Source organism: Macrotis lagotis, chromosome 5 (genome assembly GCF_037893015.1).
Source record: "Macrotis lagotis isolate mMagLag1 chromosome 5, bilby.v1.9.chrom.fasta, whole genome shotgun sequence".
Taxonomy (NCBI): domain Eukaryota; kingdom Metazoa; phylum Chordata; class Mammalia; order Peramelemorphia; family Peramelidae; genus Macrotis; species Macrotis lagotis.
The window spans coordinates 224,846,324-224,990,502 of NC_133662.1; the positions used below are offsets into that span (position 1 = coordinate 224,846,324).

General features: G+C 37.0%; 2 protein-coding genes and 1 long non-coding RNA gene across 6 annotated transcripts; 2 read left to right on the plus strand and 1 right to left on the minus strand.

Annotated features, from left to right (window-relative positions):
• Positions 1-14,147: 14,147 nt before the first annotated feature.
• Positions 14,148-75,050, minus strand: LOC141488480 (uncharacterized). Its single transcript, XR_012468703.1, has 3 exons — positions 74,849-75,050; positions 19,563-19,600; positions 14,148-15,670 (listed from the first exon to the last, which is right to left on the minus strand). It is a non-coding gene; the product is annotated as an uncharacterized LOC141488480 (long non-coding RNA).
• HAO2 (hydroxyacid oxidase 2) lies at positions 32,158-74,731 on the plus strand. 2 transcript variants are annotated; one of them, XM_074188572.1, is made up of 9 exons: positions 32,158-32,300; positions 32,969-33,100; positions 49,378-49,521; positions 51,391-51,542; positions 53,293-53,576; positions 55,642-55,851; positions 57,080-57,238; positions 67,400-67,469; positions 74,428-74,731. In XM_074188572.1, exons 3-9 carry the CDS (start codon positions 49,391-49,393, stop codon positions 74,481-74,483), a joined length of 1,062 nt encoding a protein of 353 aa, XP_074044673.1. In that variant the 5' UTR covers positions 32,158-32,300; positions 32,969-33,100; positions 49,378-49,390; the 3' UTR covers positions 74,484-74,731. The 2 variants fall into 2 exon arrangements, with proteins under 2 accessions (XP_074044673.1, XP_074044674.1); XM_074188573.1 differs by lacking the exon at positions 49,378-49,521.
• Positions 75,051-87,450: 12,400 nt separating the features above from the next.
• On the plus strand, positions 87,451-107,472 carry LOC141488478 (3 beta-hydroxysteroid dehydrogenase/Delta 5-->4-isomerase-like). 3 transcript variants are annotated; one of them, XM_074188569.1, is made up of 5 exons: positions 87,451-87,585; positions 88,299-88,453; positions 99,600-99,771; positions 103,426-103,590; positions 106,273-107,472. In XM_074188569.1, the coding sequence occupies exons 2-5, from the start codon at positions 88,418-88,420 to the stop codon at positions 107,082-107,084; spliced, it is 1,185 nt and encodes a 394-aa protein (XP_074044670.1). In that variant the 5' UTR covers positions 87,451-87,585; positions 88,299-88,417; the 3' UTR covers positions 107,085-107,472. The 3 variants fall into 3 exon arrangements, with proteins under 3 accessions (XP_074044670.1, XP_074044671.1, XP_074044672.1); XM_074188570.1 differs by lacking the exon at positions 88,299-88,453; XM_074188571.1 differs by lacking the exons at positions 87,451-87,585; positions 88,299-88,453 and adding an exon at positions 95,860-99,156.
• The last annotated feature ends 36,707 nt before the right edge of the window (positions 107,473-144,179 follow it).

Consider the following 144,179-nt stretch of genomic DNA (forward strand, 5'->3'; position numbering starts at 1 on the left):
ACTCTGATTCAGCTTGGTGTCACTTCATTTCTGGCCAGAGACAGCAAAGACTTGAGTCTGGACTTGACAAGGGTCTCTGAGTTCCAAAACACAGCGGCAAGAGATAAGGAGCTGGAGAATTAAGTTGCTAATGGTTGACCCAGCACTTGTGAATGAGCATAGTACTAGCATGATGGCAAGGGAAATTTTATTTGAATTATGTTCAAAGTTCCCAGTCAAAGGAGGGATAGAGCCAATCTCCAGCCTTTTGAGATATTTCTGGATCTCATCATGTGGACACTGGCATCATTTTCTAGCTCATGGACAAAAGGAGTCTACCAGTACTCTGATATAGCATGCATCTATTTTATACTTGAGTGTCAGCAGTAGTAAAAGAGGCTAACAAAGAAGTAATCAGCAGGATGAGAAGCTCACTTCTTAGTTACCCTTACAGAATGGCAGATTGAATATTAGAATTGAAGGGGATGCTAGGGGACATCTAATCCAATCTGGATCTAAAATTGAGTGTTGCAACATTCTCAATCCCTTCCCATAACCTTTTAGTGAAAGAGATCTGGTTTTGATGACAAAGACCATCCCATTTTCAGACAACTCTCATGTGGGGAAGTTTTTTCTTTCCATCAAACTTAAATTTACCTCTTTGTAATTTGTATCCATTGGCTCTAATTCTGCCCTCTCTAACCAAAGCACAAGTTGGGATGTGATGCCTGAGGCAATGGGTGACCAGCTCTTAACGTGTTAGAATGTTGGACTGAATCTTAATAGGAAGAAATCAAACACGGATTAAACATAAAATATTACTTATGCCCTAAAAATCAAATGACTGAAATGAGGGAGACAGGTTAGTTTGAATGAACAAAAATCTGGGAGCTATGAAGGACTGCAGTCTCAATATGAGTCTACAGTGTAATGTGGCCCCCTGAAAACTAATGTGAACATGGTCATAGTTTCCAGAAGGTGATCTGGAATATTTGATCACATTTGAGATATTGGATTCCATTCTAGTCATAACAGTTCAGATAGAATATTGATAAGTCAGGGTGGGTCCAAAGGAGGATAACCAGAATGACAAAAGACATTGAAGTCATGTCATAAAAGGATAAAAAGACTCAGGAGGTCATGATGGTTGGGGTAAAGTTTTCACATGACTGTTAGGTGTCAGAAGGTTTTTTTTCTGTTTTTGTCAGGGGTCCGATAAAAGGAGCCAGAGTTGGAAACTGCAGAGGATAGAATTTGGCTTGATATCAGGGAAAACTTCCTAACCTTTGGAGCTATTCAAACATGGAATAAGTTGCCTCAAGAGGTAGTAGTTCTCTGTCTTTGAAAGTCTTCAAGCAGAAGTTACTTGACCCTTTATTTGATGTGCTTATAAAGTCAAGATTTCTTATATGCATGGGTTAGACTAGGTGGTTGATAGGATTCTGTGAATCCTATTTTCTCTTCCAGTTGGGGGGGGGGGGTCAAGATTTATCAGTTACTTTCTGAGTATCAACCACTGTGTTAAGCCCTGAGAATACAAATGCAAGCAAAAAGAAAGATGGTTCCTGTCCTCAAAAAACATATATTCTAATGGGGATTAGAAAAGGAAAGTATAAACTGCAACCTGGTAAGAAACAAAGGAATGACTGAACAGTGCATTCTCCTTAAACAAAGGTCATAGGGCATCCAGATGACTCAGTGGATAGAGCTCTGGCCCTGGAGTCAGGAGCTGAGTTCAAATTTGTCTTCAGACACTTAGTACTTACTTAGCTGTGTGACCTCGGGCAGGTCACTTAACCCCATTGCCTTGCAAAAATCCAAAAAAACAAAAAATATATATTCTGGGAGGAACCATTTGGTCACATGGAAGGCCCGTAAGGGCATTGTGTGTACATCACAATTCTTTAAATAAGGAAGTCAGCTCTCAATTCCCCTGCATTTCTTTTCTCCAAGCTAACATTCTCAGTTGCCTGATCTAACTTCAAAACCTTGCTTTTTTGACTCTTTCTTCTTCTCCCTTAACTCCCATATCCAAAAAGTTACCCAGACCCTTTCAGTTCACCTATACATTTTGCCATCTCTTCCCTTCTCTTCATTCACATTGATGTCACCCTCATTTAAGTTGTTTAGCACTTGGTTGTACTTTTAAAAACCTCCTGACTGGTTTCCCTTCTTCCTTCTTCTCTAATCCATTATTCACACAGCTACCAAAATAATCTTTCTACATGAACTCAAAAATATTCTGCTCAACAATCTTCAGTAGCTCCCTATTGCCCTTAGGATAAAATGCAAACTACTTAGACTGACACTTAAAACCTTCCAAGAAAATGTTTTATGTGATTGTAGATGTATAATCTATATCTGATTGCTTGTCTCAGGGAGGAGTGAGGGAATGGAGGGAGAGACAGAATTTAGAATTCAGAACTTAAAAAACTGAATGTCAAAAATAATTTTAACATGTAATTGGAGGAAAATACACACACACACACACACACACACACACATATATATATATATACATATATATATGTATATATATTTTAAAAGACCTTTTAAGTAGAAAGCAACAAGAATGACCAAAAGGACTTGAGGTCAAAGGGGTTGGCATCAGGGGGATGGAGGGAGGGGATGAAGGTTGGCTGAATGAACTGGGGATGCTTAGATTAAAGAAGAAAAGACAGAAAAATCATGAAAATGGTCTTCAATTATTTGAAAGTTGATCATATCTAATAGAAACTAGACTTATTCTAATTGGCCCTAGAAGGCAAAACAAGAAGTGGGTAGAAGTTTCCAAAAAGACCATTTTAGACAGGACAAAAGGAAAAACTTTCTTTCCATCCAAAATATTCCCAAGTGGAATATTAGGAGGTAATGATCCCAATGCTCCTTCTCTACCTCCCTTCATTGGAGGTATTCAAATGAAGATTTGATGACCACATGTCAGAGAAGTTGTTTAGGAACAAGTTGGAATAGATAACCTGAAGTCCTCCTCACTTTGAGATTCTGATACCTTTCTAATTATTTTTCAAACCATTTTAATATATTCTACATTTCAGTCTTTTCAGTAACTTTTCTTTTAAAAATCCTTTCTAGTTTTCTACTGCCTCTATCTGTTCAAGGATGTTATCCCCAACAACCAGACTCTAGTCCTTTCACAGGTTCCTCTGTTGAAATCCTGTTTGTTTGTTTTTTTGTGCAGGACTGGGTGCCACCTGCTTCAGGAACTTCCTCAACCAGTTGAAAGTGTTCTTACTTTTCTCAAATTTTCCTGCATCCCTTTTCTGCATTTTTCCTTAAGGTCTTTATGTTCTTGTATCCTATTGTTTATCTTTAAATCCTGATCAGTGTGATTGTCTGTCTTCCCATCATGTTTCATGATAAATCCCTTTTAAATCTCTACTAAAAGTGTAAGATGGTAGCCTTCCTTCTTTTCCATGTGTCCGTAGCCTACCGTCCTTTAGGATTTGAAATCTCACTTTGCTAACGAACCTTTCTCAAACTGCTCTTAGCCTAATTGATCTCTCCATCCTTCAGTTCCCATAACCTTTGTTACCTGTACCGCCCATTTGACACTGATCTTACACTGAAATACACTGAGCAGTTAGAGTTCTTTCCTCTGGGATTACCTTCTCTGTGCTGCATATGGATCTTGTATAGATGTAGTTATTTGCAGATATCTCCACCACAGGCTCCTTGAGGAAAAGAACTGTTTAGACCTTTTTTGTATCCTCATTGTATCACACAATAACTGGCAGGCTGTCAACAAATATTTATTAAGTGCTGGGATACAAAGGAAGGGAAAAGATGTTCTCTGTGTTCTCAAATAGCTCAAAGACAATGCAGATTTCTGTGTACAAAAAAGAAATATAGAGGATAATATAGAGATCGTTAATAGGGGGAGTTCACTAGAAATAAGAAGGATCAGAAAAGTCTTTCTGGGGAAGGTGAGATTATAATTAGAAAATGAAGAAAGCTAGAAGGTAGAGATGAGAATGGAAAAACATGCTAAACATGGGGGAAACCGGAAAAATGCTCAGAGTAGGGGGTGAAATGTCTTGTTTGTGAAAAAACAAAGAGACCAGAGTCATTGGATCAGAGAGTACATAAAGGGGTGGAAGGTGGAAGGAGACTGTAAAGAGATGGAATCATGGAGGGTAGGCTATGAAGGCCTTTGAATGACTAACTGAAGATTTTTTATTTGATTCTGGAGGCAATAGGGAGCCACTGGAATTTGTGAAGAAGGGGAAAAGGGGGAGAACATAGTCAGACATGCTTTAGGAGGAAAATCACCTTTTGCAATGGAGAATTGAGAGATATGAGACAGGGAGACTAATCAGCAGACAGTGCATTAGTTCAGGCAGAAGGGATGAAGGTCTGTACCAGGGAAGTGATGGATACCATAGGACAAAAGAAGATGTATATGAAAGATAGTACAAAAATTGACAGTCTTGGCTTATGACAAAAAATCCTTCCACATCCAGAGAATAACTATAGAATCTGAATGCAGACCAAAGCATACCATTTTCACTTTTAAAATTTGTTTTATGTGTTATGGTATTGCTCCCTTTTGTTCTGATTCTTCTTTCAAAACATGATCAATAAGGTCCCTATATGAGATTATTTGTTGTTAAGGGGAGGGAGAGGGAAGGGGGGAAGGGAGAAAAACACGGAACTCAAAAACTTGGAAAAAAAAAGGAATGTTAAAATATCTTTAAATGTAATTGAAAATAAATTTTTTAAAGAAATTTTTAAAAATCTGACAGTCTTGGCAACAGATTGAATACAAGATGTGTGTATGGGGGGTGTGGGAAGATATGTGAGAAAATGTGAAGAAATCAAGGATAACACCTAAGTGTTAAGCATGCATGGATGACTAGAAGGAAAATTATGCCATAGACAGTAGAATAGGTAAGTTAGGAAGAAGGGAAGAGTGAGGGAGGGAGAAAAAATGATTTCCATTTGAGTCACATCAAATTAAAAATGTCTACAATACATTCAACTCAGTATATCCAATTGGCAACTGGAGATACAAAACTGCAGGTCAACAGAAAGACTGGAGCAAAATGTAGATCCGAGAATCATCAACATAGTGATGGCAGTTAAATCCATGGAAACTTAAGAGGTCCCCAAGTGAAATAATCTAGAGGGAGAAGAGAAAAGGGCCCAGGACAGAGCTCTGAAGGATATCCCTAGCTAGTTGCTTTAACCTGGATGCCAGTCCAACAAAGGAGATTGAGAAGAAGCAATCAGAAATGGAAGATGAAAACTAGGAATGAACAATGTCATGATTGTCAAGAGAGGGAAAAAAATCAAGGCAAAGAGGGTGATAGTTAATGCCAAAGGCTGCTAAGAAAAATGAGGAATGAAAAAATGAAAAAAGGTCATTTCATTTCTCAACAGATTATTAGTAATCTTGGAAAGAAAAGTTTCAATTTAATGATGAGGTTGGAAGCTAAATTACAGAGAATTAAAAAGAAAGGAAATAGAAGAACCTTTTCTTGATGACCTTTTCAAGGCTGTTAGCCATAAAAGAAAGAAAAGATATGAAAGGATAATTGGAATGGTTTGGTCAAGTGAGAGTTTTTTGAAAATGGCGGAGACATGAGCATGTCCGAAGGTGAGAAGAAAGCAACCAGTAGACAAGGAGAAATTGAGGAATGAGCATGTTGCTTTTATGGTGTACAATGTTCTAGTTCTGCTCATCTCACTCAGCATCAGTTCATGCAAGTCTTTTCAGGCTTCTCTGAAAACCCATCCCTCCTGGTTTCTAATAGAACAATAGTGTTCCATGACATACATATACCACGATTTGTTCAGCCATTCCCCAATTGATGGACATTCACTAAATTTCCAATTCTTTGCCACCACAAACAGGGCTGCTATGAATATTTTTGTACAAGTGATGTTTTTTTACCCTTCTTCATGATGTCTTCAGGGTATAGACCCAGTAGTGGTATTGCTGGGTCAAAGGGTATGCACACTTTTATTGTCCTTTGGGCATAATTCCAAATTAGCCTCCAGAAAGGTTGCATGAGTTCACAGTTCCACTAACAACACATCAGTATCCTAGTTTTCCCACAGCCCTTCCAACACTGAACATTGTTCTTTCTGGTCATATTGGCCAATTGGATAGGTGTAAGATGGTACCACAGAGATGCTTTAATTTGTATTTCTCTAATCAGTAATGATTTAGAGCAATTTTTATATGACTATGGATAGCTTCGATTTCCTCATCTGTAAATTGTCTTTGTATATCCTTTGACCATTTATCATTGGGGAATGACTTGTTCTCTCATAAATTTGATTCAATTATATATTTTGCAAATGAGTCTTTGTCAGAAATACTAGTTGTAAAAATTGTTTCCCAATTTACTACATTTCTTTTGATCTTGGTTACAGTGGTTTTGTTTTGCAGAAGCTTTTTTAATTTAATGTAATCAAAATTATCTAATTTGTTTTTAATGATGTTCTCCATCTCTTCCTTGGCCATAAACTGCTTCCCTTTCCATAGATCTGACAGACAATAAAAAGTAATGTTATTCAACACTTGAAGATTTATAATTCACTTCACAAGTCTTTGAACCTTTCAGTTCTATAAGATAGGTGCTGTTATTTTCTCCATTTTACTGAAGTGGATGAAAGTTAAATGACTTGCCCAAGATCACACAGCTGGAAAGTTTCTGGGGCAGAATTTGAACTCATATCTTCTTCAATCCACATCCAGCACCCTAGACACTGCATTATCTTACTTCCAAAATTATCTTCTTAAGATACAAGCCTAACCAAACTGCTCCTCTGTTCAAAAAAAACCCCATCAAGTCAACAAACTTTAAATGTCACCTTTTTTGATTAGTAAATTAAATACAAACTCCTTAACTTGGCAATTAAAATGATGATGCTCAGCCTCCATAATTGAAGAGGACCATGACATGATTTGAATAATTATGTCCATTATACTAAGGAGAGTGCTGTGCAAAGACGTCCTCCTCATTTGCCTTTCCCAGAACCATGCTGCCCCATGGCCAGATTGATAGGAAATGGGACTATTGGTGATGGTCTGGATTCTAGGGGAGTCTCTTGGCCTTTGAATGGTTTCTCTTCCTCCCATATCAGTGAGGCATCTTGGTTCACCATCAACACCAGGCAAGCACCAGCTTGTGATTTCTGGCAACCAGGTAAGATGCTGCTTTTCCTTCCTTTTTATCCCCCATTATTTTCCTTTGTGTACTCTAAGTAACAGCTAAACCATACTACTTGCTATTTTCAGCATTTGCTATCTTATCTTCCTCTTCCTTGCCTTCACACGAGCACTTTCCCCAATCTGACACGCAGCCCTCCCTCAGCTTTAATTCTCAAAACCCTTGGTTTACTTCATGGCTAATTTCAGTTGCTTCTTCCTATCTTATGTCTTCCCAGAGCTCCACAAGTTTTCATTGCACTTTCCTGACTCAATTTTCCTTGTCCTTCATTTATTTCTGTGCCTGTTTATGGCTCCTTTATTCTCCACCCCCTCCCAAGTAAAATATACGTTTCTCAGGAACAGAACTGTTTGGTGTTTTTTGTTTGTTTCTTTGTTTAGATGGTGCAGTAGAAAGAGCTAACCCTGAATTCAGGAAGACTCGTCTTTTGAATTCAAATCTGGCCTCAAACAATCACTAGCTATATGACCTTAAGGGCAAATTACTTTACCTGTTTTGCCTCAATTTCTCCATCTGTAAAATGTCCTGGAGAAGGAAATGGCAAACCACTCCAACATCTTTTCCCAAAGATCCCAAATGGACTCATGAAGACTCGTACTTGACTGAAATGACTGAACAACAATTTCTAGCCATAGTATAGTGGGGTTTAATAAATATTTATTGGCATCGATGCATATATTCCTAGCATTTATATAGCATATCAAATTACTTAATATATTTAAAAGTAAATAAGGGAGAGAGGGAGAAGATTTGAAACCCAAAATTTATATAAGATATAAAGTTAAAAAATATATCCCTCTTTCAGTAGATGGGTTAAACCACCATAGATATAAACATGCAATAGTCAACAAATGCTTATTAAATATTACCATTTGCCTAATACTGTATTAAATTCTGAGAATACAAAAAGAGGCCAAAAAAACCAGACACTAACCCTCCAAGCTACCATCACTTCTGTTTTTATGCCCTCCAGTCTCCTGGCACTGCCATCTTAAATACTCAAATAATTTAAGCAAAGAGTCCTTGTCAAATTCTCCACAGCAGAACTTTCTAGCATGTTGTCTCCTCTCAAATAGAATTTGAGCTCCTTGAGAAGAGGGCTCATGTCATTTTTTCTACTGGAATCCCCAATAATAGACATGGAACTTAGCTTAAGGTAAATATTCTTTCATTCGTTTATGTAATTGTTTTGTTATTCTTTATAACATTTTTTCTTGTTATGACAAGGATGGACCGTCATTGAGCGAGTGGCTACTCCCTTCCAACTCTAAATTCCATGATCTTATGAAAACTGTGACTTCAAGACCTTGAGAAATATGATCATGCCTTTAAAGTCTAGGAAAGGACCAAGAGTATGATAAATGTTCTTTCATTCATTTGTATAATTGCTTTGTTGGTGTTTTTTTACTTAACTTTTTTTCTTGTTAAGACAAGGACGAACAGTCAATGAGTGAGTGGCTAGTCCTGTCCACTTTTAAATTCAATGCTTTTATGAAAACTGTGACTTGGAGACCTTTAGAAATATGATTATTTCTGAAAATCTAGGAGGGGACCAAGGAAAAACAAAACAAATGCAGACAAGGTCAAGGCAGCTGACAAAGTAGAAAGAAAGAACATAATATTATGTGAATCATGAACAAGAAAAATAAATGATCAAAGAGGTGATAGGAAGAATGGTTTAGAATTAAAAGTAGGTCAGGCACTGAAGAAGCAGCCAATCTGCGAAAAAGGGGAAAAAAAAGGAGATTTGAATTCCTAATTCTGATCCCGTAGTGAATTGTAAAACAGAAAAGCAAAGTAGACACCAGGAAAGGGAGCATTATGATCAGGGGACAATTTGGCCTGAGTTAAGATTCCTTCTAGGGTCCTCATCTTTATTCTTGGAGGGTATACATACCATTCTTGAGGCAATTATGTGATTAAATATGGACAGAACACTAGACCCGGAGTCAGGAAGACCTGAGTTCAAACCCAGTCTCCAGATACTTATTAGTTGTGTGACCCTGGGCAGGTCACTTAACTCTGCCTCCAATTTCTCAATTATAAAATGAGGACAATAAAAACATCTACTATATTCCAGGATTTTTTCAGTCAAATGATACCCCCAAAACAGGATCCTCATCTGATGGAGGGTGCCAGCTTATGCCATGATCATACATTTTACATTTTATAAACAGCTATGATTTCTTGGAGCTTTTTTGCTTGAGTTTGCTTGAGCTACTTTCCTGAGTTTATGAGTGGAAATATTAGCCAATAAAAAGGACATAGCCTGCTTCTTGTCTTTCACACCTTCTCATATCCTAGGGAAATATCATAATATGTTGGAAAGGACCTTAAAGGTCAGTCCTCTATTAAGAAGAGGAGGAAACTGAGCCTGGAGAGGCCAAGGTCACAAAGACAGCAAGTAAATAGCTGTGTCACGATACAAACACAGGTCCTCTGGCTCCAAGTCCAATCTTCATCCCATCTCACTATATTGAGACTTCATGTAAATGAAAATGAAGCACTGTGGACTCCTGTTTCATATACTCAAGCCCCAGTGACTTATAGAGTTAGATGAAGGTGAGTTATATTGGAAATGAATATGTAGTGTTCATTTTCCAAAAGATTACTTTTGTTCTGTGCCCTTGTGGGAGACATGTAACTACTAATAGATAGGGCTTCCAGGAATATCCCTACCCACCCTATTGGCACAAAGTGACCATGCAATGTCCTATTCCTGAGAATACCCTTACTCTTAAGAGACCATGGGTGCCCAAGTCCCACTCATCCTCATCAAGCCAACTCTTTGACTTGAGACTGAATCACAGAATCTTAGAGTTGGAAGGAAACTTAAAGATTACCTGGTCTGACATCATCATTTTACAAATGAAAAACTAAGAACAAAGAAGTGACATCAACCTAACAGGTTAGATAAAGAGCTAGGACTGCAAACTATAATAATTGTAGTAATTAACCTTTACATAGAGCTTTCTGGTTTATATTGTCATGTTTGCTATTCAAAACAACCTCATGAAGTAGACATTAAACTCAATTCCATAAGCATTTATTAAGTACCTCCTATACAAAGTACAATGTTAGACAATGGGAATATAAAGATATTTTGCCTCTAGTTCTAAGATATCAAATCTGAGATATTGATGATTTCTTAAAATATGGTGTCTAGGCTCTTTTCTTGTTCCTGATTTACAGGTTCTTAAGTTATTTCTTCTTAATCAAATGTTCAGGTCAATTGTTTTTTTCTATGAGATATTTCATACTTTCTTCTTTTTTCAGTCTTTTAACTTTGTCCTATTGTTTCTTCGTATTTCATGGTGTCATTCTGATTTTAAGGACTTATTTTGTCCTCTATTTTTGTACCTCTTTTATCATTTTAACAATTATGACATTTACAGAGTTTTCTTCTATTCTATTTTCTTTTAAATTTTGTACCTCTTTTACCAAATTGTTAATTCTCTTTTCCTAATTTTTCCTTTGCTTCTCTTACTTGATTTGTAAAATCACTTTTCCTTCTTTTTCACAAATCTCTTTCTTTAGTTCTTCTAGAAATTCCTATTGGGTTTGTGTTTAATCTGCATTTTTTTCTTGGAGGCTTTGCTTTTAGATACTTTTACATCATTGTTTTCTGTGAGGGCAACTTGACCTTCCCTGTCACCATAATAGATTTTTATGATCAGGTTTTTTTTGTTTTTATTTGCTCCTTCTCCCATTTCTTGACTTTGAACTTCATGTGAAGATTGGGTTCTGCTTACCTCTCAGGGGTGAGACTAATGACTGGTCTGAGATTCAGTTTTTGGTATCTTTCTGCAACTTTCACAACTGAGAGGGAGATCAACCAATTTTCAGCATTCCTAACATGGTATGAGCCTAGGAGAGTTATGTTTGCTTCCTTTCTAGTCTGTGCTCTGTGTAGGGCCCCTGATCCTTTCATGACCACAAGTGTTCCTTTCTGTTTTGGAGCTGAGACTCAGAACTGGATAATGGGCAACAGAGATGTCACTTGGCTCTTATTCCCAGAGCTAGTACAGGGCATCTCTTTCTGATAAGGTATTCTGTACCCTTACTCTCCCTGTACTCTTTACCCTGTTGTCACCATAGCCTAGCATCCAGTGCTATGTTTCCATCCTAGCCAACTACTAACCCAATGTCTCCAGACCTCTCTTTCCATCTTCCTAAGCTGCCCTAGGTTGGAAAAGTGATTCACTATGACTTTTTCTTGGTCTTCCTACTTACAATGAAATTTGGTGCATTTTTTTGTGGTCATTGTGAAAGAGGTTTTAGAGAAGCAATGGCAAAATTCTCATGCCACTATTTTGACTCTGCCTATATAAAGATTTTTTTGGGAAAAAAGGGAAAATTCTCACCCCCAAGGACCTTGCATTCTTTTGGGGGAATGGGAGGTGAGTAGAGACAACACATACAGATAAGTATATAAAGTAAGCAGAAGTGATTGGAGGGTGGGAGGGTACTAACAAATTGGGGCAATCAGGAAAGGCCTCTATAGCTATTGTCTCTAAGCTAAGCTTTGAAAGAAACAAGAGATTCTAAGGTAAGGAGGAAGAACATTCCAGGTATGGGGAACAGGCAAGTGAAAAGGAATAATAATGGATGATAGAATGTCCTAAGAAATGAGGAGACAGTCTAGCCTAATGCAGGATGTGTGAAAGGGAATAAGTTTAATAAGTCTAAATAGGCAGACCAGAGCTAGTACATGATTGACTTTCATTGCCAAAGGTTTTTATTTTATCCTAGCAGCAATAGGGTTTCACTAGAGGTGATATGGTCAGAATTTTGTTTTAGGAAGGTGATGTTGGCAGCTGTGTGGAAGATGGCTTGGCAAGAGGAAAGACTAGAAGCAGAGAGTCTGATAAGGAGAATATATCAGTGACCAGATATGAGGCAATGAGGGTTTGAACTTAGGTGATGACTATGTGAGTATAGAAAAGGAAATGGATACAAGAGATGTGAATGCAGAATTGGTAAGATTTGGCAACTGGTTTGCTTGGAGGAGTTAAAGTGAATGAAAAGTTGAGAATGAATGCAAAGTTTTGAGTCTGAGTGACAAGAATGGGGAAATTAGGAAAAAGAATGATAATGAGTTCCATTCTTCAGTGTGGCATAGAGATTGGAAGGAATGGAAAGAGTAAAGAAAGAAAGAAGGAAGGGAGGAAAGATGAGAGGAAGGGAGGGAGAAAGGAAGGAAGAGAAAATAGAGAAAGGAAGGAAAGAAAGAAGGAAGGGAGAAAAAATGGAAGAAAGGGAGAAATAAAAAACAGGGAGAGAATAAGGAAGCAAAGAAAAGAGAAGGGAAAGAAGAAAAGGAAAGAAGGAAGGAAGGAAGGAAGGAAGGAAGGAAGGAAGGAAGGAAGGAAGGAAGGAAGGAAGGAAGGAAGGGAGGAAGGGAGGGAGGGAGGGAGGAAGTGGGAAGAGAGAGAGGAAGGGAGGGAGGGTGGGAAGAAAGGAGGAAGGGAGGAAGGGAGGGCGGAAGGGAGGAAGGGAGGAAGGGAAGTCCTTCCTGTGTGCCAGACATTGTGATACGTTCTTTACAAATAAAAAAGGATAGCACCTGAAATTAGAAGACCAAGGTGCAAATCCAACGTAGTACCCCAGACTTTAGTTCATTTGTAAAGTAAGGGGGTTGAACCAATGACTTCTAATCTATGATCCTAGACTATTATTCTCCCCATTTTACATCTGAGAAAATCCAGTAGTTAAATGACTTGTCCACTGTCTCCTAACTAACAATCATGAGAGTCTACACTCTCAGGTCTCCAAGTTCACTCTACTGTACTGGCCTAGATCTCTTAATGACGAAGACACTGCACATTTCACCACATCCCCCTCCTGCAAAGGTGTGATCATAGAGATTAAATTTCTGAATTATCTCTAATTTGTAGGACTTCTGAAAACTAGGTCCACTGGAGGGCCAAGGCGAACAATTTGGTTTTAAGTCTAGGCTTCCCTCTTCTCTAGAATTGGGATGTCTGAAATGTCTGAATCACTATGACTGTAGGAGAACTCTTCAGTAGCCCTTTTAGCAGGTTCATTGTGTCTAAACATGGGTGGAACAGAGCCCACCCTTTAAACTCACCCCAAATGTGCACGGGCTCTGGAAAGCCCCCTTATACTACTGAGGTGCAATAGGAGGGGGAGGAGCACAAGACCCTCTTCTGGTGTCTCTCATCTATTCAGCACCACAGAAGGTTCCCTTTACCCAAATGTACTTGGTCTATTAGCCAGCACAGCAGGTGCAGTCAGTTCATTTATACCTGAGGAAGCTCATTTCAGCAGCTGGACATATGTGACCCATCTGGAGGCAAATGGTACATTGGCCAGAGGGCAAGGGGAGGGGTTTCTGGTCAGGAGTACATACCTCATCAGTGTTGCGGATCATTAAACTCATTATACCCACATGTTCCAGTACATTCACATGGAGGCCAGATCCTGCTTATCTTGAGGTGCAGAGGACCATGGGAAGCATGAGGCCTTGGAATGTGGGCCCTAGTATCAAACACCAGCCTTCAACCATGACCACCCAAAGACACTGGAATTGCACAGGACTGTTTTTAAGGGTGGAGGGAAGATGGAAAAGTTGAGGGAGCTTTAGAAAAAGGAGGGTTTCTAAACACTGTCATCCTGTGCCTGCTTCTTTTTCTATAAATGAGGAATTTTAATTCTTCTACCTTTTCATTGAGGCTGAGTGTTAGACTCCCTGCAAGAAGGTGGGAAAAGTTTCATATTTACACAAACAAAAACACACACACACACACATTCACACATACATTGACACATACATGCTCCTCACTCAACTAAATTTGGTTTAATCTCTAATGTGATTTTTTGTTATTTTATTATATATAATATATTATTAATATAATATATTATTCTATTTTCAATTAGCTCAAACCCACTAATAATAATAATAATATAACTAAAATGCATATGTGCTAGGTCCTATGAAAGGTCCTTTTCAATTATTATCTCATTTGATCTTCACTAACACTAGGAAAGTTGATGCTATTATTATCATCATTCATATTTTACAGATGAGGAAATCAAGGCAAGCAGAGTCTAAGTGACTTGACTAGGATCACACAACTAGTGAGACTATCAGGCAAGATTTGAACTCAAATCTTCTTAAGTCTCGACTCTACATTTTCTTTTTTTTTAGGGGTTTTTTTTGGCAAGTCAAATGGGGTTAAGTGACTTGCCCAAGGCCACACAGCTAGGTAATTATTAAGTGTCTGAGACCAGATTTGAACCCAGGTACTTGACTCCAAGCCGGTGCTTTATCCACTACACCACCTAGCCGCCCCTCAACTCTACATTTTCTAGTCTTCCTTCACCTTACACTGGAACTCATGTTCGTGGCTCTGCCTGCAAAAACTTGATAATATAATAATAATAATAATAAATATCTGCTATTTATCTAGTACTTACCATGTACCAGATACAAGGATAAACATTATACAATTATTACCTCATTTAATCCTCACAACAACTTAGGAAAATAGTGCTATTATTTTCCCCATTTTTATAGTTGAGGGAACCAAAACAAACAAAAATTAATTGACTTATTCAGCATCATATAGGTCTAGGTCTCTGCTAAGTGAATTCTCACTTATCTTTCTTCCAACTGGAACACCACTTCACTTCCAAGTCATCTCTAACCCATGTAACTGAGGCTTCATCCTTGGCCAACCTCACACTTCTGCTTTCTGATTTTTGTTGTCTTTCCCCATTAAAAAAGTAATTCTTTTGTGAATTGGTCCAGTCACTCTGAAAAGCAATTTGGAACAATGCCTCAAAGTTACAGAATTGTGTATGTCATTTGGTCCAGCAATAACACTATTAATCCAATGATCTTGAAGAGATTAAGATATAGAGGAAAAGACCCTGTATGGGTGTATGTATATTATGGGGGTGTGTGTGTGTGTGTGTGTGTGTGTGTGTGTGTGTGTGTTTGTGTGTACACAGACAGTTCTTTGCTGTTGAAAAAGGAGATGCTATAAATGTCTTATATTTGTTATGTATATCCAAACAGAAGTATATCCTATACATAAACACATTTATAGTAGCTCCTTTTTTATTAACAAAGAACTGGGAAACTAAGAGGTGTCCATCAATTGGGGAACAATAGAACAAATTATAGTCTAATAATGAGAAGGAATATTATTGTGTCATAAGAAATAGCATTACAGTGTCAGTGAAGAACAGGAAGATTTCTATAAACTGGTGCAGAAAAGAATGAGCAGAGCAAACAGAACAAAATGTACAATAACAGTATTGTCAAACCAAATAGCTTTGAAAGACGTGGGAAAGCTGAACAATGCAATGTTCCAACCATGACCTTTCCAGAGGACTGACAATAAAACCTGCTCCCCAGCTTCTGACAGAGAAGTGATGAACTCAAGGCTGCGAATGAGGAGTATGACGAACACAGGAATTTGTTTGCTCAACTTGGCACATTTGTTTGTTTTTCTTTTGTAATGCTGGGGAAGGAGAGAGAGAGAGAGAAATTAATATTTGCTCAGTAAAATAATAAAATTTTAATTTATAAAAAAGCTCTTTGAGGGAAGAGTCTGCATTGCTTGCTTATATGCATTGCCTCAGGACAGTGCCCAAAGCAATCGCAAAAACTTGATTATCTAATAAGAATAAGAATAAAATAATAGCTGCTATTTATCTAGTACTTACCACGTACCAGATACTAGGATAAACATTATAAAATTATTACCTCATTTAATCCTCGCAACAACTCAGGAAAATAGTATTTTCCCTGTTTTTATAGTTGAGGGAACTAAGACAAATAGAAATTAATTGACTTACTTAGGGTCATACAATCAATTAAACATCTGAGGTCACATTTGAACTTGTGTCTTTTCCGGATTCCAGTCCTCCAAACCTGTGTCACTTATCTGTGCCACCTCCTTCCAGGACCATATTCACAGTGAACTCTTAGAAGACTGTGCAGCAGTTCTTTTATATTGAGCATATCCTGACCTCGTGTATATATATATATATATCTTTTCTTATGTGTCTGTCTTATCTCCCCAAAAAAGTATAAATAGTGATTTGAGAATTGAACTTGGAACCGAGAAGAGAGGAGATCAAATCCAATGATTTTTACTTGTTGTAGGGTCATGGGTCAATTACTCATCTTCTCTTGCGGTGAATGACCTCAGAGAGCATCTCAGACAAGTTGCTTGAGCAAATTAAGATGGGCATTCATCTCCACAGACTTTAAGCCAAAGAGATAAGAGACCTCCTTTCAGGCATACAAAGTTGGCCTAACCCAGTTGGCCTAACCTAGTTCAGAAATAGATGAAATTTTCAGATGAAAAAGTTTCCATCTATTTACTTCAAGGATTAATAACACTGCCCTCTATTAAGCTCAGGTTTTGGAAAAAAATTTAAATATTATTTATCTTTTTAATGACTTCAAACATTTGTTCCCAAATACATGCAAAGATAGTTTGCAATATTCATTATTTTGCAAGCTTTTGAGCTTCACATTTTTCCATCACACTCCCCATGCCAGTAAACAATCTGATACAGGTTATACATCTACAATCGTGTTTAATATATTTCCATATTAGTCATGTTATGAAAGAAGAATTAGAACTAAAGAGAAAAGGCATTAGAAAGGAAGTTAAAACATGAAGGAAGTTTGAAAAAGATAAAATAAGGGACAGATAGATGACCAGTGGATAGAACAACCTCCCCTGGAGTCAGGAGGATCTGAGTTCAAATCCAGACATCTTCCTTAACAGGTCTCTCAGAGTTGTTCTTGACCCCTAAATTACTGAGAGGAGTTGCATCCATCATAGTTGTTTATCTCATAATGCTGCTATTAGTATGTAGAATATTCTCCTGGTTCTGTTCACCTCACTCAGCATCAGTTCATTCAAGTCTTTTCATGCTTTCATGCTTTTCATACTTTTCAAGTCATTCATGATTTCTTTTTCTTTCTTTTTTTCTCTCTCTCTTTCTTTCTTTCTTTCTTTCTTTCTTTCTTTCTTTCTTTCTTTCTTTCTTTCTTTCTTTCTTTCTTTCTTTCTTTCTTTCTTTCTTTCTTTCTTTCTTTCTTTCTTTCTTTCTTTCTTTCTTTTTTTGCAAGGCAATGAGATTAACCAACTTGTCCAAGCTCAGATAGCCAAGTAGAGGCTGAGTCTGATGCTGAATTTAAATTTGAACTCAGGTCCTCCTGACTCCAGGGCCAGTGTTCTATTCACTACACCACCTAGCAAAACAAAAAGTCCTCCATAACATTCATCTACCATAGTTTGTTCAGACAATCCCCAATTGATGGACATCCCCTCAATTTCAAATTCTTAGCCACTACAAAAAGAGCAACTTTGAATAATTTTGTACATGTGGCTCTTTTCCCTGTTTTTATGATCTCTTTGGGATATAGAACTAATTTCTATATTGATTATTGCTGGATCAAAAGGTATGCACAGTTTTATTGCCTTTTGGATATAGTTCCAAATTGCTCTGCAGAATGGTTGTATCCAGTTCACAACTCTACCAACAATGCATTAGTATCCCAGTTTTCCCACACCCTCTCCAACATTGAGCATTTTCCTTTTTTGTCATTTTAGCCAATCTTAGGTGTGAGATGATACCTCAGAATTGTTTAGTTTTAATTAATTAATTTAATTAATCATAATGATTTGGAGCATTTTTCATAAGACTATAGATAATTTTAATTTTTTTATCTGAAAGCTGCCTGTTCATATCATTTGACCATTTTTCAATTGGAGAATGAATTGTATTATAAATCTGACTCAGTTCTTTATGTTTTCAAAATGGGTCATTTATCAGAAGCACTAACTGTGAAAATTGTTCCCCTTCTTTCTGCATTCCTTCTAATCTCAGTTGCACTGCTTTTACTTGTGCAAAACCTTTTTAAATTAATGTAGTCAAAATTATCCATTTTGCAATTTATTAAATTATTTATCTCTTCTTTGATCATAAACTTCTCCCCTTCCATAAATCTGACAGGCTGACTATTATTCATTCTCCTAATAGGTTTATGGTATTACTCCTTTAGTCTAAATCATATACCCCTTTTTTACCTTATGTTGGCAGAGGGTGAGAGATATATCTATGCCTAGTTTTTGCCATGCTGTTTTCAAGTTTTTCCAATAGTTTTTGTGAAATAGTGAATTCTTTTTCCAGCAGCTGGAGTTTTTGAATTTATCAAATAGTAGATTACTATGTCATTTACTACTGTTTCTTTTGTACCCAATCTATTCAAGTGATCCACTGCTCTATTTTTTAGCCGGTACCAGATAGCTTTGATGACTGCCACTTTATAATTTTAGATCTCCTATGGATGGGCCACCTTCCTTTGCATTTTTTTCATTAATTCCCTTGATATTCTTGACTTTTTGTTCCTCCAAATAAATTTTTGGTATCATTTTTCTAGCTCTGTAAATTAATTTTAGTAGTCTTATTGATTTGGTAATATTATAGTCATATAATCAATTAAACATCTGAGGTCACATTTGAACTCATGTGTTTTCCAGATTCCAGTCCTCCAAACCTGTGCCACCTAACTGTTCCTACCTCCTTCCAGGACTATATTCACAGTGAACTCTTTTTTTTAGAGTTTTTTTTGCAAGGCAATGGGGTTAAATGGCTTGCCCAAGGCCATACAGCTAGGTCATTATTAAGTGTCTGAGGCCAGATCCCAACTCAGGTACTCCTGACTCCCCGGCCAGCATCCACTGCACCACCTAGCCATCCCCCACAGTGAACTCTTAGAAGACTATCAACTTCAGTGTTATGGGTAGAGAGGCCAGGGCGGGGTGGGGGGTCACAAAAGATCAGTGCTTTTAGACTGATGATGGATAAATTGAAGTCAAAGAACTACAGAAACAGTTACACATGTAATCAGACAATAATGCTGATGCTTAGCTATGCAATGTATACTTTGCTTCTGTCAATATAAATCTTATATGTGAGAACTCAGGTCTTCTGGACTCCAGGTCCAATGTTCTATGCATTATGGCTTCATCTCACTGGAAAAATGTGAAATGTTAAAACTGAAGAGATCATCACCCAAGACCTAGGGAGCTGGACGGCCAAGGTAGAATGACTAGCTAATAATAAAATCAGACGTAGATCCCATGATTCAGAGCTCAGAGCAGATAACCCCAGGGACTTACAATGTTCTAAGTCCTAGGACATTCTGGATTTCTGACCTCTACATTAGTTTTTCTTCCACAATAACAGCCCAACTTTTATTTTTTCTTTCCTGCTAGTGCTGGAAGAACCCCAGAGTGTTGTACATTTAATCAACTCTAAACATGCTTTCCTAGAAAAGCAGAAAAACAGGTAAGGAAGAACTATCACTCCTTCCATCAACATACTCACAGAGAGAGCAACTTCATCCTTTCTTTTCTTCTTACTACCTGTTGAAAGTATTTTGTGAATACAAAAAAAAAACAGAGAAAGCTTAATCACATTTGTTCATGGGAAACATCAATATTTTGGGCCCATGCTCTGGGAAATGTACTTTTCTGCTTGCTTGGACAAGATAATTTCCTTAACTTTGCCCTAGACTCAGAGTTAGTTGTGAAAATAATCAGAGTAAATTTCAAAGTTCAATAGTGATTTTAAAAAAGTTTCCCTCCCCTTACAAACAAAACCTATCACTGACAGTATGAAGGGGTTCATGCTGTTGTAACTTTTGGGCAGGATGGAATTCTCAAGCCAGTTCAAGGGTCTGATTCTCAATTTTGTCAGCTCTGGAATTCTTATATTTCAGCTCCTTTTTTTTAGGTTCAAAGTATTATGTAGCTGAGAGTGTGGTATTTTGTTAAAATTGTAGTGAAATAAATCCCACCCACTTCTGCTTTAAAATCATTCTAAGGCTCCACCAAAACATAAACGTAACCTCAAAGCAGGATCAAATCCTAATTTACCATGATATTAGCAACTCATTTTGCTATTCCATAATGAGGTGAAAGACCACATGAAGGAAATGTTTCAAATCACAAAGATTCTTATGGTTTAAAAATTCCTCTAAAATCACCAAAAAATATTTAATCTTGGTCATCTAATCATGAAATTATATTAACTCAAAGTGATAAAATTAATGGGGAATGTTGTTTTGATTCCCTAAACAGCAGAGAATGATGACTAGAATGCAAAACTTCAAATTAGTGATTCAAATGCTCTCATATTACTAGTTGTCTGGCCATGGGCAAATCACTTAGCCTTTCTGAAGTACAGTTTCCTCATCTGTAAAATGGTACCTTGATCAACAGCATAAAGCTAGTTGTTGTGAGATAATGTGTATAATATAGGTAAGACAAATTATATAAGGCATTTTCCAAACTTTGAAGCATTGTGTAAATGTCAGTTATTCTATTTCCTAATAGCCTCATCCAAAATTTCAAAGTATTTAGTATAATGGGAAAGTGTTGGATTTGGAGGTTAAAAAATATGGCTGCTAATCGTGGTTTTGCTACTTAATATTTGTGTGACCTTTGTCAAGATAATTATCTCTGGGCTACAGTTTCCTTATAGAGTATTGTTCAGCAACTTTCAATTATCCCAACCCTTTGTGACCCCATTTGGGGTTCTCTTGGCAAAGATACTGAAAGGATTTGTCATTTCTTTCCTCTGCTCATTTTACAGATGAGAAAACTGAGGCAAACAGAATTAAGTGACTTGTCCAGGGTCACATAGCTAGTAAGCATCTGAGGCCAGAATATAATTCAGGTCTTCCTGATTCCAGACCAGTACTCTATCTACTGTATTACCTAGCTGCCATAGAGCATTAGACCTTTTCAAATAAAATTAATGGATAAATACAGTATAAGATATGAGAGATGGATAGCCAGCACAAAGATTGAAGGTGGTGTTTATTCTATAAGTTCAATATGAGTCTTTAAATAACTTTTGAATAGTCACCCAACAAGAATTAGAAGTGTTTCATGCATCACTATAAAAATAAATGACTTCCTTGGTCCTCTCCATCTTTAAGAATCAATGATGCTATCACTTCAGATGGCATTAGCTTCAATGATTTCTGTGGTACTTCTTTTTTAATATTTTTTATTTATTTAAGGCAATGTGGTTAAGTGACTTGCCCAAGGTCACACAGTTAGGCAATTATAAGTGTCTGAGGCTGGATTTGAACTCAGGTCCTCTTGACTCCAGGATCAGTTCTGCACTACCTAGCTGCCCTCTGCTATGCTACTTCTTGCCACAAAGGTTTGAGGTGGCACAGTACTTGCAACTTAGAAAGAACCCAATTAGGACCACATCTGTTTATCAATTGATCAACTTTGCTTTCAAAGAATCATTCTTTAAAGGTTTCCTTCAATCAAAGATTGATGTATAGTGTTTCTCTCCAATGTCTTCCCAATTATTTCTGTTGGATGTCTCCATGGTTCAAATGTTTTATGGAAGCCTGGAAAAAAAGGTTTCAAAGAACTCAAGGGAACTGATTAGACCCTTGCTGCTGTATCATGTTACTTGATGTTGGGATATGATTGTGACCTAACCACACTGAGGCAACCTTTCAGAATTTTTTGCTAACTCTAGGGAGTAGTGTATGACCATGCAACAAACACTGAATGCACATTTATTCAGTATGTGCTTTGTGCTGAATACAGCGCTAGGTAGACCCTGGAAGAAATATAAAGATTAAATAAGACTCAACTCCTACCCTCATGGAACTTACACTATAACAGGAAGATCTGACACTCCTCCTAAACTTTCTTTCATAATCACAATCATCCCTGCCCTGATTTGCCTGTCTTCTGAATCTTGAAGCAATTCAATTATACACTATCCAGCACTTCTGGGTTACTTGTTCTCTTGTCCTATCACTGATCATAACTTGCCTAATTCTAACTTTGGAATATTACTACCTTCTTCCTTCTTTGCTCTTACTCATGCTGCAAAAAAAGGAACTGAAAAGAAATAAAAAAACTCGGCTTGGCTGAATACAGTTTATGCTCCAACTTCAACTGAATCTTTACTATACCAAGATAATCCCTAATGGGTACTCTACTTCTACTCGCCACAACAATGGTTCCAAATCCTTTTGTTCTTCCATTTCCTCTCCCTACCTCCTTAAACTTTAAAGAAAAAAATTAAAGTCATTCCTTAAAACTTCCCCCTTCTCTTTAACACACATCTCTCTGACATTAATCCTCACTATTATTTCCTTCAATCTAGTCTCTGATGAAGAGATGACGCTTTTTCCCCCCTGAGGCCAATCCTTCTACATGAACCCTTGATTCATCTACTACTGTCTTCTTCAGAAGATTACTCTCATCATCATCCCCATTCTCTCAAACCTTCAATCCCTCTCATCTATAGGCTCCTTACCTGCAGAAAAGAAATCAGTAGAGACAACTATGCCTGCCTATCCTATCCTTTAGGGGAAAAATAATCCCATTAAATTTCAGCATGTCTCCCAGTTTTTGTCCTGTGTTTCCACTTTCTCAGTTTTTGTTTCACTTTTGTTCATTTGCTTCAATCATTTCTGATTCTTTGTTACCATATTTGGGGGGTATTCTTGACAAAGACACTGGAGTGGTTTCCCATTCCCTTCTCCACATTACTTTACAGATGAGAAAACTGAGGCAAACAGGGTAAAGTGACTTGCCCAGAGTCACACAGCTAGGAAGTATCTTGAGGCCAGATTTGAATTCGGGAAGAGAGGTCTTCCAGACTCCAGCCTAGCACTCTGTCCATTGAGCTGCCCTTTCTAAGCTAAACTTCTTGAGGGAGGAACCACATTCACACTAGGTGCCAGCATTTCCTTTAATCTTGCTCTCTTCTAAAACAATGACATCTGGCTTCCAGTTCCATCTTTCAACTGACACTGCTTTCTCCAAAGGTACCTATGATATATTAATTGCCTAATCTAATGGTTGGTTCTTGATTCTCATCCTTCTTGACCTTCCTACAACATTAGATATTTTGATTGCCTTCTCCTCCTAAATGTTTTCTCCTCTATGGGTGATTTTTCTGCCTGATCCCTCTCATTTCTCCTACCTATTTTCCTACTCAAGTCTTTTTTGTTGAATCTTCACCCTTGTTACATCCACTAACTAAGGTTGTCCCCCAAATATCTACCCTAGGAACCCTTCTCTTTTCTCTCTCTCTGGTCTCTCTCATTTGGAAATTCTTATTAGCTACAATGGACACTTATCATCTCTGGGCAGATGATTCCCAGACCTATCTATTCAGCTAAGTAGTCTTTCTCCTGAGCACCAGTTCTACCTACCTTATGGGCATTTCAAATGGGGTATCTCTTAGGCATTTCTGTCTCAACATACCCAAAATGCAAATCATTATCTTTCCCTCCCCCTCCATCTCCACCAAGCCCTTGCCTTTTCTGAACTTCTCTGTTCCTATCAAGGGCACCCCTATTCTTCTTTTCTCAGGTTTACACATATGAGTGATTTTCAATTCCTTGTTCTCTCACTCGTTCCACATATTCAATAAGTTGTCAAATCTTCTATTTCTTTCTCTATAACATCTCTTACAGAAGCTTCTTTTCTATTCCAATAGAACTACTTTAGTTCATCACCTCTCATGTGGACATTTAATTAATCAGTTAATTAATTTAACTTCACCAGGGTCCTTTACATTGGTCTCTTGGTCACAAGTTTCTCCTATTTCAATACCTCCTTCTTTCAACTAACAAAGCAATTCTAATTCTCTTAAAGTGCAGATCTTACAACGTCACACCCCACTCCCCATCCATTAAACTCCAAGTGTTCCCAAATATGTCCAGGATCCAATTAATATCTGTTAACATGAAAAACTCTTCATAACCTGACATATTCTAACTTTCCGGTCTTCTTGCATTCTACCCCATCTCCACAAATGAAGGAATTTAGCCCTCCTGGCCAAGTTAACATTCTTCTCACATCACATTCTATTTTCCATCTCTGTACTTTTGCCCTAACTGTCCACCATCTTTCCTTGTTACTTTTTAACCTTATGGAATCCCCGTCGTTTTACTAAAGGATACTTTCCTGATCATCCCAGTGTCTAGGTTGGCTTCTTGAATCATCTTCCACCATTTAGTGTTTCTTGTGTGTGTTCTGATGGTAACTCTCCATTTTCCATCAGCTGCTTTACTTGGTAGTTACTTTCACCCTACAAAAGGCTGATCACTTGAAATCTCATTCTTACACTGATTGATTTGGTTTTTGAAACTCAACACTTTTCTCTGCATTCTCAGTTACCTCTTCCCTCTGATTAGAAGACTAGAGGATGGAACACCAAACTTCTCCCATCTGGCTTTTTAATCTGAGACAGGATTCAAACTCATATCTTCCTGATTCCCATTCCAACATTCTCTCCACAAGACCACCTAGATAATTTGCCTCTATAGCACAAGTGATCTAGACTTCAATAGAATCATGAGATTTTGGAGGCAGAGGGAACCTTATGGATACTCTTGTCTAACTCACTCATGTTAAAGGTGAAAAAACTCAGGACCAAAAAAGTTGGGACTTGCCAAGCTAGTTGGTACCAGAGCCAAGATTGGCATCAAGATTTCTTGGCCCTTCTCCAACACCCAGTCCAAGATTCTCCACTATATTACTGAGCCTCATCTTTCCTATTAAAACCCTGTGACAGACACCACAACCAAGTCAAATCATTATTAACTTATGTGGGCAAGCATCAACCCAGACTAGCACCATTTCCTATGAAAATGTAATTGATGTAAAGTGATTTCCACAGCCTAGAAACAGCCTCAGCCAGCAAACACTTGATCTTCTTGCCAAGTAAAAAGACAAGGTAGCCAAGGGAAACATAGGTTTAAAACATAAAATTGTTTGCAAAACCAAATGGAGGAGGATATCCCAAGATTATGAGCCATGTGGGCCCATAAAAGAGTGAGAAACAGAGAAGGAAAAATGAGTTTGTTGAAAATCTGGCATGAGATTAAGCAACAAAATCCCAAGAGAATTTAAAGAAGAAAATAGAAACAGGAAAATAGACTTCCAAAATTGGAAAATATTTACATGTTTTATATGACAAACTATTAGGCAGTCGCACGCTAGTGTTTAGGGCATGGGACTTGAAGTCACGAAGGCCAGAGTTCGAATTATAACTCAAATACTCCCTAGTTTCAAGACCCCAAGTCATTTAGCCATGTTGCTTCAGTTTTCTCATCTGTAAAATGATGATAATAATAGTACCTACCTCGTAAAGTTGATATAAGAATCAAATGAGTTAAAATATGTAAAATGCTTTGCAAATCTTAAAACACTATAAATAAATGCTATTTTCCTCATCAATAACCTTAGAATCACTATGTTTGACTTTAACAGTCCCCAATGTGATCCATGTGAAGTAAAAAAAAGAATTAAAGAAAATCCAGAAAGGACTAGCAGTGCCTTACATTAGGTATACTTAGAAGAGGTCCATCCTTGAAATGACATAGCATCAAGAGCTATAAAAAAATGAGGCTACCAAATCACTGGAAAAAAATACTATATGACAATTACCTAAACAGGATGACTAAAAGGAATATCAATAACGCTGGGCCCTTCTGAGCCATTTTTCCTTAGTCATAAAATTTTTATGGAAAAAAATTGCACACATATTAAATGTATTCTTGATGAAAATATAAGAAGGTAACTGGAAGATGTTCACAAAGGTTATCCTAGAGAAACCACATTAACTGAAAAGCGTGAAGGATCCCACCCCCCTCACCATCAGAATAATGTTTAACATTTCTCTTATTTTTGAAGGTTTTCCATGCACTTTATACAAATTATTTCATTCAATACTCACAAAAACGTTTAGAAATAGCTGTTATTATTATCCCTGTTTTATAGATGGAAAAAATAGAGGCAGAGAAAGGCTGAGTGAGTCACTAAGAGTCACACAGCCAGTAAGTATCTGAGTTGGGATTTGAAGCAAGTTTTCCTGACACCAGGTCTAGCTTTCAATGCACAGCACCACCTGAAAGCTTATCCTATGATTATTGTTTCGACAGTAGATTAGCATTTGATCTGGCAGAGCAAAAGGTAGGCTGAAATGAGGTTCTTCAAGCAGGTGTAAGAGACACACATATTAGGCTTATAGAAAATTTTTTGAGAGATATAATAGAATTTTGTTGGAGGATTCTCCACTTATTAATATCAAGGGAGGAATGAAACAATAAGTTATATGTCTGCCAAAAGTATTTACCATTGTCACAGAGTAGATCTTGAAGAGGGTTCAAATAGAAGAGATTTTTCCCTAAAGATGAGGTCCTTCAGATGTTCCAATTTGCAGATGATGTGCTCATTACAGCAAGTCCTATATGTTATGGACCCCTTACCTCTCCCAAGCCAGAAATGATTGGTCTCAAGGAAGGATCTCTTTATTATCTACTTCAACACTCTTAGAAAGGATGACCACTGAAAAAAGAGTTAACCTTAGCCTAGTCATTTTAACAGTAGTCACATATAGGGAGTTTGTTTGGACAGTACAGAGCAGAGGTGAATTGTAAAGGGCCTGAGGTTTAAGTATTAGCCTTCTGCCAAATTTTAATAGTTATAACTTCAAAAGAATTTGATATCTCATACTGAAAACATTAACAAACCTGATGAAAAAGGGGAGCATCCCTCCCCAGTGTTCACAGGTCTTTTTAATCAGTTGCACCCTTAAATCCATTGGGACTGTGATATTTTTGACTTTGGTTGTGGTATACCTATTAAACAGAACTACACAAAATAATTATACAATTTTGCTTTGGTGAGACATTATGGTGATGACCATATCCATAGATCCAACAGTGACACCTTACACCCCCCCCCCCCAACAGCCAGGTCCATGTCCACCTGCTACAGCTTTTCCCTTTTAGGTTACTTGGCCTCTAATTTAAATGTATTTTGTTTATATCTATGTTCATTTTATCTCTCCCATTAGAATGTAAGCTTCTTGAGGACAAGAGATGTATTTTTTATTTTTATTTTCTGTTTTGGTAGAATAAGAATGTAATAAAAGTGTGTTGAATCCTGAATTGAGACAACCATAGAAAAAGGAAGAAGGACTAGAAATTCTGATTCCTAATGCCATAATCTATCACCTGTCTTTCCCTATCCTTCTCTGATTCCACATCTTTATCTCTACATCCCAAATGTTCATGATTGGCATCTTACTGGAACTTCCCCCTCTTGGTTTTAAAAAGCCAAATGTAGAATAATAAACAGTAAATAATACAACAAATAGAGCACTGAACCTAGAGTCAGAAAGATCTGAGTTTAAAGACAGCCTCATACAATTATGAGCAGGGTGATCCTGGGCAAATCACTTAACAGCTGTCTGCCTCAGTTTCTTCATTTGTAAAATGAAAATAATGATAGGTACCTACCTCCCAAAGATGTTGTGATAATCAAATGAAATAACATTTATAAAGCATTTAGCATAGTCTGGAGAATAGTAGATATTATAGAAATACTAGGACCTATTCAGACCTACTATGTGCTAAGGACTGGAAACTCCCCTTTCCATTTTAATATTGGAAGATAAGGCTCTGATTTCAAGATGAAAAAATGATTCCTACACTCAATGAGTTTACCAACTAATGAGGGACACCAGGCATATAGATAAGAATGATACAAGGGAATATGATGGGACTCCAGAGAACAGGTGGCTCTTGACCTTGGCTTTGAAGGGAAAGAATTTCAATAGGAAGAGATAGAAGGAGTGCATTCCAGTCACAATTGACCTGCTAGAACATGGAAAGGTCTGGATTAAATCAAAGAACAGCCAGTCATTTGTTAGGGTTGAAACGTACCTCTTAGAGTAAAGAGGAGTAATATGAAAGAATCAATTCCAAAAATCAGCCAATGTGATAAGTACTGAAGATACCAAAACAAAAGTTAAAGTCTCATTTTTGAGTTGAGACAATGAAGAGCAATGTTAAAATGGAATTGTGATTTGCAAGAGATAACACATCTCAGTCCAGGCAATTGAAGTCACAGGACTTGAATCTGAATCCTGGATCACTTATTCCCTGAGTGCCCTTGAACAAGTCATGTCACTTCTTTAAGCCTCAGCTTCCCCATCTGTAAAATGAGGGAACTCCACTAAATGAACTCAGCTCTAAATTTGTGAGGCAAGGTCCAAAAGAACCTTTGTTTTCAAAAGTTCAAAAGGAGAGAAGAACAAAGGAGAGGGGCAGGGTTAGCCCTTTGACCACATATACCTGTAAGTGAATGGAAGACTCCTTTACTATAGCAAGAAAAGGGGGACATTATCAGGAAGAGTTGGGTTCACATCTTACCTTAGTCACTTACTGGTTGAGCCTTGACAAGTCTTTCTAGATTTAAACTCCTCCATATAAAAAGGAGGAGCTTGTCTTGATGACCTCTAAGGTCTCTTCCAGCTCTACATCTACAGTTGTGACCCTTATTCATTTTGGCAATAGCTAACAGCTGGCATTAATGCAGCACTTTAAGTTTGCAAATGTTTTCAAATATTATTTTACTTTATCCTCACAGCCACCCTAGAAAGTAGGTGCTATTATTATCCACATTTTGCAGATGAGTAAACTGAGACAAAAAGGTTACATGACCTACTCAATGTGGGAAGTAAATGCTGTTATGCACATTTTGCAGATGAGTAAACTAAGACAAAAAAGGTTACATGAGCTGCCCAAGTTGCAAAGGAGATGCTATTATCCACATTTTGTTGATGAGTAAACTGAGGCAAAAAAAGGTTTCATGACCTATTCAGGGTCCCAAGTGTTTAAGGTCAGATTTGAACTCAGGTCTACCTGACTCCAGATTGAAACACTGGGTGGCTTTTATAACCATAAGGGAAGCAATGGAAAGGACAATGGAAGTAGTGAGGTTTTCCTTAGTTGCTAACCTGGCTCTTGAACAGTGAATAAAAACATGAGGCTTAGTGAGGAAAACTGGTTTTAAATTCTGCCTCAGTTATTGGATCTCTGTTTCAACATGGATAAGTCACTTAAACTCTCACAGACTCAGTTTCCTCATCTGTGATATGACTTATTAGGTCCCTGTCAGCCCTAGATTTATGATCTTTTGATTCCTTCATGGAACATCTAAAGTGGAAGGAAGGGGGGAAGCATGAGGATGCTTGCCACATCAGAAAAGGAGATGGAGTAAAGAGAAGACTAGAAAGAATTCATGTTTTTCCCATACTTTGATTTTCTGGAATGCTTGCTTGGGACTGAGCAAAAAAAAAAAAAAAAGTTAAGAAAATAATATAAGTATGCTCCTTGGAGCCTGCCCTGAGAATGCCTAGGACCGAGTTTCCGAGGCAATATTGCCATCTAGTGTTAGAGCCAACCCAGGTCAAACTTGAAATAAATTTTGAGGTCAATGGTTTCCTTAAGCAAGATCTATAACCGTGGGTAAGATACTTGCACTTATCTGTTTAAAACTTATCTGTTTAAAAAATGAGAATAATAATACTAATAATAATTCTTTTATAACCAGGTAATTACAAGAAAAGTGGTTTGGAACTATTGCCAAGGAAATGTGACCTACTAATGAAAAAAAAAACTTGACTATTTCCTTGAGACAGGTGGATTTCAGTGATGATAATGATGATTTAAGATTTGTTTAAAAATCTTTATACATATAAATATTTACATGTTTTTTTATCATTTTATGTGCACAATAGGCCTCTGAAATAAGTCTTAAATTTAGAATTGACAGTGAATCTTTTTTAATGAGTCCATTTACCTTATTTTGCAGTGGATGAAATGAGTACCAGCAACAAAGGGGGTCAGTTCCTTTGAATGGCTGTAGAATCTCATGGAATCAAAGAATCACACATCATTACTACTAAAACTCATGCAGGCTAACTCTCTCATTTACAGACGAGCAACTGATATCCAGAAGGATGATAGGAAATCATCATAGCCATGTAGTCAAGATGGCAACAGAGCCAAGACTAGAACTCAAGTCTTCTGACTCCTAGTCTACTGAATTGGTGTTTTCCACCATACTACGTTGTTTCTTATTTGTTTCATGACCATGTAATATCTAATGTTGTTTATTTATCTGTTATAAAAAAGAATGGAAGGTGAAGAGAAGAGAAAGGAAAGGAGAAAATTGGTGGTAAAATCCAGAAATACAGAAGCACAGCCAAGTAGAAGGAAGTAAAAACCAAAAGACACATCTAATCTGTCCTTCTCATTCCAACTGTTCAAATATTTAAGGCTAGTTATCATATCCTTCTGGCTGCTTGTCCTTCACTTCTCCAAGATAAATATCCTTGGTTATATGAGTTCTATGAGTTAATTCTCACCTTTTTCATCCTAATTACCTTACCCTGTACATTCCCAAGTTTACTAATGTCTTTCCTAAAACTGAACACAAAACTTCAGATCTGTTTTGACCAGAGCAAAGTACAGTGGAACTAGAACCAGTGGTGTTTGACAAATGTTTAACCACCAGAACAAAAAGTGTACACACAGATACTTTTAAGTAATCTGCATCGTTAACATTTTCGTCATCAAATAAATCTAGATCATCAATTAAATAAATCAAGCCCCAGATTTTTAACATTTATCCATTGAAACTGAACTGAAAATTTAACAACTAGCATTTCTCAAGTTAATTCAAGGTGGCTCCAGTAAACCCCTATGAATGAGACCCCTGGTCTCTTTTAATCAAGTCCAAGATTGCACTAAGCTTTTTTGGTCTGTTGGGTTATCCTGCTAATTTCTCTTGAGTTTGTGATGCATTACAACCCCCATATATTTTTCAAACTTCTAACTATGCCTTCTCTAGTCTGTTCTTGTTACATCGGTTTTGGTTTGTTTTGTTTTTTAGGTCATTGCAAGGCAATGGGGTTAAGTGGCTTGCCCAAGACCACACAGCTAGGTAATTATTAAGTGTCTGAGGCTGGATTTGAACTCAGGTCCTCCTGACTCCAGGGTTAGTGCTCTATCCATTGCACCACCTAGCCGCCCCTGTGACATTGAATTTTGAAAGTATAAGACTTTAGATTTAACTCTACTACACTTCATCTCTATAGCATCAGTTCAATCTGTCAAGGTTTTGAAAATCCTATTATCTAATGGCTTAGCTAATCTTCCCAGATTTTTGTCTTTATTCAAGTCCTTATTTCTTGGATAATACTGAAAACAGAAAGTTGGTGAAATGGATAGAGTATAGATCTACAATCCTGAAAATTTGAATTCAAATACTGCCTACTGCCTAACTGTGTGATAACGGACAAGATATTAACCTGTTTGCCTTAGTTTTCTCATCTGTAAAGTAAGGATAATAACACCTACCTCCCAAAGTTGTAGTGAGGATAATATAATATTTATAAAATGCTTTGTAAATCTTAAAAATGCTGCATAAACACTAGCTCTTGTTATTAATAAATAAAATATAAAGCAACAACACAGACCCAAGCATAGATCAAAGGCGCACTCCACTGGCGAACTTTCAAATGAACTATTCAACCAGTTCTGAAGTGTTTGATTGTACTGGCATCCAGCCTTCATTTCTCCACTGTTTTCATAAGAATAGTTCAATTATTTTTTGGAGACAATCAGAGTTAAGTGACTTGTCGGGGGTCATACAGTATGACTTATTTTTAGCAAATTTGTTGCTAAAACCTTGGTCAGTTATATCTAGAGCATTATCCTGTTCCCCCACTTTGGTCATTCTTTTAAAAAAGGAAATATATTTAGTCAGCCATGGCCTGCCCCATGATAGAAGCTGGCCCAACCTTCTGTGGTCACCATGTACTACTCTACATTAGAGAAGCCATCTCTTTGTAATATGTTCTAGAACTTTCCCTGGTCTAGAACCAAAATCAAACTCACTGACTAGTCTGTAAACTCTATTCTCTTTGCTTTTTAACAGTTGGAATATGAATCCTTCACCAATGTCAGGATCTCTCCACACAGTAAGACAAAGTTTATCTGAAAATTAAACTTTAGTCTGGCTTCATAATTTATTAACTCCTGGAACAAACAGTACACACTTTTAAAAACGCAAGCAGTGAACTTCAGTTAACTTGTTTTCTGTGAAATTCTTAACTTCCCACATAATCCTGCAGCGAGTGGTGGTATTGCTGGAGGGGTCCAAGCTGTGTGGAAACATCCCTCTCCTCTTGCTCTACAGAAACAGGACTCAGGTTTGCTGGTTGTCTATCTGCTCAGTGATTTGGATCCCCAAGGGATAGCAGACAGGGCAGGCAAAGTCTGGAAAGTCCCCTTCCTTGGGTCCCCTCTCCAGGTTCTAGAAGAGCCTCTCCTGGTGCTATAGAGAACCAGTTGTAGACAGTCAAATTAGGGGCAGGGGAAGAAAGGGCACCCCAAGGAAGGGTAATTTTCAATTTTCCTTAGGGTGAAAGCTTATATGGGATAAGTAGTGGGAAAGATCTCCTCCTCCGCTCCTGGGACACATGTAGAGGAAGTCTGGGATTGTAGAAAGGTTACTGGTAAGAAAGATTTAAATATACATATATATATATATATACACACACACATATATATATATTATATATAGTCTTAGCTAGATAGATAAATAGATGATAGAAGAATGTAGATACATAGAACATAGAAAGAGGATAAATACATGATAGATGATGATAGATACATAGAATATAGATAGATAGATGATAGACAGACAGATAGATGGATATAATTATCATTATATATACATATATATGGGACTACAAATCAGCAATTTTTTTCATTTTAGAAGTTATTGCTATATTTTTCTATTTTGCATTTTATTGATATTTTCTGTTTCTTATATCACCATAGCATTTCATATATGCCTCGTTCCTTCCCTTCCCAGAGCGCCATCCCAAAGGACAAACAGTATTTTCTGAAGAGGAAAAAAAAGTCAGAACAATTAATTGATACATTGGAGAAAAAAATTCCAAAATTTGTACAGTGGACTTCCACCTTTACCAAGGACAAGTTGGAGGTACCCTCTCATATATCTTCACATTAATGTTAAATAGCTGAGACTTAACTGTGAAATTTGTCAGCTCTATTTTTTTTTGACTAGGAATGAAAAAGAGAAAATAGAGGATAGAGTCTTAAGAAGGGGCACGTGTACATACAAAAATAGCATATTCACTTTCCTTCTTTGGTTGTATCCCTTTCTTGGGACACAGTAACTTATACCTCCTGGATAGGTATGGGATAGTTTTATTCTTTTTGTCAATATGCCAACGTCTCTCTAGCCATACAAATAAACACACACACATACACACACACACACACACACACTCACACATATTCAGCTGAATTTTTCTCCAAGGCTAGAAATTCCAGTTATGACTTTGCTTAAAGACAAAGTATCCAACTTCTCTCAGCATCTCCAGAACAACAGTAGTCACTGAATATTTAAAAAAAAACCTGAAAACTCATTCTTTCAATGGGGTAGGATGAAGAATCCTTATAAAATCTTATTTAGTACATGGCTTCCACATGGTCAAAAAAGACTGACCATTTGGTAAACTCCCTTTACAGATCCAATCTGTTCATTAGTCTCAGTCCCACTTGTTGTACCCAGCTAGGTCCTGAAAAATGTCCTTAAATCCTTTTCTATAATGCCTTATTGTCTCCAGCCTATGAGAGAGAAATTGAAGAAACAACAAATTATATTCTGATGCACAAGAGCATGTTGCATTACTCCCTTAGTGAATTTTTGCCTCCCTGAGTCAGCCGAGAGCATCTGAATGAGCCAAGCTCATTCTCTAAATTCTCTAAAACTAGAATATCCTTAGCCATTACTTTATTTGCTGGTGATCCTGCTTTTGAAGGACAGGAATCATGGTATACTGGAAAGATCTCTGTATATGAAGTTAGGATGAAATGGGTTCAAATCTCACTAACATTGTCCACGAAGACAAGAATTGGATCTTAAGGTGGATAACAGGTACAAGTCTGAGCTCTGTCTCTTACTGCTTTAAATTTTCTGGGTCCCAGAAGCTTCCTCTTCTATAAAACAAGGGGAAATCATTCAGTTGACTAGCGATTATAAGTGCTGATTACTATGTCTCAAAACTGGATCATCATAATTGGAGTTGAAGGAACTGAGAGGTTATTTAGTCTAGCCACAGTGTGCAGAGTAGGGGAGATTTGGGTTTGAAATCAGGAAGATTTAAATTGAAATCCAACCTCAGACACATTCTAGTTGTGTGACCTTCGACAAGTCATTTGACCTCTGCCTCAACTTCCTCAGTTATAAAATAGAGATAATAAAATTGCCTACCTTGCATAGTTGTTGTGAGGATCAAATGAAATAATATTTATAAAAAGTAATTAGCATAGAACCTAGTACACAGTCTAAATCATATAAAGGCTTATGCCCTCCACCCAATACTCCTATTTACTGGAGGCCCAGAGAAGTTAAATTTTTTGCCATTTGTCACAGAGGTAGTATAACATTCTCTAAAGTTTCTCTCAGATCTATGACCTACATGTAGAGTGTTCTTTATTTCTGTTTGTCTTCAGTTTTTTTCTCTTCTGACCTCACAGAGTTTTGTTTCTCTATAACCTTGAGAAATTTTGCAAAAGCCACATATTTCTGTCACTGACAAGGACCTCAGTTCATAATTCTGTCAATACCCATGTTTTGTATCAGGAAGTAGCTGATAAGAGTTTGATGCATTAACCCTTTAGGAACATGTGTTGTGTAACAAGTATCTGAGCTTTTTATCTAATGAAAATAGTGTGGGAAGTTCCCCAACAGAATATCACAGGAAGAATGTATTAAAAGATTGTTCTGTGCCTGCCACTGTATTCTGGTTAGGAACACAAGGACAAAAACCATACTGTCCTTTGTTCACAAGTTACATTGAACTGCACACAGAAAGAAAAATGTTTGCAAGTAAGGAAATGGAAAATCTATACAAAAAATTAAAAAGAAACTTCAAAGAGGGATGCATTAACAGGAGGAGAAATACAAGGGAAGCAGAATTTGAGGCTGAATATTGGAGGGAACTGGGTTCCTGAGAGGTGGAAATGAGGAGAGAGACATAGGGGATAGTCCTATTGTTCTTAGTGGGGAAATCAAGGAGGCCATTTTGACTGGAATGTAGACTACAGGACGCGGATTTCTAAAATCATCTTGGAAAGATAAACTGGAGCCTGACTGTGAAAAACTCTACAAACCCAGCAGAGGAGTCTGTATCTTATCCCACAGGTAATAAGGAATTGTTAAAGCTTTCTGAGAAGGAGAATGACATGGTCGGGAATCTCTGCTTTAGGAATAGCAATCAATGATATGGAAGATGGATTGGAGATAGTTTTGAGACAGGGAATTTACTAAGGGGCTAATGCAATAATCAAGGCAAGAAGTGAAAAGGACTTCAATGAGGGTGGTGGTTGTGTAAATGGAGAAATGGAAACAGGAGGGTGGGAGGTGTCTATTTGTGTATGTGAAGTAAAGGGAAATGAAAAGTCCAAGATGACTCTAAAGTCATAAGCCCGGTTGACTGAGGCTGGAGACACCCTGGGAAAAAATAGGGAAGGTAGGAAGGACTTAATAATTTCATTTTCTGGGACTGTTTCCTCATCTATAAAATCAAGAGGTTAGACCAGACAGCCCCTAAAATCAAATTTAGATATCAGTCCTCTGAAATGGTCATAATCAGCCATCAACACACAAAATCATAATTGACTGATTAGAACGAAGATGTTAGAACAGAAATGCTAATGAGTTGATTAAAAAAAAAGAACAGTGCAATGTCAGATTATAGAAGATTTGAACAACCCAGCTTGACCACATTAAATTTTTAAAATGAGAAATAGACAAAAGTAGAGGTCGACTGACAACAGAAGAAATCTAAATAATGAGAAATTGTAGTACAATCATTCCTTCCACATCACAACTTTCCCCATTGTGGTTTTGATATATCATAGGCTGACGTAAGAAATTAAATGGGAATTTTAGCAGAGTTTTGCAAGAAGACATGTGAAAGCCAGCAGATGACACAGAAAAGAAATTTAGAAATTCAGAAATGCATAAAATATATAGAGAGTACTGTTATAATAGCAACATATTTTATCTTTTAAAACCATAATTCAGACTTCTCCGTTAGCAAGAATAAGGGACAAAAAAATTTTATGTGGATTTTCCAGATCATGGAAGGGGGATAGCACTACACCCCCAATCCCTTCAGTGGAGAAGGAATAGCTGTAATAATAAGTCTGTTGAAAAAGTCCCCACACTGCCTCAGTCAGAAAAGAGGGCATTGTAATGGAATTCAAAGTCACAGAATCAGTTTTATGAGAGTGTGTATATGTGTGTAAAGAGAGACCTATGAAGACACCTGTGGTAAGGGCTGTCGGTGTAGGGTAGGGAGATAGAATAGACATCTCTAACTTCTTCTTCTCCCACCTTTTTCCAAAAGGAAGCAGGAAATTGGGTCCTGAGGCTACTCTGCTATTCTCAAGGAGAAAGGGTAACAAGCTAGAATTATAGCTATCTGATCCCTTAATATTATTAGTCTAGGGAATAAAACCGAATTCCATCTAACTTCTGATTGCTGTTGGTTGGTTGGTTGTTTGGATGTTGTCTTTTCATTCTCAAAGAGGACCAAAATGACATCATTATGTTGGAGTCAAGCACAATGTGTCCAACTGTGAGTGATCAAACCAATATAAACTCAGAATGCTCTTCCACAGGCTGGGTATAAATAGTCAATTCATGTGAATATTTGGAGTGCAAATAATTTGAACATATAAACATTTGAACATTTCACATTTCTTTTGAGCCTCTACAATTCTTGGCTCACAGAGCACAACACCTTATTTGATGTGAGCACATCATGCTGGCTAGTCTTGTGCCATTCTCTTATGTTATGCAATCAATTCTGAGAGTCTTTGAGAGTTGGTCTTGTATCACTTTTTTTCTGAACACTGTGTGAGTACTTGCCTTATAATAATAATATTTTAGGTAAATGTACTTTTTTTTTTTAGATTTTGCAAGGTAATGGGGTTAAGTGGCTTGCCCAAGGCCACACAGCTAGGTAATTATTAAGTGTCTGAGGCCAGATTTGAACTCAGGTACTCCTGACTCCAGGGCCAGTGCTCTATCCACTGCGTCACCTCACCGCCCTGGTAAATGTACTTTTGACTAGCCCATCTGAGTTGTGTTCTCTGCAGTAGAGTTTAGTTCCAGAAAGAATGTCAGTGTCTAGTACCTTCTCTTGCCAGATGATCTTCAGAATTCTTCTAAAACAATTCAAATAGATGCACTTTCATTTCCAGACATGGTGCTGGTAGACCATCCAGGTTTCACAATCATATAACAATGAGATCTATACAATGGCTCTGTAGACTTTCTACTTAATAATCTATACTTCTTCCTTATTCATGGCTTCCCAGAGTCTTTTCCTTTAGCAACTTAAAGTGAGATTGGCCTTTCTTAATTTTTTTTCCTCAAAAATGGAAGCCAGAAATACTCTCATTATTAATCAGAAAAATGTAAATTAAAACAATCCCAAGATATCATTTTACATACATTAAATTGGCTAAAATGTTAGAAGGGGAAAACAGCAGTATCAACCATCATCTTATGCAATTTATTTTGTGCCTCATATTGCTTTGTGTTATATCTATTTATATGTCATATCAATCAACTTGATTGTAAGCTTCACAAGGGCAGGGGGCAATTTTATTGAAAACTTTAACTAAACAGCAAACTTACTAGGAACTTTCAGTAGGATTCACACTCGTGGAGGACAAAGACAGTTTCGTTTTTGTCTTTTTATCCCCAACACCTAACAGAATGTCTTACATATAATAAAGGTTTAAAACATTTTTAGTAAAATATGTTATTAATTTAATTTTTAACCCACGACACTCTTGAACTCCTACTTCCCCATGGTCATACAACCAGGATGGTCAGAGACAGAGCTTGAACCTGGTTTTTCCTAGCTCTGAGGTCAGGTATATAATCACAGTACCACAATGACATTGGGGAGTGAAGTAAATTATGAGTGAAGTAAAAAACTTAGCACTAAACACATTGAACACAATCACCACCTAACTCCTCCCAGACCCAACTGACTTCTTCCCTATATTCATGATAACAATCTGACCAAGGTCTCTCTCCTTTTTTTCTTTTTTTCCAATTAATTAACATTTCTGTTTGTTTTTCTAACAACAACATGCAATGGCAGTATTCATCAATCATTTTTTTAAAAATTTTTGAGTTTCACATTTTATTCACCTCCTTCAAGGCTTATTTTAAGGTTAGAATTATCTAATCCTGAGAGTGAAAGATTGAGGTTCCCCATCAACATAGATTTGCTGTATATTTCTTCCTGTAATTCATTTAACATCTCCTCCAAGATTCTGGAAGCTAAACTGCTTGGGGCATATATATTTAGTATTGAAATTACTTCAATGTACCTATTAGGAGGCTATAGTTTCCTTCCTTATTATACCTTTTAATGAGAGCTATTTTTGCAATTGCTTTGTCTGAAATTAGGATTGCTACCCTGCTTTTTTTTTCACATCAGCTGAAGCATAATATAGTCTTCTTCAGCCCTTTACTTTATTCTATATGTATTGCCTTGCTTCAAAAGTGTTTCTTGAAAGCAGCATATTGTAAGATTCTGGTTTTTAATTCACTCTCTGCTATCCACTTCCATTCCAGAGTTCATCCCATTCACATTCACAATTATAATTAATAACTCTTTATTTCCCTCCATACCATCTCTCCTCTGTACTATTTCCCCTCCCTTTACCTATCCCTTCTCACCAGTGTTTTGCTTCTGAATACCACACTCAATCTGTCCCACCTTCTTTGAGTCCCTTCCCTTTTCTTTCCTCTTTTTTTGTTTTCCCCCATTCCCTCCCTTCTATTAGAACCTTCTTGCCCCTCTTCCTCTTCTCATACTTGAAGGATAACATAAATTTCTAAATTCAATTGAGGGTATGTGTTATTCCTTCTTTAAACCAAATACCATGAGAGTAAGATTTCAAGCACTTCCTTCTTTCCCTTTGCTTCCTCCTTCTTTGCATCTCTTCATGTGATATAATTTACCCTATTCTGTTTCCTCCTTCCTCCCTTTTTAATGTCTTATTTTTTCATGTTTCTGTTTTCTTTTATTTTTTTAATTTATTTTTTTATTCTCATTTTGTACAAATGTTTTTTTACATTAATAAAATATTGTTTACAAGTAAACAAAATACCCCTCCCCCCATGAATATAGATAGACTTGCTTGGGTGAAAAAAGTAAAGGGGAGAGAGAAAAAAAATAACATTAAAAAAATAATAGTAATAATTGTAGGTATGGCCAGGTGGCGCAATGGATGAAGCATGAGCCCTGGAGCCATGAGCACTCGAGCCCATATCCATCCTCATAGACCCAACAATCACCCAGCTGTGTGACATGCAAGCCACCCGATCCCCACTGCCCTGCAAAAACCAAAAAGAAGGGGAAAAAAGAAAAAAGAAAAAGAAAAAGAAAAAGAAAAAGAAAAAAAGAAAAGGAAAAAAGACCCAAAATAAAATTAAATAGTATTAATAATAGGGGTGGCTGGGTGGCAGACAGAGCATTGGCCCTTGAGCCAGAAGCACCTAGGTCCAAATCTGGCCCCAGACACCCAAAGATCACCCTGCTATGTGGCCCCAGGCAGGCCACCCAGCCCCACTTGCCCTGCACCCTCCCCCAAATAATAATAACAAAAAATATGCCTCAGTCTCTGTTCCAACACCAACAACTCTGTCATGGGTGGATCACATTCTTTATAATAAGTCCCTCACAAAAGTTACTTTCATATTTTTCCAACGTTGCCATTGCTGATCGCAACTTCCTTTCTTATTTCTCCACTACCATGTACTATATTTTCTCTCTCCTTTCACTCTGACTCTGCTGTAGGGTTGCTGAGTGGCACAGCAGACAGATCCCGGGTCCTGGGGCCAAGAAGCCCTGAGCCCCCATACCACCCCTTAGGCCCAGTATCCACCTGGCCCCATGGTCCTGGGCAGGCCTTCCAATCCCAGCCCCTTGCAAGAAGTAAAAAAGAAAATGTGTTATATCTAACTACTCTCCCCCCATGGTCCATCCTCTCCTCCTTTATTCACATCCCCATCCCTTCCCCCTGCTCTCCCCTCCTTCTTACTCCAGATGCCTATTCCCCATTGAGTATATATGCTGTTTCCTCTCCTAGCCATCTCTGATGAGAGCAAAGGTTCCCTCATTCCCCCTTGCCTCCCCCTTCCATATCATTGCAATAGCTCATTGTAATAAAAATAATCTTATTGTGTGAAATATCTTGGACTATTCCCCCTCTCCTTTTTCTTTCTCCCATTCCATTTCCCTTTTTTTTTCTATTGACTCCATTTTTACACCATATTTTATCTTCGAATTCAGCTTTCTCCTGTGCTTCAACTATAAAAGCTCCCTCTACCTGCTCTATTAACTGAGAAGGTTCATATGGGTATTATCAATGTCATTTTTCTATGCAGGAATACATGCAGTTCATCATCATTAAGTCCCTCATATTTTCTCCTTCTCCTCCAATCTCTATGCTTCACCTGGGTCCTGTATCTGAAGATCAAACCTTCTGTTCAGCTCTGGCCATTCCAAAAGGAACATTTGAAATTCCCCTGGTTCATTGAAAGTCCATCTTTTTCCCTGGAAGAGGACATTCAGCCTTGCTCGGTAGTTCATTCTTGGCTGGATTCTAAGTTCTCTTGCCTTCTGGTATATTGTATTCCAAGCCCTACAAGCTTCCAATGTAGCTGCTGCTAAGTCCTGTGTGATCCTGACTGCAGCTCCACAATATTTGGACTGTGCCCTTCTGGCTGCTTGTAATATTTTCTCTTTGACTTAGGAGTTCTGGAACTTGGCTATAATATTCCTAGGGGTTGGTTTTTTGGGATCTCTTTCTCGCGGGGGATCAGTGGATTCTCTCCATTTCTATTTTGTCCTCTGCTTCTAGAATATCAGGGCAATTTTTCTGTAGTAATTCTTTGAAAATGATGTCAAGGCTCTTTTCCTGATCATGACTTTCAGGTATTCCAATAATTTTTAAATTATCTTTCCTAAGTCTGTTTACCATATCAGTTTTCAATGAGATATTTCACATTTTCTTCTAATTTTTCATTTTTTGGTTTTGAAGTATTGATTCCTGATTTCTGGTAAATTCATCAGTCTCCCTGAATTCTATTCTTTGTCTGAAGGATTTGTTCTCCTCAGAGAGTTTTCTTATCTCTTTTTCCATCTGGCCAATTTTACTTTTTAAAGCATTCTTCTCCTCAATAACTTTTTGAACTGTTTTATCCATTTGACCAAGCTGGTTTTTAGCATGCTATTTTCTTCAGCATTTTTTTGGATTTCCTTGACTAAGCTGCTGACTTCATTTTCATGTTTTTCCTGCATCTCTCTCCTTTCTTTTCCCAGTTTTTCTTCCAACTCCCTCATTTGATTTTCAAAGTCTTTTTTGATCTCTGTCATCGCCTGAGCCCAATTTCTGTTTTTCTTGGAGTCTTTAGATGCAGGAGCTTGTGCTTCCTCATCTTCAGACTGAGTATTTTGATCCTTCTTGGGCTCATTTGCAAAATATTTCTCAATAGTCTTCCTTTTGTTTCTCTGCTTGCTCATTTTCCCAGCCTGGGCCTGGTTTTAGGGGTGCTCCTGAGCTTTTGGGACACTCCCACAAGGGTCTCAGTGTGTGAGTCTCTGTCCTCCCTCCTGGTCTGTGAATGACCATAAACGCCCCCCTCTGCCACGGGGCTGAGGTGGGGGGGGGTGCTGCTGTTCTATGGGGGGGCCTAGACTGTGATCAGGATCTGAATGTGTTCAGAGCCCCAGAGTCCCACTGCAGAGGCAGAGGACAGAGCTCGGCAGTCTCTCTTCACTCCCCTCCCTCAGCTCAATGGGCTCATGCCCTGGGGCTCCTGGTTACCTGCTCAGTCTGCTTTTGTTTCCCGATCTGGGCTGGGGTGGCCATGCTGCTCTTTGTGTGCCCTGAGGGCTGGGCTCCATGTGCTCACTCTGGCAGAGGTCCCCTGCTGTTCCCCCACTTTGTGCCCAGTGCTCCTTGGGGTGCAGCTCAGGAGACTTCCCCACTGCTGTGAGCAGTGGCTCTCAGTGCCCTGGGGCTGCCTCCGGGAGGCTGAAGTTCTTTGGCTCTGTCGCCACCCCTCTGGCAGGCCGCCCCTCCGACCTGGGGAGCAGAGCCTTTCTGCTCTTCTCCAGGTTACCTTGAGTAGGAGAACTGCCTCACTGGGTCCCTTTGTGGGTTCTGTCTCTGGAAAGTTTAGTTAGAGTCCTTAGCTTATGAATTTTATTGGAGAGCTCCTAACACTAGATCCTTTCTTGTCGCCATCTTGGCTCTGCCCCTTTCATGTCTTTTTTTTAAAAGAAAATCATTCCATCAAAATCAACTTATGTTCATACCTTCAGCCTAAATATACTCTTTAATAGAGTTATGATTCTAAGAGTTTTGAGAATTGTCCTCCCAGGTAAGGATGTAACCAGTTTAATCTTATTGATTAGCAGTCTTTTTTACCCCCTTTTCACATATCTCTTTAGTCTCCTGTTTGAAGATCAGATTTTCTGTTCAGCTTTGTTTTTTTTTTCATAAGGAAACTTTGAAAGTCACCTATTTCTTTTTTTATTTTATTTTTAAAATTTTTATTTATTTTTAATTTTTCCCCAGTTACATGCAAAGATAAGTTTCAACATTTACTTCCAAAACCTTGAGCTCCTAATTCTCTCTCTCTTCCTCCCCCACTCCCCTCACTTGAGAAAGCAAGTTACTTGGTGTAGTTAAGACTGTGTAGCCATGAAAAACATTACTACAATAGTCATTTTGTAAAAGATGACAAAACCCCACACATACATGTACATACAAAAGAGAAACCTCAAGAAAAATAAAGTGGGGAAAAAAGTATGCATCAGTCTATATTCAGATCTCATCAGCTCTGACTTTGGGATGGATAGCATTCTTTGTCATAAGTCCTTCACAGTTCCCTTGGGTCACAGTATTGCTGAAAGAAGGTAGGTCATTCACAGCTGATCATCCTGCAATATTGTTCTCACTTTGTATAAGGTACATTTCCCATTGTGTCTGCTCATCTAAGTTTTTAATAAGAGCATCCTGTTCATCATTTCCCATGACAGAACAACATTTAATATTTTGTTTAAACAACAACAAATTATTTTTAATTATATTTCTGTTTACACATCACCTTTAAGGGTGCTTTGAGACCTTCATAGACTCTTAACAATATGACAGGCATATCCAAATCCAAGAATTGGTGGGATATGACTTATGACTGAAATGTATCAATAGAACGGTGCATTTCATCCAAAAAGAATTCACTGGGTACAAAAAATACAGAAGATACATATAAGGAAATTCATGAACTGAATGGAACTATCACAGAAAAGAGCATTTGGTTGAAGGGAAAAAGAGAAGTAATATTGTGGTATGAGTATCCTAAATTAAAGGGAACAGTCCTTGCACTTTGTTCAAACTCCACAGCTCCTTATCTGGATACAGATGGTACTCTCCTTTGCAGACAGGGCAAAATTGTTCCGGATTGTTGCACTGATGCAAGTCCTTCAAGTTTGAACATCACTCCCATGTTGCTGTTAGGGTGTACAGTGTTTTTCCGGTTCTGCTCATCTCACTCAGCATCAGTTCATGCAAATCCCTCCAGGTTTCCCTGAAATCCCATCCCTCCTGGTTTCTAATAGAACAATAGTGTTCCATGACATACATATACCACAATTTGCTAAGTCATTCCCCAATTGAAGGACATTTACTGGATTTCCAATTCTTTGCCACCATAAACAGGGCTGCTATAAATATTTTTGTACAAGTAATGTTTTTACCCTTTTTTCCTCATCTCTTCAGAGTATAGACCCAATATGGTATTGCTGGGTCAAAGGGTATGCACATTTTGTTGCCCTTTGGGCATAGTTCCAAATAGCTCTCCAGAAGGGTTGGATGAGTTCACAGCTCCACAAACAGTGTAATAGTGTCCCAGATTTCCCATATCCCTTCCAACAATGATCATTATCCTTCCTGGTCATACTGGCCAATCTGAGAGGTGTGAGGTGGTACCTCAGAGAAGCTTTAATTTGCATTTCTCTAATAATTAATGATTTAGAACATTTTTTCATATGGCTATGGATTACTATGATCTCCTCATTTGTAAATTGCCTTTGCATATCCTTTGACCATTTGTCAATTGGGGAATGGCTTTTTGTTTTTAAAATATGTCTCAGTTCTCTGTATATTTTAGAAATGAGTCCTTTGTCAGAATCATTAGTTGTAAAGATTGTTTCCCAGTTTATTACATTTTTTTTTATCTTGGTTACATTGGTTTTATCTGTGCAAAAGCTTTCTAATTTAATGTAATTGAAATCATCTAATTGGTTTTTGGTGATATTCTCCAACTCTTCCTTAGTCATAAACTGTTCCCCTTTCCATAGATCTGACAGGTAGACTAGTCCTTGATCTCCTAATTTGCTTATAGTATTGTTTTTTATGTCTATGTCCTGTAACCATTTGGATCTTATCTTGGTAAAGGGTGTGAGGTGTTGGTCTAATCTAAGTTTCTTCCATACTAACTTCCAATTTTCCCCAGCAATTTTTATCAAAGAGAGAGTTTTTATCCCAATGGCCAGACTCTTTGAGTTTATCAAACAGCAGATTACTATAATCATCTCCTGCTTTTACATCACTGGTCCACCACTCTATTTCTTAGCCAATACCAAACAGTTTTTATGACTGATGCTTTATAATATAATTTTAGATCAGGTAGGGCTAAGCCACCTTCTTTTGCACTTTTTTTTCCATTAAGCTCCTGGCAATTCTTGACTTTTTATTTCTCCATATGAATTTACTTACAATTTTTTCTAACTCGTTAAAGTAATTTTTTGGAATTTTGATTGGTAGGGCACTAAACAGATAGCTTAGTTTTGGTAGAATTGTCATTTTTATTATATTAGCTCTACATATCCATGAGCAGTTGATATTTGCCCAGCTATTTAAATTTAATTTAATTTGTGTGAGAAGTGTTTTATAATTGTTTTCAAAAAGATTCTGAGTCTGTCTTGGCAAATAGACTCCCAAATATTTTATATTGTCTGAGGTTACTTTGAATGGGATTTCTCTTTCTAGCTCTTCCTGCTGTTTCTTGCTAGACATATATAGAAAAGTTGAGGATTTATGAGGGTTTATTTTATAACCTGCAACTTTGCTAAAATTGTTAATTGTTTCCAGTAGTTTTTTAGATGATTTCTTGGGATTTCCTAGGTAGAGCATCATGTCATCTGCAAAGAGTGAGAGTTTTGTCTCTTCCTTCCCAATTCTAATTCCTTTAATTTCTTTTTCTTCTCTAATTGCTGCTGCTAACATTTCTAATACAATATTGAATAGTAGTGGTGATAATGGGCACCCTTGTTTCACCCCTGATCTTATTGGGAATGCCTCTAGCCTCTCACCATATAGTGTAATGCTTGTTGATGGTTTCAGATAGATATTGCTCATTATTTTAAGGAACAGTCCATTTATTCCTACACTCTCTAGTGTTTTTAATAGGAATGGATGCTGTATTTTGTCAAAAGCTTTTTCAGCATATATTGATATGATCATATGATTTCTGATAGGTTTGTTGTTGATATAATTAAGTATACTAACAGTTTTCCTAATATTGAAGCAACCCTGCATTCCTGGAATAAATCCTACTTGATCATAATGTATTATCCTAGTGATGACTTGTTGTAATCATTTTGCTAAGATTTTATTTAGGATTTTTGCATCTATATTCATCAGGGAGATAGGTCTCCAGTTTTCTTTCTCTGTTTTAACTCTTCCTGGTTTAGGTAACAGTACCATATTGGTTTCATAGAAAGAGTTAGGCAGAGTTCCATCTTTCCCTATTTTTCCAAAGAGTTTATATAGGATTGGAACGAATTGTTCCTTAAATGTTTGGTAGAATTCACTTGTGAATCCATCAGGCCCTGGAGATTTTTTTTAGGGAGTTCAGTAATGGCTTATTGAATTTCTTTTTCTGAGATAGGTTTGTTTAGGTATTTAATCTCTTCTTCATTTAACCTGGGCAATTTATATATTTTTTATAAATATTCATCCATTTCACTTAGATTATCATATTTATTGGCATAGAGTTGGGCAAAATAATTTCGAATTATTACTTTAATTTCCTCCTCATTGGTGGTGAGTTCACCTTTTTCATTTATGATCCTAGCTATTTGGTTTTCTTCTTTCTTTTTTTTTAATCAAATTGACCAGAGGTTTATCAATTTTATTGGTTTTTTCATAATACCAACTTTTGGTTTTATTTATTATTCAATAGTTTTTTTGCTTTCAATTTTATTAATTTCTCCTTTTATTTTTAGGATTTCTAATTTGGTACTACAACATTTAATCTCAATCACAAATCACAATCTGTTCAGCCATTCAACCACTGTACATCCTCTCAGTCTCCAGCTTCCCATCACTAGAAGAGAGCTGTTAGAAATATCTCTATACATATGGATTCCCATAATTTATCTCTTCAAGAATACAGATTGAACAGTGGTAATGCTATGCCAAAGGGTAGGCATGGTTTCATAACCTTTGGGCATAGTTCCAAACATAGTTCACAACTTCTCCAACAGAAAATCAGTTTCCCTACATCCTTTCCAACATTTATCATTTCTCTTTTCCATGGATCTTCCAAGTTTTCTTGTGCTGGAAAATTGCTTCACTTGATCTTTTTGTGGGTTTTGCCACTCTAGAATTTGGTTACAATCATTATTTAAGGATATTTGGGGTGGTTTTGTGGAGAGCTTGCAGGAATCCCTGCCTTTGCCATCTTGACTCTAAAAGTCACTGTTTCATTAAATATTCACCTTTTCCCCTGTAAAAATATGCTTACATTTGCTGGGGGTTTGATGCTTGGTTGTAATCCAAGCTCCCTTGATCTCAGAATTTCATATTCCAGGTCCTTCAATTCTTTAACATTGATGTATCCAGGTCCTATGTAATCCTGACTGCAGCTCCTCAGTATTTGAATTGCTTGTTTCTTACTGTTTGAAGAATTTTCTCCTTGATCTGATAATTCTGAAGTTTGGCTACAATGTTCCCTAGTGTTTCATTCTGGAATCCTTTTCAGGGGATAATTGATGGATTCTTTCAATAACTATTTCACCCTCTGTTTTGAGGACACTGGGGCGGGGGGGTGGTTCTCCTGGACGATTTTCTGAAGAATTGGAGTTCATACTCTTCTTTTGATCATGGCTTTAAGTAGTCCAATTATTCTTAAATGATCTCTCCTGGATCTATTTTCCAGGTCAGTTGTTTACTGATCAGATATTTACATTTTCTTCTATTTTTTCATTTTTTTATTTTGTTTAACTGAGTCTTGGTTTCTCATGAAATCATTACCTTCCATTACTCCAGTTCTATTTCTCAGGGAGATATTATCTTCATTCAGCTTTTGCTTCTCCTTTTTCATTTGTCCAATTGTATTTTTAAAGGATTTGTTTTCTTCTTCATTTTTTTATTACAAGATGTTAATTGTCTCTTGCATTTCTTTTCTCAATTTTTCCATTTGATTTTTAAAATCCTTTCTAATCTCTTCTAAGAAGACTTTCTAGGGGTGGCTAGGTGGCATAGTGGATAAAGCACCAGCCCTGGAGTCAGGAGTACCTAGGTTCAAATCCGGTCTCAGACATTTAATAATTACCTAGCTGTTGGCCTTGGGCAAGCCACTTAACCCTGTTTCCCTTGCAAAAACCTAAAAAAGAAAAAAAGAAGACTTTCTAGGTAGAGACCAATCCATATTCTCCTTCATTGTTTCACATGTAGCTCCCTTCTGCTTTCCTTGTCTGAGCTGATATTTTGCTCATGCTTATCTCCAGGGTATCTTTCAATGGATCCTGCTTTTCTCTGGCCTTTACTCATTTAGAGTTTTGTTACCTGTCCCAAGATTTTTGTGTTGGGGAAGGGTCTTACTTACAGACCTTCAGTGTTGAGAGTCCTAGAGGCTTGCTAACTGTCCTGGGCTGGTGATGTTAGGAACTCCTAGGGGCTATTCAGTTGACTGACTGGGAAGGGAAGCCTGAGGCTTTCTCTTTCTGGACCCTGTCTGCTAGAGGTGTCCACTGCCCACTCCCCACAATGGAAACACCTGGAGCTATCTCAGCATAGTCACTGACTAGGCCAGCCAAGTTGGAAACATGAAAGGCTCTCTCAACAAGGAAGTCACCTGGGGCTGTTTCCACAATGAGCTGTTTGCCCAGGAACCCAAAGGCTCTCTCTAGATTGACTCTCAGTGCTAGGGAACTAAGTTGCCCTGAGCTAGGAACACCTGGAATCCTCAGGCAAGAACATCAGGTCCTCCTCCCAGCTCAGAACTCCAGAAGTTGGCAATCAGGGTCAGGCAGTCTAGACCAACCTCACAGGTTGAATCTGAGTGCTGGGCTTTGCTGGGCCCCTCACTGGAGCTGCCCATCATGCAGCTAAGTCCCAATTCCTAAAGCTTCTACTCCCACAGCTGAGGGTCTTAGGTTTGGACTCCTGCCTCACCCTGCCACCCTTGCATTGGCTTATTGATGCTACCCTTCTGGAAGATGTTTCACCCTGATCTTTGATGTGTTCTGCCACTTCAAAATCTTTTAAGAGGCTTGATTAATGATGGTTCCAAGGGAAAGTTAGGAACACTTAACAGAAGTCCCAGTTTCTCTGGACAAGGTCTCTTTCACTACAAAGTAAAGGCCAATTTGATCCAAGAGGGACCATTGTCCTCACTAATTGGCTCCCTTAAATACCCCCTAAAAGATCTGTCAATGTGGTCATTTTTTCATTAAAATCTCCCTAGGTATTACCTGGGCTCTCCTCTCTCTCCACATCTTCTGGTACTCCTATCCTCCCCATGGTACAGTCAACCCCACAGGGGAGAGAGCACAGTATCTGCCACCCTGGCTCCCTCATGGTCACAGTCAATTCATTAGCAATGTAAATTCACACACACATAAGAGGCAGAAACCATGAGAATAGCTACATGGTCAAACAACTAGAATTCTACATTACTTCTAACTCTATGTTAAAAATATTAACATGTTAACATGTCCCTTAGTCTATATTAGCAAAAGTCTAAAGTGGCCATTGCTGCAAACATAGGCAGGGATTGCTTTATTCTTCTTAACTGTCATTTCCCTTTCCCTTATTGCTCTGTACCTGACATATTTTGACTATTCTCCCTTTTCCAAGGTCCTTCCAGAAAATGAATTTCATATGTCTGGCTGACTTTAAAGCATATGCCAAAGAGAATCTTCCTAAGTCCACTTGGGAATTCATTGAAGGAGGAGCTGATGAATGCATCACAAGAGATGAGAATATCTCAGCATATAAAAAGTTTGGTGTTATATATCCATTCTCTCTCTCTCTCTCTCTCTCTCTCTCTCTCTCTCTCTCTCTCTCTCTCTCTCTCTTTCTCCCCTTTCTCTACCTGTCTCTATCTCTGTCTTTCCCTGTCTCTGTCTCTATCTCTTTCTCCATCTCTTTCTCTCTCCTTTCCTCCCCCCCTTATCTGTCTTTGTCTTTCTGTCTGCCTATCTTTTTCTGTTCATGTTGGGTTTAGTGATCTGTTACATTATTCTAGATACAAAGAAAACACATCTCAGTCCTTTAAATTCTTAAGAATTTCTTTCTTTGGTTCCTGTCATAAAAGGTTGAAGGGAAATGATATGGGACTCTATTAAAATCTCTAGCAATGAGAGGTTGCTAATCCATTAAGAGGAGAATAGAGTTAAGGGAGAATGCCAGTTATATGATTAATCATATATATATGTATATATATACATATATATGTATGTATATATATTAGATAAGCCAAGTTTCCCTCTATAACCTATATAGCATAGTGCTGTTCTCCTGTCTTTTTATTAGATCCGTATGTATCTGTTTATGAGGGAGAAAGAGAAAGAAAATGAGAAAATTTGAACTAAATAATAGAGAACAAAAATTGAGGGTCAAGAGGTATTAAAGATGAAAGAGAGCTCAGTGATGCCTCAAAAACTGGAAAAGACTAGGACAAGAAATGCCATTGTATAATAATTGGTATGACAAGTATTTTTCCTGGAAATAACAATAATAATAGATACAAAGAGAGAAAATATTGCTTACTTCCAACCTTTCATGAGCTTATAATCTAGATTTGGAGACAAGATAAGGCACTTTATTTTATGATGGCCACAAATGACCAGAGGAGGGCAATTGGGTTGATAAGGATTTTGAGTCTGTTACGAATGAGGGTCAACTGAAAAAAATGAGCTGAATTGCCCTGGAAAAGAGACTAATGGGCAGGAGGATACATAAAGGGAGAGAATACAAGACCAACTGTTTTTAAGTAATAATAGCTAGCATTTATGTGACACTTTGGGGTTTGGAGTATTTAATAAATAATATCCCATACAACCCTTTCAGATAGGTGCACTTATTATCCCCATTTTACAGATGAGGAAAGTACAGTTAAGTAACTTCTAACTGCCCCCTATTATATAGCCTCTAGGACAGAAAGCTCTCTGTGTAGTTTTTTTAAGATTCTTTAGAACATGGCCATGTCCTGCTTTCCATCCTCAAAACTTATCTAGGATCATAAAGCTAGTAAATCTGAGGGGGGGAGATTTAAACTCAGGTCTTCTTGATTCCAGCACCAGCACTCTCTCCACTGCTCCATGTAGCTTCCTTTAAATAAGCCTACCCAGCTGCAGTAAGTTGATCTTTTTCTTTAGGTTTTTGCAAGGCAAATGTGGTTAAGTGACTTGCCCAAGGTCACACAGCTAGGTAATTACTAAGTGTCTGGGGTTGGATTTGAACTCAGGTACTCCTGACTCCAGGGCCAGTGCTCTGTCCACTGTACCACCTAGCCGTCTTGTTACCATTCAGATCATCCTCTACTTATGCTCCAACTTGCCACATTCTTTCTAAAATGGTATGTCCAGAATCAGAAGACCTGGCTTCAAGCCCCATTCCATCACTTTTGTCTTGTGTCACTTTGCACAAATTATTTCCCTTCAACCTATTATCACTAGGAAGCAAAAAAAAAAAGTTTTTAAGAATGTAAAGGACTGAGCCATGTGCATTTTCCACATCTAGGATATTGTGACTGTTCAATAAACCCAACATGAACAGACTCTTCCCATCTCAGAATCCCTGATCTGAAGAGCCTGGGACCCAATAGTACATTTACTAAGAAGATAACCTTGTTGTTTTGCCTTTCAGAATTCGTCTCCGTCCCCGTTATCTAAGAGATATGTCTGTGGTCGACACCAGAACCACCATCCAAGGATCTGAGATCAGCTTCCCAGTTTGCATTGGCCCTACTGGCTTTCACTGTCTATGTTGGCCTGATGGAGAACAGAGTACAGCTAAAGGTACTAAGCCCAAATATTCTTTCTTGCCTACATAGAGAAATCATACTATAAAGAATATGACCCAAGTCCTTCTAGAAAACACTATCCTCCCCATGTTGTCCTTTAAAGTGAGTCTTGTATTCCTGAAGAGAATATATACCCTTTTCTAATATAAGTCACAGAATCTGAGTTGAAATAAACCTCAGAGTCTATCTATTCCAGCTCACTAAAAGGAATTCTCCCCAAAATATAACTTACAGACAATAGTCATCTAGTCTCTTCTTGAAGACTTCCAATGAGACCCTACTAGCTTTTGAAGCAGTCCAATCTACTCTTAGATAGTTCAGATTGCTAGGAAGTATTTTTTTTGTGACAAGTCTAAATTTGCTTTTACCCAGCTTCTTTCCAAGGCTCCTGGTGATGCTGTCTTATGCAGAGTCTTTATGCAACATCTAATACCTCTTCCAAGTGACTAGTTGGTACATGGGTAGAGTACTGAACTAGGAGTCAAGAATCCCTTTTGTTAATGGCATCATTCTCAGTAGAAATGAAGCCCTGTAGGAAGCATATTGAAAATGGGGAAGCAGGGGCAGCTAGGTGGCGCAGTGAATAGAGCACTGGCCCTGGAGTCAGGATGATCTGAGGTCAAATCCGGCCTCAGACACTTGATAATTACTTAGCTGTGTGGCTTTGGGCAAACCACTTAACCCCTTTGCCTTGCAAAAACCTAAAAAAAAATGAGGAAGCTGTGTAGACTCCCTGATTGTCACCTATGGCTTTCTCTCACATGAGAACTCACTCAACCCTGTTTGATATGCAGGTCATTATGAGTAAATTCCTTTCAGCTCCTATTATGTCCCCTCACTTCTATAAACAGAACCATTCAGATTCATCATTTAGCCAAATTGGAAGGCCTACTGGTGACTTTTGTCCTACATTCCTGCACCTACATCCCAAAACCTTCCCTGGAATAAAAGAAACTGAGACACAAAGGCCAAATGGTTTGTCTCAAATCACTCCAGAAACTATGATAAGAAACAGTTCTATACCAAGAGCTTTCTAATTCCAAGCCAGGATTCCTATATCCTCTTTTCCTTTTCTTTTTTAAATTTTCATCCATTTGTATGCATATTTCCAAGTTACAAAATTCCCCTCCACCCTTCCTTCCCACCCTCCTCCCCTCAGGAGGGAAGCATTTTACATAATATTTTTACACACATTTACAAATTAGTAATCTTTGACATGAGGAATTAGGATTAAGAGAAAGAGATACATAAGAGATCCTTTTTATAAAGTGTTCATCAGATTCGGTAGGGGTGTTTGGTTTTTTTGATGTGTATTTTCCTACCTGTTCCAAAATATTCACAGCAGCTCTTTTTGCAGTGGCAAAGAATTGGAAACTGAGGGCATGTCCATCAATTGGGGAATGGCTAAACAAGTACATAAACATATGGGATATTATTTTTCTATAAGAAACCATAAAGGATTGGACTCCAGGGAAGCATGGAATGACTTACAGGTTCTGATGCTGAGTGAAGGGAATAGAGTCAAGAGAACAATGTATACATCAACAACATTATGAGATGTACAGCCTTGATGGATGCAACTCCTTTCCAAAGTCCAGAGAGCTAGGACAACTGTATTAGACTGGTTGTAGACTATATTATCCCCAATCAGAGGAAGAAAAACAAAACAAAACACACAGGAAAAAAAAAAAACACCCCTATGTCCTCTTTTCCAATTCATTTCTCATATTGATTGTCTCTTGTAGCAGCACAAGCCTTGAATATCTGCTACGTTTCCAGTACTTTTTCCACATGCTCCTTTGAGGATATTGTATCAAGTGCACCCAATGGCCTCCGATGGTTTCAAATATATATACAACGAGACAAGCAAGTCACAAAGCAGCTGATCCAGAGAGCGGAAACCCTAGGCTACAAAGCTCTAGTCATCACTGTAGATACTCCTGTAATAGGCAATAGATTGCAAGATAATCGCAACAAATTCTCTTTGCCACTATTCGTAAAGATTAAAAACTTCCATGCGAGTATTGAGGTATGGGGGATACTTCATGGTGGAGAGGGATGGGAACTAATGAGTGAATGTTACGAGGAAGCAGATTTGTCTTAACAGGAGAATTAACTTTTGGATCAGTAGAATAGTCTGCCTCATGAAAGAGTTCACTGTTTCAGGGAGAAGGCAGATGAGGGAAGAAGAGAGATATGTTTGATCAGAAACTGAATGACTTTTCTGCCATGTCACCAAGGGATTGTTGAATTGGATGGAATGTTAAACAGCTAGATGACCTCTAAGGAGTTTATGGTTCAACGAGGTAGGGTATCCCAAGGAGCAAAATGGAGAAAAGAAAACTTATAGAGGCAGAGTTACTTTTGGTGATATTGGCAATTCTGACAATAATTTTGCAATTGTACAAGACTTTGGGCACATGTGGTAGGTATTTTAAATGCTTAGATCTTCAACTTAATTCCTCTGGAAATCCTCTAGATTCACAGGGTGCTATTTCATTGTCATCCTGTTGTCACCTTAGTCTCTGAGGAAGTTGAAGAGAAAGTAGATCAAAATAGAATGATTAAAGGTGCGTACCTAGAACCTGCAGGATTTCAGAGTTGGAAAAACAGTCCTCCAGTAATGACCTGTCTAAACCATACCATAGAAAAATCTTTTCCAACAAACATAATGTTGTACCAGAATCCTTGGTTTTCTTTAATATTTGTTCAAGTGCCACTTTTTTTCCTAGATGAAAACTTTGATTCCCTGCCCACTAATTCACTACTTCCCCCAAAATATCATGTTTTCTATTTTATATAAATTATATACATATTTAGGTAAGTTCATGATGTCTCTCACAATAGAATGTAGTTAGAATGACCCAAACAAGACACATCATTTCCAGATACTGAGTATTTTCACTGGTAATTCCCCATTCCTGGAATTCTTTCCCTTCTTACCACTACCTCCAGACTTCTTTGGCTTCCTTCAAGCCCTCACTAAAGTTTCACCTTAGACAAGAAGGTTTTTCAAATTCCCCCTAATATAATTTTCTTTCATCTACTCTGTCTATAGATTGTACATAGTTGAGTTCCTTGAGGACAGGCACTATCTTTTGCCTTTCTTAGTAACCCCCAGAATTTGACCTAGCATATTGTAGGTGAGTCATGTTGATTGACCAACTGACTGACTCTCTTGAGGAAGTATCTCATATGTGGCCTGATAAATCTAGGATGACTCTGACAATGTCTCACTTTACTCCCTCTATATCTTCTCAAAGTTTCCTTGCTATCACACCTGTACCTTCTGCCCCCTCTGTCTCTTTCTAGTTCAAAAACTATAATCAAATCATCATTACATGCTCCTGGAGAAGGTGTATTAATCTTTTCTTCTGTGATTCTACATACCATTCCTGTAACTTTCAAAGCAAAATAACCTTCCATGATTACTAGTCCCCTATACATGTTGATTCAAGAGGGTATTCTTAGCAACAAGTCTCAGATTTTTTTCCAATAAATGTGAAACAAAATTATCATTTGAGAAGGTAGTATGAGGAAGAACCAGGGGAGGTTTTACTCCTATTTGCACTGAAGTCATCTTAGAAGGAAAGTGTTAGAGGGGAGAGAAGAGGGATTGAAAACAGTCTTTTGCAAAAGGCAGGATTTGACCTGAGTCTTTTAGGAAGCCAAGATGCAGAAATGAGTAGAAAAAAATATTCCAGGCAGTTGGGACTGTCAGTTAAATCAAGAGATGGGGGGTATATGTGAGGTAGTAGGGGGTGAGTACAGCTGGATAATAGACAGGGATGGGGAGTAAAGTGTAGGAAGACTAGAAGGTAGGAATGGATGGGGTTGTAGAAGACCTGAAAGCATAACAAAAGATTGTATATTTGATTCTGGAGATAAGAGGCAGGGTTGTGATGTCAGTAAATGAACAGAATATCATTTGTCTAGTTAGACTGGGAGGACAAGAAAGTCCAACTACTAGGGAACCTTATCAGTGAAACATAGTATGATTCAGGAGAAAAGTACCTATAGCAACAGCTTTTACCTGATATTTTTAGGGCAAGAGTGTGGTTCACATCAGGATGTTTTCTTCTGTCCCACTTAAGGAAAATTCAGAGACTCTCCTCCCAGTTTCAGACATTGATCCATCCACTTGCTGGAAAGACCTTGCCTGGATAAGGAGAATAACACGAATGCCCATCATCCTGAAAGGGATTTTAACAAGGGAGGATGCTGAACTAGCCGTAAGCCACAATGTACAAGGCATCATTGTTTCCAACCATGGTGGAAGGCAGCTGGATACAGTTCCAGCCACAGTAAGTTTACTAACTTCAAGGTTATGCATACATGTGTATGCTTTTTCTTTGTATGCCAAATAGAGTCTGTGTTTATTCCTCTATTTCCAGTATGTTTCAACACACTTCCATGTGTCTGTTTTTGTCCTAGTTTAGTAGTTGTAACCAATTACTAAAAAGTCCAAAAATGAATCCAAAATTCTAAACTGAGAATATATGATTCTTCCCCACATCATGTGTCCCCATTATAGTGGACTATTTCTTTTGGCTCTTGCTTTTTTATCACATCCATTTCTGGATATTTCCATTCCCCTTTCCCTACCTACTGAGATATCCCTCATGACAAATATTTTAAAAGATAGACAAAAAACAGTTTAGTAAAAACTAACCATTCCTGTCTGACAGGTTGTACAGCGCTCCATATTCAATCCCCCACCTGTACCCTGAAGGAAAGTGCATTTTCTCAATTGCTCTCCAGGGAAAAATTTAATCACTGCATGAGCCCAGCATTAATTTTGATTTATTGCTCTTTTGTTTTATGGGGGGTTTTGGTCATTGTGTAACTAATGTTCTATTTGATTCACTAAGCATCAATCCACAGCCTTCCCATTTTTCTCTGAATTCTCATTTATCATTCCATATTCTAGTTCTATTATATTCATAGACTAAAATATTTTTAGCCTTTCCCCAAGCAATAGTCAACTACTTTGCTTTCAGTTCTTTATTACCTCAAAAAAGTTCGACTATGAACAATCTGTTATATATGAAACTTTTTTTCCCTGTTTTTGGGGTAAATGTCTACTATTGGAAATGGGACAAAGGAATCAACATTTTAAGTGCCTTTTTAGTCTAATTTCACACTCATGTCTAGAATGGTTGCACCAGTTCATTAGCCCTGCCTTCAGTATATTAGTGTGCCTGTCTTCCCACAGGAACTCTAACACTGACTATTTCTACTTTTTGTCATCTATTCCAAATTTCAAGATATGAGATAAAAACATCAGAATTTTTCTCTTATTAATGTAGCTCTTTTATTCATTTTTTCCATTGACATTCTTAAGTTTTTATTGCTCCAAATGAATTTTGAATAAATTTTCTTAGTTTGTCAGGGAAGCTTTTGAGTGTGCTTGGTGGTTTGTGTCATTATGTTTCTAGGATGCAAGCCATTCATGCCCTTGATTCCACCAGCTCCCCTGTCTCCATTAAGAATCAAGAGCAGTAAAGACAAACATGTACTTTTTCCTTTCAGATTGATGCCCTCTCAGAAGTTGTGAATGCTGTGCAAGGAAAAATGGAAGTCTACTTAGATGGTGGCATCCACACTGGAACAGATGTATTGAAGGCACTAGCACTTGGAGCAAGGTGTATTTTCCTTGGAAGGCCAATCCTCTGGGGCCTCACTTATAAGGTGAGGTAATAGAGAGGAATACATCAGGTCAAAATACAGTTGCTCATTCATCTGTTGGATACACTGCTCAAAAAAAAAAAAAGAAGAATGCTAAGATCTAGACCTAGAATGGAAAATCAGAAATCATCTCAAATTAATATATGGAAATTGAGACTAGAGATTGAATGACTTATTTCAAGTCATTCATCTAGTAAATAGCACAGCTAAAATTTGAACTCAGTTCTTTGAATTTGGAGCAAATCCAATGTTCTTTCAATCATATCTTATTTATATCAAACTAAAATCTGTTCTGTAGCTTGGTCTTAGTTCTATCCTACAAGGTCAAGTAGAACAAGTCTTATTTCGCTCATATTCATTATACTTCATTACTTCATTTTTATTTCTGGAGCATGGGAACTTCAGCCAGGCCTGAAATCTCTACCAAAATCCTTCCTTGGTTCTAAAACGCGGCTCACAGTGAGTAGTCTTAGAACTTCTCTACTGGTTCGTATTCCCTGGAAGATCTAACAGAATCCCACATTTAGGATGGTTGAGCTATAAGCTTGGAGATTATAATCCAATTACTCATTTTATAGATAAGAGAACAAGAGTTCCCAAAGAGATTCAAGTGACTTTTCCAATTTGCGGAGCTAGTCATTGGCAGTCTCTTAGTTCTTAGATCAATGTTCTGGATCTGCATAAATTAACACATATTATTCTCACAAATTAGTTCCAGTCATCCTTCACTACTTCCTATATTCATTCCATTCAATTAAATGCACAAACATTAAATGGTCACTATTAAAGGCACTAACTACTAGAGACAAGGACCACAAAATTTGAAAAATGAAATAACATGTTCTCCCAAGGATTTTTTATTCTAGTAGATAATATCTAGTGGATAATTCTAGAGGGAAAATAGTAGATATGCAGATAAATAAAAGCAAAGCTAATTTTATTTTAATTGGAAAGACCAAGATGGTTTCACAAAGGTCTTGGTGCCAGAGTAAAATTGTGAAGGGAGTGAGGAGAGACGGCTTCCCTTTCCTCTAAAGCCCAACAACATGCATTATCTGTTCTACTTCATTGTGTTATCATTTATCATTTTATGTGTTGGGTCCTATTGCTTCAAATAGATCACATTGTCCCCTGAAGCAGAGGCCACATCATATATTTCAATTCCCCAAGAGAAATTCTGAATAAACACTTGCTCATTGATCAATTTAGGGAGGCTCAAGAAATGTTAATAATGTTCTTTCTAAATGTTGGTGATTCTTTCAGGATCATTAACAAATAGTGTTTGTCACATCCACTTTTCGTCATAACAATTAGGAGTAGAAAGCACCAGAATAAATCAGGAATCACAGAACCCAGAGAGACAAAGGTTATGGGACTCCTACAATTGTCTCTTTACTTCTCATCAACTCAAAAAAATTTCCTAGCGAAACTAGAAGCAATTTCAAAGGTTTCACATGAATCAAATCTTTAAAATCTTCTACCATTTCCAAGTCATTCTCCTTGAAATGGTTCTCTTTGGTAGAAAAATTTGGAAGAAAGTAGGCAGTTGAAAAGTTTCACTTTCTTCAAATTATCTTTTAAGCACAGTTCCCCCTTCTTCCCCTAACAATGTTTGTTGTTCCCTTTGCTTTAGTACACCAATAATACTTTTTAAGTCCCTTTTATTGTCCTTTATATTTTTCCCCAAAGTTCAGTACATTCTCAAATGTAATAAAAATTTATGATAAAGAGAAATTGAAGCAAAAAGTGAGGTATGGTCAATTTATTCACAAAACTAGCAATTGCCAGTAAATAATTTCAACAGATCATCAGTTATCAAAGAAAAACTAGGACTTTACAGAGTTTATTATTATAATACTAATAAAAAGAGGAACTACATTCATAAGATGAATTCATGATACTATAATTCATGATACTAATGATTATTTGTAGCATTTTCAGGAATACAGAAGTGTAAAAAGCACAAAGAAATAGTTGGCTTGAAGCACTGGGTTGCTGGAGATGTTGGACATTTCCAGGTCATGATGACCATCAAACTATCTCATTGATTATAGTATAACTACAGTAAATCTTGACAATGAATTATTATGTTAGCTGAAAGGTGAAGCCCTTGAGTGTTTGAGATTACCATCTTAGAATAACAAAAAGGGAAATTTAGACTACTATGAAATGAAGAACTGGTCAAGTTAGCTCTTCAGGAGATCAGCTCAGTTGTGCAACTCTGCCAAAATGAGAAACCTAATCTATTACTATAATGATTCCACATCTCTTATTATAAAACCTATGTGAATTAGGTCTAATAAAATGAAATAAATAATCAAAATAATAAATACTACTTAACTAGGAATTATTTCTTTCAATGTCCCCCCTTTCATTCTTGTTCCCCTCATTGATCGCTTGAAGAAACAATCAAAATCCGTCAATTGATTCAGGATTTTTATAAATAATTGTTCTAAATTATCTGTTTGATTCTCCATGGCTAGAGTTGACTATCTGAGTTATACTAATAGGTCTTTGGATGTTTGCAATGTAGTAGCAAAAACACCAAATACTACAACTTATAAAGATGTTGTCTTCATCTAAGAAATTCAATAGTATTTCTAGTCTAGCTCTCTTCCTTATGTCCTTACTAGCCAGGAAGCAGTTCTTCGGGACACATGCTCAGCAAGCAGTCCTTCTAACTCTATTGATTATATAATTTTTTAAAACACAAAAGTATTCTACATTTTCAGTGTACTCTCCTAAAGCAGACTTAAAAGGTGATGCAAGTGATGGCTCCATATTGAAAACCTAAAGTCATGGTTTCCACAAACTCCACATGTCAGAGTGAGTGGGCAGGTCTAGGTAGCTGGTAACTTGCAAATTGAATCTAAGAGTTCAAAGCATCTCAGGAGGCAAGACCTCTAATGGATGAGAAATAGAGGCCTGGTTAGGATCAGAAATTGATGAACTTAACTATTCCTTCTATTTGAAGGAAGAGGAGATTGCTGAATGTTTCAACTTCAATTGTAGGCTGGACAAGTAGCTCAATTTCTGTAGAAATGTCAACCCAATGCTTGGGAGTAGGGCCCAGAGAATTCTCTATTCAAGATTAGATTCAGCTTCATGGTTGTTTGAGGCTAGGCTAATCTTTTTGGATGTCTGTACCACCAGGCTCCTATTCATCAAATATCTTATTTACTCATTAGGGCTACAAAATGATTAAAGACTATACCTGTGGTATTAGGTAGGCAAATATGTATGTTCCATGCCATCCAAGAAGGGAAGAAAATGTAAACTGGCAGAGATAAAAATTGGCCTGGGATACTAATCCCTATGCCAATGTAAAATTTTCTATGTCATTAATTACTAAAAAGTAGCCCCCCCCCATTTTATGAGAATCAATGACATTTTTGCCTCTTACTAATTTTCTTTTTTTTGCAAATTTTAAAGATTTTATTTATTGAGTTTTATAATTTTCCTCTTAATCTTACTTCCCCTCCGCCCCCTACAGAAGGCAATTTGTCAGTCTTTACATTGTTTCCATGGTATACATTGATCCAAACTGCATGTGATGAAAGAGAAATCATATCCTTAAGGAAGAAACATAAAGTATAAGAGATAGCAAGATCAGAGAATAAGATATCAGTTTTTCTAAATTAAAGTTAATAGTCCTTGTTCAAACTCCACAGTTATTTTTCTGAATACAGATGGCATTCTCCATTGCAGACAGCCCAAAATTGTCCCTGATTGTTGCACTGATGGGATGAGTAAGTCCATCAAGGTTGATCATTACCCCCATGTTGCTGTTAAGGTGTACAGTGTTTTTCTGATTCTGCTCATCTCATCAGCATCATTTCATGCAATTCCCTCCAGGCTTCCCTGAATTCCCATCCCTACTGGTTTCTAGTAGAATAGTGTTCCATGACATACATATACCAGTTTGCTAAGCCATTCCCCAATTCAAGGACATTTACTTGATTTCCAATTCTTTGCCACTACAAACAGGGCTGCTATGAATATTTTTTATACACATGATGTTTTTACCCTTTTTCATCATCTCTTCAGGATATAGACCCAGTAGTGGTATTATTGAATCAAAGGGTATGCACATTTTTATTGCCCTTTGGATGTAGTTCCAAATTGCTCTCCAGAAAGGTTGAATGAGTTCACAGCTCCATCAACAATGTAATAGTGTCCCAGATTTCCCACAACCCTTCCAACAATGATCATTATCCTTCCTGGTCATATTGGCTAGTCTGAGAGGTGTGAGGTGGCACCTCAGAGAAGCTTTAATTTGCATTTCTCTAATAAGTAATGATTTAAAGAAATTTTTCAAATGACTATGGATTGCTTTGATCTACTCATCTGTAAATTGCCTCTACATATCCTTTGACTATTTGTCCATTGGGGAATGGCTTTTTTTTTACTTTGATTCAGTTCTCTGTATATTTTAGAAATGAGTCCTTTGTCAAAAACATTAGTTATAAACATTGTTTCCCAGTTTACTACATTTCTTTTGATCTTGGTTCCAGTGGTTTTGTCAATACAAAAGCTCTTTAATTTAATGTAAACAAAATCATCTAGCTTGTTTTTAGTGTTGCTCTCCATCTCTTCCTTGGTCATAAACTGTTTCCCTTTCCATAGATCTGACAGGTATACTACTACTTGATCATCTAGTTTGCTTGTAATATTGTTTTTTGTGTCTAAATCTGATATCCATTTGGATCTTATCTTGGTAAAGGGTGTGAGGTGGTTGTCTAATCTAAGTTTCTTCCATACTAACTTCCAATTTTCCCAGTAGTTTTTATCAAAGAGAGAGTTTTTATCCCAATAGCTGGACTCTTTGGGTTTATCAAACAGCAGATTGCTATAATCATCTCCTGCTATTGCACCTAGTCTATTCCACTGGTCCACCACTCTTATTTCTTAGCCAATACCAGACAGTTTTGATGACTGATGCTTTATAATATAATTTTAGATCAGGTAAGACTAAGCTACCCTCTTTTGTACTTTTTTCATTAAATCCTTGGAAATTCTTGACTTTTATTTCTCCTTATGAATTTACTTACAACTTTTTCTAATTCATTAAAGTAAATTTTTGGAATTTTGGATTGATAGGGCCCTAAACAGGTAGTTTAGTTTTGGTAGAATTGTCATTTTTATTATATTAGCTCAACCTATTCATGAGCAGTTGATGTTTGCCCGGTTATTTAAATCTGATTTAATTTGTGTGAGAAGTGTTTTGCAATTATTTTCAAAAAGTTTCTGAGTTTGACTTGGTAAATAGACTCCCAGGTATTTTATATTGTCTGAGGTTACTTTGAATGGGATTTCTCTTTCTAGCTCTTCCTGCTGTATCTTGCTAGTCATATATAGAAAAGTTGAGGATTTATGAGGGTTTATTTTATATCCTGCAACTTTGCTGAAATTGCTAATTTTTTCCAGTAGATTTTTTGGATGATTTCTTGGGATTCTCTATGTATACCATCATATCATCTGCAAAGAGAGTTTTGTCTCTTCCTTCCCAGTTCTAATTCCTTCAATTTCTTTTCTTCTCTAATTGCTGAAGCTAACATTTCTAATATGATATTGAATAGTAGCGGTGATAATGGGCATCCTTGTTTCATCTTTGATCTTATTGGGAATGCCTCTAGCCTCTCCCCATTGAATATAATGCTTATTGATAATTTCAGATAGATGCTGCTAATTATTCTAAGGAACAGTCCATTTATTCCTACATTCTCTAGTGTTTTTAGTAGGAATAGGTGCTGTATTTTGTCAAAAGCTTTTTCAGCATCTATTGGTATAATCATATACTTTCTGATGGATTTGTTGTTGATATAATTAATTATACTAACAGTTTTCCTAATATTGAACCAACCTGCATTCCTGGAATGAATCCTACTTGGTCATAAAGTATTATCCTAGTGATAACTTGTCATCATTTTTGCTAAGATTTTATTTAAGATTTTTACATCTATATTCATCAGGGAGATAGGTCTATAATTTTCTTTCTCTGTTTTAACTCTTCCTGGTTTAGGTATCAGCACCATATTGGTTTCATAGAAAGAATTAGGCAGAGTTATATCTCCCCCTATTTTTCCAAAGTGTTTAAATAGATTTGGAACCAATTGTTCCTTAAATATTTGGTAGAATTCACTTGTGAATACATCAGGCCCTGGAGATGTTTTTCTTAGGGAGCTCAATGATGACTTGTTAAATTTCTTTTTTTGAGATAGGGTTATTTAGGATTTTAATTTCCTCTTCATTTAATCTGGGCAACTTATATTTTTGTAAATATTCTTCCATTTCACTTAGATTGTCAAAAATATTGGCACAGAGTTGAGCAAAATAATTCAGTTATTACTTTAATTTCCTCTTCATTGGTGGTGAGTTCACTTTTTTCATTTACAATACTAGCAATTTGGTTTTCTTCTTTTTTTAAACAAATTGAACAGAGGTTTATCAATTTTATTGTTTTTTTCATAAAACCAAATCTTGTTTATATTTATTAATTCAATAGTTTTACTTTTGATTTTATTAATTTGTGCTTTAATTTTTAGAATTTCCAATTTGGTATTTAATTGGGGATTCTAAATTTGTTCTTTCTCTAATTTTTTTGAGTTGCATATTTAGTTGACTTCCTCTTTCTCTAATTTATTCATGTAAGCATTTAAAGATATAATATATCCCCTGACAGTTGCTTTGAGTGAAACCCATAGGTTTTGGTATATTGTTTCCATATTGTCATTATCTAGGATAAAATAATTAATTCTTTCTATAATTTGTTGTTTGATCCACTCATTCTTTAAAATAGGTTATTCAGTATCGAATTAGTTCTGGGTCTATATCTCCCTGGCCCAATATTGCACATGATTTTTATCGCATTGTGATCTGAGAAAGATGCATTCACTATTTCTGCCTTTCTGCAGTTGATCATTAGGTTTTTGTGCCCTAAATACATGGTCAATTTTTGTATAAGTGCCATGTACTGCAGAGTAAAATGTATATTCCTTTCTGTCCCCATTCAATTTCCTCCATAAGTCTACCATACCTAGTTTTTCTAACAATCTATTCACCTCCTTAAGCTCTTTCTTGTTTATTTTATGTTTAGATTTATCTAAATATGAGAGCAGGAGGTTGAGATCTCCCACTAGTAGAGTTTTGCTGTCTATGTCTTCCTGTAGTTCTTTCAGCTTCTCCTTTAAGAATTTGGATATTATCCCATTGGGTACACATATATTCAGTACTGAAATCACTTTATTGCCTATGGTACCTTTTAGGAGGATATATTTCCTTCCTTATGTCTTTTAATGTTATCTATTTTCACAGCTGCTTTGTCTGAGATAAGGATTGCTACCCCTGCTTTTTTCACTTCAGCTGAAGGAAAATATATTTTGCTCCAACCTTTTACCTTTACTCTATATGTATCTCTCTGCTTCAAATGAGTTTCTTGTAAGCAGCATATTGTAGGATTCTGGTTTTCTTCCATGGGACTGAAGTAATTCTCTATGGTCAGATTCTTCTTTTTCTGTTGTTTACTCATTTCCTCAGCCCAAGACTAATTTACAGCACTTTCAAAACTTTGGGGTTGTTTTTTGGGGGGACACCCCACTGGGACCTTTATTCCTACAAGGTCTTATGCTCTCTAGCCTGTGCTTTGATATGTAGATGCCCTCCCCACGTTCTTCCCTCTGCCCTGGGGCTATAAGAAGGGTTCCAGCTTGGTTATTTAGTATAGAAGCCCAAACTGCAATATCTAAGTGTATGCAAACAGCAGAGTCCTACCCCTGGGAGAGCAGAGAAATCTTGTAGACTTCCCTTATCATCTCTGGGGGTGAAGGCTGCTTTCTCCAGATTCATCACTGCAAGTTCTGTGGCCAGTGCTCTTCACACTCCACACTCATTCTGGTGTAGCAGAGTTCTCTCACTGCCCCTTCAAGCTGTTGCCAGTGATCTCTGGGCTGGGCTGGGGCTTTTTTTATTCCAACCCCAGTCCTGGTGAAACACATCTTTCCAGCGGAACTTCTAGGACTAGGAAAATGTATCTCTCAATCTTTCTGTGGGTTCTGCCCCTCTAAATTTTGGCTAGAGACATCTTTATTTTTTTGGAGGTTGGGGGGAAGGAGTTCCCAGGAAATGCTGCCTTCATGCCTCCATCTTGGCTCTGCCCCAGGATTCTGGCTTTTAATCCACTCTGCTATTCACTTATGTTTTAAGGGAGAGTTCATCCCATTCCCATTCAAAGTTATAATTATTAACTCTTTATTGCCCTCCCTGCTATCTTCCCTCTGTTTGCATTTTCCCCTTTTTTCCCTTTATTTGTATTCCCCAGTATTTTGTTTCTGAATACCACCCCCTTCAGTGTGTTTGCCCCCTTATATCCGACTCCTTTCTTTCCCCTTTTCCTTTCCCTTCCTTCTGTTCCCCCCTTTTCTCCCCCTCCCTGTCTCTGTCCCCCTCCCCCTTTCCCCTTTTCCCCTTTCCCCTTTTAATACTTGAAAGGTAAGATGTTTTTTAAGTTAACTGAGTATGTGTGTAAGTTAACTTTAAGCGAAGTCTGATGAGAGGAAGATTCAGATGTTTCTAATCTCCTCCCTTCTTCCCCTCTATTACCATAGATCTTTTGTCTTCATGTAATGAGATTTACCCCCATTCAATCCCCTCCCTCCCTCCTCCTGTCTCCTTCCTGTCTCCCCTTTTTAAGGAGGAAGTGCTCTTCAGAAGACAAATCCTGAGGTAGATGGCTTTTCTTTCTGAATTTTGTTGATCAGATTTCTGTTAAGAGGTTTGCTTCATATCATATATGGGGAAAGATCAGGGGATTTTAGAACTGTGCCTATGTTCTCTCCACCATCTTGACCAGACATCAACTCTTACTAATTTTCAAAAGAAGTTTGAACAGGATAGGAAAGAGTTGTGGGTAGCATAGCTAATAGCATTGTTTTACAACAAGAGGAAGATTTGCATGCCAATATAGTATTTGTAATACTAATAAGTCAACAACAAAAATGATAGCCTTAATTAACTTGCATTCAGGGCCATCTTCAGTCATTCTGATTCATATTTGGCTACTGGATCCAGATTACTCCCAAAGAGAAATCGAGGTTGGTGACACCACAGCATACTCTTACTCAAATTCAATTCATTTGCTAATCATGGTATCACCTCCATGATGCCATGATCTTCTTTGAAAAGTGCAGTAGCAGCAGCAGCATCACAATATTATTTATTATGCTAACAACTACAAGACCTGATAGAGCAAAAAATATTCATTTTCCTATGAATGTTTGGTTCCTTCTTCCCTCAGAGAAGTAGATGATCAAGAAAACACTAATATTATAAGGGAAATTAGAGCAAGAAGTATGTAGTATGTATCACAAACTTTAATCTATTTTCATAAAGCAAATCAAAATCCTAGACCTTCAGGGACTGCTATTTCAGTTGGAAGAGGAGAGTAGTCTATTGGCTACTACTATGACAGCAGTCTTTTCTCCAGAGAAGAGAAACCTCTATTAAATCAGTTACATCTCCTTTGGTAGACTTGTAACATCTAAAAATTGCTTGAAAATGAATAGGGAAAGTTACAGAATTCTCATCATATTTGGGGGTTGTCTCTCTCTCCTCTATATAGAGAAGTCAAATAAGTTAAGAAATATGGTAAGTTCTTAAAGGTGTGATCTTCTGTCACATCATATCATTTCTTTTTCCTAAAGTGGAAAGATATTGGGAGCAAGTCAATCCTTTTTAGAATCAAAAATAGGTAGGAAGGATAGAAAAGGGGTTCTTTTTGAGGGATTGGGTATAGGCCATCTTATAAGTTAGCCCAAAAGAACCAATAGTTCTTTTAACCAGGGTAGGGTCCTTCAACAACTGCTCACAATTTTCTCAGTAAATTTCTAGCAGCTTTAGAACACATTTCACAAAATTTGAGAATGAGATAGAAACATTTTTAAGAAATTATTTTCCAAGCTAGTTAAAACATTCAGAAGAGAAAAAAAATCTTTCTGAACCTCAGGTGAAATGCTTTTCTGAAGCAAAGGTGGAGGTGGGAGCGGGAAGTTGCCTGTATTCATTAAGTGACTGTTTCCAAGTCTTCTAGAATATAAGCTCATATTTGAAGGCAAACTCTTTCATCAATCAGATTACATGTTCAAAATGGTTCTCTCCTTTTGGGAATAGGGTGAAGAGGGAGTTCGACAAGTCTTGAACATATTGAAAAAGGAGTTCCATAAATCCATGATATTTACAGGTAAGATTCACTTTGGATTTGGGTTAAGAGTACATACAAGGAACAAGCAACAGTCCCTTTTTTAAATCCCCCACCTATGCACCATCATTTCCTAGAAAAGAAGATGAGGGAGAAAAATACATGGACAATTTAATGTAACTGCTTTAGAAAAAAAAAGGGATGCTACATTAGTTGATACAAAGTGCCAAAGTAATAAAAAATAGCTTGCTATTCTCAATACACTAAACAGACCACACTCTCAGCAGTAGAGTATCTAGTTCTTGACACTGCTTAGAAAGTATTTGATATGCTAAATAAAGTGTGTTCAGAGACAGAAAGAGTACAAGAAGGGACTGGGAACCTTGGAATATAAGGGACAGTTTCAACAGTATGGCTTTAATCTATAGAAAAGTACACTAAGAGGAGACATTCTTCCCTTCTCCATAGCTCTGACAGGTAAAATATTCCAAGGTCCTATTATTTCTATTCCATGGACCCTTTGAGTCTAAAAATTTAATTATTTTGACCTTATCTTGGTATGTGATGTGAGATGTTGGTTTGTACCTAGTTTTTGTCAGACTCCTTTCTAGGTTTTTTAGCCCTTTTTTTGTTACATCTTGAGTTTTGATTCCAAAAGTCTGGATTTGGGGGATTATCAACACCAAATTGCTATAATAATTTACTATTGTGTAATATGCATCTAATCTATTTATTCCACTAATTTACCACTGATCTGCTTTTTAGTCAGTATCAGATCATTCTGATGATTACTTCTTTGTAAAATAGTTTGATATCTGGTACTGTTAGACCACCTTCCTTCATTAACTTTTTTTTCATTGATTCCCATGATGTTCTTTACTTTTGCTCTTCTAGATGTATTTTATATTATGTTTTCTAGTTATATAAAATAATTCTTGGTAATCTGATTGATATGACACTAAATAAATATTAGGTATAATTGTTATTTTTATATTATTTTGACCTACATATGAGCAATTACTATTTCTCCAATTGTTTAGCTCTGACTTTACTTATATGAAAAGTGTTTTACATATATATATATATATATATATATATATATATATATATATATATATATATATAGTTACTGGGTTTGTCATGATAAATTTCCCAAAATTTTTATATTATTTGAAGTTATTTAAAATGGAATTTCTTTTTCTGTCTCTTGCTGCTGGACATTGTTGATAATATAGAAAAATGTTATTGTTTGTGCTTATTTTATTTCCTGTAATAGTCGTTAACTATTTCACCTAGTTTTTTTAGTTTTTTTTCACCTAGTTGATTCTAGGATTCTCTTAAGTATACCGCCAGATCATCAGCAAAAAGTGATAGTTTTGTTTCCTCATTGACTATTAAAATTCCTTCAATTTCTTTTCTTCTCATTGTATAGATAACATTTATAGTACAATATGAAATTATAGTAGTAATAATGGACATCTTTCTTTCATCTCTTATCTTATTGGGTTGGCTTCTAGCTTATCCCCATTAAAGATAATACTTGCTTGCTAATAGTTTTAGACAAGCACTACTTGTCATTTTAAGGAAAACTCCATTTATTCCTATGCTCTGTAGTGTTTTTTCTAAATATATAAATATTTTATTGGTTTTTCCAACTATATACAATGGTAGTTTCCACCAATTTTTTTTGCAAGATTTTGAGTCTTACATTTTTTTCCTCCCTCCCTTCCATTCCCCTTCCCCCTCCCAACAGAGGGTATTCTGATATAGGCTTTACATTTGCAACCATGATAAACATAGATCTAAATTGAATGTGTTGTGAGAGAAGAATCAGATCTAAAAGGAAGAAAGAAAACAGAGATAACATACCGCATAAGACAACTTTTAAAAATTGAAGATAAACTTTGGTTTCATTTAAGCTCCACACTTCCTTCTCTGGATCCTGATGGTATTCATAATAAGTCCCCTAAAATTGTCCCTGATTATTTCACTGATGGAATGAACAAGTCCATCATGGGTGATCACCACCACATGTCATTATTCTTGTTATAATGTTCTTCTTGTTCTGCTTATTTCACAGAGCATCAATTGATGCAAGTCTTTCTAGACATTTCTGAAATTCTATGCCTCATGATTTCTTATAGAACAACAATGTTCCATCACATTCTATGGTGTTTTCTTTCTAAAAACAATGTGTTGAATTTTCAAAAGTGTTTTTTATCTATTGAAATAATCTGTTATTCATCTTTTGATATTATCTGTTGAGATATTTTTGTTGGTTTTGCTACTGAGATGGTCAATTAAGCTGATATTTCCAAATATTGAACCAACTCTGCCATCCTGCTATAAAAACCATCTGATCATAATGCATGCTCTTTGTAATATGTTGTGATATAAAGAAGTTTTATTGCTATTAGGAATATTGATCCATGGTTTTATTGCTCTGATTTAGTTTTGAGCACTATATTTTTGTCATAAAAGGAATTTAATAGGATTCTATCTTTGCCTATTTTTCTAAATAGTTTATATAGTCTTGTGATTAATTGTTCTTTAAAAGTTTGATAAAATTTACTTATGAATCCATCTGGTCCTGGGAATTTCTTCTTAGGGAAATCACTCATGGCTTATTCAACTTCTTTTTCCAAAATAAGGATATTTAAGCATCCCATTTCTTCTTCTGTTAGTCTTGCAGTTTATAATTTTGTAAATAGTCATGTTTCTCTTAGATTGTTAGATTTATTGACATATAATTGGGCAAAATAGCTCCTAATAATTGCTTTAATTTTCTCTTCTTTGGTGGTGAATTTGCCCTTTTCATTTTTGTGATACTTATAATCTCTTTTTAAAAACCAAATTGACCAATAGTTTAGTTATTTTATTTGACCTTCCCCCCCAAAAAAACCAATTTTCTAGTTTTATTAATTAAATAGTTTTTTTAGGTTTTCTGCAAGGCAAATGGGTTTAAGTAGCTTGCCCAAGGCCACACAGCTAGGTAATTATTAAGTTTATGATTTCAGATTTGAACTCAGGGACTCCTGATCCAGGGCCAGTGCTCCACTGCACCACCTAGCCACCCCCTTAAATAGTTTTTTTTTTTACTTTCAATTTTATTAATTTTATTAATATCTTCTTTGAGTTTTAGGATTTTTCAATTTGGCATTTAATTGGAGATTTTTAATTTTTTCTTTTTCTAGTTTTCTTTAACGTTACATGTCCAATTCATTGATCTGCTCTTTTTCTATTTTATTGATGCAATTGTTGAGACATATAAATTTTCCCCTCAGTACTACTTTAGCTCTCTTCCATATTGTCATGTTGTCTCAGTGTTGTCATTTTCTTTAATGAAATTAATGTTGCTATGATTTTTTCTTTGACTTCTCTTTCTTTAGGATTGTATCATTTAGTTACCAATGAATTTTTAACCTGTTTCCATGACTCTTTATTGAACCTAATTTGTTTTACATTTTGAGCTTAAAAGGATATATTTAATATTTCTCATTTTCTGCATTTGGTTGTGAGGTTTTTTATGCCTTAATGCATTGTCAAATTTTATGTAGGTGCCACATACCACTGAAAAAAAGATATATCCCTTTCTATTCCCAACTATCAAACTTAACTTTTCCAAAATTCTGCTCATCTCCTTAATTTCTGTTTGATTTGGTTAGATTTATCTTGAATTATCCAAGACCAAGAAGAAAATATTGGTTGATTTCCAAGAGTAAAAAGTTGAAGTCTCCCAGTAGTATGATTTACTCTTTTCTCCTACAATTCATTTAACTTTTCCTTTAAGAATTTGTATGCTATACTATTGGGAGTGTATGTACTCACAAACATACATATACACACATGTACTTACAAACATACATATACACACATACACACATGTGCATATCTATGATATGTTACATCATTGTCCATAGTATCTTTTAGCAAAATATAATTTTCCAACTCATCTCTTTTGATTATATCTATTTTTCTTTTGTTTGTCTGAAATCATTATTCTATCCTGGTTTTACTTAACATCAGCTGAAGCATAATAAATTCTTCTCCAGGCCCTATGTGTGACTCTCTGCTTCAAATATATTTGGATTCTGGTTTTTGATTCACTCTGCTATCTACTTCTGCTTTATGAGTGAACTCATCCCATTCGTATTCACAGTTATGATTACTGTGTATTTGCTTCATCCTATTTCACCTTTTCTCTCCTTGAGGACCCTTTCTGCCCAAGACTGTTTTGTTTCTAACTACTAACTACCTCCCTCATAATTCCCTTTCTTCTTTTCATCAACTTTTTTGCCTCTTATTCCCTTCCCCTCCTACTTCCTGCTAGGTCAAGATAGATTTCTATGCCCAATTAAGTGTGTGTGTGTGTGTGTGTGTGTGTGTGTGTGTGCGCGCGCACACGCGTGCATATGTGTGTGTATCTGTGTGTATGTGTGTGTGGGTGTGTGTGTGTGGGTGGGTGTGTGTGAGAGAGAGAGAGAGAGAGAGAGAGAGAGAGAGAGAGATTTCATTTTGAGTCAATTCCAATTAAATATTCAAGTATTGCCTTCTGCACCCCCCGATTTTTCCCTTCAGTGCAAAAGCTCTTCTTTTCCACCACTATAAGAAAATTTTACATAATATTATTTCCCTCATTCCATCTCTTCCTCCCCCTTCTATGAATGTATCTCTTTTTTTAATTCTTTCATTTTATATTTTTTTAATCATCCTATTACAGTCAGCTCATCCTGTGCCCCTTTTCTAAATATACTCTTATTTCCCATATAGGAATGCAAACATTTTAAACTCACTGAATCTCTTATATTTTCTATTTGCTATTTACCTTTTTATGCTTCTCTTGAGTCTGGGATTTGAAAGTTAAATTTTCTATTCAGCACTAGTCTTTTCATGTTCATTTTCTCCCTTAAGTATTATACTCAGTTTTGTTATGTATGTTATTCTTGGTTATAATCCAAATTCCTTTACCCTCCAGAAAATCATATTCCAAACCCTCTGATCCTTGCTAAATCTTGCATAGCTCTACAAGTTTGGATGTCTGACTGCTTATGATATTTTCTCCTTGACCTGAGAGCTTTGGATTTTGGTTATGCTATTTCTGAGACTTTTGTTTTGGGGATTTCTTTCAAAAGGTGATCAGTGGATTTTTTTTTTTTTGCAATATCTATTTGACCTTCTGATAAAAGATATAAGAGAAATCAGGGCAGGTTTCCTTGATAATTTCTCAAGATATAATGTCTAAGCTCTTTTTTGAACATGATTTTCAGATAGTCCAATAATTCTTAAATTATCTTTCTTTGATTTATTTTCCAAGTCAATTGTTTTTTCAATGAGATATTTCATATTTTCTTCTATTTTTTCCTTCTTTTGATTTTGATTTAGTTCTTGATATATCATGAAGTCATTAGCTTCCATCTGCCCAATTCTGATTTTTAGGAATTATTTTCTTCAATGAGTTCTTGTACCTCTATGTACATTTGACCAGTTCAACTTTTTAAGGAGATCTTTTCTACAGTGAATTTTTGTACTTATTTTTGGTCAATTCCATTTTTTAAGGAGTTCTTCTCTTTGGTGGATTTTTGTTCCATTTTTTACCATGTGACCAATTCTATTTTTTAGGACATTCACTTCTTTGATATTTTTGGATCTCCTTTAGCAGGTTTTTTATTTTCTTTTCACAGCTTTCCTGCCTCACTCTCATTTGCTTTTCCATTTCTTCTTCTGCCTCTCTTACTTGATTTTTGAAATCTTTTTTGAATTCTTCCATGAATTCCTTTTGGGCCTGTGACCAGTTCACATTATTTTTGAAGCTTTACCTATAGCTGTTTGAATTCATTATCTTCTTCTGAGTTTGTGTCTTCAATTTTCCTGTCACTATAATAACTTTCTATAGTCAGATTATTTTTTTGGTTCTGTTTGCTCATTTTCCCAATTTCTTGACTTTTAACTTTATGTTAAAGTTAACTTCTGCTCCTGGGGTAAAGGGGACATTGTCTAAAGTTTCAAGTTTTTTGGGCTTCTGTTTTCAGAGATCAATCTATAGTTTTTGGTTCTTCCAGAGTGGTATGATATAAGGAGAGGTGTTTTCACTGCTCTCCTGGTCTGTGCTTTGGTCTCTGAGTGACCATAGGTACTCTTCTCTGCCCTGGAACTGTGCCCAGGGCCCTTTCTAACTTTGTGTCAACATACATTTCAGGCTAGGCAGATTGGCCAGTATCCTGTGTGTTCTGGATCAGGAAACTGAGAAGACTTCTAGGATCACTCCTTGCCCCCCAAATATCATTCCTGCTTAGGCATCATATGGAACCTATGACAAATTTCACAGAAATAATTTTTCATTACCCAATGAAAAAAAATATTTAAAATGAAGAGAATTTAGGGACCTTAGCTAACTTAGAACCTAAGCTAACTTAGAAAAGCAGTCTAAGTGACAATCATTCTTATAGGAATGAATTGATTACATTCCATGGTATAGAATACCCATGATAAGACCAGTGCAAGTTGCCAAATAGAGATCTGAGGACCACCTGAATGAAGAGAGAAAAATTATATATGATTCTCATAGTAGAATTTTCTATTTAAATTAATTCTTCAAGTCTCTGAATATATATTATATATATATATATACAATAGCTTGAAGTATACTTTTTTGATCTTTATTTTTCTTGAAGTTATTTTGTCTATATTTTATTTTGCAATATGATTATTGTGGAAATGTTTTGCATGATTACACATGTATAGCCTATAACTAATTGCCTGCCTTCTCAATGAATGTTAAAAAAAGTTTTTGCATGTAACTGGGGAAAAATAAAATGCTAAATAAACTTTAAAAAATAAATCTATTGGTTATTCCAAAGAACTTGAAGCATCTTGCCCTGTCAATCAAATGATTAACAAGATGATATATAAACATCAGCTTAAGCCTATTTCTGAGTGAATTTGCATAGATGCCTAATTAGCTCATTAAAGGAGATGAATGTTTTGCACTTTGTCATTTTAGGTTGCCGGTCAATTTCAGAGATCAGCCAGGACTTGGTCCAATTCTCCAGGCTATAAGAAGAGACCTTTCCAAGGAGATGGATATCAATCCTCCCTTATTACATCATACCCACAACCACACACACACACACACACACACACACACACACACACACACACACAAACACCTTGATGCTTGGCTAAAGGAAACAGTTCATCGGGTCACCTGTGCCATCAACCTGGATTCCAAGAGCAAGAGCATGTGCTTCAATGAGAATTGTAATTCAGATGCCATCTTATTATTAATACAAATGATTTGTTTCTTCCTTTGTTGTCAGGGAGTAGTTGATTTCCTTCCTCATTATCCTGGTTCTTACCAAAGATCAATTGGGCATCCCAAGGAGAATGAAGACATTTTCAATAATAAACTATATAATACTCACTTTGAAAGGGGCAAAGAGAGTCAACAGCGTTCATTCAGTGTCATTTCCATGATTGGTGATTGGTCATATAGGGTCTCCAAATCCTAAGGATTCAATCAGTGAAAAAAAATTCTTACAATGTGTGAAAACAACTTCTCTTTCTGACTACATCAAAAAAAAAAAAAAAACCCTGTAGGCAGGCTTCCAAGTGACTCTCTGAAAGACCTTCACTGATACACAGATATCATAGTTTGTCTCCTTCCTGCCCTCAATTCACTATCTAGGGCTAGCCCATGTCCAAGAATTTGACTTCTATTCTAAATATAAAGAAAACATTGAACTTTTATTTTTCCCTTCATTTTTCCCTCCCCCAACCCCAAACTTTGAGATGGCTATCATTAGACAAAATCTGTGTGTATACATACATACATGTGTATATATATATATATATATATATATGTATATATATATATATATACATAAATACATGCATGTGTGTCCATACGTGCAAACACATATATAGACTTAGATACAAACATAGATGTGTCTGTCCTTTTTCTAGATTCAAACATCATCTTCCTTCACATGATCTTTGTAGATAATATGGGTATTTAGAATAGTCAAAATGACTTGATTGCTCAAAGTTGTTCTCAATACTGCTGTTATTGTATATAATTTTTTCTTTGTTCTGCCCTTTTTACTCTTCATTAGTTTGTGAAGGTCTTCATGCTTTTCTAAAATCATTGAGCTCATCATTTCTTTTTTTATTTTATATATATATATTTTTCCATTTGTTTACATACAATGTAAACAATTTGTTACCATTATTTACATACAAGGGTAGTTTCTACCAATAATTTTTTTGCAAGGTTTTGAGTTTTACAATTTTTTCCCTCCCTCCCCTCCCTCCTCCTCCAACAGAAGACAATCTGATATAGTCTTTACATTTGCATCCATGATATGTATAGATCAAAACTGAACGTGTTGTGAGAGAAATAGATCCAAAAAGAAGAAAGAAAACACCATAGATAACAAAATTACATAATACATATGACAATTTTTAATTGAAGATAATTAGTTTAGTCTTCATTTAAACTCCACAGTTCCTTCTCTGAATATAGATGGTATTCTCTATCACAGATCCCCTAAAATTGTTCAACAAGTCAATCATGGTTGATCCTCTTCCCATATTGTTGTTAGTATATACAGTGTTCTTCTGGTTCTGCTTATTTCATTCAGCATGAAATCATACAAGTCTTTCCAGGTTTTTCTGAAATCCCATCACTCATGGTTTCTTTTTTTCTTTTTTAAATTTTTATTTATTTAAAGCAATGGGGTTAAGCAACTTGTCAATTATTAAGTGTCTGAGACTGGATTTGAACTCAGGTCCTCCTGACTCTAGGGCTGGTGCGCTATCCACTGCACCACCTAGCTACCCCCATGATTTCTTATAGAATAATAGAGTTCTATCAAATTTATGTGTGTGTGTGTGTCTGTAGATAGATAGATGATAGATAGATAGATAATATCTACCTATATATATGTATACATACATATAGATAGATAGATAGATAGATAAAACCACAGTTTGTTCAGCCATTCCCCAATTTATGGCATCCCCTCAATTTCCAATTCTTTACCTCTACAAAAATGAGCTGCTTAGAATATTTTTGTACATGTGGGATGTTAAATATTTTTCTTGATCTCTTCAGGATAAAGACCCAGTAGTGGTATCACTGGGTCAAAGGGTATGCACATTTTTATTACCCTTTGGGCACAATTCCAAATTACTCTCCAGAAAGGTTGGAGAAGTTCACAGCTCCACCAACAATGTATTACTGTCCCAGATTTCCCACATCCCCTCCAACATTGATCATTGACCTTTCTGGTCATATTGGCCAATCTGAGAGGTGTGAAGTAGTACCTCAGAGATGCTTTAATTTGCATTTTTCTAATCAATAATAATTTAGAGGAATTTTTCATATCATTAGAAATAGCTTTAATTTCCTTGTCCAAGATTGCATTTGTATATCCTTTGACCATTTCTCAATTGAGGATTGACTTGTTTTTTTTTTATAAATTTGACTCAGTTTTCTATTTTAGAAATGAGTCCTTTGTCAGAAACACTAGATGTAAAAATTGTTTTCCAATTTACTATATTCCTTTTGTTCTTAGTTACAGTGGTTTTGTTTGGGCAAAAGATTTTTAATTAAATGTATTCAAAGTTATCCAATTTGTTTTTTATAGTGTTCTCTATCTCTTCCTTGATCAGACTGCTCCCCTTTCCACAGATCTGACAAATAAACTATTCCTTGTTCTCCTATAATGTTGTCTTTTATGTCTAAATCCTACATCCATTTTGACCTTGTTATATAGGATGTGAGATATTGATCTAAACCTAGTTTCTGCCATACTATCTTCCAATTTTCCCAGCCAATTTTTTTGAAGAAAGAGTTGTTATTCCAGAAGCTGGGCTCACTGGGTTTATCATACAGCAAATTATTATACTCATTTTCTGATGTCTCTTTTTCACTTAATCTATTTCCCTGATCCACCACTTTATTTCTTAGCCAATACCAGACAGTTTGATAACTGTTGCTTTATAATTTTAGAATGGGTATGGCTAGGCCACCTACTTTTGTATTTTTTTTCATTAATTCCCTTGATATTCTTTACTTTTTTTCCCTCCATATGAATTTAGTTACTATTTTTTTCTAGCTCACTAAACAAGTAGTTTAATTTAGGTAGAATTGTCATTTTTATTATATTAGCTTGGGCTATACTACAGAAGTTGATATTTGCTCAGTTATTTAGATCTGATTTTGTGTAAAAAGTATTTTATAGGTTTTTTCCCCATGGAGTCTGGCTCTGCCTTGACAGATAGACACCCAAGTATTTTATTCTATTTTAAGTGGGATTTCTCTATCTCTTGCTGCTGTATCTTGTTAGTAATTATAGAAATGCTGAGGATTTATGTGGATTTGTTTTATATCCTGAGACTTTGCTAAAGTTGCTAATTGCTTCCAGCAGTTTTTTAGATGATTTTTTAGGGTTCTCTAGGTATTCCATCATATCATCTGCAAAGAGTGAGGGTTTTGTTTCTTCATTCCCAATTCTAATTCATTCAGTTTCTTTTTCTTCTCTTATTGCTGAAGGTAGCATTTCTAATATGATATTGAATAGTAGTGGTGATAACAGGCATCCTTGTTTCACCATTTTATTGGGAATACTTCTGGCTTAGCTCCAATGCATTTAATGCTTGCTGATGGATTCAGATAGATACTTCTTACATTTTAAAAAAACAATCCATTTATTCCTGTGCTCTCTTGTGTTTTCAGTGGGAATGGGTGCTGTATTTTTTCAAAACCTTTTCCAGCATCTATTGAGATAATCAAATTATTTCTACTATGTATGTTATTGATATGGTCAATTATGCAGACAGTTTTTTCTAATGTTGAAACAACCCTGAATTTTTGAAATAAATCCTGCTTGATCATAATTTATTATCCTATAGATAACTTGTAATCACTTTGTTAATATATTATTTAAAATTTTTTGCATCCGTATTCATTAGGGAAAATGGTCTATATAATTTTCTTTCACTGTTTTGACCTTTTCTGGTTTAAATATCAGTGCCATATTGGTGTCATAGAAAGATTAGGTAGTTTTGTCTTCACCTTTTCTTTTTTTTTTCTTTTCTTTTCTTTTATGTTAGGTTTTTGCAAGGCAAATGGGGTTAAGTGGCTTGCCCAAGGCCACACAGCTAGGTAATTATGAAGTATCTCAGGTCGGATTTGAACTCAGGTACTCCTGACTCCAGCGCCAGTGCTTTATCCACCTAGCCACCCCACCTATTTTTTTCAAAATAGTTTATATAGAATTATAATCACTTGCTCCTTGAATGTTTGATAGAAATCACCTGGCCCTGAAGATTTTTTCTTAGGTAGTTCATTGATGGTTTGTTGAATTTCTTTTTTTCTGAGATAGGGTTATTTAGGTATTTTTATTCCATCATGGTCTGAGAAGGATGCATTCAATATTTCTTCCTTTCTGTATTTGATTATGAAGTTTTTATGCCTTAATACATGGCCAATTTTTATGTAAGTACCATGTATTGCAGAAAAAAGGTATATTCCTTTCTATCCCATTCAATTTTGTCCAGAGGTCTATCATATCTAAGTTTTATAACATTCTATGAGGTCTCCCACCAGTAGGGTTTTACTATCTGTGTCTTCCTGTAACTCATTCAGCTTCTCCTCTAAGAATTTGGATGCTATAACACTTGGTGCAGTATATATATTTACCATTGAAATTATTTCATTAACTATGGTACTTGTTAGGAGGATATGGTTTCCTTTCTTATTTCTTTTAATGGGATCTACTATTGCAGCTGCTTCATCAGAGATGAGGACTGCTACTCCTGCTTTTTTCACTTCAAATGAAGTTTAATATATTCTACTCCAGCCTTTTACTTTTACTCTGTATCTCTCTGCTTCAAACGCATTTCTTGTAAGCAGCATATTGTAGGATTCTTGTTTTTAATCCACTCTTATCTGCTTCTGTTTCACGGAGAGTTCAGTCCATTCACATTGAAAGTTATAATTTCTCTTCTTTGCCTTCCATGCTATCTTCCCTCCATTTGCATTTTTCCCTTTTTTTCACCTTATCCCTCCTCCTTCAGTGTGTTGACTCCCTTCTATCCAAACTCCTCCTTTTTTCTTTCCCCTTTCCCTTTACTCCTCTTCCTTCCCTTCTTTCTGTCAATTCTTCCTTTCCTCCCCACCTTTTATCCTCTTAACTCAACCAAGTGTGAGTGCTAATCCCTCTTTGAACTAAATCTAATGAGAAAAAGATACGGGCAGTTATCACCACCTCCCCTCTTCCTCTTCACTGCAGTAGTTTCTTCTCACTTCTTCATAGGATGTAATTTACTACATTCAATCTCCCCCTTCCTCCCATTTCTTTATTGTCTCCCCTTTTTAATGAATATTATTTTTAAATCATTCCATCAAAATCTTGAACATGTCATGAATGTCCATTGCTTCTAAGTATATTCCCTCTCAAGAGTTATGAGAATCTTCCTCCCAGGTGGGGATACAACCAGTTTAATCTTATTGGATAACAATGGTTTCTTTTTTCTTTTCCCCTGTTTACCTTGTCATGCATCTCTTGAGACTCCTGATTGAAGACCAAATTTCCTATTTAGCTCTGATCTTTTTATCAGGAAAGATTGAAAGTCTCCTATATCATTAAATGTCCATCTTTTCCCCTGAAAGAGAAGATTCAGTTTTGCTGGATAGTGAATTCTTGACCGCAATCCACACTTCCTTGCCCCCCAGAATATCATATTCCAGGCCCTTTGAAGCCTTAATGATGATGCAGTCAGATCTTCTGTAATCCTGACTGTGGCTCCTTGCAGGATTTTCTCCTTGATTTGTTAGCTCTGGAGTTTGACCACAATATTCCTTGGTGTTTTCATTTTTAGGATTGCTTTCAGGAGGGGATCTATGTATTCTTTCAATGAATATTTTACTCTGAGGTTCCAGGATATCAGGGCAGTTCTCCTTCACTATATGCTGAAGTATGGAGACAAGGTTTTTTCCCTTCTTCAAGGTTTTCAAGTACTCCATTGATTCTTAAATTGCCTCTTCCCGATCTATTTTCCAGGTTAATTGTTTTACCAGTGAGGTATTTTACATTTTCTTTTTTTTTAATTTTTATTAAAGATATTATTTGAGTTTTACAGTTTTCCCCCAATCTTGCTTTCCTCCCCCCACCCCCACCCCACAGATAGCACTCCGTCAGTCTTTACTTTGTTTCCATGTTGTACCTCGATCCAAATTGGGTGTGATGAGAGAGAAATCATATCCTTGAAGAGAATAGAATTCTCAGAGGTAACCAGATCAAACCATAAGACATCTGGGTTTTTTTTCTGAATTAAAGGGAATAGTCCTTGTACTTTGTTCAAACTCCACAGCTCCTTATCTGGATACAGATGGTACTCTCCTTTGCAGACAGCCAAAAATTGTTCCCAATTGTTGCGCTGATGGAATGAGCAAGTCCTTCAAGGTTGAACATCACTCCCATGTTGCTGTTAGGGTGTACAGTGTTTTTCTGGTTCTGCTCATCTCACTCAGCATCAGTTCATGCAAATCCCTCCAGGTTTCCCTGAAATTCCGTCCCTCCTGATTGGTATTTTACATTTTCAACTATTTTTTAGTTTTTTTAATTTTGTTTAATAGAGTCTTTGTGCCTTATGAAGTCAATAGTTTCCATAGATTCCAATCTTTGTTTTAGAGAAGAGTTTTCTTCATTTGCCTTTTCCATCTCTTTTTCCCATTGATCAATTATATTTTTTTGTTTTACACTGCTGCTTTTTTAAGAACAATATTATGTGAGTTTTATAATTTTTCCCCCATTCTTGCTTCCTTCCTCCTACCCCTCACATAAGGCATTCTGTTAGTCTTTACATTGTTTCCATGGTATACATTGATCTCAGTTGAATGTGATGAGAGAGGAATCATATCCTTAAGGAAGAAAAATAAAGTATGTGATAGCAAAATTACATGATAAGATAATGAGGTTTTTTTTTTTCCCAATTTGAAGGTAAGAGTCTTTGTTCTTTGTTCAAAGTCCACAATTCTTTCTCTGGATACAGATGGTATTATCCATTGCAGATAGTCCCAAATTGTCCCTGGTTGTTGTATTGATGGAAAGAGCAAGTCCATCAAGGTTGATCATCACCCTCATGTGGCTGTTAGGGACTACAATGATTTTCTGGTTCTGCTCATCTCGCTCAACATCAGTTCATACAAATTCTTCCAGGATTCCCTGAATTCCCATCCCTCCTGGTTTCTAATAGAACAATAGTCTTCCATGACATACATATACCACAGTTTATTAAGCCATTCCCCAATTGAAGGACATTAAATTAATTTCCAATTCTTTGACACCACAACCAGAGAAGCTATGAATATTTTTGTACAAGAGATGTTTTTACCCTTTTTCATAATCTTTTCAGAGTATAGACTAAGTAGTGGTATTGCTGGATCAAAGGGTATGCACATTTTTATTGCCCTTTGGGCATAATTCCAAATTGCTTTCCAGAAAGGTTGGATGAGTTCACACCTCCACCAACAATGTATTAGTGTCCCAGATTTCCCACATCCCTTCCAATATTATTGTCCTTTCTGGTCATATTGGCCAGTCTAAGAGGTGTGAGGTGGTATCTCAGAGATGTTTTCATTTGCATTTCTCTAATAAGTAATGATTTGGAGCAATTTTTCATATGTCTATGGATTGCTTGATTTCCTCATCTGTAAATTTCCTTTGAATATCCTTTCACCATTTGTCAATTGGGGAATGACTTGTTTTTTAAAAAATTTGACTCATGGGGCGGCTAGGTGGCATAGTGGATAAAGCACCGGCCTTGGAGTCAGGAGTACCTGGGTTCAAATCTGGTCTCAGACACTTAATAATTACCTAGCTGTGAGACCTTGGGCAAGCCACTTAACCCCATTTGACTTGCAAAAACCTAAAAATAAATTGACTCATTTCTCTGTATCTTTTAGAAATGAGACCCTTGTCAGAAATACTAGTTGCAAAAATTATTTCCTAATTTGTTACATTTCTTTTGATCTTGGTTACAGTGGTTTTGTCTATGCCAAAGCTTTTTAATTTTTTAATGACATTAAGTCATCAAAATTATCTAGATTTTTTAATGATGTTCTCCATCTCTTCCTTGGTCATAAACTGCTTCCCATTCCATAGATCTGACAGGTTAACAACTCCTTGATCTGCTAGTTTGCTTATAATATTTTTTATGTCTAAATCCTGTATCCATTTTGATCTTATCTTAGTATAGGGTGTGAGATGTTGGTCTAATCTAAGTTTCTTCCATGCTAACTTCCAACTTTCCCAACATTTTTTATTGAAGAGAGAGTTTTTATCCCAATAGCTGGACTTTTGGGGTTTATCAAACAGAAGATTACTATTATCCTTTCCTTCTAGTGCACCTAGTCTATTCCACTGGTCTACCACTCTATTTCTTAGCCAATACCAGGTAGTTTTGATGACTGTTGCTTTATAATACAATTTTAGATCTGGTAAGGCTAAGCTGCCTTCTTCTGCACTTTTTTTCATTGAATCCCTGCAAATTCTTGACTTTTTATTTCTCCATATAAATTTACTTATAACTTTTACTAAATTTTTTTTTAGGTTTTTGCAAGGCAAATGGGGTTAAGTGGCTTGCCCAAGGCCACACAGCTGGGTAATTATTAAGTATCTGAGACCAGATTTGAACCCAGGTACTCCTGACTCCAAGGCTGGTGCTTTATCCATTGAGCCACCTAGCTGCCCCCAACTTTTACTAACTTATTAAAGTAATCTTTTGGAATTTTTATTGGTAGGGCACTAAACAAGTAGTTTAGTTTTGGTAGAATTGTCATTTTTATTATATTAGCTCGACCTTTCCATGAACAGTTGTTTGGCCAGTTATTTAAATCTGATTTTATTTTTATGAGAAGTGTTTTGTAATCATTTTCAAATAATTTTTGAGCTGTCTTGGCAAGTATACTCCCAGGTATTTTATAGTGTCTGAGGTTACTTTGAATGGGATTTTTTCATTCTAATGTTGTATCATGCTAGTTATATATAGAAATGTTGAGGATTCATGAGGGTTTATTTTATATCCTGTTACTTTGCTAAAGTTGCTAATTATTTCTAGTAGTTTTTTAGATGAATTTTTGTGATTCTCTAGGTATACCATCATGTCATCTGCAAAGAGTTTTGTCTTTTCCTTCTTTATTATAATCCTTTCAATTTATTTTTCTTCTCTTATTGCTGAAGCTAACATTTCTAATAAAATATTGAATAGCAGTGGTGATAATGGGCATCCTTGTTTCACCCCAATCTTACTGGGAATGCCTGAAGCCTATCCCCATTGCATATAATGCTTGATGGTTTCAGATAGATACTGCTTATTATTCAAAGGAACAATCCATTTATTCCTACACTCTGTAGTGTTTTTAGTAGGAATGGGGGCTGTATTTTGTCAAAAATTTTTTCAGTATCTATTGATATACTCAGATGATTTGATAGGTTTGTTATTGATTAATTATAATGACCGTTTTCCTAATATTGAACCAACCCTGCATTCCTGGAATAAATCCTACTTAGTCATAATATATTATCCTAGTGATAACTTATTGTAGTCATTTTGCTAAGATTTTATTTAAGATTTTTGCATCTATATCAGGGGGATGGGTCTATAATTTTCTTTCTCTGTTTTAATTCTTCTTGGTTTAGGTATCAGCACCATATTGGTATCATAAAAAGAGTTAGGCAGAGTTCAATCTTCACCTATTTTTCCAAAAAGTTTATATACAATTGAAAATAATTGTTCCTTAAATGTTTGATAGAATTCACTTGTGAATCCATCAGGCCCTGGAGATGTTTTCTTAGGGAGTTCAATAATGGCTTGTTGAATTTCTTTTTCTGAGATAGGGTTATTTAGGTATTTAATTTCCTCTTAATTTAATCTGGGCAACTTACATTTTTGTAAATATTCATCCATTTCACTTAGATTATCATATTTGTTGGCGTAGAGTTGGGCAAAATAATTCAGAATTATTACTTTATTTTCCTTGTCATTGATGCTGAGTTCACCTTTTTCATTCACGATACTAGCAATTTGTTTTCTTCTTTCTTTTTTATAATCAAAATTAATTTCTCCTTTAATTGTTAGAATTTCTAATTTGGTTTTTATTTTGTTCTTTCTCTAATTTTAGTTGCATATTTAATTCATTGATTTTTTTGCTAATTTATTCATATAAGCATTTAATGATATAATATATCCCCTGATAGCTGCCTTGACTAAATCCCATAGATTTTGGTATGTTGTTTCCATATTGTCGTTATCTAGGATAAAATATTTAATTATTTCTATAATTTGTTTTTGATCCACTCATTCTTTAAAATGAGGTTATTTAGTTTTCAATTAGTTTTGGGTCTATATCTCCTCAGCCCAATATTGCGTGTGATTTTTATTGCATTATAATCTGAAAAAGATGTATTCACTATTTCTGCCTTTCTGCAGTTTATTATTAGATTTTTTTATGCCCTAGTACATGGTCAATTTTTATGTAAGTGCCATGTACTGCAGAAAAAAAGTATATTCTTTTCTATCACCATTCAATTTCCTCCATAAGTCTATCATATCTAGGTTTTCTAACAATCTGGTTACCTCCTTAACTTCCTTATTACTTATTTTATGATTAGATTTATCTAAATCTGAGAGTGGGAGGTTGAAGTCTCCCACTAATAGAGTTTTGTAGTCTATATCTTCCTGTACCTCTTTCAACTTCTCCCCTAAGAATTTGGATGTTGGGGTGGCTAGGTAGCACAGTGGATAGAGCACCGGCCCTGGAGTCAGGAGGATCTGAGTTCAAGTCCACCCTCAGACACTTAATAATGACCTTGCTTTGTGGCCTTGGGCAAGCCACTTAACCCCATTGCCTTGCAAAAAAAGAAACAACTAAAAAAAAGAATTTGGATGTTTTCCCATTGGCTGCATACATAATTAGTATTGAAATTACTTTATTGTCTATGGTACCTTTTAGGAGGATATAGTTTCCTTCCTTATCTCTTTTAACACTATCTATTTTTGCAGCTGCTGTGTCTGAGATAAGAATTGCTATTCCTGCTTTATTCACTTCAGTTGAAGCAAAATATATTTTGCTCCAACCTTTTACCTTTACTCTATATGTATCTCTCTGCTTCAAATGAGTTTCTTGAAAGCAGCATATTGTAGCATTCTGTTTTTTAATCCACTCTGCTATCTGCTTACATTTTAAGGGAGTATTCATCCCAGCCATATTCAAAGTTATAATTGCTCTTTATTGCCCTCCATGCTATCTTGCTTCTGTTTGTATTTTCCCCTTTTTTCCCTTTTATCCATATTCCCTAGTGTTTTGTTTTTGAATGCTGCCACCTTCAGTGGTTTTGCCCTCTTATATCAACCCCCTCCACTTATTTTTCTCTTTCCCTTTCCCCCTTCTTCCCTTTCTTCTGTTAGTTCCCCTTTTCCTCCCCCTCCCCATCTCCCCCCCTTTCCCCTTTTAATGCTTGAAAGTTAAGATAAGTTTCTTAACTGATTGTGTCTAAGTTAACTTTAAGCCAAGTCTGATGAGATGAAGATTCAGGTGGTTTTCACCTCCTCCCTTCTTCACCTCAGTTACAACAGATCTTTTGAACTTCTAGATGTAATGATATTTATCCCATTCAGTCTCCTCCATCCTCCCATCTCCTTACTGTCCCCCTTTTTAAGGAGGTATTGTTTTTAAATCAATCTGAGTCACAGAATGGCTATATATATTGTCTTATGAGACTCTTTCTCCCAAGTGAGTATATAGCCAGTTTCATCTTATTGCATAGCAGTTTTTTTCTTTACTGCCTTTTATTTAACCTTTTCATGTGTCTCTCAAGCCTCCTGTTTGATCTCCAAATTTTCTATTTTAGCTCTTGTCTTTTCATCATGAAATATTGGAGATCTCCCATTTCATTAAATACCCATCTTATCCCCTGGAAAAGAAGGCTCAGCTTTGCTGGGTAGTGGATTCTTGGCTTCATTCCAAGCTCCCTTTCTCTTTGGAATATCTCATTGCAGACCCTTTGGATCCCTTAATGTTGCTGTAACCAGGTCCTGCATAATCCTTACTGTGGCTCCTTAGTATTTAAATTTTTCCTTTCTGGCTGTTTGCAGGATTTTTTCTTTTATCTGATAGTTCTGAAATTTGACCACAACATTCCTTGGTGTTTTCATTTTAGGATCTCTTTCCAAATGGGATCAATGTATTCTTTCAATAACTATTTTGCCCTCTGGTTCCATGATATGAGGGCAATTTTCCATCACTAAATCCTATAATAGTAAGTCCAGGCTGTTTTTCTCTTCATTGTTTTCATAAAGACCTATAATTCTCAGGTTCTCCTGTCTTGATGTGTTCTCAAGGTCAGTGGTTTTACTGATGAGGTATTTTACATTTAGAAAAAAAATTTTTTGATCTTTTGGTTTTGTTCAACACAATCTTGTTGTCTCATGAAGTCATTAGTTTCCACCGATTCATTCTTTTTCTTTTAGGGTAGAAGATTTTTCTTCATTTATCTTTTGCAACTCCTTTTCAGGTTGGTCCATTCTATTTCTTCATCTTTTTAGGATCTTGTATTGTGGGGAGGAGCTGGCTCTTAGAGGTTTGCTTTTTGAAGACCCTAGAGGTTTTATTCACTTGGCTTAGTAATTCCAAAGGCCAGCCAGTAGGGGGAGCTGGTTGCTTTCTCTGTAGTGTTTGGGGCCCTCAGCAGCAGGGTCTGAGTTGACCTTGAACCCTGGGCTGGGTCCTGGGGAAGGGAATTCATCTTTTTCACTCCATTGAGTGAATTCTGTTGACTAGCCTTACTTAGCCTGAGAGGACATGGGGTTCTTTACTGTTTGTTAGGCAAAAGGCTCTGCTGAAAGTATGGTGCTCAGGTCCCACCCCACCTGGGTTGTTCTTCAGGCATGCTCTGAGACCGTGCTGGAACTCACCTTCCTGTGGCTCTTCCCTCTACCCCACTCCACCCCCACCAAAGATTTCACAACTAAAGTTGAATCTCACAACAGCCACTCACCAGAAGTCTCTGGCTTCCCCCAGCTGCTGTCCCTGCGCTGATCCTGTGCTCTCATCTCCCAATCCACCCACGATCCCCTGAGACAGACCTTTTTGGTAGGTGTTCTTCTCCTAGCTTCTCTTTCTGGGTTTCTTTCATGTTGTTTTTGAGGGGGAAGAGGAGCACTTAACACAGTGCCTGTCTTCTCTCCACCATCTTGGTTGGAAGTCTCCCAGTCAATTGTCAATTATATTTTTGAACGAGTTATTATGCTTTTCCAATTTGCCCAATTATGTTTTTAAGAGAAACATTTTCTTTTTGCATTTGAATCACTTTCTCTTGCATAGTGTTAATTTTCTCTTGCATTTCTTTTCACAATTTTTCCATTTGATTTTTAAACTCCTTTCTGATTTCTTCTAAAAAGTCTTTCTGGGCTGGAGACAAATTCATGTTCTCCTCTGAAGCTTCACCCCGCCTGTCCTCCTTTTCTGAGCTAGTATCTTTATCTCCAAGGTAACATTCAATGGACCTCACTTTGAGTTTTCCTTTCTTCATTTTGTGTCCTTTCCCTAGGGTCTTGTGTTAGGGGAGGGGATGATTCGCAAACTCTTGACATTGAGATCTCTAGAGGTCTTGCTCCCTGGGATTAGGAACTACAGGGGGTTACTCAGTGAACCAGCCAGTAAGGAAAGCCAGAAACTTCTCTGGATTGTTTGCTTTGTTGGTGTCAGGAACCCATTCCCTGTGCCCGGGGCAGTATTACACAATCTGAACTTGGTCCTTAGCCTAGAAAGTCTGAAGATTCTCTCCATATAATCAATTTAATCAGCCTAGGTAAGATCTGCTGCCCACATCTGAGCTGCTTCTGTGTTCGTTCTATGTGACCTGGATCTTCCTAACCAGCTGATCGGTTGTCTGAACTACCCCACTAGAGCTCTCCCAGCCACCATGTATGAAAGCAAACACTTCTGCTGCTATTTTCAGGTCAGTCCCCTAGCCTCATCCCACTGGTCCTGCACTGGGTCTCTACTCCTCACCACCAGCATGCCTAGGCTTCCTTGTGACATATCTTATTGGAAGATGTTTGACTCAGTTCTTCTGCAGATTCTGTGGATCCAAAATCTGTTAAGAGGCTTGGTTCGTGTTAGCTCTGAGAGAAAGCCAGGAGAGCTTAAAACAGTGCTTGGCTTCTCTCTGCTGTCTTGGTTAGAAGTCAAGCTCATAATTTTTGTAGCAGAATAATATTCCATCATGAATATATACCACAATCTGTTTAGTCATTCCACAATTAACAGGCATTCTCACAATTTCTGGTATTTTGTCAAAGAGAGCTGCTATATTTTAGAACTTGTGAGGTTTTTTTCCTCATGTTTCCTAATCAGTTTTGGAAACATATAGTGGTATTGATGGGTCAAAGGGTATAGTCAATTTAATAATCCTTTGGGCGTAATTCCAAATCTTTCTCTCCAACTCACAAATCCACCAACAATGAATTAAGCATTTTTCCATATCCCCTCCAATATTTTATCTCTTTCCTCTTCTATAATTTTAATCAATCCAATAGGTATAAAATGATAGCTATCTCCAAACTATTTTAATTTGCATTTCTATAACCAATAATGATTTAGGACATTTTTCCCATATGATTAATCATTATTTTGACTTCATCAGAAAACAGCCCATTCATATCCTTTGACCATGGAAAATGATTTACATTCTTGGAGATTTGACAAAGTTCTTTATATATTTGCACTATGAGACCTTTCTTTGAGGAATTATCTATAAAAATTTTTCCAAGTTTTCTACTTCCCTTCTTTTCTTTGCTATATTTGTTTTATGTGTACAAAAACTTTTTAATTGAATGTAATCAAAATTATGCATTTTATATTTTACAACATTCTCTCTCTTATTTGTTCATAAATTATTCATCCATAAGTCTGATAGTTATATGTTCCAAGTTTCATCAAATTTTCCTGTATTGTCTCCTTTCATACCTAGGTAATGTATTCATTTTGATCTTATCTTGGTAAACAGTGTAAGATATTGATCTACACCCAATTTCTGCCAGACTACTTTCCAACTTTCCCAACAATTTTTACCAAATAATGAATTCTTATTCCAAAACTTTGTTAAATACTGGGTTACTATATTTGTTTGCCTCTGTAGATTGTATTTCTACTCTGTTCCACTGGTTTACTTTCCTATTTCTTAGACAGTATGAGCTAACTTTGACTTATAATATTAAGATTTGGTAATGCCTGCCTTTAGATATTTTTCCCATTAGTTGCTTTGATATTCTTGACTCTTTGTTCTCCCAAATGAATTTTGTTATTTTTTCTAACTTTGTAAATTAATTTTTGGTAAGTTAATTGGGATGGCATTGAATATGCAGATTAATTTTGGTACAATTGTCATTTTTATCATATTGACCCTACCTACCCTTGAAAAATTAATATTTCTCCATTTATTTAAATCTGATTTTGTGTAAAAGTATATGGTTTTGTATATATATATATATATATATATATATATATATATTTACAATCTGAGTTTTTTTGTTAAGTGTATTTTATATTTGATAGATCTGGTAAACGATATTTTATATTATCTAGAGTTACTCTAAATAAGGTATCTCTAGATATCTCTTCCTGCAGGATCCTGTTGGTGATATATAGGAATGCTGATGATTTATGTGACCTTAATTTATATCCTGCTACTTTGCTGAAATTATTTCAATTAATTTTTTAGCTGAGTCTTTGAAATTTTCTAAGTATATCATCATAGCAACTGCAGAAAAGCACTGTCCAGTTACTTGTGGCAGTCTTCAAAATCTTCCTCTGAAAATGAACTCAAGTTTTCTCTGTCCTCTCAGTAACTGTCTAGAATTGGGTTCTTTCTCTTTTACTTCTTCATTTTTTTTATTATTTTTAGCAGGTTATTATATCACTTCTAGTCCCAGGGTGTAGGAGATGGTGTCTCTAGCCTCAGCTCTTTCTTATCCTTATTTTCTGAGCTTTGTCCAGAAACCAATCTCAACACTCCTTTCCCCCTCCAAGCCAGAGTTTGGGCCCCCAGCCACACTATATTGGAAATGATCTTTCTACCTGAGGACTCTTCTATTTCCGCCTTCTATTATTCTAGTCAATCTGAGGCTTAGGAAGTAACTGTAACCTAGAATTGAAACCAAGAACTCAGGTCTCCTGCAGGTGCCCACAAACAGCAGTAGCACTGCCCCAGTGCTTCTTCACTTAATGTATATGTGTCTGGACCACATCTTGGGAGCCCAGCCATGCCTGGCATCCCTGGGCAACAAAGGGTTCTTCAGTCCTCTTCTGTTCAGATGTCTGACTCTACTACTGTCCATGAGACAAGAATTCCTGTGACTGAGGTTGAGGCTTAGATTACTTCCCAACCCAGATGCCCTCCCACTGGGTTTATTGTTTGTTGTTTCATTGGAGAGAGCCTAGAGGTGCCTACATTTCACTCTGACCCCAAAGTCTTTTCTTGGGTCTTCTCTAGAAGTCCACTTCTCTCTTCCAACTCTTGCTTATTTTTTGCCTCTCTAAATTCACTCTGAATTACTATTTGGTATTTTTTGTGGAGGAAATCTGGAGAGCTTGGAATTTGTTTTCTGATGTTTCTCTACCATCTTTCCAGAATCCCCCCCCCCCAACTATTACTTATTGCAGAACAGCTTTGGTCCACTATTGACTATTAATGTTTGAGGTAGCAGCAGAAAAAAACAACATAAATAAGAACACAGATATCTTGCCTATATTTTAAAAAACAATTTTCTTTTTTCACATCACTTTTCTTCCCTCATTTTCAATAAACCAGAGTTACCTTTACTGCTCCTGCTAGAAGACAGAATACTGGTCATGGGGTCAGGGACAGCTGGTTTCAAATCCTTGATGCTATATTTATTAGCTGTGAGATCATGGAAAGATCATTTAACTTCTATTTTTTTTCACATGTTCATTCACTTTAAAATCACAATAATAACTCCTATCATACCTACTTTGCAAGGAAATTATAAAGTTCAAAGGAGGTCATGTTTGTGAAATGCCTCACAAATTTGATGGTCCTTTATAAATGAGGTATTATCATTATCCTGCTCTTGAAGGAGGGAGAAGAGGGAAGAGGGAAGGTGGAAGGGAAGGGCTTTACAGGATTCTCTGCCTTCGATGCACTAACTATCCTAATGACCTTGAGCAAGTCACTTAATGTTCATTTTTTTATCTGTATAATAAGAAAGTAAGGTCCAATTATCAGTAAGATCCAACCCAGCTCAAAGATCCTATAAAAATAAGGCTCACCATCATATAATTCTCAAAATGCACCCTCCATAATATTATCTCACTTGTAAAAGGAAATTAAAGTGGAAGTGGGTACAGGCTGAGTGGTAGTATAGTGTTTATTAGTTAGGCAATACAAATATTATTTTCCCTATTTGGAGATGCAGAAATTAGTTTAGAGAGAAGAAACTTGCTAATGAACTTTAATTATCAGAGGTATAATGGTTTTTGTTGGGGCAGGGGTTGGGGGGGAGGGTATTTTATAACTCTATGGGAAAGATATTAAAGCTATACAGAAAAATCTAAAGACACCATGTTGCCACATTCACTCCCAATCCACCCATTCCTTCTGCTCTCCTTCCCTTTCCAGGCCTTGAAAACAAAGACGAATTTCTATTTTTTCACTTATTCCTATCCTGCCTCTCCTAGCCAATTAAACTTTCCAGCCATATGTCAGAAATAAAATAGGCCTTTCTTGGGGTCAGTGTGTGCTTTGACATGAAAGTACCTTAAAAACTTCCATCCAGGTCAAAGAACTTGCTGTAATAGGGACACTGTTTCATAAGTCAAAGTCCTCTGCATCCTACATACCCAGATCATTGGTGAACTCCCAAAGAAAACATCTTGACCTCACCGTTTGTTGTTACAATGTGCAATCACTCTGAGGCCAGTTTTCAGGTCATTCTTCATGTCTGGGACCTTGACATCTCAAGGTAAGATTTGGCCTGAATCATCTCAAGATAATCACTAATACTAAGAGTGATGTAGTTCATATTGCACAATTTGGCTTGGTATAATTTCCAAAGCAATTATTAATTAAGTGCCTGCTGCAGACAAGACACCAAGTTAATGTGCTGGGAAGACAAAAATTGCACTCTATTCTGCTAAGAGACAAACCACACACAAAGAGAAGTAAGCATAAGGCAATCCAAGGAGGGAGAGATCATTAACAGCCAAAGGGATCAAGGAACCCTTCACAGATGAAGTGGTACCTGAGTGTAGCCTTAAAGGAATTCTCTGAGAGCTAGGACAATCCTAGGAGACTGGCTATGGATAATGCTATCCCCGTCTAGAGGAAGAAAAACCAAACCAAACCAAACCAAACAAAAAGAAAAACCCCTACAGAATCTGAATGAACACCAAACGCACTTTTAAAAAATTTCTCTTATGTATTTATTTCCTATCTCCTGGTTTTCTTTCTTTTCCCTTAATCCTAATTCCCCTTACCAACATGACTAATCTGTAAACATTTTAAACACAAATGTGTATGTACAAAATTCATTGCCAGTGAGGGGAGGGGGATGGGAAGGGAGGATGGAATGAAATTATTAACTTAAAAATATGCATTTGCATGCAAAAGAATGTTAAAAAACTTTCAAAATGTGTAAATGGAAAAATAAAATGAAATATCAATTGAAAAAATAAATAAATAAAACTAAAAGGAGCATTAAAAAAAAAAGGAATTTTCTGGAAGGAGGTCATGAAGCAAGAAGGTATCCCAAGAATAAAGAATGGTCTATGCAAAGACAGGAAAGGTAGGAGACATTCAGAAATTCACAGTAAACGAAATTCAAGAAGGGAATCAGTAACAAAATTCAAAGACAATATATGACAATGAAAGGAAAGATGATCTTAGAGTCATAGGATGATAGATATAGAGCTAGAAGAAACCTCAAAGATCTAGTTCAACCACCTAATTTTATAGATGGGAAAACTGAGACCTAGAGAGGTCACCCACAAAAACAGAAAGACTCTAAGTTGGGATTTGAATTCAAGTCCTTTGGCCCTTGATCTAATAACTATTCCACCGTAATACATTGCTTCACCACATTACAGAAATTCAAATCCCACTTCAGTTCCTTTCTACTTTGAGGTTTCTTTGTCCCTGACCCTAGCTGACCAACCTACTTTCTCTTCATCTTGTGTGGATGTGTCTTGGTGTATCTTTTTCCCTTCCTCATAACCTGTCTTCTCCCTCTTCTCTCTTCCGTAAAGGACTCGGTATCATTGATTGTTTTCCTTCCCCCCTCCCTTAAACTCTAGCGTAGTGCTCAACATTAATGTATAAATAAAAGTTTTGGTTTAAAAAAAGTTCGAAGGACAGATAGCCACACAGATATGTGACCTAGTCCTATAAAAATAGTGATAGAACCACTATTTAACAATAACTGACATTTATTTACAATACTTTGGCCATATAATCTGATTTGAGTCACATATAAACCTGTGAAATTGGTATTATATATATATTATACTTATTTATTGTATTATATGTATTATACTATGCTAGATAAACATTACATTATGTTACCATATTATATTATATTTATTATAATTGCCCATTTACTGGTGAAGTAATAGAGATTCAAAAAAGTTAACTGAATTACCATTCCAATAGAATTAGAAGTAAAAAATAGCCATTATTACTACTACTATTATCTGACATAGTATTAGAAAAACTAACTTTAACAATAATACAGATTTATAGAAGCCAAATGAACAATTTTTATTTCATAACTTTTTTTAAAGTTTTTACACCGGCAAAAACAATGCAGTTCAATTAAAAGAGAAACAGATAATGGGCAGGGAGGAGGAGGTATCTTTATAGCTATTTACTTATTTTTGAATTTACTCTTTGCTCAGTACACAATCCTAGACTATCCTACCCAAGAATGCAACCCTCTAATCCAGATTCTCTTCTGGTCCTGGAACCAGGTGGCAGGTGCCAAAGATGCCAATTGGCACCTGTTCCTGCACCCTGCCCTTGGTGCTCTGCTATAAGCCTGGGACTTCTCTTGTGTTGATGCAGTGCATCTCACTGGGTTATAGTATTCCATTAGCTGTATGTCCTTGACGAGATCTCATCTCCACTGTCTGCAGACCACTGTGTTTCTCTATGATGATCCAGTCGCTATGACTTGGAATGTTTCCAGGATTCAGTCTGGATGTTCTAAATCTGTTTGGAAGCACTACCTCCCATTTTGTAAATTTTAAAGTCTTACAGAAATACTAGCCATGATCGTCATTGTCATTATCATTGTTATTATTAAGCAGGAATCATCAAAATTACTGGGGAATGGCTAAAAAATTATCTTCAACCAGAGGAAAATCAAACAAAACAAAATCCTACAGAATCTGAATGAACACTACATTCATTTAAAAAAAATTTTTCTCTTGTGTTTTACTTTACTATCTCATGATTTTCTTTCTTTTCCCTTAATCCTAATTTCTCATACTGAAAATGACTAATTTGCAAACATGTTAAAAATAAATGTGTAAGTATAATATTCACCTAACTGTTCTCCACAGAAGAGAGGAAAGTGGGAAAGGAAGGTAGAAGGAAATTATGCAACTTAAAAATATGCCTCTAAATGTGGATGAATGATGAAAAACTTTCATAACATGTAATTGGAAAGCTAAAATAAAATATCAATTAAAATGTTATACACACATTTATTTTCCTGATTATCTGAATATAAAAGGTCATTTTTTTTTGAAACTGAGGACAAGGGAGGGAAAAAAAATACTCTTGCAGTAGGAGAATGACTGTCTCCCAGAGTTTGTAATAGAGAAGGAAAGCCAAACAAAGTCTGACAGAAGACAATTTTAAAGATTCATAAAAAGAAAAGGTAAGGGCGGCTAGGTGATGCAGTGGATAAAGCACCGGCCCTGGAGTCAGGAGTACCTGAGTTCAAATCCAGTCTCAGACACTTAATAATTACCTAGCTGTGTGGCCTTGGGCAAGCCACTTAACCCTATTTGCCTTGCAAAAAAAACCTAAAAAAAAAAAAGAAAGAAAGAAAAGGTAAGATCCTAGGGATTAAAGATGGAGAGATGTAGGCTAAGCTGATAAGAACTTTTATTCAAATAATATGTAAAATGTAGAGACTTAGAGGTGATATAATAATTCATTTCAGAATTTTCTAATAGTTGATAATAAAATATAACACAAATTTAAAATAAATTCATATATGCAATAGATAATCACTACATATTTAAAATAATAAACAAGATTAAGTCATTTACAATGCCATTCTCTACAGAGTAAATATTGCAGTTGCTTCTCTACTTATTGAGAAGATCTCTTCTCTTTTTATTTTGCTAGGATGAAGAAAAAGAAATACTTCACTAATATCTATTATGGATATCATTTCACCTTAGTGATATGTTCAAAATATGTGTTATTACTCCTTCTAAAGGAGTCCCATACCATCAATATTCTCATTAGATCTGCATTTCTATTTAAATAGTACTATATTAGGGGGTTTCAAACTTAGATGACCAGTCAGACTCAGATCAATTGTTAATGTCTACTTGGCCAGTGATCTCCAGGAGAGAACACTAGAGATCTCTGTCTGACCCCAAACTGTTTGATATTTTTTTACCAAAGATTTTGATAAATAACATACACATTGATTTACAAATTGAAGCAGAGATAGTATAGAAAAAGATGTCTGAGATTCCATGTAAAATGCTCCACTTCGTGGTATACTACAAAATCAGCATATTTGAAAAAGATCCCAGATAGTTAGTGGCCTGCAAGTTCCATATGTCATCAACAGAACATGGCGGCAACAACAACAAAACCCAACTATTTTGATCTTGGGTTTCAGTAAGGGAGCAAAGCTTCCAGGGATATGGAAATGACATGCTCATTGTGCTTTCCTCTATTTTCTCCATTTTTAAGTCTACTGTTTTTTAGTTCTGTTCACTACAGATGATTGAATTCAGCTCTGGGTCAGTTAGTTCTATCCATCACACAGTTTCTAACTCTATGATACCATTCATGGAATTTATAGTAGCAACCTGAGGATTTCCTACTCCACCCAGTGAGTCCCTGAGCTAAACTTAGAGATAGATATAGAGACCATGGATCCCAGAGATAGATATAGAGACCATGGATCCCAGAGATAGATATAGAGACCATAGATCCCTGATGCAGCCTTCTAGTTGGTTGGGGGGGGATCAACTTTAGAAGTAGAAAATGAGACAAACATGATTAGAAAGCAATTTTTAAAAGACTGGGAGGTCGTTGATGCACAACATTAATGTGGATCAACGTTGCTGTATAAAGCAAAGGTTAATTCAATATTAGGCAGCATTAGGAGAAACATAGTCCCCCAAAATGAAAGGGCAATTTCTACAATGACCCCAACACTATGAAAGATAATAACTTTGAAAGGTTCCAGAACCCTGATCAGAGTGGTAATCAATGACTTGAAAAGACTGATAATGAAGCATGCCTTCCATCTCTTGGTGAAGAAGAGATAAGGTGGAGGAAAGAAGAAAGTATAGGTTTCCAGGTGTGGTCAGCTGATAATCATCAATGATTACACGAGAGGGCTTCCCCTTTAGGGGTGATTTAGTGGGTATTTACAGAGAGGCGAAAAATAAGACGGGGAAAACATCAACAATCACATAGAATTCAATAAGAAAACCAGAAGGGGACATAATTTAAGCAATTTTATTCCTACATTGGGCACATTTAATATATACACATTAAAAAAACAGCTACCAAACATCACCATTTCCAACACAATCATCCTTTTGGTTCTTTTTTCTACAAAATTGGGTGTTGATAATGGGTTTTATAATTTTTTAAATAAAAAGAAGAAAAAAGAGAAGACCTAGAATCAGAGACAAGAGAGACAGATATAGATGAAGACAGACAAATGAAGAGAAAGAGAAAAAGACAGAGTTGAGGACTAGGAAGGGGATAATTCTCCACTCTGCTCTAATCAAATGATATGGGGAGGACATCTTTTAGTTCTAGGGATAGGCACATTTTAGGAAGGATATTAGGAAGCTGTAAAGGATCTAGAAAAGAATAGTCCTCAAATAATTGTTTTCTCCATCAAGGAAGAACATTTATAAAGCATCTTCCATGAGTAAATAGATATTTCTTTCATGCTCCCTCACTCAGTAGTCTCCCTTGTGGTGAATTCTCTCAGTCAATAGATATTTGTTGGATCATTGCATTTGAAACTGAAAGAAATTTTATAGTCTAAGCCAACTCCATGCTTCTTAAACAAACTGAGGCCCAGAGAGTTGGAATGTTTACACAATCACACATGTAATATGAGAATCATTTGTAGAAATATACAGTACTTGCCCTCACCAAGCTTACAGTCTAATAGGAAGATAATACATAAACTCATGAAAAAAGCTTTATTAAAAATATCAGATGATATAGGAACAAAAGGGCAGAGATTCTTGTGATTAGGGAAAAAATAAGGACATGTGATTTCAGTGAGATAGGGAACCCACAGGAAATTTCCTCTACTAATTCAGGTCAGTACCTTCTCTAAAACTCTTTAAGTCTTAGAGAGTTGTCTAGGATCCCGAGAGGTTAAATGATATGGCCAAAGCCACTCCACCAATATATGTCAGGTCAGAGAAAGTTTTATGAAAATGGTGAAATTGAACTTGGTGCTGAAGGATGGGTAGGATTTTGATAGTAGTAGAGGAAGCAATAGGACATTCCAGGCTAGGATAAATCCTCAACAGAAATAAGGAAAGGGCTAAGTATCTGGCACACTTTACAAATATTATTTCATTTGATGCTATTTCCATTTTACACTTGAGAAAATTAAGGCAAACCAAGGTTAATACCTGAGGTTGGATTTGAACTCCAGGCCCAGCACTCTGTCCATTGTTCTACCTCACTGTCTCTCTCTTTTGAAGATGACCCTGACATCAGGGAGGTGATGCTATGAAATGCAAGTGAATTGGATTTCAACGAGAGGGCTGTGCAATGTCACCAGCCTCACTTTCTCCTCCAGTGGGACCATTGGCCAGAAATGGATCAGGACGAATAGAGATGCAGTGAGAGACCTTTGTCTTTAAAGTCTTTCCCAGGTCACAGTTTGACTGTGGCAATGCCTATTCAATGAGTAAAGTTGGGGAAAAGAGAGATATGAGGCAAAGAAGCCTTTCTCCCTCACAACCCCCTTTCTTCTTAGTTAAACAGAACAGTTAAACAACCCTCTTCTCAGAAAAAGGAATCTCCCACCCTTATCCAATTACTCTCTTGTCCAAGACTCACTGACCCTGGTTTTCTTATGAGGATAGCTGTGTCCTTCCTTTCCAAACTCTGGAGAGTGAGCCTGTGACCTTGGGATGAGAATGAGCTTGTGCGAACAGGGAGTTCTGACGAAGTTGTCACTTCAAAGCTGACCTTGCTTAAAGGGGGAGGAGAAAGCCTAAGAAATCTTAAAAAGAGAAACAATTCTGAAAAAGCCCCACATTTCAAGGCAAGGAGGTGGACCCAAGAGCCTAGCTGTCAGTGGAAGTGATAAAGGACGCTCAGCACCCAAACTTCTTTAAAGGACTGCAAGATTTGGAGCTGGAAGATACTTTTGATAACAGAAGTCTTTTGATAACAGAAGTCAGGTTTGTTGTGTGTATCTCTGTGTGACTGTTGTGATCTGGGTCTATGTTTTCCTTCTGGACCCCCTATTTCACTTCTAGTTTTGCTGGGGCTAGCCATCCTCTAGGAATAAATACAAATGAAGAAATGAGAACAGACTCAGTCTCTTAAAACTGGAAGGGGTCCCTGGGGTCATCTAGCCAAATCTCATCTGACATGAAGTTTCACTATGTATGACCATGCTCACTTTGCTTTTTGTCATTTAGCAGGGAACTCACTACGCTATGCTACCAGTCTGTTCCAATCTGGATCAACTCAAATCATTCAGGAAGGTTTTCCTTAGAGCAAGCCAAAAATCTAGTCCTGTAACTTCCAGATTTCCCACAGTCTGAATCTTCTTTTAGAAGTCCCTCTAGAATCTGACTAGGTCCCAAGGCTGATCCCAAGTTCTCTGTTTTCTATCAAGAGGTATTTTGGTACCAAGATGCCTATGGGTAACTGGAGCTGTTTGGTGACGGGGGCTGGAGGATTTCTGGGTCAGAGGATTGTTCGCCTGTTGCTGGAAGAAGAAAAAGAACTGGAGGAGATTCGGGTCCTAGACAAAGTTTTCAGCCCTCAGTTGCTATGGGAATTTTCAGGTAAGTGAACTCAATCTTTCTGGGTGTGTTCCTGTGGGATTAGAGTCAAGGAGATGTGGGTTCAAATCCCACCTTAGATGCTTATTAACCATGACCCTAGGCAAAACATTGAACCTCTCTGTGTCTCAGTTCCTTATAGGAAAACAAAAGGTTTAGACTCAAAGGCTTCTAACATTATGCTTGTGATTTTATCATTCTGTGTGGAGAGTGTTAAATTCATTTGATTTCCAAAGCCCCAATCAAAATTAAAAAAAAAAAACAACTTATGGAGACAGAGGAAGGAGTATTAGACCAAGAGTCCAGAGACCTGATTTCCAGGCACAACTCTGCACCCTAAAGGAAGGTGAACTTGGACAAAGTACTGGCCCTCAGTTTCCCGTTTGTGGAATGGGGAAGGGGGAGACTAGCTGATAGAACGTAGAAGATTCTTTTCATCCTAAGCTTTCCATGAGTTTATATGAACTCTTGCTATCATCAAAGACATCCAAATCTCTGCACTCTGGGGCTTTTCTCTGGTTTGTTTGCTTTATTTCCTCCCTCTGCTGCTCCATTTGTCCCCATCCCCTCATCACTCAGCCTGCTATTTTTCTGCTATCCTTTATACATTTCTCTTAAAATGAAATAATGGGGAATAAAATTACAATCAAGATGTGCTAGCAATAGAGGGCCTGGTTAAGACATTGGTTGGAAAGTTAAGAGACTGAAATACTGATTTAGTCTGATCCTATCTTTCCTCACCAGAAAATCTAGCTTTGGCTTAAAAGGGAGAATCAAGTTTGTAGCTAAACTCCATTAGCCTTTTTTAAAAATGAATCTCTGAGGTACAGGACAAAAACTGAACAGTTCGTGACACTGGATTTTCCAAAGACTTTTTGCCTTCTTTCTGTTCACACTTGATCCTGTTCCTAGACCCTCACAACTATATGAGGGAGATAATGCAAATATTTGTTCTGTTTGGCAGACGAGAGATGAATTCACAGAGTTCATGGTGATCCAGCCAGGAATAGATTACAGTTCTCCTTTTCTGATTTCCAGTCTAGTTTCTGCAACTAACTCACTTCTTTCTGGATTAGCTCACTTCTGCAAATGACTGAGATATGAATTTATAATTTAGCTTGATAAGGGAAAATGGTAGGCTACCTTTAAATCCTTTAAGCAATGACCTCTAAGCATAATGCTTTGAATAGTAAACATGCAGTAATAGTTTGACAATTAAATGAAGGAATGGATGGATATGGATGGATAGATGGATGGATAAAATGGATGGATGGATGATGAATGGATGGATGGATGGATGAATACCATGCCAGACCAGGCCAGGAAGGGTGTCTTCTCTGCCCAGATAGACCACAACTTGCTTGATTGGTGCTAGGAGAAGGGGAGACAGTAGAGATAAGTTTTCAAGGCTGTGGTTTGATGAGAACTGTGACTTGGGAAAAGGGTGCCAGGGGCCCCATATTCCTCTTTTCTTCAGCCTTAGCACAGTGGGAAGCATATAAAGGGGAGTATGCTTGCTTTCCATTATTTCCCCTCACAGGCAAAAATGACAACATTCATTAAGAGCATATGGGTTTCTATGAAAAAACATGGAGCCAGGTTCAGACTCCAGGGTTCTCAAGGTGCAGAACCTGATGGCAGAGCTAGAGAAGACAGAAAGGCTGCTGGACCCCACACCAAGAGGGTTTCATCAATAGAGCTGTGCCTAGGGAAGCTAATACAGAGTCCTCTAGGGTATTATTTAAAATTTTTTCTTTTCATAAAACCTTTCCATCTTTTAATCACATAAGGTCTTTGCAATCACCCTAAGAGACAAAATGTTAGGGTCTGTATTATTCTCTTATTTTTTTAACCAGCCTTGATTTCATTGATATAGGGGATTTCTATTGGGGGAATTCTCTCTGCCTATATAGATTGCATCTGATTTGTAACTTATAATCTCTTAGCAAGGGTTTCAAACTTGCTAGGAGTCTGAGAACTTTTTTTTAATATTTTGATAATTATATTTCAGTATAATTAGTTTCCTTTTTAATCCAAAGTATTTTATTTTTGTGGATGTAGAAACATTTTTCAGAGAAAGGAGTCATTGTCTTGACTTGAATGGCAGAAAATCAAGGACACAAGAAAGTAACTTTTTTTGCTTGGGGAATGAGAGGTAGACTGACTTGATAAGGGTCTTGCTCTCAGAGGCTAAAGTCAATTCTGTATTTACTAGGCAACACTGTCTCTTACTACTTGGCAGTTTCATAGGTGAGGAACTGATAGTGAAACAAGGTCAGATAATAGTACTAAGGTTGCATAACAATTTTGTGTCAGTTCTAGGAACCAAATTCCAATATTTGGACCTTCCCCCCTTTCTCAATTCTTTCCTTTCTATCATCTTGAAGGTCTAAGTGCTAAGATCAAATTAATTTCAAAGCATGCAGTTGCCCACACTGTTGTTTTTTGATATACAGAATGAAATAGGTAAAAGCATTAAACTTGGAGTCTGGAAGATCTGAGTTCCAATCCTGCTTTAGACACTTACTAGATGTGTTGGTGAGTCACTTAATCTCTGTCTGCCTCAGTTTGCTCCCCTATAAAATAATGATCATAGTAGCACCTACCTTATAAGGGGTCATTGTGAGGATCAAATGAGAAAGCTTATGTACAGTGCTTTGCAAATCTTAAAATGCTGTTTAGATGCTGGCTATCCTTATTATTAGTCAAGATTTGAAAACTTACAAAACTCAGTCTCATATATTATACAACTCCACTTTAACAAATTAAATCAGCAATAATGTAAGTTATACCCAAATTTGGGTCCCACCCATAACTGAAAAGTCTGGGTCTCGAGAACTAAGAGCAATCTCAGCAAACAGCCCTGCCCTTCAGAGACTGACTAACCTTAATGGGAGTTAGAGCTTTACAGGAAACAAGGAAAAATCATGGATCACAATATTTAGCTAGTAATATAATAGTATAATATAATTTCTCTCATTCTTCACCTTGTCTTCTGATATCGGAACATCTCTAGAGTTTAGAATTAATTTGGATATTCAGGAGTGGTCACAGGCAGACTAAAAAAAATTAAAGAAGGGCAAGGTAAGAGGCCCCTTTAGACTATTTGAGTATATCCTAGAGACAGAGCAGCAAGGCTGAAATGGTGAAAGAGGTCGGGGCTTTCACCCACTTCCCTTTTCTGTTTGCTTCTCTCTGTGATTGTCCCAATCATTTCTCACCTCCCACCCATGTTAATCCTCCCATCTGGTTTCTTCTTCCTCTTCCTCTTCTATCTCTTCTTCTTTCCCCATAACTCAAGGCTCCCTGTCTATTCTATCTCTATCCTCTCCCACTCCCAAACTCATATTATAACTTGATTCTAAAAGAATGACATCATTTTGTCTCTCTTCAAGATTTTCTATCCTTCTTCTGATTGCTGATACCTATTCTCATGCCCCAGGAGTCATAGGTTTTTAGGGGTCAGAAAAGACACCATAGGTAGCTAGATCTGCAACATAGCAATTGTGATGGTGAGTTCTCCATTTTCAAAATCAGTGTTTTCATGGGTCCACACCTAGCAGATCCCTAAAGAAATAATATGTCTCTAAAGAGCAATTGCATCCAACCTCAGGGTTTTGAGAATGTTCTCCACTAACCCACCTTCTAATACTGCAGAGCACAAGTACAAGACCAAGGTGACTGTGCTGCAAGGGGATATTCTGGATGAAGAGTTCCTCCACAAGGCATGCCAGGGTGTCACTGCTGTCATTCACAGTGCAAGCGTCATCGACGTTGGACTGCAGCTCAGGAGAGAGATCATGATGAATGTCAATATGAAAGGTAAGAGGGCTGTCCAGGCAGGGATGGTGTCCTTCTCCTACAGACACAGGCTGGCACTGTTGCCAGGATTGGGAAAGACAAATTTAACAGCCACAGTCCTTTCATCACATCCCTTAATCATTAATCGATCAACAAATATTTATTAAACACTTCCTACGTGGTGGAGCTAAACAGCACAGAGCATAGAGCACTGGGCCTGTAACCAGGAGGACCTGAGTTTAAATCCAGCCTCAGACACTTACTAGGTGTGTAGGGCCAGTGTCTGTCATCACATAGACTGAAGTCCCTCCAAAGCAACATGACAATTTACTCTCACTAGAACAATCAAGATGGACATTTTCTCTTACCTAACTGATTATAATATAAAGGGATGATGGTTGATTTATTTCTGTTTTTAAGCCCTCTTTCCCAAGGCTGATTCTTCCAAGGTTCCAGAGCTCAGAACTTTGGGAAGATCCCTTTTCTATAATCTTTAGCAGTAATGATGCAACCCTCCCAAAGATACAGTCCTATTCTAATACCCCTGAGCCATAATGAAAAATGTTTCACCCCCCTCTACCCCCCCTCATCCATTTAGGAAGAAAACTAAGCTTTCTCCAGAAAATCAACTTGAAGTTTCCTTGAAAATCATGAGATGAAAATTACATAAAACAGTCGCTTAAGAGACAGAAGCTTCATCTCCTTTTTTCAATACATTTTCACACAGAAACAACTATTCCTTCATAGCCAAGAGATTTTTTTTTATCTTCCAGGAGTTCATTTCAAGACTCCCACTAGCTTCTCCCTCCAGAAATATTATTTCAGTTGTTTCAATTTTGTTCAAGTCTTCTTGACCCCATTTGGGGTTTTCTTAGCAGAGATACTGGAGTGGTTTGCCATTTCCTTCTCCAGTTCATCTGACAGATGAGGAAACTGAGGCAAACAGGGGTAAGCAACTTACCCAGGGTCACACAGAGAGAAACCATCTGAAGTTGCACCATCTACAATAACAAAATGAAGCCCCTAAACCTATAATACTCCACACCTGGGCTGACTAGGGCAGAGAACAGTCAGACTGTAATCTACCTTACCTTCTTCTACAGTCTGGGGTTCTTAACCTAGGAAGCAGATCCCAAGGAATCTAACAGGTATAATTTAGGTTGTCTGTGATTTTAAAAAATATTTTAATAATTGTATTTCAACATAATTATTTCTTTTTGTAATCCTAAATTTAAGCCATTTATGTATTTAAAACCATTATTCTGAGAAACTAGTCATTACCAAAATTGCCAAAAAAAAGTGAAGAACACATCTTCAAGATACTATGCTTCTTTGAAGAATACTAAATTAATGTTTTTAGCTTCTCTATATATTCATATTGATCTAGCAGTCCCCTAAAAATTTCATATTATTTTCACATGAATATTCTGTACCTGTGTAGTTAAATGTTTTCAACTCATTTGGAACTTTACATTAATCCTTATTAAATTTCACTTACTAGAGATGATCTAGCCTCCGAGGACTTTTTTTCTAGATCTCATTATGTCATCATATACCATCATATCAAAATCAGTAATAAAAATGAACAGAACAAAGTCAAATATGGAGCTCTGAGGAGTGTTAGGTCTCTCTAGGTTGATGTACTTTTCCAGTTCTGACCTTTTCAGTCTTTTGATACTTCACTCCCCAACATGTACTCTCTGTTTCAGTGACACTGACCTCCTTACTATTCCACAAATAAAAGTCCATTTCTCCACTACATGAATTTTCTCTGATTGTCTCCCACACCAGGAATGTTCTCCTTCAACTCTGTCTATTGAATTCCTTGGCTTCCTTTAAGTCACAACTAAAATTCCATCTTTTATTAAAAAAAAACCTTTCCCAGTCCCTATTAACTTTAGTGCCTTTCTTTTGTTAATCATTTCCTATTTTTCCAAATATAATTTCAATATAATTATTTGCATGTTTTTTCTCCCTAATTAGACTGTAATCTCTTTCGGGGTAGGAACTGTCTTTTGTATTCCTAATATTTAGCAAGATACCTAGCTCATAGTAGGAGATTAATACATGTTTATTGGTTAATTGGAGTAGAGATAAGCAACAAGTAGTTGGAAAATGTTGGGTTTGAGCCCAGAAGAGAAAAGATGCATTCGAAATATCTTCTTTTGGAAGTCCCCATCAAGGAGGTAGTTGAATCTAGGTGAACAGAGGATATCAACAAAAGAGTATAGAAAGGGGATGGCTAGGTGGCACAGTGGATAAAGCACCGGCCCTGGAGTCAGGAGTACCTGGGTTCAAATCCGATCTCAGACACTTAATAAATTCCCAAAGTGCCCTCATTTAATCAATTTTTAATCCTCTCATATTACCTACTCCACATTTCTTCAAAGACCTCATGTGAGGTTTTGTCAAATATCTAACCTAAATCTAAAAATACCATATCTGTAGCACTTTCCTAAGATAAGTGTGCAGCAACTAATACTGGTTAAAAAAAGAAGTCAAATAAAAGAAGGTTTATTACCATTCAAACAATGAATGGGATACATAGATTTACTGAAGTTTTACTACATTAGAATTGGATCCAGTCTGAAAAAGTCGGAGTTGTACAAATGTATTCTTCCTATCACTGACCTTGTCACCTCAGTTGACCATTTGAAGGCTTTATCTTCTGTCACTTACTTTTGCTATGTGCTTCCTTAACAGGTACTCAGCTCCTGTTGGAAGCCTGCATCTTGGCTAATGTGCCTATCTTCCTGTATACCAGCACTGTGGATGTGGCTGGTCCCAACTCATATACAAAGCCCATCCAAAATGGGCATGAGGGAGAACCCCTTGAAAGCAAATGGCATAATGCATATCCCTACAGCAAGAAGCTGGCTGAGAAGGCTGTGTTGGCAGTTGATGGACAACCTCTTAGGAATGGCACTATCATGCACACCTGCTCCTTGAGGCCTATGTACATATATGGGGAGGGAAGTGTTTTTCTCCAACGTATAATTACAAGAGCCCTTAAAAATGATAAGATCCTTATAAGAGATAGGGAAGGTTCCATGGCCAACCAAGTCTATGTTGGAAATGTGGCTTGGGCTCATGTCCTGGCCCTCAGAGCCCTGCGGGATTCTCAGAAAGCCCAAATAATTGGGGGTCAGTTCTATTACATCTGTGATGATACACCCCCCCAGAGTTATTCTAATTTTAACTATGAAGTGAGCAAGGAATGGGGCTTCAAACTTGGGTCAAAATTAGGCATTCCTCTACCATTACTATATTGGATAGCCTTCTTATTAGAGATGATAAGTTTCATGCTATGCCCTATTTTCATTTATGAACCACCCTTCAATCGCCATTTGTTATCATTGACCAATAGTGTTTTTACCTTCTCCTCCAAAAAAGCCAAGAAAGATTTGGGTTATGAGCCTCGCTTCAGCTGGCAAGAAGCCAAAGAGAAAACTAGTCAATGGATAGGTACATTGGTGGCACAAAACAGAAAGAATCTGAAGGCAAAGACCTCCTGATCTGAAATATGGGGCAGGAGTTCATGAAATCAGTGCTTTAGACCCTCCCCTTAATTGGGCATATAGCTCAATACCTCCCCTGGTTAGCAAACCTCTGGTCATGCCTCACAAGCATCACTTTCTTCTTCCCCGCCCAATGGAGCTCCTAGAAGACAAGATGCAAAAGACAGATGAAATAGCAAGCTCATTTATTCACTTTAAGGGTTGATTTCAAGTCACACAGTTTTGCTCTGAAAATGCAATTATAAAATGGCAAAGTGTCCGTGCTTTCCTGTTTCTTTTGTTTCTGCCCTACTTATAGCATAGCATGATTTTTGCTCTTTTGAAAGTATTTGTATGCCAATCAATGCATATTTAATAAAGCTGATGAAAAATGTCTAAAGAAAAATGGATCTATTTTGCTCATACCAAAGAAATAAGATAATCTTTTCATTGCCAGAAAAATCAAGTGTCTGCCCTTACCATATGAAGAATAGAGTTTTTCTCCATTTTAGCTTCAAGTAGTGGCAGAGCACCCCAAGCATTCAGTTTATAAGGGCCAGAGTTTTATTTTGAAGAGTTTCTCAAAAAACAAAAGAAGACATTTCTTTGGTTCATTTTAGCCCCACTCTGAGTTTCTTCTGGACACCTCATTGATATCTCTCTTTATAAAGGTATAATTGTTTATTTGCTTATACTTCATAAGCACTCTCACCAACCCTATTCTGCTAAAGTTTCCAGAATGAAGTACCAGAGGATGCTTCAGGTATATCTGGCCCTATGTAATCTTGAGCACTTTCAAGGATGCAACATATATCACAATAATGGTATCTCTGAAAGTCAAAGTCCACTCAGCTCTGTTCTCTCATCTGTGTTGGACTCTCTCAGGATCTCCCTGGAAAAGGGCTAAAGAAAGGAATGACTAAAAGTACTGAAAACAAACTTCCCCTGTTTCAGTATTATCCTCATAGATATAGTGGGAGATTGATAATGTACTCACTAGTAAAATGGAAGGGGGGAGGGTTTGGGGAGAAATATGATGATTTATGTTTTGGGAAAAATCCATTTTGGAATGTCCAATAGGCAGATGAATCTTTGGAAAGATGATGATGCTAGTAACGCAGGAAAAAAGAATAGCAAAGAATATACAGGTCTGGGAATCATACCCAAGAACCCTTGGAAGATGATGAAATTAAGTGAGACACTGTAGAAAAGGCCCAGGATATATTGTTAGGGGATATCCATGGTCATTGAATATGATGTGGATGAAGACAGGAAAAGGAATGGGGTAAAGACAATTCCAAAAGAGTCATGATAGAAAATTCTATCCATCAAGAGAATGACCTGATTGAGTCTGAAGGCAGATCAAAGCATATAATTTTCATTTTGTTTTCTCATGGTTTTTTTCCTTCTTTCATAATATAAATATGAAAATATGTTTTACATGATTGCACATAAATAATCATCTTAGGGAGGGAGGAGGGGAGGGAGAGAGAGAAAATTTGGAATTCTAAATTTTATTTTGAAATGAATGTTAAAAATTGTCTATGTGTAATTGGGAAAAAATAAATTTTTTTTTAAATAAAATGAGGGGCAGCTAGGTGACATAGTGGATAAAGCACCAGCCCTGGAGTCAGGAGTACCTAAGTTCAAATCCAGTCTCAGACACATAATAATTACCTAGCTGTGTGGCCTTGGGAAAGCCACTTAACCCCATTTGCCTTGCCAAAAAAAACCTAAAAAAAAACTGAATGGAGTAGAAGACGTCACCCAAGATCATTCCATATGGTGAAGAGTATTATAAGAACTATAATAACAACTTACATCTATATAGCCCTTAAAGGTTAATAACATCTTCATCAACATGATGATGATGATGATGATGATGATGATGATAACTGGCCTTTAAGTCTTCAGAGACCGGAAAAATACAGTATTGATGAACTTCTCCAGGCAACTAACTTTTTGACATAATTTTCCATAACTCCTCACATCTGATAGTATCAAAAGCCTTGGTCAGATCTACAAACATTGTATACAGATCTCTGTTATGTTCCTGAAATCCTTCCTGGAGTTGTTGGGCAATAAACACCATAGCAACCATTCCTCAACTCTTTCTAAAGCCACACTGGCTCTCAAGGAGGTGACTATCTTCCAGGTGAAGGATAAGTCTATTGAGAAGGACTTTGAAAAGAATCTTGCCACAAATTACTAAAAGAGAAACACCCCTGTGATTGTCACAGGACAATCTATTCCCTCTTAAGGCATCCTTGAATTCTTGGGGATAACATTTTCATGCCATATAACCAGGAAAATTTCAGTAAGTTTTTGGATGAGCAATGGACCCCCCATCTTGCAGATCTTAGCTGGAATAGAATCAGCACCAGATGCTTAGTCACTTGAAAGGAACCTAATGGCATTCAAAAACTCTTCTTGAGTTGGAACTTCAGCTAGGGACTGATTGACTTCAACTTGAGGTAAATGGTCATTTGAATGATGATAGTCTAAGAACACAATGGAAGTGTTCAGCCCAACTCTCTAGAATCACATCCCTATCATTAAATATAGATCCATCAGCAATGAGTAGTTGAGACACACCATAGGTCTTTGGCCCATAAATAGCCTTTAGGGCATCATAAAAGTAATTTGTTTGTTACTGTCTGCATAAAATTGCATTTCATCTGCCTTCTTACTGGGTCAAGAGTCATGAATCTCTCTAAGCTTTGCTTTTCGTTGACTTTTTTTTATGGTTTTTTTTTGGCAAGGCAAATGGGGTTAAGTGGCTTGCCCAAGGCCACACAGCTAGGTAATTATTAAGTGTCTGAGACCGAATTTGAACCCAGGCACTCCTGACTCCAAGGCCGGTGCTTTATCCGCTATGCCACCTAGCTGCCCCATGTCCTTGACTTTTGAAGGGATTAAATATCGCCTTCTTAGAAATGAATGAACTAGATTTCTGGCCAAAATGGTGGAGAGACAACGTGTCCTGTGCTAGGATTTCCTGATCTTCCCTCATTTATAATATGAAACAAACCTCTTAACAGAAATTCAATTGACAAAACCCAGAAAGAGAAGCTAAAAGAACATCTACCTCAAGATCTGACTTTGGAGATTGTGGGTGAGCCAGATGCAGAAAGGAGAGACTCTGCCAGGAAGACAGAATGGGGTATGAGCCTCGGAGCAGGACTAGCCTGGGATCAGCTGTGGAGGCATTCTCTGTGGGAGCTGTGGCAGAGAGATATATATACATCAAAGGTAAAAGGTTGGAGCAAAAAATATTTTGCTTCAGCTGAAGTGAAAAAAAGCAGGGGTAGCAATCCTAATCTCAGACAAAGCAACTGCAAAAGTATTTATCACTGAAAGAGATAAGGAAGGAAACTATATCCTCCTAAAAGTTAACATAGACAATAAAGTAATTTCAATACTAAATAGGTAATGCACCCAATGGGACAGCATCCATATTCTTAGAGGAGAAGTTGAAGGAGTTACAGGAAGACATAAACAGCAAAACTCTACTAGTGGGAGACCTCAACCTCCTGCCCTCAGATTTAGATAAATCTAAACATAAAATAAACAAGAAGGAAGTTAAGGAGATAAACAGATTGTTAGAAAACCTAGACATGATAGACTTATGGAGGAAACTGAATGGGAATAGAAAGGAATATACTTTCTTTTCTGCAGTACAGTACACTTACACAAAAATTGACCATGTACTAGGGCATAAAAATCTAATAATAAACTGCAGAAAGGCAGAAGTAGTGAATACATCTTTCTCAGGTTATAATGCAATAAAAATCACATGCAATATTGGGCCAAGGAGATATAGACCCAAAACTAATTGAAAACTAAATAACCTCATTTTAAAGAATGAGTGGATTGGGTGGCTAGGTGGCACAGTGGATAAAGTACCAGCCCTGGAGTCAGGAGTACCTGGGTTCAAATCTGGTCCCAGACACTTAATAATTACCTAGCTGTGTGGCCTTGGGCAAGCCACTTAACCCCATTTGCCTTGCAAAACCCTAAAAAAAAAAGAATGAGTGGATCAAACAACAAATTATAGAAAGAATTAAATATTTTATCCTAGATAATGACAATATGGAAACAACACACCAAAAATCTATGGGATATACTCAAGGCAGCTGTCAGGGGATATATTATATCATTAAATGCTTATATGAATAAATTAGAGAAAGATGAAATCAATGAATTAAATACACAACCAAAAATTAGAGAAAGAACAAATTTAAAACCTCCAATTAAATATCAAATTAGAAATTCTAAAAGTTAAGGGAGAAATTAATAAAAGTCAAAATCAAGAAAACTATTGAACTAATAAATAAAACCAAGATCTGGTTTTATGAAAAAAAACAATAAAATTGATAAATCTCTGGTCAATTTGATTAAAAACAGAAAGAAGAAAATCAATAATGAAAACCAATAAATGAAAAAGGTGAACTCACCACCAATGAGGAGGAAATTAAAATAATAATTCTGAATTATTTTGACCAACTCTATGCCAATAAATTTGATTATCTAAATGAAATAGATAAATATTTACAAAAGTATAAGTTTCCCAGGTTAAATGAAGAGGAAATTAAATACCTAAATAACCCTATTTCAGAAAAAGAAATTCAACAAGCCACTATTGAACTACCTAAGAAAAAATCTCTAGGGCCAGATGGATTCACAAGTGAATTCTATCAAACATTTAAGGAACAGCAGGTTCCAATTCTATATAAACTCTCTGGAAAAATAAGTGAAGACAGAACTCTGCCTAACTCTTTCTATGACACCAATATGGTACTGATACCTAAACCAAGAAGAGTTAAAACAGAGAAAGAAAATTATAGACCTATCTCCTTGATAAATATAGATGCAAAAATCTTAAATAAATCTTAGCAAAATGACTACAACAACTTATCACTAGGATAATACATTATAACCAAGTAGGATTTATCCTAGGAATGCAAGGTTGGTTCAATATTAGGAAAACTATCATTATAATTAATTATATCAATAACAAACCTATCAGAAATCACTTGATGTAGATACTGATAAAATTGATACTGATAAAAGCTTCTGACAAAATACAGCACCCATTCCTACTAAAAACAATAGAGAGCATAGGAATTAATGGCTTGTTCCTTAGAATAATAAGCAATATCTATCTGAAACCATCAACAAGTATTATATGCAATGGGGATGCCCATTATCACCACTACTATTCAATATCATATTAGAAATATTAGCTTCAGCAATAAAAGAAAAAAAGAAATTGAAAGAAATAGAATAGGGAAGGAAGAGACAAAACTCTCACTCTTTGCAGATGACATGATGGTATAACTAGAGAAATGCAAAAAATCATCTAAAAAACTACTAGAAATAATTAACAACTTTAGCAAGGTCACAGAATATAAAATTAACCCTCATAAATCCTCAATATTTCTTTATATGACTAGCAAGATACAGCAAAAAGAACTAGAAAGAGAAATTCCATTCAAAGTAACTTCAGACAATATAAAATACCAAGGAGTCTACCTGCCAAGGCAGGCTCAGAAACTTTTTTAAAACAATTACAAAACACTTCTCACACAAATAAAATCAGATTTAAATAACTGGCTAAATATCAACTGTTCATGGATAGGCCAAGCTAATATAATAAAAATGACAATTCCACCAAAATTAAGCTACTTGTTTACTGCCCTACCAATCAAAATTGCAAAAGATTTCTTTAATGAGTTAGAAAAAATTGTAAGTAAATTCATATGGAGAAATAAAAAGTTGAGAATCTCCAGGGATTTGATGAAAAAAAGTGCAAAAGAAGATGGCTTAGCCCTACCAGATATAAAATTATATTATAAAGCATCAGTCATCAAAACTGCCTGATATTGGTTAAGAAATAGAGTGGTGGATCAATGGAATATACTAGGTGCAATAGTAGAAATTGATTATAGTAATCTGATGTTTGATAAACCCCAAGTGTCCAGCTATTGGGATAAAAACTCTTTCTTTGATAAAAACTGTTAGGAAAATTGGAATTTAGTGTGGCATAAACTTGGGTTAGATTAATACTTCACACCAAATACAAGATAAGATCAAGATGGATACTAGATTTTAGACATAAAAAACAATATTATAAACAAACTAGGACATCAAGGAATAGTTTACCTGTCAGATCTATAGAAAGGGAAAGCAGTTTATGACCAAGGAAGATGTGGAGAACATCATTAAAAACAAACTAGATAATTTTGATTACATTAAATTAAAAAGCTTTTGCACAGACAAAACTACTGTAACCAAGATCAAAAGAAATGTGGTAAATTGGGAAACAATTTTTATAACTATTATTCCTGACAAAGGACTCATTTCTAAAATATACAGAGAACTGAGTCAAATTGAAAAAAAAAACAAGCCATTCCTCAATTGACAAATGGTCAAAGGATATGCAAAGGCAATTTACAGATGAGGAAATCAAAGCGATCCATAGTCATATGAAAATTTGCTCCAAATAATTACTTATTAGAGAAATGCAAATTAAAGCATCTCTGAGACACCACCTCATGCTTCTCAGACTGGCAAATATGACCAGAAAGGACAATGATCAATGTTGGAAGGGATGTGGGAAATCTGGGACACAAATACATTGTTAGTGGAGCTGTGAACTTGTCCAACCTTTCTGGAGAGCAATTTGGAATTATGTCCAAAAGGCCACAAAAATGTGCATACCCTTTGATCCTGCACTAAATACAACTATTGGGCCTATACCTTGAAGAGATTATGAAAAGGGGTAAAAATATCACTTGTACAAAAGTATTAATAGCAGCCCTGTTTGTGGTGGCAAAAAATTGGAAATTAAGTGAATGTCCTTCAATTGGGGAATGGCTTAACAACCTGTGGTATATGTTTCCTTAAGGATTTCCTTAAGGATATGATTTCTCTCTCAACATATTTAGCTTAGATCAATGCATACCATGGAAACAATGTAAGACTAACAGACTGCCTTCTGTGTGGGGGAGGGGGTGGGAGGAGGGAAGCAAGATTAGGGAGAAAATTGCAAAATTCAAAATAAATAAAATCTTTCTTAAAAAAAAAGAAATGGATGAACTATCCTGCTGGTAAATCCTGTGGAACCCTCATTTTTCATTTAGCAGCTTCTGTAGTTCCTCATCATTTTCATCAAACCAAGCTTGACATTTGTGAGTGTTCTGGCCTGGATGAGCAAATGCCATACTGTATACCAGATCTCTGAAGGTTGTCCATTCCTTTTCTGCTCTATTGCTGTCAACTGTGTGTTGGCTCAGTTTTCTCTCCAAGTTATCAATAAACTGATCCCACTCAGAGAGACACTCTGATCTTTTGACATTAATTCTTCTAGTAGTTATTTTGTCTTAGAGCCACTGTTTTGGTTAAATGATAAGTGGTGAGTCCAACATTCTGCACCACACATTGCCTTTGTAACTCTCACATTTTGTCTCTTCTCCTTACAGTCATATAGTCCATTCGATGCCACTGTTTGCTGAGGGTGCATTCAGGGCATTTTTTTTTTTGCATTTAGGTAAATGGAAGACAGTGTTTGTGATGAGATCATGAGATTTCCAAGTCTTCACCAGTAGGTGACCATTGCTGTTGCTGTTTCTAACTTTATTCCTCCCATGGACTCCCTGCCAGGTCTGGTAATCTGAGCCTACTCTAGCATCAAAATCAACCAGAATTATGAGCTTATGTTCTTTTGGCACAGTGATGATAAGGTCTTCGTAAAATTTTTCTTTAACTTCATCAATGTTTGTCATGGCAGCAGCATAAGCACTAATGAAGGTGGCATGGATTTTCCCTGAAGTGGCAATCTCATTGTCATGAGCCTGTTTGTTCACTCCTTTTGGTAAACATTTGAGAATTTGATAAGATTAATTTTGATTGCAAAACCTACCTCATCTTCAAGGCACTTCCCTTCCCTCTGGCCACTCCAGAAAAATATGTGTCCAGCTCCAACTTCAGTAAAGCTAGCCTTTATTTGCCAGTCTTGTTTCACTCAGGGCTGCTATTTGTATATGATACTTGCAGAGTTCTCCCACAAGAGCTATTCGTCTTTCAGGTCTATTGGATCTTGTGTTGTCTACGATGTGCACGTGTTCCAAGCACTGATGGTGAGTGGAATCTTCTTTGGAGAAGTTTTTCTATTTTTTTGTGTATCTCGACCACAATGTGAGATCCCCGCCTGCCATGGTAATCAGGCCAAGGTTGGGTAAGCAGACAATTTTTAGGGCACCTTCTCTAGCCCCTTCCTTGAATCATGAGATTAGCAGTGCAATCCTCAAAAGGGCTGCTCAGTTATCCAGGAGGCTGCCAAATCCCACTGTTGCTTTCAGTGAGGAAATGACTCTATGACCCTGGGTTGCTTGTATACAGGGTTGTATACTCCCTGTGTATCCAAAACCATTGCTTCATCATTTTCTTTGAGGAATGTAAAGTGGTATGACCAGTGTCTTTTGATGTGTGTGTGTGTGTGTGTGTGTGTGTGTGTGAATTGGATTTAAGTGAGGTAGAATTGAATGAAGTCTTACTCTATTACCCAAAGTCATCATGACCCAGCAGAGCAAGACAGAGGCAAGACAACTGGTGTTGGCTCTAGGTACAGTGGATGACCTTGATATCTCTGATGTCTAACCAAACTCTAAGGACTCAACTGGTTCATGCCATTGGAATGAAGTTCTCATTCGCCTTTTCCACCAATGGAAGACTTCATAGGCTTGGGGTAGACACCCCCCACAACTCACTGATGAGTTTGAGACTCCCTCAGTTACCCTTAGCCTGGTTTAGTCCACCTACTGAAATGACTTACTGGAGTATGATCGCTTCTTGGAGCCACAGGTGGCTCAAATAGATAGCAAAGGTGGAAAGCAGCCCTGCAAAGGGCTCAGCAGCACTCACAACAAAGATACTAGTCTCCCTTGAACACTGCACCCTCCATTCCCCTTAATTTACAGAGGAAGATGAAGATCTCCAGAGAGCTAAGGCTACTTAGTCAAGATCACACAGAAAGTGATCAGGATAGTCAGAAAGGTTTTCTGACATCAAAGTCATCAGCCCAACAATAATGTAGCATCTCCATCTGTGAAATTCTGTGAGTTGTCCTGCTTCCCTGAATCACTTCCCCAGACTGTCCCATCCATTCTAGGCATTGGGCTTTGGGAGAGAATCTTCAGATCATGAACCCTGTGGGTTCGATTTGCTGTGCTTCCCATGGTTCTTTCTGGGATTAAGGCACGGATGCTATCAATGTTATCTGACATGAAATTCAAACGCCACAAGATGGCAGCAGAAACTTGTAAATGAAAGAAAATCTTGCTCTATTTTCCCCTTGTCATTTTCATTGAATTAGACTTCTTTTTAAAAAAAAATATTTTATTTTTGAATTTTACAATTTTTCCTCAAATCTCACTTCTCTCTCCCCACCCACCACAGAAGGCAGTCTATTAGTCTTTACATTGTTTCCATGCTATACATCAATCTAAATTGAATGTGTTGAGAGAAAAATCATATCCTTAAGAAAAAAAATATAAGCAATAGCAAGATCGCATAATAATATAACAGTTTTTTTAAATTAAAGATAATAGTCTTTGGTCTTTGTTCAAACTCCACAGTTCTTTCCCTGGATACAGATAGTATTCTCCATCGCAGATATCTCAAAATTGTACTTGATTGTTGTATGTTGGAATGTGCAAGTGCATTAAGGTTGATCATCTTGCTGTTAGGTTGTACAGTGTTCTGGTTCTGCTCATTACACTCAGCATCCGTTCCTGTAAATCCCTCCAGGCTTCTCTGAATTCCCATCCTTCCTGATTTCTAATAGAACAACAGTGTTCCATATCGCACATATACCACAATTTGTTCAGCCATTCTCCAATTGACAGGCAATCACTCAATTTCCAATTCTTTGCTACCACAAATAGAGCTGCTATGAATATTTTTATACAAGTGATGTTTTTACCTTTTTTTTCATGATCTCTTCAGGGTATAGACCCAGTAGTGGTATTGCTGGATCAAAGGGTATGCACATTTTTATTGTCCTTTGAGTGTAATTTCAAATGGCTCTCCAGAAAGGTTGGATGAGTTCCCAGCTCCACCAACAATGCATTAGTGTCCCAGATTTCCCACATCCCTTCCAATATTGATCATTGTCCTTTCTGGTCATATTGGCCAGTCTGAGAGGTGTGAGGTGGTTAGGTCAACTTTTTTTTTTTTAGGTTTTTGCAAGACAAATGGGGTTAAGTGGCTTACTCAAGGCCACACACCTAGGTAATCATTAACTGACTGGGTTCGGATTTGAACTCAGGTCATCCTGACTCCAGGGCCAGTGCTCTATCCACTGCGCCACCTAGCAGTCCCTTAGGTCAACTTCTTGACAGAATGAGTAATTTAGAAACTTCTATGGGATTATTTTATAGTAAAGAAAAGACTGACCAATGATCTCCCAATTCTTAGAGTATGCTCAGATTTGCCCTTCCTGGTGAGTTACACAACTCCAAGTGCCAACATTCCCTGCCTGGTTCCCTCACATGGAACTTTTTGGTAACCTATGATTTGGAGATAAGAAATTTTTAAATTGGTTTCAGAACCAGAAGATTCAAAGACTTGGAGAGAGGTCGTAGCAAAGAAAAGGGGTTCCCTCGGAGGGCACTAAGATTGAATATGAAAGAGAGACAAAGAGATCACACAAAAAGGAGAAAGACCCACAAGTACAAGAATATTCATAGCAGCTGTTTTTGTGATATCAAAAAACTGGAAATTAAGAGATTAAATTGATGCCCATCAATTGGGGAATAGCTAAACAAGTCGGGGCATATGAATATAATGTAATATTATTGCTATATAAAAAACAATGAGCAGTCAGATTTCAGAAAAACCTGGACTTATATGAATTGATGCTACATAAAGTGAGCAGAAGAGAACTTTATACACTTTAACAGCAACATTGTGCAATGATCAACTATGATGAACTTACCTCTTCTCAGCAATACAGTGACCAAAGAAAATTCTAAAAGATTTGTGATGGAAAAAGCCATCCACATCCAGAGGAAGAACTATGAAATAGGAATGCAGATCAAAGCAAACAAGCTTCACTTTTTGAATTTTTGGTTTTTGCTTTTCCCTTCTTGCAGTTTTTCCCTTTTTGTTCCAATTTATCTTTCACAGCATGTCCAGTATGGAAATATGTGCAAAACAATTGTATATGTACAATTTATATCAGATTATTTGCTATCCTAAGGTGGAAGGGAAGGGGAGGATGAACTGGAGAAAACTTTACAAAAATAAATGTTGAAAATTATCTCTACATATAATTGAAAAAAATTAAGATTACAAAAGGGAGAAAATCCATCATTCAGTCTATTTTTCCTTCTTGATGGTTAGAGACCAGAATAGTGTCAAATATCACTTTGCACTTCAGTTTCTTTTGGGTCTATTTCTTCCTGAAGGTAGATCAATGAGTTTTCCAGAGAAGGAAATTCCTGATCAGGCAACCTTTTGAGTTCAAGCATAAATTTGGAAATCTGAAGTCCCTCATAGTAGTCTTAGTGACCAACAGAGGAAGTGCCTACAACAGATGTAGGAAAAGTTACCTTGTGTCAGTTTGAACAAGGCACAAAGGGAAAAAAAACTGAAAGGTCTATATCAACTACCCTAAAAAAAAAAAAGGAAACCTGGTTCCTCTCCTTTCCAGAGAGAATGACATGGAGAAAGGTGGATTATGTCTCCAGTGCGGTGGAAGGTAGAGTATGTTTCTGTATTTATAACTATACCTTTTGAAGTAAATATATTCCTTTTAATAACTTTTATTTTTAAATACATTTGTAGAGAGAACCACATGTAATGAGGCTCAAATGGGGATGAGGGCTGTTCCCCCCAACATGTAGAGGGAGGTTGTCATTGTGTGACTGGAAGAGACACAGAATTGATATCTCTAGCCCCTTTTTTCCCCACCCTTCTCTAAGAAAGCTTTTCATGCCTGCCAGGAAGGGTAGCAGGAAGTTGTGGCTAAGGTTCTTCTCTGCTCTCCCTATAGAGACACTATACCTGACTCAAATTAACTCTATCTGCTCCCTTAAGTATTGTTAGTCTAGGGGGTGGAAACAAGTTCAATCTAACTTCTGTTCACTATGTTATTATTTGGGAAAAGGGAGATCCCAAGCTTTACATCTAAGGCTTGAGCTCTTTTCTACCAAATACCAGTTCCACAATGAACACAGAGAACGAATCACAATTATCAAAGAAAATCCACTTATCCATATCAGTAGCAAAAAAGAACTGTGTGTGTGTGTGTGTGTGTGTGTGTGTGAAATTCTATTGAGGGTGAGATAATGCAAGTCAACTGAGAGAAAGTCTTAGATCTTACTCCAGGGCAAGTTCCCTGAAGTCTCTACTGTAGAAAGCTGGGGATAGGGACATAATGGAGATTGTCAGCTCCTTTTATGTCTTCTCAAAATCTTTGTATTCAACAACCTGAAATGAGATAGGTCCCTTCCATCTTTCCTCTCAAAACTGGAAGCCAGAAGTACCCAGAGAGACTTGATACTTGAAGAGTCCCAAAGAGGAGTGAAGAAGCCTGGGACTCTCCTGCTGGACCAATTCCAGATCATCCTTCATATAAAGCAGGCACTCATTTCCATCTATGAGGAGGGAGTCATACTGATGAACTGTGGGGTTACCCTGTATGTATTGAATCTTTTTCTGAAGGCTCAAGAAATTCATTAAGAAGGAATATTTCAGAGAGGAAGTTCCTTTTGGAAGGAGCATGTGCTGGAACTTGATGAAATTATTTCAATAACAACTAAAAGCAAGAGAATTCCCAATATATTATCATTTAAAGAGTACACTTCTAATATAAATATGTATTAGACATCTTTGATTGTACTGATTAATATCTTTGCTGGACATCAATCTCCCTGCTTTATGACTTCTTGGTGACAATCAGTCATGGAATAGTTATCCCTATTGTTGCATTTTTTAATTAATTTTATTTGCTAACAACATATGCAAAATACACTTTTTTGCTTGAGGAAAAACCTTTAAGATTGCACTTTGTTCTACTGAGTCAAATAAATTTTTGTAGCCAACAATAGAATTCATCATTCTCTGCACCCTTCTGTGACTATAGTATGCTGCTAAGAATTATTCACAAAGATGTGTCTGTTCTTATATTTTAATTCTCATTTTTTAATCAAGGATATCTTCAATATGAAAATAAGAGGCAAACTAGGGTGGAGCAACTAGGATCAAGGCACTGATATTTTGGGAACACATTCTCTCATCAAATAAATCCTCTAACCCGACATCCCTATTCCTTTCCTACTTCTGTGCTTTCACTTTTACCTAGAATTTTCTCCCACTTTGCCAGTTATATTCCTAGCCATCCCTTAAAGTCCAATATAAAATGTCAGATCTTCCATGAAGCCTGTTCTGATCTGTCCAGGAAAGTGCTGGTAAATGTTTAACTAGAGACACTCAAAAAAAAAAAAAAACAGAAAAAATACCCATAGGGGTATATAGATACATGACACATTTTTAAATTCAATCTGCACTTATTTGCATTTTCTCTGTTGTTTCTTTTGGGGGGGTGTGACAAAAGGGGGTAGTGTGCCTGCAACCTGATTTGAATCCAAGTCCTCCTGACTCCAGGGTTGCTCTATTCACTGTGCCACCTAGCTACTTCTCCATTGACTCTTAAGTCAAAATAATCAACCAAACAATAGTCCTGATTTGAAGGTTAGCCTACTTCCAAGGTTTAAATGCTCACACTGAAAATTTAAGAGTCTTCCTGAGAAAGTATGAACTGGCTCCAGCACATCCCCACTAAGGAAATTTTCCTCTTGGACTTCATGCTTAATGTTCCAACTCTCTCAGAACAGTTACCACTTAATACAGCTTGGGACAGTAAGTGTCTGAAGCACAATTAGGAACACCGATAAAACACCCCAGATAAAATAGATATGGTACAATAAATAATATCATATCCACTGAGGTCACTTAGCTTCCAAGAAGCTACTAAGCATCCAGATTGAGTTGAAATTTACTGCTCTGAAACATCCCACCATTATAGCTAGAACTAAACCCCTCCTAATTGTAGTGCCTTCCTTCTGTTGATTATTTCCTATTTATTCTCTTTGTTTAAATCTGTTTGTATGCCATGACCTCCTTCAGATTGAGAGGTCTTTGACGTCATTCCTTGAATCTCCAGAATTTAGCACAGTCTGATCCATAGTTAAGCAGTTCACACATGCTTTTAGACTTCCTCACTGACTCCAAGGATTTCCAAGCTCTTCTTCATCCCATAATGACACATTTCTCCTCACTTTCTCTCCTTTTTTCAATTTCTCTTGTTTTCTTCCTATCCCATGATTCAGTTCTTAGCAAACTCAAGCTATTTACCGACTCCAAGTCTTGCTCAGGGCTCAGAACTAAGGAAAAAACATTATTCTTCCCAGCGACACATTACATATTATGAAAGATTTTCAACATTCATCCACTTGCTTATTTATAATTTACACATTTTCTACACCCCTCCCCTCAGTGGATAACAGTTTAGTAAAAGTTATACATATTCATTTGAATTTAACATATTTATTCATTAGTTATTTGTGTATGAGGAATCAGGAGTAAGGTAAAGAAAGAAAAGCATGAGATAAGAAGGAAAAACATAAGAGTTTTCCAAACAGTGAACACAGTATTGGATGTATTTTTTTTTCTTGATTGATATTTTATTTTTCCAATGACATGTTGTGAAAGCTTTTCAATATTCATCCACTTGTATATTTATGTTACAGGTTTTTCTACTCCCCTCCCCTCGGGGGAATAGTCAAATAAAAGTTATATATGTTCATTTGTCTTTAACATGCTTACTTATTAGGTATTTTGTGTATGAGGAATTAGGACTAAGAGTAAAGAAGGAAAGCCATGGCGTAGGGAGGAAAAGCACAAGTTTGTTTTTTTTAACTCACCATGGTGACATATTCTTGATGGGTTATGAGTTGCACTATCTCCTTGACATATTCTTTTATTTTTCCAATTACATGTCATGAAAGTTTTTCCACATTCACCTACTTGCATATTTATAAATTATACATTTTTTTTTCTATCACCTTCCCCTGTGTGTGAGGAATTAGGGCTAAGGGTAAAGAAAAAAAACCGTGGGATAGGCAGGGAAAACATGAGAAGTTTTTTAAAAAGTAACCATAGTACCGGATGTGTTCCTGATGGGATATGGCTTGGCTTAGTCTTCTTGGTTCCCTCAGACTGGGAGCTTCTCGAGTCCACTCACTTTCCTGTAATCTCTTCCCACTACACCTCCCGACCCGCACGTTCCTAACCTAACCGTCTGCTGCGCGTGGGCAGGCGGGTTCAGAGGGGCCAGGAGATGAGCTGAGGAGCAGATCCTCTGCAGCCCGGTGCCCAGTTGGTGGCAGCTGCACCAGCATCTGTGCTCCTTCCTCCAGCTGCAGGCCGCTTTGGGTAGGTCCAGCCGGCATGGGAGCCAAGCCCTCCCTGCTGTTTGGCCTGGAAGCACTCCTCTTTGTCCTGGGCTGCCTCGCGCAGGACTTCATTTTCTGTCCAGAGAGGGACTTTGTCTCCAGCGAAGTGGGCCTGGTCCGGCAGCTGGGGGTCTGCGGTGGGGACCCCGAGGCAGCTGCAGGACGACTGTCTTACCTCCTGGGTAGGGAGGGCGAAGAGCACATGGCCTCCTTGTTCCCCTGGGTCAAGGGAAGCCAACCGATGACCATCCAGGAACACGACCCACTAGAGCCGGCTCACCACTGGCCCCTGGGGCAGCCTCCTGGCAAGCCCCACTCGTGCCACCTGCCCCCCAACTATGCAGACCTGGTGATGGTGGTGACCAGTCATGGGGAGGTGCGGTGCACCCCAGAGGGCTGCTGCTCCCGAGGGCTTTGCCACCTGCAGGGCTGGAGTTTCCCGGCCAGGAGGGCCAGCGAGTCCCCTCCAGCCTGCCACGAGAAGACTGGGCCGGACTCGGGCAGCCTGGGCTTCAGCCGCCTGGTGTACAAGCAATGTCAAGGAGGCGGGGACCTTTTCTGCGGGAAGCTGCTGTGCTCTGATGCCAAGCTGGTGCCCGTGCTGCCCGACGGCTCAGTCATCCTGACCCTGGCCAGCAGGTCGGGCATCATCTGCTGGGGCACCGACTACCACCACGAGAGAGTCCTCGTCCAGATCCCAGAGGTGGACAAGGTCAATGACTGCAACCCCTGTGGGGAAGGCTTCTTGTGTATCAACCAGACCTGCCACTCGGTCTCTGTCTTCAACATCGACTGTGTCTCGGACAGGTGTATGAAGGGGGGGGTCTGCAAAAGTCATAGAAACTGCCGCTGCAAAGAAGAAAGAGACCCTCAGGTCCTCAAGAAGCCTAAATATGGAGAAAGCCCCAAGTGGAACAAGTCTCCTAGGAAAAGTGTGTTCACTCTGGTCCTTTTCCTAATACGTTTTTTTCTTTTAATTACATCAATAGGTGTGGCATTCTTGGCTAAAATCATAGCTACCTTGTTTGTTTAAAAAAGAAAGGATTCATCACTTCCAAAAGACAAAAATTCACCTAACTGGAAAAGAAAACAAAGCATATAGCCTGAAAAATTTGGAAGGTCATGGGGGTGGAAGGAGAGGGAAATTTCTGTGGGAAAATATGTATATTGACTTTAAATTTAGATGTTGTTAGCATATATATATATATATATATATATATATATATATATATACATATATATATATTTTAAATTAAAAGTTAATTTTTTGTGGAACATAATGAGATTTTAAAATTATATTTGCAGATTATTATCTGTCCCCTAAGATCTGTTAAAGATGGAAGATCTTGGAAACAAAGCAAAGACTGACAGATTGCTTTCTGTGGGGGGGTGGGGGGAAGGGAAGTAAGATTGGGGGGAAAATTCTAAAATTCAAAATAAATAAAATCTTTAATTAAAATAAAAAAAGATGGAAGATCTTGTTTGCTCATGCTTCGAGTTCCCACAAAATTTTCAAAGTTGGACAAAATTTCCAGTGCTGAATTTGTAGTGATAGTTTTTCAAGAAAAAGTTTCACTATCCATTCTACACTTGAACTTAGATTTTTTTGCATGTTTGTTACACAGTTTTCTTGCACCCTCTCTCACCATCCCCCTCCCCCAGCAGCAAAGTTTAATGAACATAATAAATTTACATTTGTGTTTAACATGTTTACATATTAGTCTTTTTCTGTATGAGGAATTAAGACTAAGGGAAAAGAAAGAAAACCATGAAATGGGAAGGAAAAACATAAGAGAAATTTTTAAAAAGTGAACATAATGTTCATTCAGATTCTGTAATTGACTTATTTTGTTTTGTTTTCTTCATCTGGATGTGGATGGCATTGTCCCTTATAGGTATCCCAGGGTTGTCCTAGCTCTCTGCACTTGGGCAGCTAAGTGATACAGTGGATAGAGCACTGGCCTTGGAGTCAGAAGGACTGGAGTTTGAATCCACTCTCAAACACTTGACAATTACTAGCTGCGTGACCTTGGGCAAGTCACTTGACCCTGATTGCCCTGCTTCCAGGGCCATCTCCAGTCATCCTGATTCATAAACTGGCCACTGGATTCAGATGGCTCCAGAAGAGAAAGTGAGGTTGGTGACTTAGCACAGCCTCCCTTACTCAAATCCAGTTCATGTGCTTGTCATGGCATCACCTCCCTGATGTGGTCTCTTCTTCCAGAATGAAGAACAAACATCACCAGCTCTCAGAATGCCTGAGAGGATCTGCATCCATCAAAGTTGATCTTGTAATTTTGCTGTTAATGTGTGCAGTGTTGTCCTGGTTCTGCTCCCTTCATTCAGCATCAGTTCCTGTAATTCTTTCCATGCTTCTCTAAAGTCTGACCATTCATAGTACTGCATAGCATTCATATATACCGTAACTTGTTCAGCCATTCCCCAATTGATGGGTACCCCCCTCAATTTTCAATTCTTTGCCACTACAACAAAAGCTGCTTTGAAAATTTGAAACATGTAGGACTTGAACTTAGATTTTTAAATTATATTTTCAGATTATTGTCTGTCCCCTAATATCTGTAAAAGAAGGCAGATTTTTTTTGCTCGTTCTTCACTTTCCCATAAAATTTTCAAATGTTGAATTTCTTTTTTTTTTTTTAGGTTTTTGCAAGGGAAATGGGGTAAAGTAGCTTGCCCAAGGCCACACAGCTAGGTAATTATTAAGTGTCTGAGGTGGGATTTGAACTCAGGGACTTCTGACTCCAGGGCCAGTGCTCCATCTACTGAGCTACCTAGTGGCCCCAAAAAGTTGAATTTCTAATGAGAATTTTTAAGAAAAGGTTTCATTTTCTATTCAACACTTGAATTTACCAAGAAAATAGGGATTAAAATCTGATTTAGCCTGCAGTGATAGGAATTTAGAGTATATCTTCTGTCTTTGACAAAGTATAGTTGTATAATCTTGGGCAAATAACTAAATCCCTCTGGAATTTATTTTTTCATCTCTGAAATGGATTTTGATGAAGTAAACAAATCACTTCTCACTCCCATGACACTATGATTCTAACAAAATATTACAGGTGACAGAAGATACTTTGGTGTGTGGGAGGCTGCATTCTGTCACTAATATTAAAGACATAAGATTTAGAACTGAAAGGGAACTTAGGGGCTATGGGATCTCTTATAAATGGCTTGTGAATACTTAGTCCAGAGTGATTAAAAATTTTTTTAATTGACATTTTAATAAATGGCACACCTCTCTCAAGGGGAGAAGGGCCCCAAAATCCAGAACAGCTAGGTGTGATATGCACTTTGAAAGGCTTTGTTCTTCCCCCTTTGTGCCAGTCATTGGCTGGGGTCACAATCTAATTGATACATTAGTCCCCAGAAGTTTTCCCCACTCTAATGAACAAGAACAGCTGCCTCCTTGAGCATGAACAAAGGAAAAGGACTAGACCCTAGGTTAACTCAGAACTAAATGGAGCAGACCTGACCTTATCTCAGGTTTTGATCAGATTGAAGCTAAATCTTTTGTTTTAACTCACATACCTGCCCATAGGCAACAATACAGGCAGACCCCAGTCTTTGTAATGTAAACCAACAATTCTCCCTTCTCATTCTTGTGGAACCCAAACACCCCCATACTCCTCCCAGAATCCAAACTCCTTCATTTTACACACAAAGAAATTGAGGCTCAGAGAGGTTAAACAACCTGCCCTTGGTTTACATACAGCAAATCATTTGGGGGAGAGGGAGAGAAGAAATATTATAAATCCAGCACCCTTTCAAAGAGATTATATGGGATCCCAGATTTATTTTAAGATTTGTAAGGCTACTGAACAATTTTTACTTTACCTTTTCACCACCCAAATCATCTAAAGGAGAGGAAGACAACCCCCTCAATAGTGAAGAAAATGAAAGTGAAAGAGGGGCACTGAATCACAGAGACAGCTGTATGTCTTACAGAAGAAAAGAATATGGGATCTCTTATCAGATTATGCTGAACCTTGACATTATAATCTGAATTATTAGTTTCATCTTCACTCAAATTCCATGGTAGAGTTGTATATTTCCATGACATAGTTAGGTCATCACTGATAGATTTTGTAAGCAAAATTAGCAATTTGTCAAATGATCTTTTTATTCAATGGATAAGGTCCATGTATCCAACTAGTCAGCATTCTAATACAACACAAGTGAGGAGACAAAGCTTTATCCTGTTCACCCAAATAGAATTCAGATACCTTCTTAATGTAACATACTTTGACCTTAGCTCTTTTATACATAGCCAGATCACCCAAGATGGGAACTCCCCGATATCCCAATCTGATGGTTTTAAAAACTCATCCTGCTTTGGCTATGCAGCCACCTGTGTGTTATGGAAACAAATAATGTCTTCTCTCAGAAACAGGTCCATAGTCTCTACCAGGTGGGTGTCTCATTTTTGATGTTCCAGGAATGAATAAAAGCCCTATTGAACTTGGTAAAAAGAGAAAAGCTCCAACTCAGATTGTATAGTTCATTGTAAAGGCAAAAAAATTATACAGATAACTGGCACAAAAGGCCTACTAAAAATTCTTCTTAATTCTAGTGTCTTTCATCTGTTACAAATTTCCTATTTATCCTTTAAGCAATGCAGTCAACATTTATGAAATATAAAACACTTGGGAAACAAGGGGAACTTAAGATGATGGAGGATCAGATGGCTGAGGGTAGCTAGGTGGCACAATGGAAAGAGCACAGATCCTGGAGTCAGGAGGACCTGAGTTCATATCCCACCTCAGACACTTAATAATTACCTAGCTGTGTGACCTTAGGCAAGTCACTTAACCTCATTGTCTTGCAAAAAAAACAAAAAAATTATGACTGAGCTCCCTTCCCTTTATTCCTCCAAACAAGATTTAGAGGGGCAGCTAGATGATGCAGTGGATAGAATGCCAGCCCTGTAGTTGGTAGGACCTAAGTTCAAACTTGAGTTCTGACACTTAATTTCCTTGCAGTGTGACCTTAGGCAAGTCACTTAACTCCATCGTCCTGAAAAAAAATTTAGAAAATGTGCTAGACTAAAACTGAAGAAAAACAAGGAAAATTCACAGACATTTTTTTCAACACAGAAGAGCAAAGGGAGACAAAACAGTTTGGGGAAACTGAGGAAGGATCAGAAAGTTTCAGTCCAGGGGCAAGACATGATCCCAAACACATACAACTGACTCAGTGTACTTAACAGAAAGAGGTGTTTGCTGCCTATCCAGTTCTGGATCACAGATCCAGAGAAGAGAGAGGAGGGAACTAGGCATTCAAGCGTGAGGATGTTTGCAGAACCTGGGCTGTGTACTGAGAAGTTCAGAAGTAAGCAACAGTCATGTTAACTGAACCTCCAGGAAAAGAGCAAGGTCTCAGTTCTAACTTCTAGGTCAGTCTGAAGTTTACAGGGTAGGAATACTAAATCCAAGGGGAGCCTATAGTTCTGGCCCTCTGAACCAATAGTTTCCCAAATGGTGAATAGAAGCTGTTGCTCAGATGAAGACGGAGGTCTTTCAGAATTCAGATCAGGAGATCAACAATGGGATCAGATCCTTAAAAGTGACTGTTACCCTTTACTCAATAAACTTTATTTGTTCCCTTTCTCCTCTGGACCAAATACAAAATACTGTTTGAGATTCAGAGTTCATCATTGCCTACCAACACACACACACATACACACACACGCACACGCACACACACACACACACACACGCACACACGCACACGCACACATCATACATACACACCCCTTTACAATCTTTCATCTTACAACCTCCTCCCCACATACTCTTCAGTTCATCAATATTGACCTCCTTGCTGATCCCTAAACAAGATACCCTCAGGAATTTTCTCTGGCTGCCTTCTAACCCTAGAATGTTCTCTCTCTCTCTCTCTCTCTCTCTCTCTCTCTCTCTCTCTCTCTCTCTCTCTCTCTCTCTTTGACTCCTGGCTTTCCTGTGTCCTTCAATTTCCAAGTAAAATTTTACCTTCTACATTAAAACATTCACAATTCTTCTTAATTCTAGTGTCTTTCATCTGTTGCAAATTTCTTGTTTATCCTTTATACATTTATTTGTACATATTTGTTGTTATTTTGTCTCTACCATTAAATTGTGAGCTCTTCAAGAGCTAGGATTGCCTTTTGCCTTTCTTTGTAAATCCAGCACATAGCAGAAGCTTATAAATTCTCATTAATAGGCTGATCAAAAGATTGGACATCCTTAGCCTAAACTGTCCATGAGAACTTGAAAAATCAAAACACTAAATACTCCAAGAAGACAGAACTGGGACAAGCCCAGAGTTTAGCCCTAACATCAAGCTTGAAATCAAGAAGTAGTTAGGAAAAATGAGCAATCAAAAGAAAGAATTTCATCATAAAACATTTTTATGGTGAAAGAGACACTCAAGACATAGACCCAGAAAAAAGGACTTCAAAACTTCTATAAGCAAGGCTTCAAAAAACAAAAAACAAAAACAAAAAAAAAAAACATAAAAAAACACAGCTTTCACACAGATTCAACTAGAATTCCTAGAAGAAATGAAGCAAGAGTTTGGGGTTTTTTTAAGAATTAAAAATATTGGGGTGGCTAGGTGGCAAAGTAGATAAAGCACTGGCCCTGGAGTCAGGAGTACCTGGGTTCAAATCCAGTCTCAGACACTTAATAATGACCTAGCTGTGTGGCCTTGGGCAAGTCACTTAACCCCATTTGCCTTGCAAAAGCCTAAAAAAAAATTAAAAATATTTTTATAAATGAAATGAGAGTGCTGGAGGGGAAAAAAGTAGAAAGAAAATGAGAACTCTGGAACAAAGATGAGGAAAGGAAATTCACAGTTTAACTCAAGGGGAACAACACTTTACTCAAACCACTCTATGAAAATTGAATGGGACAAATAGAAGTTTTCATGAGACAACAAGATATATTAAGACAAAAGAAAAAAACTGAGGAAAACTAGATGAAAATGTAAGGTATCTCAAAGCAAAAACAAGTTACCTGGAAAATAGATTGAAGAGAAAAAAAATTCAGAATCAATGGACTACCTGAAAACTATGACCTATGAAAGAAATCTTGATATCATTGATGCAGGGAAAAGATGGAGAGAATTGTGAATTGGCTTGCTAAACTGGGTGGAGGTTTCTTACTCTTGAGATGTAAATTGACTTGAAGTAGAGAATTATGAATATGATTATAATAAAATATATTAATATAATATAAACAAAACTTGTAATCTTAAAGACTGCTAAATCTTGTCAAATTGGGTGGAGATCCCCATACTTGAGATGCAAATAGACTACCATTGATTCCTTGTTTAATTTAAAATTTGTTTCCTGATCTCCTTAGGCTTCATCCTCTACCTAATTCCTGGTCCAGTAGGAAAGGAGTTCACCTTTTGCCCTCTGGATGAGAGGCAAAACATAAAAACCTGCACTGGACTCCACTCAGGGCTGCCAGTCTTCTCTGACTTGCTGGTCCAGGCAAATTCAGCTTGACTGCTCTTTTGTCTCTGTCTTTCTTTATCTATCATTTTCTTATGTGTTGTAACTTCATTTAATATATTTTTTCATAACTTCATGAAAGAAAAAGCAAAAACAAAATTCCTTGGAGTATCATAGCTAAAATCTAGAGATTTCAGCTCAAAAATAAAAACTCTACAAATAACAAGGAAAAAAATTCATGTATTTAAGACCCACGATCAGGATCATACATGATTCTTCTCCTGCCAGGTGATTTTCAGAATCTTCCTAAGATAATTTAAATGGATTCAGCTACCTGACATGGTGCTGGTGGACTGTCCAGGTTTCAAAGGCATATAGCAATGAGGTTAACACAACAGCTCTATAGACCTTCAGTTTGGTGTCAATCTAATACTTCTTCGCTCCCACATTTTCTTTCAGAACCTCCCAAACACTAGATCTGGCAATGCGAGTGTCAGCCTCATTGTCAATGTGTGCCTCCTTGGAAAGGATACTGCCAAGGTAAGTGAATTTGTCCACAATCCTCAAAACTTTTCCATTTGCTGTAATTGATGATTCCACATATGGATGGGGTGGTGATGGTTGATGGAGCATCTAGGTATTCTTGATTTTTATTGTTGGACCAAAATGAGCACAAGAGAAGAAGAAAATCAATCCATACTTTGTTGTATCTCAGCTTCAGAGGCTGCATTGATGCACAATCATCTGCAAATAGATCATGCACTAAAACTCCTTCTGCTTTGGTCTTCGCTTGCAACCTTTTCAAGTTGAAGAATTTACCATCAGTGTGGTAGTGACCTTGAGGCCATGTTTATCCTCAGTGAAGGCATTTGATAGAATGAGTGAGTACCCATGTTAAAAAGCATGGGAGCAAGGATACAGCTTTGTTTCACTCCACTGGTAACTGGGAAATCACAGGAGCATCATCCACTGTCCAGAACCTGGGCATGCACACTATCATGAGATTGACATAAATACTGATGGACTTCTCTGGGTAACCAAATTGTGTCATAATTTTCCATAAACTCTCACGTCTGACAGTATCAAAGTCCTTGGTCAGATATACTGGGTACAGAAATATATTTCAGTTACCTAGAAAATAGAGGAAAAATGAGAAGGTAGAGGAGAGAATGAAAAGAAGCTAGATTAAGGGAGAGATTAATGCTAAGAAAAAGAAATTCAAAGAAGACATGAAAATATTTATAGGCTGACATGGAAAAGAATGGGAAGCTAAGGAGATATTCATAAATTGGGGAATGGACGAACAAGTTTTGGTATATAAATGTAACAGAATAATATAATGCTGTAAGAAATGATCAAGGGAATGGTTTCAGAGAAACCTGTAAACTCATATATGAACTGAAGCAGAATAAAGTGAACAGAACCAAGAGAAAGATTTATATAATGACAACAGTATGGTAAAGGAAAACAATTATGAAAAATTAGAAATTCTTCCCAGCATAATGCCCAAAGAGATTCTGGAAGATTTATGATGAAACATGGTAACCATTTCCTAATATAAAGGGGAGGGCCTCAAAGTACATGATGAGACATATTTTTCCAGGCATGAGGGGAATTAGTCTAGGAAATTTTGTTACCCAACTATTTTTGAACACTAACCCAGACTCTATTTTAATGTATCTTTTCCTTGCTCTAGATTCCTATAAATATTGCTTAAAATTTTCTTGGGGCAAAGAATTATGCTGGAGGACATGAGAGGATATGCCAGTTTAGACCTGTCTCTCTCCAAGCTAGAAATGGCTCTTATGTCAAATGATGATAAATCAAATAAAATTGTTTCTGGCAGACTTGAGCCTGAAAAAAAAAAGACAGAGTATTGTATTAGTGTTAATATTTTTCTTCTTTGACATCAATTGTGTCTAAAAGTATATTCAATATATTATACTCAACATTCTGTGACTATTTCCTATCTTCTTTCAGAAAGACAGAGAAAAAGCTTTTAAGTTACTAGATGATAAATCAGAACTGAGAGTACATACAAAAGTTACTAACTAGGCATCTTTTTTTTTCATAGATTGAGCCAAGGACTGTAGTGAGTATCAGTGGCCTCCTCTCTGGGAACTATGAAATGCATGATCTCATTGTCTGACCATTTTTCAATTTATTTTATGTTTTATTATTTGCTACTCTTAGATAGAGCTTTGAAAGTTCTAAAGATGCACCAAATATCTAGGAAATATAGTCTATGCTAGAGTTTCCAGCAACATAGTTCATGAATGCATACTTAAGGAATGAACCACAGGCAGCCAAGACATTGGGTCTGTTAATCTAAAAACTATAAACCTTCAAAATGTAAGGTTAAAATAAAATGACAAAAAAAAAATACTGGTTAAACAAAAGTTTTACTTTCTGGGATTTACCATTAATCTCTAGGTGGAGGTCACTCTGGTAATGACCACCTAGAACTAAGAGACACTGTTGTGGCTTGCTTCCTTGGGACCCACAGCAGCGACCTCCCTCCAGGAGGGGAGCTGAGAATAAGGAGTCAAGCCACTACTGCCTTATGCCTCTAGCTCAATTTTATTATTGCTTAGCTATTACATATATACTGTTAGGTCTTCTGGAATAGAACAAAGAATAATGAGGTAATGGTTAGGGGGTACAAGCGATGTGTATATGCAGCTTCTTGCATTACAGGGTAGGAGGGTATGTTAGGGAGGAGATGATAAGGTACAAGTGTGTCTAGTGCCCTTGGACAGTGGGGCAGAATGTCCAGCTCCCAAGGACTCTGGCTCCCAAGGACTCCGGCTCACCTTACCTCTCCGGGTGGCAAGCCAGCTCCTGAGAATGTCCAGGTGGCAGTTTACTTGGAGATGATTTGTGTCATGGCTGTTAGAATACCCTGTGTACCCACAAGACACAGGTATATTTATCCAAAATTAAAGATGGGGTAATCATTAACTTCCTTGGTGGTCTAACCAATGAAGGCAGAGCAAGCTTAAATTGTCCAATTGCTCCTCAGAGACCATCATCCTGATAAATTATAATCTCTTCCTGAACTTTAAGTATCATGAGGGCAGGGCAAGTCTTCCAACATCCTGATCATTGTCTTTCTGAGTTTATAATTAACATGAGAGGAGATAGTCAAAGACTTCTTACCTGCTGTAGCATGAAGGCTAAATACATTGCTAAAGAAATCAGACTTGTTACCAGGAATATATGTGTTTGAGATATCATAACTTAAGATGGTTACAATAGAGAATAATATTCTAATGTCACAAAGACATCAAAAAAGTTATGAAAAGTTAAAGGATCTTAATTCTCATGGAAGCATGTGGCTGACATCACTAGCCTAGCTGGCTATTAGGATCAGATAGTTGCAAGCATATACATTTTTTGTACTTATCACCTGACATGATTACAGGAATTTACCACAAGGACCAAGGACATAGGAATGGAAAACTCCATTTTCATTTGTTATCAATGGCTTGTAATTATAAATACTTAGTCCAGAGTGATTAAAATAGCTTTTATTAACTTCTCTGCAAAGAAGGGTTATCTCTCCCAGCAAGGAAGGTAGCAAAGTATTATGATAATGTAATTTTATATGCAGTTTCCCTTTGTGCCAATCATTGGTCAGGGTTACAACCTAATAAATACATTCATCCCTGTATGTTTTCCCCACTCTGGTCATTATACTAATGAGCACAGGGAGTGAGCTGTGTATGGGCTTCATTGACCAGGCACAAGGGACTAGGACACTGACCCTAGGTCAACTCCTGACTAGTTAAAGCTAGTTTTTGACCTCCCCCTGGGTAAGGAGGCTTAATGTTGGATGAGAGGATCTCACTCAGCTCAATGATTGGTCGGGTCATTTCTTTTGTCTTATACTCACTTATCTGTACATAGGCTTCATCAAGAAGACCCCCAGTCTTTGTAATATAAACTAACAATCACCTTTTACATTCTGTGGAAGCCAAACACCACACATTCCTCACAATTTAGATGTCAGTTTCTAGATAAGACTATGTGGATGACCAAATGCTTTGAGCCAAAATTTTTTAAAATGTGCCAGGTGAGGCGTTTCCAAATGTCATTTTTGAGAAACCAAGATAGGAAAGAACAATCTCAGAACCCTTCTCAATGCCTTGTTCCAACCTAAATTCCTTGACCTCTGGATTTCAAGACTCAGAAGGCCAATTTTCAGTCTCATGAGGGCTTTAGTAGCAATTTCTATAATCAGACAAATTTAACTCTAAATTTTATAGTATAAAAGATCAAAATATGCCACATGATGAGTATAATCTTACAGTGGCAATAGCATTAATCACAGAAAAACCTTACAACTCATTCTTTAAAAATGAAATATAATCTTGATATTTAAAAAAAATCAACAATCCCAATTGCCTCCAGAACCAGGATTTATGAAAAAGAATTTTTATAGTAGAATATAGTAGAATAATCATGTTTAAAATATATATATATATACATATATATAAATCATTGCTTTCATAATTATTTTAAACAATAAAACATCTTAGGTGACTTTAAAACTTCAACACATGTTACTAACTTCAAATGTAGCAAAACATCCATAAGAACAGATTTCCAAGTAGAGTAATATTTGAATTCTTGTATTTCACTAAATATTATGTACATAAACTTTTCTATGAGAGCTATAAGCAGAAACATAGTTTAATCAGGTTAAGAGCTAGAAAAATGCCAACAGAAACCTTTAAGGTTCATTTCATTACAATAGCTTGGATCAAAAGGAAACTCAAAGTTGTTTTGAGTCACATTCACAGAGAGCAGAAGGATTAACAATAATTAACTTCAGTTGAGTCAAAACAAAAATCTGTATCAAAACAGCAGCACAATGAAAATATACAGAGTTCCCTGTCCCTGATTTCATTAATCAAAATTAGAAATAGCTGTTATCAGTATCAGATTACTAGTACAATGAATTTACTTAAAGATGGAAATTTTCCACAGAAAGGGACTTTTACGAACTTTTATCACAAAGTTTCCAAGTATCATTTTCCCTTGTTAAACCCTATAAAGTTATGAAGAAATCACATTTATAAAAAGGATAATAGCAATTTTTCTTATAAGTAAGCTTATAGTATGCAATCAAGTGACTTCACCACAGCCCAGGGGGATGGTTCCCCTATTTTCTTTTTACAAATCAGATCACTTCACTTAAAACAACTTAAAAACTGGGAGGTTACCTAAAATAATAACACTAAATTTCAATTTAGCATTATTTTTACACAAGAGCAATAATAGGAAAATTCCACACTCTACTTTTAAAAACATTGTTTTACTAAATCCCTATTTTTTTTTAAATTCAGGGGGGATTCTTCTTTCAAAGATTCCAAGTCTCTCATTCCCCCATTTTAAAGAACTTCAAAAACCTCTAGGAAGCATGCAGTGACCTGTGCTACTGTAGAAATGCACAGTGATATCTTTGACCACCCTGAGGAAACTAGAATGTTTTAAATTCCTTTGAGATCAAACCAGTCCAGACTGGTTAGAGAAAACCAAAAAGGGTCATCGATTATTATACTTATAGTAAGTTAAAATCAGGTACAATTCTCAGATGCAAAATGACATTAATTTCAAATTTATGGCCAGATAGATTTATTATTTTAGTTAAATGGAGTTATAGTAAACAATAATACATAAGTAGTTTCTAAGAGATTTATTCTGTATTTTCAAAATGTCAATAGAATTTTAGATGAATAATTTAGCATTCTAAATTATTGTGCTAACTTTTATGATGCTAGGATCCAATCCATTCATTTCAAGTCAGGTTTCCACACTCCCAGAGAGATTTCATAACTTATCTTTTTATTTATAGTTCTAATATATACATATGTGCACACATATTCATAAATTACCTTAAAAATCAAATTACAAAAATTTTAGAATCTATTCAGATTTCAGTCAAATTCTGATAAATTATTTGCACAAGTAGCAATCAGATTTTTATATTACTTCCTGTCTTATATGGCAAGGAAATAAAGATTTTTTTAAGTTTAAAATACAGATTTTTTAAAAAATGGATTTGTTTCATTATATAATTTGCGGTCAAATTCTAAATTGCTACAACATACCTTTAAAATCAACAAAACAGTTTTCAAAAAATAATCCTTAATTTGTAACTTTTAACACAACCAATAAAAATCTAAACACCTCATTTTCTTTTTTTTTTTTTGCAAGGCAATGGGGTTAAGTGACTTGCCCAAAGTCACGTAGCTAGGTACTTATTAAGTGTCTAAAGTCATATTTGAACTCAAATCCTCTGACTCCAGGGCCAGTGCTCTATCCACTGCATCACCTAGGTGTCCCTACCTCCCATTTTATTAAAATAAAATTAACCTGTATTATGTTTTTTAGATTTTTCAGGGAGACAGTGAAGGATTGAGGAGAAATGTCTCCAATGTTAATAATATAAGTTGAAGAGCCAAGAGGGAGGGAGGGAGAGAGAGAGAGAGAGAGAGAGAGAGAGAGAGAGAGAGAGAGAGAGAGAGAGAGAGAGAGAGAGAGAGAGAGAGAGAGCTGCACAGCTAAGCAAAACTTAAGAAATGAGTGGACCATAAGTGTTTGATCAAAACTTAGAGCCAGGAGTAGGAAAAAAACAGACTTCCCCTCCTCAAAATCACAATTTCTGTATTAATAATCCATGGTGCCTAAATTATGGATTTTAAGAAAGAAATTGTAATTTTTTCATTTTATAGCTGAAAGGAGAAAAATCATAAGAATATCTAGAAGCCTCTTCCCTGGCAGGTGAACTCTGGTATTTATTTAATGGCAGAGATCCTAGTATTAAGCAAAGCAACAAATAACCCCAGGTACCTGAATAGACATCCACACAAACCAAAGGGAGTGTTACCTGAACAAAGTCTCATATATTGGAATGCCAAAGGCACAAGCCCCCAAACAAAAGACACAGATAACACAAAGAATCCCCCCATTTGCTCTCATCCCAAGAAACCCCAAACACATACAAATAGTGCATCCCCAATAAATTGTAACTTTAGAGGGACACCTAAGGCCTAAAGACACAGAATAGAGCACATCCCCAAATAAATTTCCACTTTAGAGAAGTGCCTGAGGCCTAAAGACACATAGAATAGAGCATACCTCCAAATAAATTCTCAATTTAGAGGGGTTCCTGAAGCCATAAACAATTAAACCAAAAGACACAAAGGAGGATCTCAATTGCTCTCACCCAAGAGAGCCCCAAAGATACACACACATAAACTGAAGGGGGCATTGAATCAAGTCTCACATTTTTGAGCACCAGCAACCTCTGACAAACATAAAAACCAGAGGGTGTCCTAAAATATCAGGGGTGCCAGTCCATGATCCAAAGAAAATTCTCAGAGGAAAGAATTTCTGTAACCAATGCTTTAGGGTCTCTTAGTATGCCTGGTTACTGAATTTCTTGCCTTTGAGAATTTCCTCTGGATTATGGACTGGCACTCCCATAAGAATTTCAGAATGAGGTAAAATCCAGAGAATATTTCAACTTTGAAAACAGAGCAATGAAAAAGTGGTAGACTAGACTTTATTTCAAGAACAACTTTGGCTAGATTCAAAATCTTTTTTTTTAATCCAGCATTTTTAAAAGGCAGTCTACCCTATTCCCAAATCAAAATTGTCTAATCTCATATCTGTCAACCCAGACAGGGGTTCAGAATAGAGCTGTATTTTGAAAAGTTACAGACTTCTTTCCTTCTAAGGAGCATGTTTGAGTGGAGACCTGTCCCTACTCAAAATTCATGTCCATATCCACATCCAAGTGACAGCACAAAAGCTATTAACCTAATAGCTTCCAAATCACCAACCTTAAAAATACAGGACTAAAATAAAATGACAAAAAATATAGGCTAGACATGAATTTTTATTTTCCAGGATTTACCATTAATCTATAGGTGGAGGCCATTCTGGTAAGGACCATCCAGAACTGAGGGAGATCCAGGCATATTTTTCCAAAAATAAAGGATTTGGGAAATCATTAACTTTCTTGGCAGTCTGACCAGGAAGGTTGCACAATCTTAAGTTGCCCAATTGCTCCTCAGAGACTATCATCTTTGATAAAATATCATCTAATTCATTGTTATCTTTTCTGGGACCTAAAGCATCATGAGGGATCCTGATCATTTTTTTCCTGAGTTTCTAATTAACACAGGGGGAAATGGCTAATTACAGCAGGTAATTCTTACCTACTATAAAATGAAGACTGAATACTGTTCTAAAAAAATCAACCTTTTTAAATCAGTAGTAATAGTTTTTAAATATTATTATTATTATTATACTTTGACACATACAAACAAGGAAGTATCTCATTCATCAGATATAGCACATTTGAAAGTGAATTTGGTGGGGTGAATGCTTTGTAGCAACCTCTTTGAATAACACATGTGAGGAACAGCTGGAAGGTCAGTCATTCTCCAGTATTTAGCTACTTCGTTTCTAGTTTTTTGCTTCCATAAAAAGGGATTATTTCAATATATATTATATTTAACATGTCAATATATTATAATAATGATGATGTTAACTAGAATTTAAATAGTATTAGGCACTTTTTCTAAATCCTTTGCAAATATAATCTCATTCATCCTCACAACAACTTTGAGAGATAAGTTTCACAATTGAGAAAGCTGAAACAAATAGATGTTAGTGACTTGCCCAAAGTCATACAGTTTTTAAGCATCTGAGGCTGGATTTGAATTTGAGTCTTTCTTACTCTAGGTTAAGAACTCCATCCACTTCACCTAGCATCCTCACAAGTCATTCATTAAGAAAGCCCAGAAGGAGGAGGTAATAATTTGGTTACAATTCATCCTGATCCAATCACTGTGCTGTATTTAGTCCTGCCATTTTTGAAGAAAGAAACAGATAAGTTGGAATACATTTTCAAGATGGTTGGAGAACTCATAATCATACATGGCTATGGCCCTTTGAATGTTTGTATGTAAATACATGGTGACTTCTTGTAAGAAGTGTTGGTGTTTAGCCTAGAGAGAAGACAAGGGTGGGACTGGAGGGGAGAAGAGCAGGTGGAGGATAATGGAAAACAACCCTTTCGATTAGTCTAGTTCCCCAAAGCAGAACTAGTTGCATATTGTGGAAGTTACAGAGAGAGAGCCTGAAATGAAATGTAAGGAAGAATTTCCTAAATTTATAGTTGACCAGAAGAAAAATGATGTGACTCAGGTGGGTATTTCCCCTTATTTTAAATAGAATTGTCTGTGATAGTAAAATGGTTAGAGGCAGCTAGGGGTAGAGGATAATGGGTTGGAACTGAAAGTGGGAAGTTTCCAGTTCAAATCCTGCCTCAGACATTTCCTAGCTGTATGACCCTAGGCAAATCACTTAACCTCTGTTTGCCTTGGAATTCTCACCTGTAAAATGTTGTTCAGTTGTGTCTGACTCTTCATGACCCCATATAGGGTTTTCTTGGCAGAGATATTAGAATGGTTTACCCTTTCTCTCTCCAGCTCATTATAGGGATGAGGAACCAAGGCAATCAGTGACTAGACCAGGGTCATACAGCTAGTCTGGATCATCCAGGTAGTAAGGGTCTAAGGCCAAATTTGAACTCAGGAAGGTTTTTCTTCCTGACTCCAAACCCATTGCTCTATCCACTCTGCCACTGAGTTATCCTCCTGCCTCAGAGGGAACCCTTGTCTTAGCCAGGCTTAGCTTCTGGGAGTGAACATAAGAGGTGCAAAACAGCAGGATAAAAAAAAAAATCCCTCAACCTGCTCGTTCTGTGTTGTATCTATTTGACAAAATCCCCAAACCCAATCTCTAGGGGATGGGGGATTTCCCATTATTTCTACCAACTCTAATCTGGCCTCATAGACAAAGAGAAAAAAATACCACCTCCTCTCTTCCCCTTTCTCTGATAGAATCACTGAAGACAACCTATGGTTAAAAAATGACTTTTTACTATACAAAGGTCAGGGTAGAAATAAAACAAACAATGGAAAGAGTGAGTAAGTTAGGTTGCAATGTACAGTACTCTAGAATTAAACAACAGAATTTCTCCTAGTTACTGAGATGTGTTCTCTCCCATATTTGACTACTTCTTTTGAGGTGAAAGAGAAGAGAGTTGGACTTGGCCATCAAAATTTTCTCACTACCTTACTCCTTTTTTCTAGGCATTTTTAACAACAGGTAAAGTCCCATCTTGTAGGATTCTATAGACTCTTCAAATTGTTTAATTGTGGTGATGTCTAAATGCATGTATGTATATATATCTATGTATGTTTATGTCTACCTGTATGCACATATGTATATGTAAATATGTATATAATGTATATATTTTGAAGTGATAATCTTTCTTTTTTGTCTAGATCTAAGGTACTAGGATTGTTTCCATGAATTAAAATAGGGTTCATTGTCTCCTGACTCAGAGAACAAGCCATATAGAGAGTAATCTTGAGAAGTATTTCTATTAAAAGGAATCAACGGGGCAGCTAGGTGGTACAGTACATAGAACACTGGCCCTGGAGTCAGGAGGACCTGAGTTCAAATTCGCCCTCAGACACTTAATAATTGCCTAGCTGTGTCTGTGTGACCTTGGGCAAGTCACTTAAACCCATTGCCTTAAATCAAGAGAGAGAGAGAGAGAGAGAGAGAGAGAGAGAGAGAGAGAAGTATTTCTATTAAAAAGAAAAAATAAAATAACTGAAGATCAGGGCTGTCTACAGGAAATTGTCAAATGAAAAGAAGAGTATTCTCCAAGGCTCTGTCCTGGGCCCAGACCTCTTTTCTCTTTGTACTTTCTATCTTTTCAACTTTATCAACTTCCATGGGTTCATTTAATTTCCAATTAAGTCTTGATTTATCTTTCAATGTAATTTTTATTGCACCATTGTCTGTGAAGTGTGTATTTATTATTTCTTCCTTTCTGCATTTGATTTTAAGGTTTTTGTGCCCTAGTGCATGGTCAATTTTGGTGAAGCCATGTACTGCCAAGAAAACAATATATTCTCTTCTATCTCCATTAAGTTTTCTCCAGAGGTCCATCATATCTGTTTTCTAAGATTTCATTCACCTTCTTAACTTCCTTCTTGTTTATTTTATAGTTAGAGTTATCTAGTTCTGAGAGAGGGAGATTGAGATCTCCCATTATTGAAGTTTTGCTGTCTATTTCTACTTAAAATTCACTCAAATTTTCCTCTAAGAATCTGGATGCTATACCACTAGGTGATTACATGTTTAGTAATGAAATAGCTTCATTTCCAATGGTGACTTTTAAAAAGATATAGTTTCCTTCCTTATCCTTTTTTAATAAGATTGATTTTTGTTTTTTACTTTGTCTGAGATTGGGATTGCTACCCCAGATTGTTTTTACTTCAAATGAGGCATAATATATTTTGTTCCAACCTTTTACCTTTACCCTGTGTGTATCTGTCTGCTTCAAATGCCAAAAATTACTAATTTGTAAATATGTTTAACAAAATATGTATATAACATGCTAAACTGTTCCCTGCTGAGGGGAGAAAGGTGGCACGGGAGGGTGGAAGGAAATTTTGTAACTTGGAAATATGCATGTACAAATGGATGAAAAAAAAAAACAAACTTCCATGCATTCAATTCTCTCCACACAAATGGCTCCCACAGTTATATAATCCAGCCCTAACTTTTCTCCTGAAAAGATGTCAAAGGCAACTTGGCCCAGACAACACTCATTCCCTTTCCCACAATCCATCCCTTTCTCAAACTTCCGTATTTCTCCTGAGGGCAGAGGCACTGTTCTTCTAGTCAGACAGGTTGCCAACCTTGGAGTCAGCTCCTTATTCCCACTTCCTTCACGGATCTCATCAATTGCTGAATCATCAGTTCTAGATTCAGAATCTCTTCTATCTATCCCCTTACATGGGCACCACCTTCATCACCTCTCACCTGGCTTGTTTCTATACTTGCCTATTCTGCCTGCCTCAAGACTTGTTTCTGTTTAAATACATTCTCCACACTATTCTCTTTTTCTCCCTCTCTTCCTTCCTCTTTCCCTCTCCTCCCTCTGCCTCTCTGTCTCTGTCTCTCTGTCTCTGTCTCTGTCTCTCTGTCTCTCTGTCTCTCTCTCTCTGTCTCTCTCTCTCTGTCTCTCTCTCTCTCTCTCTCTCTCTCTGTTGATAGAACACCAACCACATTTCTCTATATAAACAACAAAGCCCAAGAACAAGAGGCTACATTAAATACTTGGAAAGTCACCTCCCAAGACAAACCCAGAAACTGTATGAACACAATTACAAAGTTCTCCTCACCCAAATAAAGTCAGATGTAAATAATTAGAAAAATGTCAAATGCTCATGGTTAGCTAACATAATAAAAATGACAATTCTACCCAAATTAAATTACTTATTCAGTGCTATACCAATCATACTACCAAATAACTACTTTATCAAGCTAGAAAAATAGTAACAAAAATCATCTGGAGTAACAAAAGGGCAAGAATAGCAAGGGAACTGATGAAAAAAAATGTAAAGCAAAGGTGGCCTGGCTCTACCAAATCTAAAACTATACTATAAAATGACATTCATCAAAACTGCCTGAATATTTTGGAACATGTGGGATTTTTTCCATTTTTTATGATTTCCTCTGGATATAAACCTAGCATTGGAGTTGTTGGATCAAAGGGTACGAACAGTTTTATTGCTCTTTGGGCATAGTTCCATATTGCTTTCCAGAAAGGTTGGATCCATTCACAACGCCACTAACAATGCATTAATGTCTCAGTCCTCCTACAACCTCTCCAATGTTGATTGGTTTCCCTTTGACAAAGTGTTTTTACATGTATTATCTCATTTTATCCTTACTAACACCTTGAGAATTGAGTATTATTTTAATGAGGAAATAGAAGCACAGAGAGGTTGTGACTCATTCACACAATCTTGTATCTAAGGCAAGATTTGAACACAGGTCTTCAGGTCTCCATGTCTAAAACTCAATTCACTGGGTCACCATATAACATGTCATTCCCCTACTCAATGAACCACCATAATTTCAAATCAAGATCCTCTTTAGGATCCAGGGGCCACTTTGTGGCTCCAGTCTACCTTTCTAGGCCTAGCATATATTATTCCCCTCTTTAGTCAAGCCCAACAGCCTTCTTGCTATTCCTGTCTGTTCTCTCTGGGCTTTTACACAGGCCAACCCACATGCCTAAAATGGACTCCTTCCTAATTCCTTTCCCTTAGATACCCTACTTCCCTCCAGTTTGAATCTACAACTACCTCTCTCCTTCTTGAGGCTCTCCAGTTCTCCAGCTGCTAGTGCCTAACATTGCTTTCTTTATATTTTGCACATTTTTGGACACATTTGGATAATCTTGAATTTGTACAGGATAACTAGGTGGCGAAGTGGTTAAGTGCTGACCCTAGAGTCAGGACACTTTACTTACTGGTAAATGACTGGGAAAGTCATTTCACCCTATTTGCCTCAGTTCCACATCCACAAATTGAACTGGAGAAGGAAATGGCAGCCAAGATAGTGGGGAGCATCTAGGAAGCTGCCTGAGCTCTTCCCAATTTCCCCTCTGAAAGAACTTTACATGAAGCCTCTAAATGGATTCTGGAGTGACAGAATCCACAGAAAGAGTGAAAAGATTTCCCAGCTCAAGATACTTTGGAGGGGGGCAGCTAGGTGGCATAGTGGATAAAGCACCGGCCCTGGAGTCAGGAGTACCTGGGTTCAAATTTGGTCTCAGACACTTAATCATTACCTAGCTGTGTGGCCTTGGGCAAGCCACTTAACCCCATTTGCCTTGCAAAAACCTAAAAAAAAAGATACTTTGGAGGGTCTTAAGGAAAGGTCTGTCTCATTTGGGGAAAAAAAGGGAGCTCAGCTAGAATAGGTGGGGAGTGGGGAAGCCAGTTGGAGGCTCTTAGAGGAAGCCTAGAACAGTAACCTGGTTCCTGGCTCTACCTGGCAGGTCAGCAGTGAGGTTTCCAGCCCCGGTGCAGAGGGTATATTGGAAAACTCAGAACAACCAGTACAGCAGACAGATCTGGATTGTGAAGCAAACTACCAGCACCTGAGATACCTGTGGGACAGTGCCCCTTGTGTCCCCAGCTTAGCTCACCTTTTAAAATGAATTAAAAAAAAAAAGAG

Excerpts from the sequence above, each read along its gene's own strand:
- LOC141488478 (XM_074188569.1), top strand. The coding sequence starts at position 88,418 with ATGTATGAAAGCAAACACTTCTGCTGCTATTTTCAG. Across the intron at positions 99,772-103,425 it reads GTTGCTATGGGAATTTTCAG|AGCACAAGTACAAGACCAAG; the intron begins GTAAGTGAACTC and ends CTAATACTGCAG. Across the intron at positions 103,591-106,272 it reads GATGAATGTCAATATGAAAG|GTACTCAGCTCCTGTTGGAA; the intron begins GTAAGAGGGCTG and ends CTTCCTTAACAG.
- HAO2 (XM_074188572.1), top strand. The coding sequence starts at position 49,391 with ATGAATTTCATATGTCTGGCTGACTTTAAAGCATATGCCAAAGAGAAT. Across the intron at positions 55,852-57,079 it reads TGGATACAGTTCCAGCCACA|ATTGATGCCCTCTCAGAAGT; the intron begins GTAAGTTTACTA and ends TTTTCCTTTCAG. Across the intron at positions 67,470-74,427 it reads TAAATCCATGATATTTACAG|GTTGCCGGTCAATTTCAGAG; the intron begins GTAAGATTCACT and ends TTGTCATTTTAG.